Here is a 144,179-nt window from a genome sequence, read left to right as displayed (position 1 = left end):
AGCAAGGTCCCCTGGGAAACTGCTTTTGAAGGCATTGGCGTCCATCAGCGCTGGTCAGTCTTTAAGCACTGCCTCCTAAAAGCACAAGATCAGGCGATTCCAAAATATCGGAAGTCAAGCAGGCGGGGCAGAAGGCCGGCCTGGCTGACCAGGGATCTTCTACTGGAGCTTAGGCGAAAAAAGAAAGTGTACGGCTGCTGGAAGGAGGGTCAGGCGACGAGGAAGGAATACAGGGATGCTGTTCGTGTTTGTAGGGAGAAAATTCGTGTGGCCACAGCCCAACTAGAGTTGAAGCTGGCCATGTCTGTGGGAGACAATAAAAAAGTTTTTTTTAGATATGTGAACAGAAAAAGGAGAACCAAAGAAAACATAGGTCCGCTACTAGATGGGGAAGCTCTCCTCACAGACAAGGACATAGGCAAAGCAGAGACGTTTAACGCCTTCTTCGCCTCTGTCTTCAACACTGATGATGGGCTTCGGGACCCAGGGTGCCCTGAGCTGGAGGACCATGACGGTGGGAATGATAAACTCCCAACCGACCCTGAACGTGTGCGGGATTTGCTGCTCCACCTGGATCCATACAAGTCCATGGGTCCGGATGGGATTCATCCCAGGGTGCTGAAAGAGCTGGCTGACGTCATTGCGGGACCTCTCTCAATTATTTTTCAATGATCTTGGGAATCTGGAGAGGTCCCAGTAGACTGGAAGCTGGCAAATGTTGTGTCAATTTTCAAGAAGGGTAAGAAAGAAGACCCTAGCAATTACAGGCCTGTCAGTCTCACATCAGTGCCTGGTAAAATTATGGAGAGGATGATCCTTGAAGTTATTGAAGCACACCTGGGGGACAATGCAGTCATTGGTCCCAGCCAACATGGGTTCACGAGGGGTAGGTCCTGCCTAACAAATTTGATTTCCTTTTATGATAAGATCACCCATCTAGTCGATCAAGGGAAACCAGCTGATGTGATCATTTTGGACTTCAGCAAAGCTTTTGACACGGTTTCCCATAGGATCCTACTGGACAAAATGTCCAGCATACAGCTAGACAAAAACATCATCCGATGGGTGAGCAATTGGCTGACGGGCAGGGCTCAAAGGGTTGTGGTAAATGGGGCCACATCTGGCTGGCGGATGGTCACTAGTGGGGTCCCTCTAGGCTCCATTTTAGGGCCAGTCCTCTTCAATGTTTTTATAAATGATTTGGATGTAGGACTAGAAGGTGTTTTGAGCAAATTTGCTGACGACACCAAACTTGGAGGAGTTGTTGACTGTTGAGGTAGGAAAGGCCTTGCAGAGAGATCTGGACAGACTGGAGAGCTGGGCGATCACCAACCACATGAAGTTTAACAAAAGCAAGTGCCGGGTCATGCATCTGGGAAGGGGCAACCCTGGCTATACGTACAGACTGGTCGACGAGATGCTGGAGAGCAGCCCCGCAGAGAGGGATCTGGGGGTTGTGGTTGACAGCAAGTTGAATATGAGCCAGCAGTGTGCCCTGGCAGCCAGGAGGGCCAACCGTATCCTGGGATGCATCAAGCACGGCACTGCTAGTCGGTCGAGGGAAGTGATTGTCCCGCTCTACTCTGCGCTTGTGCGGCCTCACCTCGAGTACTGTGTACAGTTCTGGGCACCACAGTACAAAAAGGACATTAAACTGTTGGAGAGTGTCCAGAGGAGGGCGACGAAGATGGTGAAGGGCCTAGAGGGGAAGACATATGAGGAGCGGCTGAGGTCACTTGGCCTGTTCAGCCTGGAGAAGAGGAGGCTGAGGGGAGACCTCATCGTGGTCTACAACTTCCTCGCGAGGGGGAGTGGAGAGGCAGGTGACCTATTCTCCGTTATCAACAGTGATAGGACCCGCGGGAACGGTGTTAAGCTGAGGCAGGGGAAGTTTAGGCTAGACATCAGGAAGAGGTTCTTCACCGAGAGAGTGGTCGCACACTGGAACAGGCTCCCCAGGGAAGTAGTCACTGCACCAAGCCTGTCTGAATTTAAGAAGCGATTGGACTGTGCACTTAGTCATATGGTCTAAACTTTTGGGCAGACCTGTGCGGTGCCAGGAGTTGGACTTGATGATCCTTATGGGTCCCTTCCAACTCGGGATATTCTGTGATTCTATGACTAACCACCCTACTTGTTTACTCAAAAGTATATCAGACCAGGAAGGCACTTCCCTTACATACAGAGGGGGCTGACATTTTGTTACAGGTGCCATTTCATTGAAGGTAGCTACTATTTTGTTAAACATAACACGTGTTTTCATATTCCAGCGACTGGCTGATGGACATTTCTTGACACTGTCATACCCGTATGTTCTCAAGTAGCCTTGCGATTGTCTGGTAGGACTAGTCACCCTTATCAGTGTACCTGGAAGCACACCAGTAAAGGAAGCCTACTGTCATTACGTACAGTGTGGCTGCCACTTCTGACAGTGTCATTCCCCATATGTTTTCATATTGCTCTGTGATTGGCTGACAGACATTTCTTGACACCATTATGCCCACATTTTCTCAGGGAGCCCAGCCCAGTGACTCAGGGACCTGGGGTCTCTGCTTAGGCTGTGAGAGGCGGCTGCCACTTTCCTGTTTGCAGGTTCAACCAACAGTGAAGCTTAGCATGTATCCCAGAGACACACACACACACAGAGGACACTAACACGGCTAGTCACACACAAACTGACACAGATGAGGCACTGTCTTCAACAGCACCTACATACAGGACTCATATAGAATGTAAACATAGACAGCCAAGTCCCCCTTCATCTGGTACAATAGGTCACTAGTGAAGGCACACACACAATGCAAGCACATGCACAGTCACAGATTCATCAAGTACCGGCATGGCCCCTCTGTCCACCTGGTACCATTGCCTAGATCCCACCCACTTCACAGGTCCTCTGCTCACTGGTTGGTCCAGTTTGATGTTCACATGCAGCACTCACACGCTCGTCCCACAGGCACTCCACATTCACAAGTCCCCCACCAGCTAGTCCAGCAGGAAGTTTGCTAGTGTATACATATGCATACCAGGTTTGGGGAAGATACAGACACTTGGCACCCCTCCCCCAGCAGCCAGCACCAGGCACGCAGGCTGTGACCTGTTGTCCTGCTCCAGCCACAGTACTGAGCCTCTCACTAATGCTAGTCCCTCCCAGTACCTGTTTTTCAGGACAAAAAATGGTCCTGCGCTAGTGGCTGGAGGTTAAGTACTCCTGCCAATCCAGTAGCTGATTCTGAGACCCTATTCACTCTAGTAGCTGGGTTGCCTACACCCTCAATCTGACTCCAGCAGCTGACACCCAGTCCATTCATGACAGTAGCTGGTACTCCAGCTTCAAGGTCTTTAGGACCCTCCCTAGATCCAGAGAGCTATGGCCCCTCCAACAACTGACACTAGGACCCTCATTCACTGCAGTAGATGACACCACAGGCCAGTGGCACCTATACCCCTGGGTCTGACTCCAGCAGCTGGCACCAACCACACACACAGATCTCATGAGTAGCTGTCACTTAGTCCTTGCAGCACACATACCCATGGGATAGAGAATGAGAACATGCAAATGTAGTCCTGATACCAGTGTATAGTTAACTCTGTTTTGTGTGAAAGAGATAAAATATGTACTTTGAGGAAAAGGCAAGATGACCCAGGCCTTGGAGATGTCTAAAGGATGATTAACTGAGGCACTGCTAATCAGGAAGACCATTACATTGACATTCTTGAGGGAAACATCCTGAATTATGCCCTTGAATTCATCACCAATCAACCTAACTAGGTGGCTGAAAAACAAAGATTAAGAGTATTCTAATGTGAACTATCTGTGAACCATCCTCATTATAATAGTAAAAATCACACCCCTAGGCTGGGAGACCCCAGCCCAACAAGGGACCCTTCCTCTCTGAGGTTGCACAGAATGATTATGTCATGGCAGCAGTATGCTAATTACATAACCGAGCAGAGGCTAGGGGATTGTACAAACATGTAAACGTATTGATAAGGGATTGTATAAAGAATGGCCTGGAAAATCCTTAGGTTTGATAGCTTTGTGGGAAACCACCTGGTACCCAGACTTGCTCAATTCTGAAATAAACAATATTTCAACCTAGGGTGTGGATTGGTTCATTGCACAATGGGTAACAAATTAGAACTTTTTATCAGACAACAGTCCTGAGCTGAAGAAAACAAGGAAACCTTGAAGAAAACAAGACCAGTAGCCTTGAGCTAGCAAAATCAAAGGAGATAAGGGATGAAAACAAGAAAGCAAGGAGGAAAACAGCTGCAGGAACATTCCAGACTGACCCATAGTAACCTTTTGCTCATTAAAGGTCATTAGCATATTAAAAACACACCCATCGAAATGGAAATGTATAGAAATGTGAGATTTGATTCCCCCCCCCCCCCCCGTTCCTCTTTAACATGCATGCTCAATAGCAAATAAGCTAGATGAGCTAAAACAACCAATCAGAAGTAGCTAGAGAGAGAGTTTCACAAGTTAGCTGTGTATAAATAATGGTGCTTCAAGTCAGAGGTGTGCTTGCCAAGCACTTGATTCTGCAGAATTAATTAATTACACTCATGTAGATTCTGACTGTGTGCTTATTGGCCAGGTACACCAGGCACAAACCTACAGATAACACAGAGAGACAGTTAAGAAAATGATTTAATCAGAAGATATAAAAAGATAGGACAGATGGCAGTCTTGAGGTGCAGGGCTCAGACAGACTGTCCCTGTTTTATGCTCAACTGGCCCCCTTTATTTCCTTTTCTATCTACCCCCCTCTTTGTTCCTCCCTGCTCCCCTTGCCCTGTAAATCCCTTCATGGATTTGTATGGGGTTTGTATCAAATCCTCTACCCCTCCTAGTCCAGTGTTTCCCCCCTGTTTTACAATCTTATCAGATACAAAGTCCTGGTTGGGCTTTCCTAGGAATGGTGCCTGTAATTGCTAGATGGCAAATCAATTAGGGAGACTGGTGAAGTTTGTTTCTTGACTCTGTCTTCATGTTTGTTTTGTCAGATCTATGTGTTTGTTTATTGTTTCCCTTTTTCCTTATCATCCCAATTTAGAAGTCCTTAATTAAATAGTCCTGCAGGAATAAACATTCTCACATCAGTTACTTACTTATCAGTTACTGCAGCTGACCATGTTTGTTTCTGGTCATTGTCTTTGTTAACACTGATCAGAATTTCTGTGTTTGTTCTCCTCCCTTTCTTCCTCATCTCAATTTTGTGAGGCACTTAGACAATTTTACTTCAAATAATAAACTTTTTCACATTCCACATATCATTACAAAAACATACGTTAATAAGACAATTGAATGAATAATTAAAGTTGAAGTGTGAATAGAAAATAGTTAAACAAACGCAAAACATGTTTGGGGTCGTCCACTTTAACAGGCTGCAGAACAAGCCCTGACACGTTGGGGGGAAGGGGGGGGAACACCAAAAGGGTGAGGAGGCATAGACAAGTCAGAACATGCCCAAGGACTATGGATCCCACCTACAAGGCCCACCAAGGGGTCCCTAGCACAAATCCTGTCACGTGCAACACTGTATGTAAAAATGGAAAACCAGAATAAAATGACAGCTTCAGAAGAACATATGCATGGGGACAATAAAGAAAAGGCCCGAAGAAGATCCCAAAAAAGACCAAACAAACAAGAAGAGTTGGCCAACGGGCCTGTGAACTGCCAACTAGATTTCAAGGTAAGTGTGCCCCAGAGAGGGTGAGTAGTGGTGGGGGAACTCCCTTTCCCAATATCTGGGGGGGGGCTTACCTGTAAAACCATTACGAGGTGCAGGCTGGTGCTGTATGTGTTTCCTTGTCCTTAGATCGATGCTGCAAATAAGAGGCAGAAGACCAAGCATGCAGTCACGACTGTCCTGTTAGACTATCCTGACTCCTGCAAAAGCAGCAAGACCCAGGCTTTGGGAAACAGACCGCAGCCCCATGCTCTTAGAGACCACAGCTACTACAGAAAGAGCAAGCGGATCAGTAAGAGCAGTGGGGGTATTGCAGAGCTGAAAGACCATGACTATTATCTAGTAGAGAGGAGTAGCCAGCAGGATGCTGTTGATAAAAGGGCTGACAGTGGTACTATGACAGAGGCTATTGCAAATCAGGGGGGTGGTCATACAAGTGCTAGTTGTGCTCATAAGGCTGTGGCTATTGTTCACAGGACATTGAAGCAAAACACCCAGTTACAAACAAGGCCATTAATTAGCACAGATAAGCCAGTTTGGGGGGGGGGGGGGGGGGGGGGATGTAACAGTAAGCAAATGTTTTTAGCTCTCAAAGACCATCATTATTTTCAAGCACAGAAGAGTAGCAGGCAGGATGGTGGTGATAAAAGTGCTGCTGGGGCTGTTAGTTCTGATGCCTTAGCTTACAAGCAAGCAAAACAGAAAAAAAAAAAACAAACAGGTAGAATGAAGATTGCTAATTAGAAAAACTAAGCAATTTTTGTGTCACTGCAAGCATCTTATTGACAAGGGGTTACAGGGACCACAAGGACCCTTAAATGCAAACTGTTTTTCTGAATGTGGTGGGCCAGTGAATAAATCTACCATGAAGTTTGATGATGATCCCCTTGAAGGGCCTTCCTAGTTACTGCAGCCCCCTGCAGAACAAGATGCTGTGAAACACAATGAGGATGTTTCCTTGGGGAGGCTGCCTGTTGCACTCCCAAGTCCTGAGGAGGCATTTGAAATGCCAGCTTTACCACCACCCTCAAGTGTAGCACGGGTGGTGGAGGAAGCAGCAGTCTGCCTCATGGCTTCCATGGAGCACGTTAGGCATTAGGAATGGCCAATCTAGAGGTTTGGAGTTAGGCAATATGCAGAAGAATACGGATTTGTTAATTTAGATCAGATATTGCTACATGAAGCTTGTGAAACATTTGTTTGGGGTGTAGAGCAAATTTTTGATCACTTACAGCACCTGTTTGAACCTGGTGATTACGCTCAGCTCCGTCTTGAAGCTGCCAGCATTCGTGACCCTTTGCATTATCCTGCTATTTATCTAAACAATATGGACACTGCAAAATTTTAGACTGTGCCAGTACTCCCCTGAAAAGTAAGAGAGAATTTTGTTTTGATCAGACTTTCTGCCTGTCTGTCATTATTGTGAAAGATATTGGGGGCATGGTACGCAGAACCCTGCAGTCTATCCCCTGGTCCAAAATTATAGACAAAAGGTGGTGGTATTTAATTGATCTAAATAACAGTGACAATAATCTCTAGTTCCACCCCCCCCGCCACGGGCAGGGACATCTTTCACTATATCAGGTTGCTCAAAGCCCCATTCAAAATGACTTTGACCACTTCCAGGGATGGAGCATCCACAAGTTTTCTGGGCATCCTGTTCCAGTGTCTCTCCAACTTGATAGGAAAGAATTTCTTCCTAATGTCTAATCTAAACCTACCCTTTTTTAGTTTAAAACCATTACCTCTTATCCTACCACTACAGTCCCTTCTAAAATTCTCTCTCCATCTGTCTTATAAGCCCCCTTTTAAGTATTATCATAGAATCATTAAGATTGGAAAAGACCTCCAAGAGCATCTGGTCCAACCATTACCCTACCACCAATATCACCCACTAAACCATGTCCCTAAGCACCATGCCCAACCTTTCCTTAAACACCCCCAGGAAGGGTGACACCACCACCTCCCTGAACAACACGTTCCAATGCCTGACTACTCTTTCTGAGAAGAAATGTCTCCTAATTTCCAACCTAAACCTCCCTTGCCGCAACTTGAGGCAATTCCCTCGTCCTGTCACTAGTTATCTGAGAGAAGAGGCCGACATCCAGCTCCCCACAGCCTCCTTTCAGGTAGCTGTAGAGAACAATAAGGTCTCCCCTGAGCCTCCTCTTCTCCAGACTAAAGAAACCCAGTTCCCTCAGCCACTCCTCATAGGACTTGTGTTCCAGACCCTTCACCAGCTTTGTAGCCCTTCTCTGGACACGTTCCAGGGCCTCGATGTCCTTCTTGTAGTGAGGGGCCCAAAAGTGAACACAGTGTTTGAGGTGTGGCCTCACCAGAGCAGAGTACAGGGGGATGATCACCTCCCTGGTCCTGCTGGCTACACTATTCCTGATACGAGCCAGGATGCTGTTGGCCTTCCTGGCGTCCTGGGCACACTGTGGGCTCATGTTCAGGTGAGCATCGACCAACACCCCCAGATCCTTTTCCTCTGCACAGCTTTTGAGCCACTCTCCCCCAAGCCTGTAGCATTGCATGGGGTTGTTATGTCCAAAGCGCAGGGCCCAGCACTTAGCCATGCTGAACCTCATCCCATTGGCCTCTGCCCATCGATCCAACCTGTCCAGGTCCCTCTGCAGAGCCTTCCTACCCTCCGGCAGATCGACACTTGGTGTTGCCTGCAAACTTACTGAGGGTGCACTCACTTCCCTCATCCAAATCATCAATAAAGTTATTAAAGAGGATGGGCCCCAATACCGACCCCTGGGGAACACCACTCATGACTGGTCGCCAGCTGGATTTCACTCCATTCACCACCACTCTCTGGGCCCAGCTGTCCAGCCAATTTTTAACCCAGCAAAGAGTGTACCTGTCCAAGCCATGGGCTTCCAGCTTCTCCAGGAGAATATTGTGGGAGACCATGTCAACAGCTTTGCTGAAGTCTAGGTAGACTACATCAACAGCCTTTCCCTCATCCACCAGGCAGGTCATCCAGTCATAGAAGGAGATGAGATTGGTCAGGCAGGACTTGCCTTTCATGAACCCATGCTGGCTGGGCCTGATCCCCAGGTTGTCCTGCACATGCTGTGTGATTGCATTCAAGATGACCTGTCCCATCACCTTTCCTGGCCCTGAGGTCAGGCTGACAGACCTGTAGTTCCCCAGATCCTCCTTATGATCCTTCTTATAGATGGGCATCACATTAGAAGGTCTCCAACCATCCAGGACCTCTCCAGATGACCATGACTGCTGATAGATGATGGAAAGCAGCCCAGAAATCACATGCGCCAACTCCCTCGGCACCTTCGGGTGGATCCTATCTGGCCCCATGGACTTGTGACAGTCCAGGTGTTGCAGCAGGTCTCTGTTTCCACCTGAACTGTGGGGGGTTTCTTCTGCTCCCCATCCCTGACTTACAGGTCGGGAGGCTGAGTACCTCGAGGATAAATGGTCTGACTAGTAAAGACAGATGTAAAGAAGGCATTAAGAACCTCAGCCTTTTCCTTATCCTCAGTAGTCATTTTCCCCCCTGCGTCCAGTAAAGGATGGAAATTCTCCTTGGCTCTCCTCTTACCATTAATATACTTGTAAAAACAGTTTTTGTTATCCTTTACCATAGTGGCCAGGTTGAGCCTGTACTGGGCTTTGGCCTTCCTGATGTTTTCTCTGAATATGCTGTCAACTTCCTTGTACTCTCCCCGAGTTGCCTGTCCCTTCTTCCACTGGACATAAACTCTCTTTTTCTCCCGGACACTCAGTAAAAGTTCCCTGTTCAGCCATGATGGTCTTCCTCCCCGCCGGCTCATGTTATGGCACACAGGGACAGACTGCTCCTGCACCTTGAAGACTTACTTCTTGAGAAGCATCCAGCCTTCCTGGACCCCTCTGCCCTTCAGGACTGACTCCCAAGGGACTCTCCCTACCAGCGTCCTGAACAGTTCAAAGTCTGCCCTCCGGAAGTCCAAGACAGCAGTTTTACTGACCCCCCTCCTGACTTCACCAAGAATAGAGAACTCCACCATTTCATGGTCACCCTGCCCAGTTCCCGACCACCACATCTCCCACCAGTCCTTCTCTGTTCATGAACAGTAGGTCTAGTGGGGCACCCCTCAGGTAGATTCACTAACCAGCTGAATCAGGAAGCTATCTTCCATACACTCCAGGAACCTCCTAGAGTGCTTCCTCAGGGCTGTATTGTATTTCCAGCATATATCTGGGAAGTTCAAGTCCCCTGTGAGAACAAGTGCTGGTGACTGCGCGACTTCCACCAGGTGCTTGTAGAATGCCTCATCCATCTCTTCATCCTTGTTTAGAGGTCTATAACAGACCCCCAACAGGATGTCCGCCTTGTTGGCCATTCCCCTGATCCTTATCCATAGGGACTCTACCTAATCATTCCCAGCCCCGACCTCAACAACATGAAAACTCTCTCTAATATGGAGAGCCACGCCACTGCCCCTTCTTTGTTGCCTGTTCCTTCTGAAGAGCTTATAGACATCCATTGCAGCACTCCAGTTGTGGGAGTGGTCCCACCACGTTTCAGTGATGGCAAGTGATGGTTATAGTTTGCCTGCTGCACAATGGCTTCCATCTCCTCCTGTGTGTTGCCCATGCTGCGTGCATTAGTGTAGATACACTTCAGTTGCGCCATCGCTCTCACCCCTAACCCTGGCATTGCTCCCCCAGGTTCATCTCTATCGAGCCTCATTTCATCCCCTTCCCCCTTCATACCTAGTTTAAAGCCCTCTCAACAAGCCCTGCCAGCTCCTGGTCTAGGATCCCTTTCCCCCTTTGAGACAGGTGGGACCCATCTGCAGCCATCAGGCCAGGTGCTGAGTAAACTGCCCCATGGTCAAAAAAAAAACACAAATGGCACCAGCTTGTCAGCCACTGAAAGGCTCCAATGAGGTCTCCCCGAAGCCTTCTCTTCTCCAGGCTGAACAACCCCAATTCTCTCAGCCTTTCTGCATAGGAGAGGTGCTCCAGTCCTCTGATCATCTTCGTGGCCTTCCTCTGGGCTTGCTCCAACAAGTCTATATCCTTCTTATGCTGGGGTCCCCAAAGCTGAACCCAGTACTCCAAGTGGGGCCTCATGAGGGCAGAGTAGAGGGGGGGAATCACCTCTATTGACCTGCTGGCCACGGTTCTTTTGATAGAGCCCAGGATATGGTTGGCTTTCTGGGCTGCAAGTGCACACTGCAAGCTCATGTCCAATTTTTCATCTACCAATATCCCCAAGTCTTTCTCTTCAGGGCTGCTCTCAATCCGTTCATCTTCCAGTCTGTACTCATGTCTGGGATTGCTCAGACTCAGGTGCAGCACCTTGCACTTAACCTTGTTAAGCTTCATAAGGTTCATGTGGGCCCACCTCTCAAGCCTGTCAAGGTCCCTCTGGTTGGCAACCCTTCCCTCTAGAGTATCAACTGCACCACTCAGCTTGTTGTCATATGCATAATTGCTGAGGGTGCACTCAATTCCTCTATCTATGTCATTAATGAAAATATTAAGTGGTATTGGTTCCAGCATGGATCCTTGAGGGACACCACTCATTATTGGTTTCCACTTGGACACTGAGCCATTAACTGTAACTCTTTGGACATGGCCTTTCAGCCAATTCCTTATCCACTGAACAGTCCATCCATGAAACCCATACCCCTTCAATTTAGAGGTAAGAATGTTATGGGCGACCATATCCAAGGCCTTACAGAAGTCCAGGTAGATGGCATCCATTACTCTTTCCTTATCCACAGATGCTGTCAGTCCATTGTAGAAGGCCACCAGATTAGTCAGGAAGAATTTGCCCTTGGTAAAGCCATGTTGGCTATCTCAAATTACCTCTCTGTCTTCCATATGCCTTAACATGGTTTCCAGGAGGATCTGTTCCATGATCTTACTGGGTACAAAGGTGGGGCTGAGCAGTCTCTAGTTCCCAGGGTCATTCTCGATGATCCTTATGGGTCCCTTCCAACTTGGGATATTCTATGATTCTATTTTGGGGCGACTAGTTAAAGAGTTAAAGGTTCAGGGGCACAGGTTGTGTTTGCCTCTGTCCTTCTGATAGGGGGGATCAATGCTGACAAGCAGACTCGTCATATTAACACGTGGCTTCGGGACTGGTGCAACTGGCATAACTTTGGCTTTGTTGATCATGGGAAGGTCTACGTGACACCAGGCCTGCTGGCACCAGATGGGATGCCCCTCTTTCAGAGGAGGAAAAGGATTTTTGCTCAGGAGTTAGTGGGGCTGATCGATAGAGCTTTAAAATAAAGTCAAGGGGGGAAGGGGATAAAACCAGGCACGCCGGTGATAAGCTAAGGGATGGTGTGCTAGAATCAGAGGGACTGTGTCCTAGTGAGGTCCTTCGGTCTGCTCCACAAGGTGCTGTGTGCAGGGAGGCGCATTTGAAGTGCTTCTACACAAACGCACGCAGTATGAGGAATAAAATGGATTAGCTAGAAGTCGTGGCCCAGTCCCACAGCTACGATATCATTGGCATAAGCGAAACCTGGTGGGATGAGTCCTGTGGCTGGCGTGTCGCAATAGATGGTTACAGGCGCTTCAGGAGGGACAGGCAGGGTAGGCGAGGTGGCGGGGTGGCAATGTATGTGAAGCATGGGCTGGACTGTGTGGAACTTCAAGTTGGCAATGGCCAAGTTGAGAGCCTTTGGGTAAGGATTAAGGGACGAACAAATAAAGGGGATGTCGTTGTGGGAGTCTATTACAGACCACCCGGCCAGGACGACAACGCCGATGAATTAGTCTTTGCAGAACTAAGAGATGCCTCGAGATCAACTCCCCTTGTCCTTATGGGGGATTTCAACTTGCCAGACATCAACTGGGATCACCACACGGCTGACACGAGCAAGTCCAGGAGGTTCATAAAGCACCTAGATGATAACTTCTTGGTGCAGGTGCTAAGGGAGCCAAATAGGAAAGGTGCCCTCCTAGATCTGTTGCTGGAGAACAGAGAGGCTCTTGTGGGAGACATGGCAATTGGTGGCCGTCTCGGTCATAGTGACCATGAAGTGGTTGAGTTTAGAATTTATGGTGACAGAAGGAAAACTGCCACCAAAACTTCAGCCCTGGATATGGGGAAAGCAGACTTCAGGCTGCTCAGGGAACTAGTCAGCAAGGTCCCCTGGGAAACTGCTTTTGAAGGCATTGGCGTCCATCAGCGCTGGTCAGTCTTTAAGCACTGCCTCCTAAAAGCACAGGATCAGGCAATTCCAAAATATCGGAAGTCAGGCAAGCGGGGCAGAAGGCCGGCCTGGCTGACCAGGGATCTTCTACTGGAGCTTAGGCGAAAAAAGAAAGTGTACGGCTGCTGGAAGGAGGGTCAGGCGACGAGGAAGGAATACAGGGATGCTGTTCGTGTTTGTAGGGAGAAAATTTGTGTGGCCACAGCCCAACTAGAGTTGAAGCTGGCCATGTCTGTGGGAGACAATAAAATGGGCTTTTTTAGATATGTGAACGGAAAAAGGAGAACCAAAGAAAACATAGGTCCGCTACTAGATGGGGAAGGTCACCCCACAGACAAGGACATAGGCAAAGCAGAGATGTTTAACGCCTTCTTCGCCTCTGTCTTCAACACTGATGATGGGCTTCGGGACCCAGGGTGCCCTGAGCTGGAGGACCATGACGGTGGGAATGACAAACTCCCAACCGACCCTGAACGTGTGCGGGATTTGCTGCTCCACCTGGATCCATACAAGTCCATGGGTCCGGATGGGATTCATCCCAGGGTGCTTAAAAAGCTGGCTGATGTCATTGCGGGAACTCTCTCAATTGTTTTTCAATGGTGTTGGGAATCTGGAGAGGTCCCATTGGACTGGAAGCTGGCAAATGTTGTGTCAATTTTCAAGAAGGGTAAGAAAGAAGACCCTAGCAATTACAGGCCTGTCAGTCTCACGTCAGTGCCTGGTAAAATTATGGAGAGGATGATCCTTGAAGTTATTGAAGCACACCTGGGGGACAGTGCAGTCATTGGTCCCAGCCAACCTGGGTTCAGGAGGGGTAGGTCCTGCTTAACATATTGGATTTCCTTTTATGATAAGATCAGCCACCTAGTCGATCAAGGGAAACCAGCTGATGTGATCTTTTTGGACTTCAGCAAAGCTTTTGACACGGTTTCCCATAGGATCCTACTCGACAAAATGTCCAGCATACGGCTAAACAAAAACATCATATGATGGGTGAGCCATTGGCTGACGGGCAGGGCTCAAAGGGTTGTGGTAAATGGGGTTACATCTGGCTGGCGGATGGTCACTAGTGGGGTCCCTCTAGGCTCCATTTTAGGGCCAGTCCTCTTCAATGTTTTTATAAACGATTTGGATGAAGGACTATAAGGTGTTTTGAGCAAATTTGCTGACGACACCAAACTTGGAGGAGTTGTGGACTCGGCTGAGGGTGGAAAGGCCTTGCAGAGAGATCTGGACAGACTGGAGAGCTGGGCGATCACCAACCACATGAAGTTTAACAAAAGCAAGTGCCGGGTCCTGCATCTGGGACGGGGCAATCCTGGCTATACGTACAGACTGGGCGACGAGACTCTGGAGAGCAGCCCCGCAGAGAGGGATCTGGGGGTTGTGGTTGACAGCAAGTTGAATATGAGCCAGCAGTGTGCCCTGGCAGCCAGGAGGGCCAACCGTATCCTGGGATGCATCAAGCACGGCACTGCTAGTCGGTCGAGGGAAGTGATTGTCCCGCTCTACTCTGCGCTTGTGCGGCCTCACCTCGAGTACTGTGTGCAGTTCTGGGCACCACAGTACAAAAAGGACATTAAACTGTTGGAGAGTGTCCAGAGGAGGGCGACGAAGATGGTGAAGGGCCTAGAGGGGAAGACATATGAGGAGCGGCTGAGGTCACTTGGCCTGTTCAGCCTGGAGAAGAGGAGGCTGAGGGGAGACCTCATCGTGGTCTACAGCTTCCTTGCGAGGGGGAGTGGAGAGGCAGGTGACCTATTCTCCGTTATCAACAGTGATAGGATCCGCGGGAACGGTGTTAAGCTGAGGCAGGGGAAGTTTAGGCTAGACATCAGGAAGAGGTTCTTCACCGAGAGAGTGGTCGCACACTGGAACAGGCTCCCCAGGGAAGTAGTCACTGCACCAAGCCTGTCTGAATTTAAGAAGCGATTGGACTGTGCACTTAGTCACATGGTCTAAACTTTTGGGCAGACCTGTGCGGTGCCAGGAGTTGGACTTGCTGATCCTTATGGGTCCCTTCCAACTCAGGATATTCTGTGATTCTATGATGTAATCAATCTGCCAGGCCTCTCCATATTTATATTTCAGCCATTGTCCTCCATACCAGAGAGGCTTTAAGCACTTGGCTTGCTTGATTGAAGCATGTTTCACAGTCATGGATAATCTGTACAATAGTGTCCATGGTCAGGTCCACCCCTTGATCACGAGCCCACCTATATGTTGTATTTAGTTAGGCATTGGAATGGATTGCCCAGAGTGGTGGTAGAGTCACTGTCCCTGGGGGTGTTTAAGAAAAGGTTCGATCTGGTACTTTGGTACATTTTTTAGTTGGTAATATTGGTCGTTGGGGGACTGTTGCACTTGATGATCTTTGAAGTCTTTTCCAACCTTAATGATTCTATGATCTCTTCCTCGATGGCCTGAGGTGGAAGCCACTGTGCAACAGGCAAGCTATGATTTGGTTGCCATCACTGAAACGTGGTGGGACCACTCCCATGACTGGAGTGCTGCAATGTCTGGCTATAGGCTCTTCAGAAGGGACAGGCAGCACAGAAGGGGTGGTGGTGTGGCTCTCTATATTAAAGAGTGTTTTGATGTTGTGGAACTTGAGACTGGGACTGATAAGGTTGAGTCCCTATGGGTTAGGATCAGCGGGAAGGCCAACAAGGCAGGCATCCTGGTGGGGGTCTGTTATAGACCGCCGAACCAGGATGAGGAGATGGATGAGGAGTTCTACAGGCAGCTGGCAGAAGGTGCGTGTTGTGGTTTAGCCCGGCTGGCAGCCAAACACCACACAGCCGTTCGCTCACCCTCCCCCCTCCCTCTCCGGGATGGGGGAGAGAAACGGGAAAGTGAAGTCTGTGAGTTGAGATAAAGACAGTTTATTAAGACAGGGAAAATAATAACAATAATAACAATAATAATAATAATAGTATTAATAGTAATAATGTGTACGAAATAAGTGATGCACAATGCAATTGCTCACCACCCGTTGACCGATGCCCAGCCTATCCCCGAGCAGCCGGCCCCCCCTCCACCCCAGCTAGCCACCCCTATATATTGTTCAGCATGACGTCAGATGGTATGGAATACCCCTTTGGCCAGTTTGGGTCAGCTGTCCTGGGTCTGTCCCCTCCCAGCTCCTGCTGCATCCCTAGCCTGCTCGCTAGCAGGACAGAGAGAGGCTGAAAAGTCCTTGGCTTGGTGTAAGCACTGCTCTACAACAATTAAAACATCAGCATGTTATCAGCGCTCTTCTCATCCTAATCCAAAACATAGCACCCTGCCAGCTACTAGGAGGAAAATTAACTCTGTCCTACCTGAAACCAGGACAGATATCCACCCCTTATTCCATACCATTTATGTCATGCTCAGGTTACACTCTTTCCAATACCTTCTAATTAATCACCATTTTCATCTATGATATATAGCAACCATGGTAGTGATGACATAGTGTTATATGATAATTAACATACTACAATTCAACTCATGGGCTATTCTCACCCAATATTAGGTCCCCTTGAGGTACACACCGGACCTCCCCATTCTTTTGCATTACCCACCAAGTGCATCCAGGTCCCTGGGCAAAAGCAATCCCACGAATGGGCTTGCCTTTTCCTGAGGCAGGAGTAGACTTTGAGCTATTCAGGACACTGGTTGGCAGAGTCCCTTGGGAGGTGGTTCTGAAGGGCAGAGGAGTCCGGGAAGGCTGGGCACTCTTCAAGAAGGAAATCTTAAAGGCTCAGGAGCAGTCTGTCCCCACGTGCCCAAAGACAAGCCAGCGCGGAAGAAGACTGGCCTGGATGAACAGAGAGCTGTGGCTAGAGCTTAGGAGAAAAAAGAGGGTTTATGATCTTTGGAAAAGAGGGCAGACCACTCAGGAGGACTATAAGGATGTTGCGAGGCTGTGCAGGGACAAAATTAGAAAGGCCAAAGCCCATCTGGAGCTCAATCTGGCTACTGCTGTTAAAGATAACAAAAAATGTTTTTATAAATATATAAACACGAAAAGGAGGACTAAGGAGAATCTCCATCCTCTACTGGATGCGGGGGGAAACTTAGTGACAAGAGATGAGGAAAAGGCTGAGGTGCTTAATGCGTTCTTTGCCTCAGTGTTTAGCACCAAGACCAGTTGTTCTCTGGATACCCAGTCCCCTTGATATGCAGAAACACTCCACAACTCACAATGAAATAAGTTATAGAGTGGGTATGCGTTTATTTCGGCGCTGGGAGCGTAAGGGATAATTCCTCAAAGTTACGCTCACACTTAACAATGTGTGCCCTAGCTATATACAGTGTAAGTTTACATATGCATGAATTTTGTAATGCGCTTATACATATGCATACCCTGTGCCATCTCGTATTATAATTAGTTCCAAGAACTAATCTACATGTGGTCCTCCCATCCGCGCCTGCATGCTGCTCTCTGGTGGTCGTCTCAGGTGGTCTCTCGAGACGAAGTAAGGCTCTTCCTTCCTCTTCCTTGTATCTGAACTTTTTACCTTTTCTTCTGGCGCTTGCGCTTTGGGTCTTTGGCTCTTCTTTGAACTACAGGAGCGGTTTCAGCTGGTTCTTGAGACAGGTTCTCTATCTTCATTAGGAGTAACCCTTTGTGAGGGGCCCCAAAACTTCTTGCTCCAATTAATTTGTACAGTAGTTAGCAGCAACATCTGCTAGTTCAATACAGCAGTGTAGGTATTCATTAATCAGCATCTCATCTACTAAGATGCTCTTATCTCCCTTTCACTCTTAGATGGTGGAAGGGGATGGAGAGCAGAATGTGACCCTCATAATTCATGAGGAAATGGTTGGCAACCTGCTACAGCACTTAGATGTACGCAAGTCGATGGGGCCGGATGGGATCCACCCGAGGGTACAGAGAGAACAGGCGGAAGAGCTGGCCAAATAGCTTTCCATCATTTATCAGCAGTCCTGGCTACCAGGGAAGGTCCCAGTCAACTGGTGGCTAGAAGAATGTTTAGGGGGGGAATGATTCAGCAGGCAGCTATGCAAGAATGGGAAAGAGCTAACACCCCCCGCCCCGGACCGAGAGTAATTCCGATAGAGCAGAAATATCTGCTTATCTAACTGCGATAATAACAACCCACAACATAGAAATCATATGAGAGACTCGGGGTCAGAATGAGAAAGTACTCGGGGATAAATCCTGAGGACCCAGTAGCCTAAGGGCTCTTTAAAGTTTATTTTGTGATTAAAGCTTGGGCAGATATGCAGAAAATGCTGCAGAAGGTGGGAGGATGGAGTGAACAGTGTATGAAGGTGTATGCCAGGAGGGGAGATGAGAAGGAGAGAAGGAAACAAATGGTATTCACAGCGTACTGGGTCCGCGAGGGTAATGAGAGAACTGGTGGAAGAGCTGGCCAAGCCACTTTCTATCATTTATCGGCAGTCCTGGCTATCAGGGAAGGTCCCAGTCAACTGGTGGCTAGCAAATGTGATGCCTATCTACAAGAAGGGTCGGAAGGTGGACCCAGGAAACTATAGGCCTGTTAGTTTGACCTCAGTGCCAGGGAAGCTAATGGAGCAGATTATCTTGAGTGTCATCACGCGGCACTTGCAGGGCAACCAGGCGATCAGGCCCAGTCAGCATGGGTTTATGAAAGGCAGGTCCTGCTTGACGAACCTGATCTCCTTCTATGACAAAGTGACACACTTAGTGGATGAGGGAAAGGCTGTGGATGTGGTCTACCTTGACTTCAGTAAGGCTTTTGACACCGTTTCCCACAGCATTCTCCTGAAGAAACTGGCTGCTCTTGGCTTGTACTGGCGTACGCTTCGTTGGGTTAAAAACTGGCTGGGTAGCCGGGCCCAAAGAGTCGTGGTGAATGGAGTTAAATCCAGTTGGAGGCCGGTCAGTAGTGGAGTCCCCCAGGGCTCAGTACTGGGGCCAGTCCTCTTTAATATCTTTATCGATGATCTGGATGAGGGGATTGAGTGCACCCTCAGTAAGTTTGCAGACGACACCAAGGTAGGTACATGTGTTGATCTGCTTGAGGGTAGGAAGGCTCTGCAGGAGGATCTAGATAGGCTGGACCGATGGGCTGAGGCCAACTGTATGAAGTTCAACAAGGCCAAGTGCCGGGTCCTGCACTTGGGGCACAACAACCCCAAGCAGCGCTACAGGCTGAGAGATGAGTGGCTGGAAAGCTGCCTGGCAGAGAAGGACCTGGGAGTACTGGTTGATAGTCGGCTGAATATGAGCCAGCAGTGTGCTCAGGTGGCCAAGAAGGCCAACAGCATCCGGGCTTGTATCAGAAGCAGTGTGGCCAGCAGGGCTAGGGAAGTGATTGTCCCCCTGTACTCGGCTCTGGTGAGGCCGCACCTCGAGTACTGTGTTCACTTTTGGGCCCCTCACTACAGGAAGGACATCGAGGTGCTCGAGCGAGTCCAGAGAAGGGCAACGACGCTGGTGAGGGGTCTGGAGAACAAGTCTTACGAGGAGCGGCTGAGGGAGCTGGGATTGTTCAGCCTGGAGAAGAGGAGGGTCAGGGGTGACCTTATCGCTCTCTATAAGTACCTTAAAGATGGCTGTAGCGAGATGGGGGTTGGTCTATTCTCCCATTTGCCCGGTGATAGGATGAGGGGGAATGGGCTAAAATTGCGCCAGGGGAGGTTTTGGTTGGATATTAGGAACAACTTCTTTACCGAAAGGGTTGTTAGGCATTGGAATGGGCTGCCCAGGGAAGTGGTTGAGTCACCATCCCTGGAGGTCTTTAAAAGACGTTTAGATGTAGAGCTTAGTGATATGGTTTAGTGGAGGATTTGTTAGTGTTAGGTCAGAGGTTGGACCAGGTGATCTTGGAGGTCTCTTCCAACCTAAATGATTCTGTGATTCTGTGATTCTGTGATTCTGTGATATGTTGTAGATGGGGCCCTTCCTTTGAACATCCAGCGTAGCACCAGCAATCGGGGTGCCAAGAGCAACTGTGCTTTAGTACCAACCACTTCCAAAGCAGATCAAACCTCTTTATATACTGCCAATATCTCTTTTTCAGTTGGAATGTAGCAGGCCTCGGATCCTTTGTATCCTCGACTCCAAAACTCCAGGGGCTGACCTTGAGTCTTTCCTGATGCTTTCTTGCAGGGGCTCCAGGTAGGGCCATTCTCCCTTGCTGAATATAAAGAACATTTTTTACATCTTCTCCTGCCCGAACTGGCACAAGGGCTACTGCATGGACTGTTTAATTTTTCCAAAGGCTTGTAGTTGCTTGGGACCCCACTTGAAATCGTTCTTACAGGTCACGTGGTAGAGAGGGGTAAGAATCAGACTGTAATTTGGAATATGCATTCTCCATAATCCCACAAGGCCTCAGGTGGATCTGGACTGGCAACCACCGCTTGGGGACTTTCTGTGCATTGTTTAGCTGGTAGTGAGCAAGTACTTTGTGCATCACTTGTTTTGTGTATTTTTTTTTTCCTTTCCTGTCCTATTAAACTTTCTTTATCTCAACCGACAACTTTTACTTGTTTTTCCTTCTGATTCTCTCCTCCATTCCACCGTGGGCAGAGAGTGAGCAAGCGGCTGCGTGGTGCTTAGCTGACTGCCAGGTCAGGGCCACAGAGCATGTGGCAAATGCCAAAAGCATATTTCAGGTCCTTACACATGTACACTTTCTTCCCTTGTGCTTTCCTCCAGCCTTCTGTCAGGGCTTTCAAATCAGCTGCTTGAGTACTATGTTCAGGAGAATTGGGCTCTGCTATTAATACCTCATTCTCAGTCATGATGGCATACCCTGTTACTCTCCTTCCTTCCAGATCGTAAAATGAACCATCTACAAAGAGTCAAGTCTTGAGTTGTCAGCATATATCTGTAAGGTCTGCTCTTACCTTTTCTTGATTTTGGGTTACTCTATGCAGTCATGATGTGGTTCCCCTTCATCCAGTAGCAGTAACAAGGTAGCCAGGTTCAAGGTGCCGCATCTTCTCAAAAGGATGTTTGCTGTCAGCAACAGCAATTTGCACTTCTGGAGCCTCTAAAAACTCAACACTCATGATGCACGTTTAGTTAACACAGAATCATAGAATCACAGAATCATAGAATCATAGAATGGTCTGGATTGAAAAGGACCTTAAAGATCATCTAGTTTCAACCCCCTGGACATGGGCAGGGTTGCCAACCACTAGAGCAGGCTGCCCAGAGCCGCATCCAGCCTGGCCTTGAATGCCTCCAGGGATGGAGGCATCCACAACCTCTCTGGGCAACCTGTTCCAGTGCCTCACCACCCTCTGAGTGAAAAACTTCCTCCTAATATCTAACCTAAACGTCCCCTGTCTTAGTTTAAAACCATTCCCCCTTGTCCTATCACCATCAACACATGTAAACAGGCATTCCCCCTCCTGTTTATACACTCCCTTCAAGTACTGGAAGGCCGCAATGAGGTCTCCGCGGAGCCTTCTCTTCTCCAAGCTAAACATGCCCAGTTCCGTCCTTCTTCATAGGAGAGGTTTTCCAGCCCTCTGATCATCTTAGTGGCCCTCCTCTGGACCCGTTCCAAGAGCTCCACATTCTTCTTGTGCTGGGGGCCCCAGGCCTGCATGCAGTATTCCAGGTGGGGTCTCACAAGAGCAGGGTAGAGGGGGATAATCACCTCCCTCTCCCTGCTGGCCACCCCTTTTTTAATGCAGCCCAGGACATAGTTGGCCTTCCGGGCTGCAAGCGCGCACTGCTGGCTCCTGTCCAGCTTCTCGTCCATCAGGACCCCCAAGTCCTTTTCCGCAGGGTTGCTCTCGAGTTCTTCTTCTCCCAGTCTATAGAAATACCTGGGATTGCCCCAGCCCAAGTGCAACACCTTGCAGTTGGCCTTGTTGAACCTCCTTAGGTTCTCATGGGCCCACTTCTCCAGCCTGTCCAGGTCCCTCCGGATGGCATCCCTTCCCTCTATTGTATCGACTGCAGCGCTCAGCTTGGTGTCATCTGCAAACTTGCTGAGGGTGCACTTGATTCCGTCATCTATGTCATTGATAAAGATGTTGAAGAGCACTGGTCCCAAGACCAACCCCTGAGGGACACCACTTGTGACCGGCCTCCACCCAGACATAGAGCCACTGACCACAACCCTTTGGCTGCGACCAGCCAACCAATTCTTTATCCACCTAACAGTCCATCCTTCAAATCCATGCCTCTCCAATTTAGAGAGAAGAATGTGGTGAGGGACCATATCAAAGGCTTTGCTCAAGTCCAGGTAGATGATATCCATTGCCCTTGTCCACCAATGCTGTCACTCCATCGTAGAAGGCCACCAGATTGGTTAGGCAAGATCTGCCTTTGGTGAAGCTGTGCTGGCTGTCTCGGATCACCTCTTTATCTCATACGTGCCTTAACATGTCTTCCAGGAGGATCTGCTCCATGATCTTCCCAGGCACAGAGGTGAGGCTCACCAGCCTGTAGTTCCCCGGGTCTTCCTTTCTCCCTTTCTTAAAAATGGGAGCAATGTTTCCCTTTTTCCAGTCATCAGGGACTTCACCCAACAGCCATGATTTTTCAAATATGATGGGGAGCGGCTCGGCAACCACATCAGCCATCTCTCTCAGCACCCTGTATACCATCTGGCCCCATGGACTTGTACACATCCAATTTCATTAGGCGGTCCCGGACTTGTTCTACTGTCACAGTGGGATGGAATCCGCTCCTCTCACCCTCTCCTCGAGTTTCAGGGTTCTGACAGACATAGGAAACTTCACCACCAGTGTAGACTGAGGCAAAGCACTTATTGAGTACCTCAGCTTTTTCCATGTCTGAGGAAGCCAGTTCTCCCTTCTCGTTTATCAGAGGAGGAACACTCTCCTTGGCCTGTCTCCTCCTGCCTATGTATCTGTAGAACCCCTTCTGCTGTAGAACCCCTTCTTGTTATTCTTCACATCCCTTGCCAAGTTCAGCTCCATCTGTGCCTTGGCTTTCCTGATCCCGTCTCTACACATCCGGACGACACCCCTGTATTCCTCCCAGGCTACACAACCCTGCTTCCACTTCCTGTACATTTCCCTCTTTTCCCTCAGTTTAAGCTGCAGGTCCTTGCTCAGCCATGCTGGTAACCCGCCTCTTCTGCTCGATTTCTTCTGCTTGGGCTCTTGCACTCTCAGAAGGGTGTCCTTAAAGAGCTGCCAGCTCTGTTCCATTCCTATGCCCTTAAGGACAGTTTCCCAGGGGATCCCAGCCAGTAATTCCTTGAGCAGCCGGAAGTTTGCTCTCCTGAAGTTCAGGGTCCTGACTCTGCTTTTTGCCAGACCCATATTCCTCAAGATCACAAACTCCACCAGGGCATGGTTGCTACAGCCCAGGCAGCCTCCAGTCTTAACCTCTCTAATGCTCTCTTCCGCATTGGGGAGCACCAGGTCTAGTAAGGTTTCACCTCGGGTCGGTCCGTCTATTACCTGGACCAGGAAGTTATCCTCAACAGACTCCAGGAATCTCCTGGATTGTCTGGAACCCGCCATGCCGCTACCCCAGCAGATATCCGTGTGGTTGAAATCCCCCATCAGGACAAGAGCTTGTGAGCGTGACAGTTCTTGCAGCTGAAGCAAGAAGGCCTCGTCAACAGACTCCCCCTGGTCAGGTGGCCTGTAGCAGACCCCAACCACTAGATGTCCTTTACTGGACCGATCCTTGATTTTCACCCACAAGTTCTCAACCTGGTCATGGCTGTTTCTCAGGCACAGCTCTTCACAATCTATCCACTTCCTAACAAAGAGGGCAACTCCTCCTCCCCTCCTTCCTCGCCTATCCCTTCTGAACAGTTTGTAGCCATCAACAGCCACACTCCAGTCATGGGAATCATCCCACCAGGTTTCAGTGATGGCAACTACATCATAGTTTCCTACTAGCATGGTGGCCTCCAGCTCCTCCTGTTTGTCACCCATACTGCGTGCATTAGTGTAAATGCACCTCAGCTGGGCCACCTTTTGGGCAGGAGAAGCCCTAATACCCTCTTGACCATACTCAGGTGTTTCCATAGTAACCAACCTCTCACCAACCCTTGTGTCCTTCCTGCAAAATGTTATGTCCTCCTCCTCCTTCACAAAGACACAAGACTGCGAGGTCTTGCTAGCATATTCCTCACCCACAAGAACTGACATGATTCAGGCAAGATTCAGGCTCCTTTCTAGTAATCCCAGTTTCACCCCCACCCCCCTTCATACCTAGTTTAAAGCTTTGTCAATGAACCCTGCCAACTCCCATCCTAAAACCCTTTTCTTCCAATGGAATAAGTTATTTCTGTCTGTTGTCAGCAGGCCTGGTATCATGGAAATCGAGCCAAGGTCAAAAAACCCAAACCCCCACTGGTGACACCAGGCTCGGAGGAGATACTGGAGGGATAGAGGAGATACTGGAGGAGATAACTGGAGGGATAGAGGAGAACAGGACTTGTGCTCCCGAACCCTTGACCAGTCGCCCCAAGGCTCTGAAGTCCTTCTTCATAGTCCTTAGAGAAGTTCTTCCTATTTCATCACTGCCTACCTGAAACAACAAAAGAGGATAATAATCTGAGGGCCGTACTAGTGAAGGAAGCTTCTTCCTTACATCTTTAACCCGGGCCCCCAGGAGGCAGCAAACCTCCCTGTGTAGCGGGTCTGGTCTGCATATCAGGCCTTCCGCTCCCTTCAGCAGCGAGTCATCAATGACAATGACCCATCTTTTATTCTTTACTGAGGAGGTTTTAATGCAGTGGGTAGTCTGATTAGACTTTGGTGACACTGCCAAGTAGGAAGAACCATCATCCTCACCATTGTCCTTGCAGAGCAGTGTACCTGTTCTGCAGAGGCAGCTGGGGAGGTAGGGGAATCACCAGGCAGGTGCAACTGCTACGCTTGTAACACTGAGCAGGGACCTTTTGCCGTTGCCCCCTGTCCCCCAATTCATCACCATCATTGTTAGGGGGAGGAGAGGAGAGGAGAGGAGAGGAGAGGAGAGGAGAGGAGAGGAGAGGAGAGGAGAGGAGAGGAGAGGAGAGGAGAGGAGAGGAGAGGAGAGGAGAGGAGAGGAGAGGAGAGGAGAGGAGAGGGGGTTCACTGTAGCAGGAACTCTGCCTGTTGGTCCCCTCCTATTACCTGTTTGCAAGTGGTAGGGGGTGATAGGCTTCTCACAGAGCTTCTGCTGGCTGCCTAAGCCTCAGGGCTGGTAGGGACTGGCTCCAACAATCTATCTCCCTCTCACACTCCCTAATTCTCCTCAGCCTCTCCACCTCCTCCTTCAGGTCAGGTCGCTGCAGCCAGAGACCTGTGCACTCAGATGTTAGTGGGGCCTCTGCCTGCGTCTCCACACTTTTCTTGGCAATGGCCTTCCGCCGGGGTGCAGCTACGGCAAACCAGCAGGCTCGCTAGTACCCTCTACGGTACCTTCAATGGGGTGCTCTGCTCTGCATCTCCTCCCTGGACCTGGTGGGCGGTGACACATCGCGCTTTCCAAATGACACTCATGCGGCGAGGGAAGCCTTGCTCTTTGCTCACCTCTCCGCCAGGACCCTCGTGGCAGCCGAGCTGTGTGTGGTCCTCGCTAAAATTATAAGCTGTAAGAGGCAAAGTTCCCAAAGGAGAGGAGAGGAAGAGAAAGGGAGGTGGGAAAGGAGGAGAGGATCCTCCCTGCGCTCCTCCCTGCCCCGCTTGAACTGCCCCGCACAAACTGCCTGCGCTAACTGCCAAGCCTGTCCTGTTTGCGCATCCTGTTTAACATCAGTTTGACATCACATAGGGTGGTTACAGTCAATGGATGTTGTGCTGAGTATGCTCTACTCCTGCACTTGACCAGGTGGATAGATGATGGTAACGCAGTGGACGTGATCTATCTTGATTTCACTAAAGCCATCTCCCACAGCATCCTCACAGCTAAATTGAGGAAGTGTGGTCTGGATGATCAGGTAGTGAGGTGGACTGTGAACTGGCTGAAGGGAAGAAACCAGAGACTTGTGGTCAATGGGACATAGTCGAGTTGGAGGCCTGTGTCTAGTGGAGTACCTCAAGGGTCGGTACTGGGACCAGTACTGTTCAATATATTCATCAGTGACTTGGATGAGGGAATGGAGTGCGCTGTCAGCAAGTTTGCTGATGACACTAAACTGGGAGGAGTGGCTGACACACCGGAAGGCTGTGCTGCCAGCCAGTGGGACCTTGACAGGCTGGAGAATTGGGTGGGAAGAAACTTAATGAAATATAACGAGGGCAAGTGTAGAGTCCTGCATCTGGGCAAGAACAACCCCAGGCACAACTATAAGTTGGGGACTGCCCTGTTGGAGAGCAGCGTAGGGGAAAGGGACCTGGGGGTCCTGGTGGACAGCAGGATGACCATGAGCCAGCACTGTGCCCTTGTGGCCAAGAAGGCCAATGGCATCCTGGGGTGTATTAGAAGGGGTGTGGTTAGTAGGTCAAGAGAGGTTCTCCTCCACCTCTACTCTGCCCTGGTGAGACCGCATCTGGAATATTGCATCCAGTTCTGGGCCCCTCAGTTCAAGAAGGACAGGGAACTGCTTGAGACAGTCCAGCGCAGAGCCACAAGGATGATTAAGGGAGTGGAGCATCTCCCTTATGAGGAAAGGCTGAGGGAGCTGGGTCTCTTTAGCTTGGAGAAGAGGAGACTGAGGGGTGACCTTATTAATGTTTATAAATATGTAAAGGGTGAGTGTCAGGAGGACGGAACCAGGCTCTTCTCAGTGACATCTAAAGATAGGACAAGGGGCAATGGGTACAAGCTGGAACATAGGAGGTCCAACTTAAATGTGAGACGAAGCTTTTTTACGGTGAGGGTTACAGAACACTGGAACAGGCTGCCCAGGGGGGTTGTGGAATCTCCTTCTCTGGAGACATTGAAAACCCAGCTGGACGCGTTCCTGTGTGACCTGATCTAGGTGTTCCTGCTCCAGCATAAGGATCGGACTAGATGATCTTTCAAGGTCCTTTCCAATCCCTAACATTCTGTGATTGACATAAGTCTTGCTCAGGCTTATGAGCCACAGTAGGCCTCGATGTGACCATTCCTTGCACATTGGAGTTCCAGAACATGGTAAGGAATCTGAGTTTCACTACAAGTCAATCACTTTATGTTATAAATACAACAGCTGGAGAAAAGCTTATTTGATCTCTACAAGGACCTCAGTGGGCCGCACCCTCTATTTCCCCTTGAGCTGGGACGTGTCTCAGGGTACCCCCTGAGGGGCAGTGTATCTCTGGGCTCACTCCTCGAGGAACAAGCTCAGACGGACAAATGCTGACGAGGAAGCAGGGTGAGTAATTTACTCTAGGGGTTAATTTGGAAGCGCGTGATTGGATTTAGAAACACCCCAGGACCCTGCAATATGTCTCAGGTGAACCTTGCCATACTCATTTAACTAAGTTGCTGTTTCTATTGTAGCAAATTCTGTTGAAATCATTGTGTTAAATTTATGCTGATGCTTAAATATTAAGTGCTGTTAAAAATCATTCCATCTAACCTTGTTATTTACCATAAAAGTATAAAATCCTAAATTGCTGCTACATTCAAGTTTTGAAAAATCAGTTCCGCAACAGATGTCCTAACACTATGTTCTGATATTTTTTCCTTACCAACGGTGTTGCTGAGGCTATTGTTTTAATACATCCTGCTGTCTCTTTAATAATTGGATACAACTGGACTGAATAATAAGTAACTGGGTACATTCGCCCTCCCAAATTTTGAGCCAAGACTCCAGAGGCCATTCCTTTCCACAAGTAAATGGAAGGGCTTACGTAATTTGGCATTCGGAGTGCAGGTGCTGCCATCAAGGCTTTCTTCAGAGTTATGAATGCTTTATCAAAATCTGAAGTCCTTCAGTGTCTGCTTTTGCAGAGGCCACCAATGGATCAGCTATTTCTCCAAAGGCTGGTATCCAGGGTCTGCAAAATCCTACAACTCCTAAAAATGCTCTCACTTTTTTCTTTGTTTTAGGCCTGAGCGTATCCTGAATGTTTTTTATTTGCCTGATATTTCCCTGCCTTTTTCAGATTATAAATACCCCAAATATTCCACTTCTTCCTTACAAAATTGTAATTTATCTGGGGAAACCCAGTGGCCTCTTTCAACTAAAGCAACCAGTAAAGCCTTTGTATCTTTTACACAAATTCCTCTATTTGAACTAGCAATTAGCAAATCAGCACTGTGAATCAGCACAGAATTATTCAGTAATTCAACACTCTACAAGTCTGTAACTAAAATCTTTGAAAATAGCACAGATGATCCTGCAAAGCCTTGTGGTATTCTAGTCCATGTCATTTGTCACCCCTTCCAAGTAAAAGGAAATAAATATTGAGAATCCTGAAGAAAGCTGCACACAAATCAAGTACAGAAAAATATTTTGTATCTGCCAGTATCAAGGTTACTATAGTCGAAGGATCAGGGACTACCGGGTGGGGTATCACTACCCATTTATTAATTGCCCTTAGGTCTTGTGTTACAAGGAGATTCTCAAGGGGTGAAATTCCCATCATTATTTTTTGAACATTTTGTTTTGAAAGTTTTAAAGTTATACCTTCAGAGGCACATACCAATTCTGCTTGCAATTTACACAAAAAGTCCCACCCTAATAAATTTGCAGACATTGATTCCAATAAAGGAATGGTCTGCTGCAGGCCTATTTGTACCATTGTAATCTTGAGCTAAACAAAACAAAGGAGACAGGAGAAAGCAAGAATGAGGAAGTGGCCTGAAGGAAGATTCCAGATTGACCCATAGTAACCTTTAATATATTAAAGAACAGTCCCATCAAAATGGAAATGTATGGAAATGCACGAACAGATCTTCGTCCCTTTCGGTAAATAAGTTCTTCCTAACATCCAACCTAAACCTCCCCTGGCACAACTTTAGCCAATTCCCCCTCGTCCTATCACCGGGCAAACGGGAGAATAGACCAACCCCCACCTCACTACAGCCTCCTTTAAGGTACCTATAGAGAGTGATAAGGTCGCCCCTGAGCCTCCTCTTCTCCAGGCTGAACAATCCCAGCTCCCTCAGCCGCTCCTCGTAAGACTTGTTCTCCAGACCCCTCACCAGCTTCGTTGCCCTTCTCTGGACACACTCCAGCACCTCCATGTCCTTCTTGTAGTGAGGGGCCCAAAAGTGAACACAGTACTCGAGGTGCGGCCTCACCAGAGCCGAGTACAGGGGGACAATCACTTCCCTAGCCCTGCTGACCACACTGTTTCTGATACAAGCCCGGATGCTGTTGGCCTTCTTGGCCACCTGAGCACACTGCTGGCTCATATTCAGCCGACTATCAACCAGTACTCCCAGGTCCTTCTCTGCCAGGCAGCTTTCCAGCCACTCATCTCTCAGCCTGTAGCGCTGCTTGGGGTTGTTGTGCCCCAAGTGCAGGACCCGGCACTTGGCCATGTTGAACTTCATACAGTTGGCCTCAGCCCATTGGTCCAGCCTATCCAGATCCTCCTGCAGACCCTTCCTACCCTCAAGCAGATCAACACGTACCTACCTTGGTGTCGTCTGCAAACTTACTGAGGGTGCACTCAATCCCCTCATCCAGATCATCGATAAAGATATTAAAGAAAACTGGCCCCAGTACTGAGCCCTGGGGGACTCCACTACTGACCGGCCTCCAACTGGATTTAACTCCATTCACCACGACTCTTTGGGCCCGGCTACCCAGCCAGTTTTTAACCCAACGAAGCGTACGCCAGTACAAGCCATGAGCAGCCAGTTTCTTCAGGAGAATGCTGTGGGAAATGGTGTCAAAAGCCTTACTGAAGTCAAGGTAGACCACATCCACAGCCTTTCCCTCATCCACTAAGCGCATCACTTGGTCATAGAAGGAGATCAGGTTCGTCAAGCAGGACCTGCCTTTCTTAAACCCATGCTGACTGGGCCTGATCACTTGTTTGCCCTGCAAGTGACGTGTGATGACACTCAGGATAATCTGCTCCATGAGCTTCCCTGGCACTGAAGTCAGACTGACAGGCTTATAGTTTCCTGGGTCCACCCTCGGGCCCTTCTTGTAGATGGGCATCACATTTGCTAGCCACCAGTTGACTGGGACCTTCCCTGATAGCCAGGACTGCCGATAAATGATGGAAAGCTGTTTGGCCAGCTCTTCCGCCTGTTCTCTCTGTACCCTCGGGTGGATCCCATCCGGCCCCATCGACTTGCATACATCTAAGTGCTGTAGCAGGTTGCCAACCATTTCCTCGTGGATTATGAGGGCCACATTCTGTTCCCCATCCCCTTCCACCAGCTCAGGGTACTGGGTATCCAGAGAACAACTGGTCTTGGTGCTAAACACTGAGGCAAAGAACGCATTAAGCACCTCAGCCTTTTCCTCATCTCTTGTCACTAAGTTTCCCCCCGCATCCAGTAGAGGATGGAGATTCTCCTTAGTCCTCCTTTTCGTGTTTATATATTTATAAAAACATTTTTTGTTATCTTTAACAGCAGTAGCCAGATTGAGCTCCAGATGGGCTTTGGCCTTTCTAATTTTGTCCCTGCACAGCCTCGCAACATCCTTATAGTCCTCCTGAGTGGTCTGCCCTCTTTTCCAAAGATCATAAACCCTCTTTTTTCTCCTAAGCTCTAGCCACAGCTCTCTGTTCATCCAGGCCAGTCTTCTTCCGCGCTGGCTTGTCTTTGGGCACGTGGGGACAGACTGCTCCTGAGCCTTTAAGATTTCCTTCTTGAAGAGTGCCCAGCCTTCCCGGACTCCTCTGCCCTTCAGAACCACCTCCCAAGGGACTCTGCCAACCAGTGTCCTGAATAGCTCAAAGTCTGCCTTCCGGAAGTCCAAGACAGCAGTTTTACTGTTCCTATTCCTGACTTCGCCAAGAATAGAGAGCTCTACCATTTCGTGGTCACTCTGCCCAAGACAGCTCCCGACCACCACATCTCCCACCAGTCCTTCTCTGTTTGTGAACAGGTCAAGCAGGGCACCTCCCCTGGTAGGCTCACTAACCAGCTGCATCAGGAAGATATCTTCCACGCTCTCCAGAAACCTCCTAGACTGCTTCCTCTGAGCTGTACTGTATTTCCAGGATACGTCTGGGAAGTTGAAGTCCCTCAGGAGAACAAATGCTGGCAATTGCGCGACTTCTGCAAGCTGCCTTTAGAACTCCTCATCTGTGTCCTCATCCTGGTGGTCTATAACAGACCTCCACCAGGATGCTTGCCTTGTTGGCCTTCCCGCTGATTGTAACCCATAGGGACTCAACCTTATCATTCCCAGCCTCAAGTTCCACAACATCAAAACACTCTTTAATATAGAGAGCCACACCACCACCCCTTCTGTGCTGCCTGTCCCTTCTGAAGAGCCTATAGCCAGTCATTGCAGCACTCCAGTCATGGGAGTGGTCCCACCACGTTTCCGTGATGGCAACCAAGTCATAGCCTGCCTGCTGCACAATGGCTTCCAGCTCCTCTTGTTTGTTGCCCATGTTGTGTGCTTTAGTGTAGATGCATTTCAGTTGGGCCACTGCCTTCTCAGAAAGAGCAAATAAGAGCAAATAATTGCTCTGAAGAGCAATAAGAGGTGTAAATGGCTCAAACTGCAGGCCTAGGGACCGGAATTTGTAGTGTGGGGGATGAAAAGAAATGCTTACCAGAGTACGTGCAACACATCCTCCAAGTAATAGATCACTTCCACCCATCAAATCAGTAATGATATTGGCTATAGAGCAGAAGGAAACCTGAAAGAATAAGGCTAAGGCTGAGCTCTCTACATACTGAACTTTCAAATTTGTGAAGAATCAGGTAGAAAAGGGAAATGCACAGGTGTAAAGGAAAAGTCTCACCTTACTGAGATTTAAACCTGATTGTAGTACAGAGGAAATCAGTGAATTCTAGGGGAACAAACATCCCTTAACTCTGTAAATAATGTACCTAATGGAATTGTAAATCTCTTGTGGGTCCTGTCATTAGACAAACACATACCATCCTGCTACTAAACAAGAAGTGGCTGGACAGGGCAACACTGGGTCAGCCAGTATGACTCTCAGTGGCACAATAGGTCCTTGTGTCCAAAGATGCTCAGTAAGTCCCTGATCCAAGAGGATATATATATATATACATATATATGATTTCTTTTTCTTTTCCATGAGGAGCTGGAACTCTTCTAGGGATCCTTGAAAGATTCTGCCCTTAAGAGAACAACAATAATTTACGGACAGGGGATGGGCAAAGTGAAACTTGCTAGTAAAGTATTGCTCTAATTCCTGAATCTTCATATCATTAGGACACAGTTTCACCAAAATAATGTAGGACAGCAGAAGCCAAATATAGCTGAGCCCCCTAAACTGTGGAGACCACTTGTAAACTTGCAAATTGACGTTATGCAAATACCTATTTTATTTAATTTTGAATATGTGCTTGTTGTTTTAGATATGTTCTCAGGATGAGAAGAGGCAAATCCTCATAAATATGCAGACACAAGAACTGTTCCAAAAAAAAAAAGTTGCTGAGAGAACTAATTCTTTGGTTTGCTATACCCCTAACACTAGATAGCGATAGGGGATGCATTTTACTGGACAAGTAATGCAGAAAATTTGTGCAGCCCTAAAAATAGAACCAAAGTGTTATCATTCCTATCATCCCCAATCTGGCAGGACTGTAGAGAGGAACAACTCTGATTTGGAAACCAAATTGGCTAAGATTTGTGCAAAGGCTGTCCTGAAATATCTGGATGCATTACCTCTCCCACTGATGTATATAAGAAGCATTGTGAATAGAAAATATGGGCTGTCACCTCATGATATTTTAATGGGCAGACCCATGTGATTGTCTTACAGAGCACTCTCAACTCTCATACAGTCAACCTTAAAAATAACAGATAATGGTCTTCTAAAATATTGTCTGGTATTAATGAAATATGTAAGGACTTTCCACAGACAGCTGAAAGAAGCCTTACTTGAATCCACCACTGAAATCTGTCACTTTTTGAAATCAGGAGACTTGGTCTACATTAAGGCATAGCAGTGAAAACACACACTTCAGCTGTGCTGGAAGGGACCTTATCAAGTACTGGTAATTACTAATACTGTAGTAAAGTGCAAGGGCCTGCTCAACTGGATCCTTGTTTTCCAGTGTAAAAAAGTCACACCACCTTCAGACACAGTACTGATGCAGAGTGTTTCACAGTAGAGCTGAATGATCTGGATGAAATTCCTTTGATGAAACGACAACAGAAGAGCAACCTATGGCCCCACAAACAGTTTGATGACCCTATTGTTATTACCTGAACCTGCTGATTTTTTTGGGACATTGTAACTTTGTTTGCTCTATGATTTTGTATTCAAGTTTATATTACTAGTCATATACTAATCTGTAAAAATCGTTATATGGTAAGACCTTGAGGAATGAATAATACTAATCTATTGACAGTAACAGAAGAGTAATGCTACAGTTGATGCTTTTTGACGTTTACAGTTAAATGCAAAATAAGCATCCCAAGTAGCCCTGAAAAATGGAATGGCATTAGATTATGAGTTCATCACTCAAAGAGGCGTATATGTATTAGTATATGTATATGTATTAGTAAACAACACTTGCTGTACATATGCATACCAAGATCATGGAATCATGGAATCTCCGGAGAGGGAAAGGACCCACAAGGTCATCGAGTTCAACTCCTGGCTCATACATCTTGCCCTCTAGACCCTTCACCATCTTTGTTGCCCTCCTTTGGACACACTAATAGTTTTATGGGTCTATCTGGGATGGAGTCACCTTTCCCTGCAGCAGCCCACACAGTGCTGTGCTCTGCACTCATAGCTGGAACAGCACTGGTATCACTCCAGTGTTGTGTCTATTGCTGAGCAGTGCTGGCACAGCATCAGGACTCCCTCCAAGCCCCCAAGAGCCAGCAGGCTGGGGGTGGGCAAGTGATGGGGAGGGGACATTGCCAGGGCAGCTGACCTAAACCAACCAAAGGGATATTCCATGACACATGATGTCACACTCAGCAATAAAAGGGGGGCTCTCGTGGGGGAGGGGGCTGTCCTCCCAAATAACCACTACGTGTTTTGAGGCCCTGCTTCCCAGGATGTGGCCGAACATCGCTCGTTGATGGGAAGTAGAGAATAACTTTTTTTTCCCTTTCTCTCTGTGCTTCCGCGCGGCCTTGGTTCTTTTTGTTTTCTTTTTTTTTTTTTTTCCCATTCCCTTTCCCTTTAATTAAATCATTCTGATCTCAAACCTCGAGCTCTTTGTGCCGTATTTTCTCCCCCTTCCTCTCTGAGGAGGGGGGAGTGAGAGAGCGGCCATGGTGGAACTCGGCTGCCTACACAAGTAAAACCACCACAGTCCTTTTTGGCGCACAACGTGGGGCTCGAGGGTTGAGATAACAGTAGAATTGATTAAAGTATTTACGATTAACATACTTGCTAGTCACAATGTTCGGTTTGCTGTTAATATTTTTTTGTGTGACTATGTTGTATGTAATCCGTCCTCTGTTCTCTTTTTTCCTCTATATCCGATCGGAGAATGTGTTAAAATCTGTGTTTGGTTTCTTTACCACACTGTGCTGTAACACACTGGCCGTGAGTTTCGTCTGATATTCAGGTCCTGCATTGTTATCATTCTGGTCTCCTGGAGATTATCTTTTTGGAAATATTAAGAATTACACCGCCTTCTTTTTCTCCTCTAGAAGTCAATTTGTGAATAATATCGGGGGTGGTGCCTTCTTCTTCTCTCCCTGTGGGGTAATTGCAGCAGCCTTCGAGTATCCTGAATATCCTTGGTCGGCTGTCATCCTCCTATTACTAGTTCTACTGTTTTTCTTCCTCCCTAAGGTCAAACAATTCATTAAGAATATTATCCAAGAACCTGCCCTGAGACAAAGTAGTTGTGGGTGGCAAGGTGTGTGTGGGGATATGGGCAGGTACCTGTCACGGGTTTCTCCTCCGATGGTTTTTCAATTCACCCCTGAACAAGTGCGAAATCCAAAAAAACTGGTAGAATGTTTGAAAGACGTATGCCCTGACCCTGGCAATACCAGAGAACTCCACCAGCTTGCTGCACTCTGCTGGGGTCTGGCTTATGCCTATCAAATGGTAATTAACACTGCCCAGCACCCTCCAGGGGATGGGGAAGTTTCTGAATTCGATGACGAGATAACACACACTTTGACCACCCCAGAGGACCAACCATCTGTACTGGGTCTGGCTGGGATGTTAACTTTCCCTGCAGCAGCCCATACAGTGCTGCGCTCTGCACTTGTAGCTAGAACAGCAGTGGTATCACACCAGTGTTGTGTCTGCTGCTGAGCAGTGCTGGCACAGCATCAGGACTCTCTCTAACCCTCCTAGGGGGTGGGCAAAGATGTGAGAAAGAAACATCACCAGGGCAGCTGACCTAAACCAACCAAAGGGATATTCCATACCATATGATGTCACACTCAGCAATAAAAGGTGGAAAAAGGAAGAAGAGGGGAGGGGTGGGCTCTCGTTGTGAAAACGTCTGTCCTCCCGAACACCGGCTACGTGCGTTGAGGCCCTGCTTCAGGGACGTGGTCAAGCATCACTGATTTGTGGGAAGTAGAAAATAATTTATTTCCTCTGCACTTCCACATAGCCTTTACCTGTTTTGTTTTGTTTTGCTTTTTCCCTTTCCCCCTCCCTTTTCCCCTTTCCCTTTTTTCCCTTTAATTAAATTATTTGATTAATAATAATCTTTCCTTAATAATTATTTTTTCCCTTTAATTAAATTATCCTTATCTCAACCCATGAGTTGTTCTTTCCTTTACTTCTTCCCCTCCTCATCTAAGGAGGGGGAGTGAGAGAGCGGTTGTGGTGTTCAGCTGCCTAGCACGGTAAAACCACTACGGTCCTTTCTGGCGCCCAACTTGGGGCTCGAAGGGTTGAGATAACAAAAGAATTGATTAAAACGCTTACAACTAACACACTTACTTGCTAGTCACCATGTTCAGTGTCCTGTTAATATTGGCTTGTTTGATCATGTGTCATGCAATCCGTGTCATGTTCTCCTTTCTCCTCTATATCCGATCCGAGAATGTGCTACAATCTGTGTTTGTTTTTTTTTTAATTCACTGTGCTGCCAAGCACTGGCCTTGAGTTTAATCTGGCATTCAGGCTCTGCACTGTTATCATTTGGGTCTCATGGAAACGATCTTTTAGAGAATATTCAGAACTACACTGCCTTCCTTTCCTCATCTGGAAGTAAGTTTATGAATAATATCAGGAATGGTACCTCCTCCTTCTTTCACGGTGGGCTAATTACAACAGCTTTTGAGTATTTTGAATATCCATGTGTAACCCATATATTGCTATTTCTAATTCTGAATAACGGGTTTCCTCTCCTCTCTAAGATTAGTCGATTGTTTAGAAAGCTTACCCGGGAATCTGTCCCGAAACAGTCTGGTGGCAGGTGGCAAGGTGTGTGGGAGGATATCGGCAGGTACCTGTCACGGGTGTCTCCTCCAATAGTTTTGAACTTCACCCCTGAACATGTGCAAAATCCTAAAAACCTGATAGAGTGTTTGAGAGTCGTATGCCCTGACCCTGACAATGCCAGAGAACGACAGCTTGCAGCATTGTGCTGGGTCCTGGCTTACTCCTATCAAACACTGTTTAACATCATCCAGCACCTTGAAGAGAGGGAGGAAGTCTCTGAATCTGATGACCAGATAACACATGCTGTGGCTGACCCAGAGGATCAACTGACTATGGTATCAGTTGCCCCCATAGTCAAGTCAAAACAATGGAAACGGAAGTCAGCTCGTTTAGTAAGGGAAGAAGCTCCTCCTAAGGAGGAGGGAGAAGGGGAGAAGGCAGGCACCTCTAAAGCAGAGCCATCACAAAAACAGCAGGAAGAAGAGACCAAAATCATAAATGAATCAGAAACCACTCGATCCCTATCCCTGAGTGAGTTGCAAGAAATACTAAAGGATTATGGTCGACACCCAGGTGAACACATCCTCACCTGGCTGCTTTGGGGGCCAATAGCCAACAATTAGAAGGCAATGAAGCCAAACAGCTGGGATCCCTCTCTAGAGAAAGGGTCATTGACAAAGTAATTGGGAGAGAGGCACAGGTTCTCAGCCTCTGGAGGCGACTCCTGGCAGCTGTGAAAGAAAGGTATCCCCATAAGGAAGATACTGTATATCAAGTAGGCAAGTGGGCCACTATGGATAAAGGTGTCCAGCATCTGCGGGAATTAGCTGTGCTGGAGATGATTTATAGTGATTTGGACAATGACCAGACACCTCAAGATCCCGATGAAGTCCAGTGCACAACATCCATGTGGCGTAAATTTGTGCGGAGTGCACCATCATCACATGCCAGTACGCTGGCAATATTTAATTGGGATGAGGGGATGGGACCAACAGTGTATACTCTGTCCTGCCAGCTTCAAAAATATGAAGACAATCTCTCTGCTCCGCTACGGGCCTGTGTCTCAGCTGTGGAGAAACTGTCCGAAAGACTTGACCACCTCGCAGAACGAGCATATCCCTCCTCATCCAGACGGAGTGATATTTCAGCCACTAAGAATCAGTATTTTCCTGCTAGAGGGAGAGAGTACCCAAGATGCACACCATGTGGCACCTTGTGGTTTTATCTGCGTGACCACGGGGAAGATATGAGGAAATGGGATGGTGTACCTACTTCAACCCTAGCTGCTCGGGTACGTGAACTGAAAGGAAATACAGCAGAAAGAAGAGGGGCTCCTAAGAAAAATGCTGCTCCAGTTTCTGTTGGGCAGTTCCCCAGAGGCAGTAGAAGGGCTGATGTTATTCTCGACCCTGATGAAGGGACCTCTGCTTCTCATTTGCAAGAATTAAGTGGCAGATACTCCAACCAGGACTAGAGGGGCCCTGCCTCTGGCCAGGTAGAGGAGAGGGATAACCGGATTTATTGGACTGTGTGGATCCGATGGCCTGGCACATTGGAACCACAAGAATACAAAGCTCTAGTGGACACTGGCGCACAATGTACCTTAATGCCATCAGGCTACCAAGGGACAGAACTCATCTGTATCTCTGGAGTGACAGGGGGATCCCAACAATTAACTGTATTGGAAGCTGAAGTGAGTCCAACTGGGAATGAGTGGCAAAAGCACCCCATCGTGACTGGCCTGGAGGCTCCATGCATCCTTGGCATAGACTACCTCAAGAGAGGGTACTTCAAGGATCCAAAAGGGTACCGGTGGGCTTTTGGCATAGCTGGTTTGAGCACAGAGAAGATTAGGCAGCTGTCTACCCTGCCGGGCCTTTCAGAAGACCCTTCCGTTGTAGGATTGATGAAGGTTGAAGAACAACAGGTACCAATCGCTACCACAACGGTGCACCGGCGGCAATATCGCACCAACCGAGACTCCCTGATTCCCATCCATGAGTTGGTTCATCGGCTGGAGAGCCAAGGAGTGATCAGCAAGACTCGCTCACTCTTTAATAGTCCTATATGGCCAGTGCGAAAGTCTAATGGTGAGTGGAGACTAACAGTGGACTATTGCGGCCTGAACGAAGTCACACCACCACTGAGTGCTGCAGTGCCGGACATGCTAGAACTCCAGTACGAACTGGAATCAAAGGCAGCCAAGTGGTATGCCACAATTGATATTGCTAATGCATTTTTCTCCATCCCTTTGGCAGCAGCATGCAGGCTGCAGCTTGCTTTCACTTGGAGGGGCGTCCAATACACCTGGAATCGACTGCCCCAGGTGTGGAAACACAGCCCTACCATTTGCCATGGACTGATCCAGTCTGCGCTGGAGCAGGGGGACACTCCTGAACACCTGCAGTACATTGATGACATCCTCGTGTGGAGTAATAGAGCAGAAGAAGTTTTTGAGAAAGGGAAGAAAATAATCCAAATTCTCCTGAAAGCTTGTTTTGCTATTAAACAGAATAAGGTCAAGGGACCTGCACATGAAATCCAGTTCTTGGGGGTAAAATGGCAGGATGGACGTCGTCATATTCTGATGGATGTGATCAACAAAATAACGGCAATGTCTCCGCCAACTAGCAAAAAAGAAACGCAAGCTTTCCTAGGCCTGGTGGGATTCTGGAGAATGCATGTTCCAGGCTATAGTCAGCTTGTGAGTCCTCTATATCGAGTGACTCGAAAGAGGAACTATTTCGAGTAGGGCCCTGAGCAACAACAGGACTTTGAACAAATCAAACAAGAAATAGCTCGTGCAGTAGCCCTTGGGCCTGTCCGTACCAGCCCAGCTGTGCAAAACATACTTTACACTGCAGCTGGGGAGCATGGCCTCACCTGGAGCCTCTGGCAGAAAACCCCAGAAGAAACTCGACCTCTGGGTTTCTGGAGCCGGAGCTATCGAGGATCAGAAGCCAATTACACTCCAACTGAAAAAGAGATAATAACGGCATATGAGGGTGTTCGAGCTGCTTCAGAAGTTGTGGGTACAGAAGCACAGCTCCTCTTGGCCCCACGGCAACCTGTGTTACATTGGATGTTCAAAGGGAAAATTCCCACTACACACCATGCGACTGACGCTACGTGGAGTAAGTGGATAGTGTTAATTACACAGCGGGCTCGAATGGGAAAATCTAATCGCCCAGGAATCCTGGAAGAGATCATGGACTGGCCAGAAGGCAGAGATTTCAGAGTGCCAACAGAAGAGGTAACCTGTGCTGAAGACCCACCACCATACAATGAGTTGCCAGAAGACAGAAAGCAGTATGTGTAGTTTACTGATGGATCCTGCCATGTGGTAGGGAGCCATCGGAAATGGAAAGCTGCTGTGTGGAGTCCCACACGACGAGTCGTGGAGGCCATGTACGGGGAAGGTGAGTTGAGTCAGTATGCAGAAGTAAAAGCCATACAACTAGTATGAAGTAAGTGTATTTATCACCGGCAATTCCGAATCTGTTATGTCTGTCATCTTATTAAATAAGATCAACTTTGTGAAACTGTCTCAGTGAAAGCCCTTGGCAGGGCTCTGAGACAGGCAAATGTTTGAGTCTGATAAGTCCCCTTTAATGCGACAGCAAAATTAGAGTACTCAACAGGATTGCCATGGATAAAATGCTGCAAAAATATGTGTGCACCATCCAAAGCAGGAATAGAATGGGCACAAAATTTTTGGAAAGATGAGGACAAAATGATAGAGTGAATAGAACAATGTAGAAATGAGCAAAAATTCTGGAAATGTAAAAGCAAAGGAAATGTTTGTGCAGTACTGGGAGCTTGCTTATTTTGCACGCAAAAGGAAATTAAAGAATTGCAGATGTAGAATATGCTGCATTAAAATAAGAAAACGAAGCGCTGACAACATCACCGGCCTTTGAAAAGGAAAACTGAGAGAAACTAGGGACAGAAAATAGGGAACTTAAAATGCTATTGGCCTCATCTGAAAGGTGAGAAAAACAACTACAGGAAAAATTAGATCTCTTACTAAATCAGATGCTATCCTCGGTCTCTGCTAAACAAATCCACAAATTAATACACTAAGCAAATCCAAAGACATGTGATGGAGACATCTGGTATAGTAATGATAACAATGAACTGGTGATAGATTCAGATTATGATTTTACCCCTGAACCTGTACCTTTATGACCGTTAATCAAAACCAAAATTGCAAATGATGGAGATGACAATGTTTGTACTACAGTACGAACCATCCCATGGTCTCTGGCTGAATTAGCAAAGTTGCAGGAAAAGTATTCTAGGCACCTGGAGAAATCCAAGATGGAACAGGTGTGGCAAGTCTCCCTCCAGGCAGGAGACCGAAATCTATTATGTGAGGAAGAGGCAGGAGGCTATTGGGGCCCTGGAGTGTTTTTTAACATTGCACCAGGTGATCAAAATTACTCATTGACTACACAAGCTGCCTATTGGGCTGGTGGCATAGACCCAAAAGAAAGAGGAGATCCCCTTGTTATTAAGACCTCAGGGTTCTCTGATTTGGCTGTGACTGTGCAAAAAGCAGCCTGGATACAAGCGATGTATGAGAGGGATGTGTTAAGGCAGCACTCTCTACTAGCAGTCATGCATTGACAGGGTGGTATCAGACTTGGAAAAAAGAGGTATTATCACTCAAACACATTCCCCTTACAATTCTCCTGTTGGGCTGGTGAAAAAGTCGAATGGACAGTGGCGGCTTACAATTGATTATAAGAGACTGAATGCTAATACTGCACCTTTAACTAACGCTGTGCTAAATATTGCAGAACTGGTAACCCAAATTCAGGGAGAAACACACCCATGGATGACAACTTTAGATGTTAAAGATGTGTTTTTCGTAATTACACTCCAGGAACATGATAAGGCTCAATTTGCTTTTACTTGGAAAGGGATACAGAACACCCTTAATAGGCTGCCCGAAGGATATAAACACTCCTCTATTATTGATCACAATGCCTTGCCAAAGGTTTTAACAGAAATCCGCAGCTCACCAGGCATGGTAATATATCAATACATCGATGACATATTGATAAGAGGGAAAAATGCAGAGGGAGTCATACCACACCATGCCATACCACAAGATCTGCCAGACTAAAAGGCACATGCACCCTATACACTGTCAGCATAGTACCTGGGGTGGGTGGAGGGAGGACAACCTCTTTTAATGGAGCTTGCAAAGCAGGATAAGCAGCAGAGGGTGCAGAAGGAGAAAGAGAGGAAGAATCCAAAGGCAGTATGTGTTGTTCACTGACGGATCCTGCCGTGTGGTAGGGAGCCATCGGAAATGGAAAGCTGCTGTGTGGAGTCCCACACGACGAATCGTGGAGGCCATGGAAGGGGAAGGCGAGTCGAGTCAGTATGCAGAAGTAAAAGCCATACAACTAGCCCTAGAAATTGCCGAAAGAGAAAAATGGCCAGTACTGTATCTCTACACTGATTCATGGATGGTGGCAAATGCTCTGTGGGGGTGGCTGCAGCAATGGAAACAGAGCAACTGGCAGCGCAGAGGTAAACCTATCTGGGCTGCTACCCTGTGGCAAGATATTGCTGCTCGGGTAGAAAACCTGGCTGTAAAGGTACGTCATGTAGATGCTCACATGCCTAAGAATCGTGCCACCGAAGAACATCAGAATAACGCAGAGGTGGATTGAGCTTCGAAAATTAAAGTGGCTCAGGTGGACCTGGACTGGGGGCGTAAGGGTGATCTGTTTGTAGCTCGATGGGCCCACAAAACATCAGGACATCTAGGGAGGGATGCCACATACAGATGGGCTCGTTATTGAGGGGTGGACCTGAACATTGAGGCCATCACACAGGTTACCCATGAGTGTGAGACCTGTGCTGCAATCAAGTGAGCCATGAGGGTAAAGTCTCCCTGGAACAGGGGAAGATGGCTTGGATTTCGATACGGTGAGGCCTGGCAGACTGACTACATCGGACCACTCCCACAACCCCGCCAAGGCAAACGGTACATACTCACCATGGTAGAAGCAACTACTGGGTGGCTGGAAACATACCCTGTAAACTGTGCCACCGCCCGAAACACTATCTTGGGCCAGGAAAGACAAGTGCTGTGGCGACATGGTACACCAGAGAGAATTGAGTCCGACAATGGGAGTCACTTCCGAAACAATTTGGTCACCTCCTGGGCCAAGAGACAGGGCATTGAGTGGGTGTATCACATCCCTTATCACCCACAAGCCTCTGGGAAGGTTGAGAGGTACAATGGACTGTTAAAAACTATGTTACGAGCACTGGGTGCTGGGACGTGGAAACATTGGGACAGAAATCTACCAGAGGCCACTTGGCTAGTTAACCACAGGGGGTCTGACAGCCGTGCTGGTCCTGCTGAAACAAAACCCCTACACACTGTGGGAGAAGCTAAAGTCCCTGTAGTGCATGTAGGGAAGTGGATGGGGAAGGCAGTGCGAGTTGCTCCTGCCATGGGAAAAGGCAAACCCACTCGTGGGATTGTCTTCGCCCAAGGACCGGGGTACACCTGGTGGGGAATGAAAAAGAAAAATAATCTGTAATCTAAGTTATGTGTTGTAGGAGGACACTGCAGAACCCATGACAGGCCAACTTCGCGAGAAACTGGGCAAGTGCAGCAGTGATGTGAGCTAAGCTGGTGCTGGCATCAAGAAAACCAACTTCGCCTGCCCTGAGTGACCACTTTGACAGATGAAGCTGAAACCATCAACAGTTTTTATGAACATTTTGGGGAAAGGCCTATGGGATGAAAAGAAGTATGGACAGGGAACAATCGTGATGAGAATATCTATATACTAAAGTATGTGGGACCTGAGTGTGACACAAATGTTATGGAATAAAGGGTGGAGGTTGTGCTGGGTCTGTCTGGGATGGAGTCACCTTTCCCTGCAGCAGCCCACACAGTGCTGTGCTCTGCACTCATAGCTGGAACAGCACTGGTATCACTCCAGTGTTGTGTCTATTGCTGAGCAGTGCTGGCACAGCATCAGGACTCCCTCCAAGCCCCCAAGAGCCAGCAGGCTGGGGGTGGGCAAGTGATGGGGAGGGGACATTGCCAGGGCAGCTGACCTAAACCAACCAAAGGGATATTCCATGACACATGATGTCACACTCAGCAATAAAAGGGGGGCTCTCGTGGGGGAGGGGGCTGTCCTCCCAAATAACCACTACGTGTTTTGAGGCTCTGCTTCCCAGGATGTGGCCGAACATCGCTTGTTGATGGGAAGTAGAGAATAACTTTTTTTTTCCCTTTCTCTCTGTGCTTCCGCGCGGCCTTGGTTCTTTTTTTTTCTTTTTTTTTTTTCCCATTCCCTTTCCCTTTAATTAAATCATTCTGATCTCAAACCTCGAGCTCTTTGTGCCGTATTTTCTCCCCCTTCCTCTCTGAGGAGGGGGGAGTGAGAGAGCGGCCGTGGTGGAACTTGGCTGCCCACCTGAGTAAAACCGCCACAATATTGCAGCGCCCAAAACTGCACACCATACTCAAGGTGAGGCCATACCAGGACAAAGAAGAGCAGGACAATCACTTCCCTTGACCAGCTAGCTCTACTGTGCTTAATGCAGCCCAGGATACATTTGGCCCTTTTGGCTACCAGGGCACACTGTTGACTCATATTCAACTTGTTGTCGACCAGAACCCCCAGATCCCTTTCCACAGGGCTGCTCTCCAGCCTCTCGTCCCTCAGTCTCTACATATATCCAGGTGTTACTTGACCTCTACTTCTTTGATTTCTATTATTTCCTCATCTGCCCTTAAAATCCCTTCCTTGCCAGGTTGCTGCCAAAAAGCTTGCCTTTTCCTTCTGCTGCTTCCTCTTTTGTCTAGCTTTTTCCTCGTCTCTTCCATTATACAGAAACGTGGCTGTGCCATCACCACTTCTTCCACTGATTTACCTCACCATCCTGGGGAATGCTTAGTAAAATATTTCTTGATGTCTGAGGCTGTGTCATACCACACCATGCCATACCACAAGATCTGCCAGACTAAAAGGCACATGCACCCTATACACTGTCAGCATAGTACCTGGGGTGGGTGGAGGGAGGACAACCTCTTTTAATGGAGCTTGCAAAGCAGGATAAGCAGCAGAGGGTGCAGAAGGAGAAAGAGAGGAAGAATCCAAAGGCAGTAGTGGCAAGGCAGGAGCATTATCTGCATTAGCAGCTTGCACAGACAGAAAAGCATAAGGCAACACCCTTTTCTTGTCATCGTTTGACTTATTTACTTTAAATATTTTTGTGTGGTTGATCGTGTCTTCAATTATCCCAAATATACCAACAATCCAGTTAGTCAGGGAATTGGTCCTCTAATAATAATTACAAAAATCTCAGACAATCAAAATGAAATCTGCCAAGTTCTGGCCACATTTGGTCTGCAGTACCAAATGCAGTCCTAGCAGGCCTAGATATTTGACACAGTTCCACTGCTTTTTTTCCTAGATATCCCACGGGATCCATCAAACTTCTTCCAATTTTCCAAAACTTTACAAAACCAATTTTATTTTACAAAACTTCCATTAGTGGAGTACCTGTCACTACACCTCGTCCCATTTCTGAATTACAGGAATTATGTGGAATTACCACTATAATATCTATATACCACTATAAACCACTATAATATCTATAAACTCAGTCTATCACACTCCAATCAAATCTGTTATCTCAAACCCTTTGAGCCACACATTGGGCACCAGAAAGGACTGTTGTTTTTTGACCCCTGTGGGCAGCACCACACAGCTGCTTGCTCACTCCCCCACGGTGGGATGGGGGAAGAGAATCAGAAGGGCAAGAGTGAGAAAACTCATAGGTTGAGATAAAGGAAGTTTAACAGGTAAAGCAAAAGCTGCACATGCAAACAAAGCAAAAGGAATTCATTTGCTATTTATTGCTCTCTACAGCTACCTGAAAGGAAGTTGTGGGGAGCTGGGGGTCGTCCTCTTCTCACAGATAACTAGTGATAGGACAAGAGGGAATGATCGCAAGTTGCACCAGGGGAGGTTCAGGTTGGAAATTAGGAGACATTTCTTCTCAGGAAGAGTAGTTAGGCATTGGAAGGGGTTGCCCAGGGAGGTGGTGGAGTCACTGTCCCTGGGGGTGTTTAAGGAAAGGCTGGACGTGGTGCTTAGGGACATGGTTTAGTGGGTGATATTGGTGGTAGGGGGACGGTTGGACCAGTTGATCTTGGAGGTCTTTTCCAACCTTAATGTTTCTATGATTCTATGATACTTCCCATCAGTGGGCAGATGTTCAGCCATTTCCAGGAAAGCAGGGCCCATCATGCATAACAGTTACTTGGGAAGACAAAAGCCATAACTAAACATTTCTGCCTTCTTCCTTCTTTCTCCCAGCTTTTATTGCTGAGCATGATGTCATATGGTATGGAATATCCCTTTGGTCAGTTGGGGTCAGCTGTCCTGGCTGTGTCCCCTCCCAGATTGTTGCCCACTGTGATGAAAGGGTTAACTGCTCTGCAATGAAAGAGTTAACTGTTCTGATTAGAAGCTGGGAACTGATTGCTTTGTCTCTACCAAAAGCTGTAAATATCTGCCTGAGCACTTCTGCAGGATGTACTAGGAAAAACAATCAGGTTATGTGACAAAAACACCAATAATCCTGTTTTGAGAAAACTTCAACTCCAGAGAAAAGCAAGGTCTCAGGGAGACATAAAAAAAAAAAAGGACTGGTGCCATTCTAAGACTTGCACCTGTCAAGCGGTGGAAGCTGCACTTTGCATAAAAATGAAAGAAGATGATTGGTATAGTCAGGACTGTTGTAAAAATGTGATTGGATATGTTTGCATAGCATTTTGTTGTAAACTGTACATAAGCTGTTGCAAATTGTAATGGTTACCTCTCATTTCCCTAATGGAGGAGGGGTCTCATGATCATGACTACATTTTAGCAAAACTCTGCAAATCTACCCTTGGGTCTTGTTTCCTCCTTGGTCACAGAATGACCCCAGTCACTTTTGTGACAGAATTTGGCACCCAAGATGGGTGTCATAATATGCATAATATACAATATAATGTCTCCAACCATAAATATTAACAGCCCTTGAGTGCGCTCCAACTCAGTGTAGGATAACTCATTTTCCCCTGTGCAGTTTCTTGGTATCTGTAGTCCCGTAAAAGACAAAAGAAAAGATACTTGGCCATATGGAAGCGACAGATGTGAAGTTAAAAGGTGGGTACTATCCATCTGACACTAATTTGACAGTTTTCCAGAGCAATCTTTTGCTTCCCAAGCATAAAGGTTCTTTGGGGCTGTTAGCACCATTGCCACTGTCCCAGTTTCAGGCATTTTAACCAGCATGGGCTGGCCTGCTGTGGTGGTTTTACTCAGGTGGGCAGCTGAGCTCCACCACAACCTCTCTCTCACTCCCCCTCCTCAAAGGGAAAGGGGGAGAAAATATGATGAGAAGGGCTCAAGGGTTGAGATAAGGACAGGGAGATCACTTAGCATTTATCGTCATGGGCAAAACAGACTCATCATAGGGAAATTAGAGACATTTTAATACCTATTACTAACAAGCTAGAGGAGTGAGATACAGAAAACAAACTAAAACCACCTTCCCCCATCCACCCTCTTCCACCTCCTCCCCCTGAGCGGCGCAGGGGAACGGGAGAATGGGGGTTGCAGTGAGTCTATAGCACTTCTCCTCCACTGCTCCTTCAGGGTCACTCTCTTCCCCTGCTCCAACATGGGGTCCCTCCAATGGGATGCAGTCTTTCCCGAACTGATCCTGCGTGAGCTTCTCACAGACAGCAGCTTCTCAGGAACTGCTCCAAATATGGGTCCGTACCACAGAGTTCATCCCTCAGGAGCAAACTGCTCCAACATGGGTCCCCCACGGGCTGCAGCTCCTGCCAAGTCACCTGCCCCTGCATGGTCACCTCTCCACGGGATACAGGTCCAGCCCAGAATCTGCTCCACTGGGGGCTCTCCACAGGCCACAGCCTCCTTCAGGTCAGATCTATCTGCTCCACTGTGGTCTCCTCCATGGGCTGCAGTGTGGAGATCTGCTCCACTGTCTTGCCCATCGGTTGCAGGGGGACAACCTGCTCCACCATGGGCCTCTCCACAGGCCACAGGGGAACTTCAGCTCTAGTGCCTGGAGCACCTCCTCCCCCCTCCTTCTTCACTGACCTTGGTGTCTGTAAGGCTGTTTCTCACTCCTCAGTCTCCCAGCTGCTGTTGCGCAGCAGTTTTTTTTTTTTTCCTTTCTTAAATCTGCTCTCACAGAGGCACAAACAACATTGCTTATAGGCTCGGCTCTGTCCAGTGGCGGGGCCCTTTATCTAACATGGGGAAGCTTCTGGATTCTTCTTGCAGAAGCCACCCCTGCAGTCCCCCCACTACTAAAACCTTGCCATGTAAACCCGCTACAAACTCTTATGGGATTTGTGTGACTAATGATGTCCTGGTTTCAGTTAGGACAGAGTTAATTTTCCTCCTAGTAGCTGGCAGGGTGCTATGTTTTGGATTAGAATGAGAAGAGCGCTGATAACATGCTGATGTTTTAATTGTTGTAGAGCAGTGCTTACACCAAGCCAAGGACTTTTCAGCCTCTCTCTGTCCTGCTAGCGAGCAGGCTAGGGATGCAGCAGGAGCTGGGAGGGGACAGACCCAGGACAGCTGACCCAAACTGGCCAAAGGGGTATTCCATACCATCTGACGTCATGCTGAACAATATATAGGGGTGGCTAGCCGGGGTGGAGGGGGGGCCGGCTGCTCGGGGATAGGCTGGGCATCGGTCAACGGGTGGTGAGCAATTGCATTGTGCATCACTTATTTCGTACACATTATTACTATTAATACTATTATTATTATTATTATTGTTATTATTTTCCCTGTCTTAATAAACTGTCTTTATCTCAACTCACAGACTTCACTTTCCCGTTTCTCTCCCCCATCCCGGAGAGGGAGGGGGGAGGGTGAGCGAACGGCTGTGTGGTGTTTGACTGCCAGCCGGGCTAAACCACAACAGTCCATTTGGCGCCCAACGTGGGGCTCGAAGGTGTGAGATATCGACAGATTTGACCAGAGTGTGTTAAACTAAAATTGGTATAAGTATTCGACCTGCTTAATAGTTGCTAGTCACAATGTTGATTGCCTTAATCTCAAGTCTGCTGTGCCTGTTTCCCAAATTGAGTTTTATAGCAAGTTACTTTCTGTATGTGCTCCCTGTCGTGCTGTTTATCCTTTCCGGGCCCTGGTTTAAGATTGTTATGGTACTGTGTGGTGTAACGATGGCTTATGAAATGATGAAATTTCTGGTCATGACTCTAACCTGGTATTTGTACTCGGCACTGTCGTCGACTCTATACTTCGGAAACCATATCTCAGAAACTATTAGCAATTACACCTATTGCCTTTTTTCATCAGGGAGTCAGTCTCTGGAGGGGACAGGGGAAGATATTTTTTCCTACCTGTTCACTCTCCCTTCCTCCTTCACCACCCTCTTATCCCCCGAGCTAGTTACGGTAGCTCTCCAAGATGTTGAATATCCTTGGGATACTCAGACCAGCATGTTCTTGTTGTTATGTCTCCTGAATGCGCTTCAGGTTTTGTTTAAGGTTAAACAACTACTTAGGAATCTCATCCGGAGATCTGTCTTGAGGCGGGATAGTTGCGAGTGGCAGGGAGTGTGGGAGGATATGGGCAGGTTTCTAGGGCAGTGGGCACCTCCAGTGTTTTGGACATTCACCCCTGAACAACTGCAAAATCCTAAAAAAATGGTAGAATGCTTGAAAAAAAGGTGTCATGACTCTGGCAGTTCCAAAGTGACACAAATCACTGTGGCGTGCTGGGGTCTGGCTTGTGCCTATCGAGCTGCAATTGATGCTACTATCAACCTAGTGACAGACCCTGCGGCCGTTCCAGTCCCGGCTCCTGCAGCCATTCCAGCTCCAGCTCCCGCAGCCGTCCCGGCTCCAGCTCCCGCAGCCGTTCCAGCTCCCGCAGCCGTTCCAGCTCCAGCTCCCGCAGCCGTTCCAGTTCCAGCTCCCGCAGCCGTTCCAGCTCCAGCTCCCACAGCCGTTCCGGCTCCAGCTCCCGCAGCCGTTCCAGCTCCCGCAGCCGTTCCAGCTCCAGCTCCCACAGCCGTTCCGGCTCCAGCTCCCGCAGCCGTTCCAGCTCCCGCAGCCGTTCCAGCTCCAGCTCCCGCAGCCGTTCCAGTTCCAGCTCCCGCAGCCGTTCCAGCTCCAGCTCCCACAGCCGTTCCGGCTCCAGCTCCCGCAGCCGTTCCAGCTCCTGCAGCCATTCCAGCTCCAGCTCCCACAGCCGTCCCGGCTCCAGCTCCCGCAGCCGTTCCAGCTCCCGCAGCCGTTCCAGCTCCAGCTCCTGCAGCCGTTCCAGCTCCAGCTCCCGCAGCTATTCCAGCTCCCGCAGCCGTTCCAGCTCCAGCTCCCGCAGCTGTTCCAGCTCCAGCTCCTGCAGCCGTTCCAGCCCCTGCAGCTGCTCCAGCTCCTGCAGCCGCTCCCACTCCTGTGGCTGGGTCGGAGAAACGAACTGTAGCAGTGCAAGTTGCCCCTGCAGAGGGTATTCCAACCCCTGTGGCAGACCCTGTGGCTGGGTCGGAGAGGCGAGCTGTAGCAGTGCAAGTTGCCCCTGTAGAAAAGGTGAAAACATGGTATAGAGACTCAGGTCGTTTAGAACGCAGAAAGTCTTCTGCTAAGTCTGGGTGTGGAGAAGACGAGGCTGGGCCATCAAGTGTGCAGGAGGATGAAGATGAGGATGAGAATGTCAGAAAATCAACAGTAACTACCCGAACCCTATACCAGCGTGAGCTACGAGATGTGCGAAAAGATTTTGGTCGCTGTATAGGTGAACAGCTTGTCACCTGGCTGCTCCGGTGCTGGGACACTGGAGCCAATGGTGTGGAATTAGAGGGCAGGGAAGCCAGGCGGTTGGGATCCCTTGCTAGAGATGCAAGCATTGACAAAGCGATTGGAGATGGAGCACGATCTCACAGCCTCTGGAGGCGTCTCCTGTTAGCTGTGAAGGGAAGGTATCCCTACAAGGAAGAACTTGTATGTCTACCAGGCAAGTGGACCACCATGGAGAAGGGAATTCAGTACCTGAGGGAATTAGCCGTACGGGAAGTAATTTATAAGGACTTAGACGACGCACAAACATCCACAGGTCCAGATGAAGTCCAGTGTACTCGACCCATGTGGCGGAAGTTTGTACGGAATGCACCATCAACATGGGCCAGCACATTGGCAATAATAACCTGGAAAGACGGTGAAGATCCCACAGTGGGTGACATGGCTAAACAACTCCGGGAGTACGAAGGAAATCTCTCCTCTTCCCTACAGGCCTGCGTCTCGGCTGTGGAGAAACTCTCTGAAGAGTTCCACCAACTTAAAGAGAATTTATCTTCCCCCCCACCTGAACAAACCAGTGGCCACCAATTAAAAGAGAATACTTTGGAGAACCTTTTTGAAGAGGTCCACCAACTTAAAGAGAATTTATGTTCCCCCCCACCTGAACGAACCAGTGGCCACCAACTAAAAGAGAATACTTTGGAGAAACTTTTTGAAGAGGTCCACCAACTTAAAGAGAGTGTATTTTCTTCCCCACCTGTACAAACCAGCGTCTCGGCTATTAGGGGTAAACGTGCATCCGTGCAAAGAAAACAATATGGTGGGTACACACCCCGCACCACCCTGTGGTTTTACCTACGTGACCATGGAGAGGACATGAGAAAATGGGATGGAAAATCTACTGAGACCCTAGAGGCACGGGTACGTGAGTTGCAAAAGAAAACAATCGGGAGAAAGGGGTTCTCTGAAAAGTTTGCTGCTCCAACTTCTAGCAGGCAGTCTTTTAAACACAGAAATGAAGATTCTGACCAGGACTAGAGGGGCCCTGCCTCCAGCCAGGGGGAGGAAAGGGACAACCGAGTTTATTGGACTGTGTGGATTCGATGGCCTGGCACGTCTGACGCACAGAAGTATAAGGCTCTAGTAGACACCGGTGCACAATGTACTCTAATGCCATCAAGCTGTAAAGGGCCAGAGCCCATCTGTATTTATGGCGTGACAGGGGGATCCCAGCAGTTAACTGTATTGGAAGCTGAAGTGAGTCTAACTGGAAATGAGTGGCAAAAGCACCGTATTGTGACTGGCCCGGATGCTCCGTGCATCCTTGGCATAGACTATCTTAGAAGAGGATATTTCAAGGACCCAAAAGGGTTCTGCTGGGCTTTTGGCATAGCTGCCTTAGAGACGGGGGACATTAAACAGTTGTCTACCTTGCCTGGTCTCTCAGAGGACCCTTCTGTTGTGGGGTTGCTGAGGGTTGAAGAACAGCAAGTGCCAATCGCTACCACAACTGTGCACCGGCGGCAATATCGCACCAACCGAGACTCCCTGATTCCCATCCACGAGCTAATTCGTCAACTGGAGAGCCAAGGAGTGATCAGCAAGACCCATTCACCTTTTAATAGTCCCATATGGCCAGTGCGAAAGTCTAATGGTGAGTGGAGACTAACAGTGGACTATCGTGGCCTGAACGAAGTCACGCCACCACTGAGTGCTGCAGTGCCGGACATGCTAGAACTCCAGTACGAACTGGAATCAAAGGCAGCCAAGTGGTATGCCACAATTGATATTGCTAATGCATTTTTCTCCATCCCTCTAGCAGCAGAGTGCAGGCCACAGTTTGCTTTCACTTGGAGGGGAGTCCAATATACTTGGAATCGGCTGCCCCAGGGGTGGAAACACAGCCCTACCATTTGCCATGGACTGATCCAGTCTGCGCTGGAGCAGGGAGAGGCTCCTGAACACCTGCAGTACATCGATGACATCATTGTGTGGGCTGACACTGCAGAGGAAGTTTTCGAGAAAGGGAAGAAAATAGTCCAAATCCTTCTGAAGGCCGGTTTTGCCATAAAACAAAATAAAGTTAAAGGACCTGCACGAGAGATCCAGTTTTTAGGAATAAAATGGCAAGATGGACGTCGTCAAATCCCAATGGATGTGATCAACAAAATAACAGCTATGTCTCCACCAACTAGCAAAAAGGAAACACAAACTTTCCTAGGTGTCGTGGGGTTTTGGAGAATGCATATTCCAAATTACAGTCTGATTGTAAAGCCGCTCTACCAAGTAACTCGTAAAAAGAATGCTTTTGAATGGGGCCCTGAGCAACGACAAGCCTTTGAACAAATTAAGCAGGAAATAGTTCATGCAGTAGCCCTTGGGCCAGTCCGAACAGGACCAGATGTAAAGAATGTGCTCTACACCGCAGCCGGGGAGAATGGTCCCACCTGGAGCCTCTGGCAGAAAGAACCTGGGGAAACTCGAGGTCGACCCCTGGGGTTTTGGAGTCGGGGATACAGAGGATCTGAGGCCCGCTATACTCCAACCGAAAAGGAGATATTGGCAGCATATGAGGGAGTTCGATCTGCTTCGGAAGTGGTCGGTACTGAAGCGCAGCTCCTCCTGGCACCCCGACTGCCGGTACTGGGTTGGATGTTCAAAGGAAGGGTCCCCTCTACACATCATGCAACTGATGCTACATGGAGCAAGTGGGTTGCACTGATTACTCAGCGGGCTCGAATAGGAAACCCCAGTCGCCCAGGAATCTTGGAAGTGATTATGGACTGGCCAGAAGGCAAGTACTTTGGGATATCATCAGAGGAGGAGGTGATCCCTGATGAAGAAGCCCCACTGTACAACAAGCTACCAGAAAATGAGAAGAAATATGCCCTGTTCACTGATGGGTCCTGTCGTATTGTGGGAAAGCATCGGAGATGGAAAGCTGCTGTATGGAGTCCTACACGACGAGTTGCAGAAGCTGCTGAGGGAGAAGGTGAATCGAGTCAGTTTGCAGAAGTGAAAGCCGTTCAGCTGGCCTTAGATATTGCTGAACGAGAAAAGTGGCCAGTTCTCTATCTCTATACTGATTCATGGATGGTAGCAAATGCCCTGTGGGGGTGGTTACAGCAATGGAAGCAGAACAACTGGCAGCGCAGGGGCAAACCCATCTGGGCTGCTGCATTGTGGCAAGATATTGCTGCCCGGGTAGAGAACCTGGTTGTAAAGGTACGCCATGTAGATGCTCATGTGCCCAAGAATCGGGCTACTGAAGAACATCAAAACAACCAGCAGGTGGATCAGGCTGCTAAGATTGAAGTGGCTCAGGTGGACCTGGACTGGCAACATAAAGGTGAATTATTTATAGCCCGATGGGCCCATGACACCTCAGGCCATCAAGGTAGAGATGCAACATACAGATGGGCTCGTGATCGAGGGGTGGACCTGACCATGGACACTATAGCACAGGTTATTCATGACTGTGAAACATGTGCTGCAATTAAACAAGCCAAACGGTCAAAGCCTCTTTGGTATGGAGGACGATGGCTGAAATACAAATATGGAGAGGCCTGGCAGATTGATTACATCACACTCCCCCAAACCCGCAACGGCAAGCGCCACGTACTTACAATGGTGGAAGCAACCACCGGATGGCTGGAAACATATCCTGTGCCCCATGCCACCGCCCGGAACACTATCCTGGGCCTTGAAAAGCAAGTCCTATGGCGACATGGCACCCCAGAAAGAATTGAGTCAGACAATGGGACTCATTTCCGAAACAACCTTATAGACACTTGGGCCAAAGAACATGGTATTGAGTGGGTGTATCACATCCCCTATCATGCACCAGCCTCCGGGAAAGTTGAACGATACAATGGACTGTTAAAGACTACACTGAAAGCAATGGGTGCTGGGACATTCAAAAATTGGGAAACACATTTGGCAAAGGCCACCTGGTTAGTCAATACTAGAGGATCTGCCAACCGAGCTGGACCTGCCCAATCAAACCTGTTACGCACTGTAGAAGGGGATAAAGTTCCTGTAGTGCACGTAAGAAACATGCTGGGTAAGACAGTCTGGGCTACTCCTGCCTCAGGAAAAGGCAAGCCCATTCGTGGGATTGCTTTTGCTCGGGGACCTGGATGCACTTGGTGGGTAATGCAAGAGAATGGGGAGGTCCGGTGTGTACCTCAAGGGGACCTAATACTGGGTGAGAATAGCCCATGAGTTGAATTATAGTATGTTAATTATCATATAACACTGTATGTCATCGCTACCATGGTTGCTATATATCATAGATGAAAATGGTGATTAATTAGAAGGTATTGGAAAGAGTGTAACCTGAGCATGACATAAATGGTATGGAATAAGGGGTGGATATCTGTCCTGGTTTCAGTTAGGACAGAGTTAATTTTCCTCCTAGTAGCTGGCAGGGTGCTATGTTTTGGATTAGGATGAGAAGAGCGCTGATAACATGCTGATGTTTTAATTGTTGTAGAGCAGTGCTTACACTAAGCCAAGGACTTTTCAGCTTCTCGCTCTGTCCTGCTAGCGAGCAGGCTAGGGATGCAGCAGGAGCTGGGAGGGGACAGACCCAGGACAGCTGACCCAAACTGGCCAAAGGGGTATTCCATACCATTTGACGTCATGCTGAACAATATATAGGGGTGGCTAGCCGGGGTGGGGGGGGTCCGGCTGCTCGGGGATAGGCTGGGCATCGGTCAACGGGTGGTGAGCAATTGCATTGTGCATCACTTATTTCGTACACATTATTACTATTAATACTATTATTATTATTATTATTGTTGTTATTCTTTTCCCTGTCTTAATAAACTGTCTTTATCTCAACTCACAGACTTCACTTTCCCGTTTCTCTCCCCCATCCCGGAGAGGGAGGGGGGAGGGTGAGCGAACGGCTGTGTGGTGTTTAGCTGCCTGCCGGGCTAAACCACAACAAGGTGGAAGTATTAATGCCTGAATCTAAATTTGTCCAAGCTTCAATATTGTGATTAAAGGAGACTGAACAAGGAGAAGGAAAAATCCTGGTTGAAGTTGAGGATGCAGTGATTGCTATTGCTCGGACAGGAGAAATACCAGGAAGTTCAAAAAGGGTTGAACCCTTAAGGATAGATATTAAATCAGGATAAGCACTGTTAAGATTGAAACAGTATCCCTTAAAATTGGAAGCTAAACTTGGGCTAGTTCCTATTATATGGACATTTTTAGAATATGGGGTGTTGAGAGAGTGTGAATCTAAGTATAACACTCCAATTTTACCCATTAAGAAAGCTGATGTGAATCTTACAGGTTAGTCCAGGATCTGAGAGCAGTGAATCAAATTGTCCAAGATATTCACCCTGGGGTAGCAAAACCATATACGTTATTAACTATTCTCACTGAAGAACAGGGATAGTTTACACTTTTAGATTTAAAAGGTGCTTTTTTTCTGTATCCAACTTAATACTGAAAGCCAGAAATTATTTGCCTTTTGTTCTGGTTTCGACTCAGATAGAGTTAATTTTCCTCCTAGTAGCTGGTAGGGTGCTGTGTTTTGGATTTAGGATGAGAATAATGTCGATAACACACTGATGTTTTAGTTGTTGCAGAGCAGTGCTTACACCAAGCCAAGGACATTTCAGCTTCGCACACTGTCCTGCAAGCGGGCAGGCTGGGGGTGCAGCAGGAGCTGGGAGGGGACAGACCCAGGACAGCTGACCCAAACTGGCCAAAGGGGTATTCCATACCATCTGACGTCATGCTGAACAATATATAGGGGTGGCTAGCCGGGGTGGGGGGACCAGCTGCTCGGGGACAGGCTGTGCATCGGTCAGCAGGTGGTGGGCAATTGCATTGTGCATCACTTGTTTTGTACACATTATTATTAGTAGTACTATTATCATTATTATTTTCCTTTCTTTTCTGTCCTAATAAACTGTCTTTATCTTAACCCACAGGCTTTCATTTTTTTCCCGATTCTCTCCCCCATCCCAGAGAGGGAGGGGGGAGGGTGAGCGAACGGCTCTGTGGTGCTGAGCTGCCCGCCAGGTTAAACCACAACACCTTTGAATGGGAGCACCCTGAGATAGGAAGGAAAATTCAGTGTACCTGGACAGTATTACCACAAGGTAACACTATTTAAAAATAGTCTGGCCATCTTTGGAGATCAGCTAGCAAAAGAATTAGAATTATGGAGACAAGACAACAAAAAGGGAATAATACTACAATATGTTGGTGATATACTGCTAGCTGGCAACTCCCGGGAAGAATGTCTGGAGCTGACAATTAGTCTATTAAATTTCCTTGGACTCAGTGGGTATCCAGTGTCGAAGGAGTACTTAACAGAGACAGTGAAGTACTGAAAGGAAGGAAGCTATTTGCCATTCCCAGAACCTTGAAATGTTCATGAATTAAGAGCTTTCCTGGAAATGGTGGGATAGTGCAGCATGTGGATTCTTAATTACAGACTGATAATGAAACCTTTATATGAATTGTTATCCAAGGGCTCCCTTCAGCGGACTAATGGAAGTTGGAGTCTGCTTAAAGGAGCCTTGATGAAAGCCCTGCCTTTAGGGCTGCCTAATTTAGAAGTCTGTTGAACTGTTCACCTGTGAAAGGCAGGCTGTAGCCCTTGGTGTCCTAACCCAGCGCTTGGGGGTATATAAGCAAGCAGCGGCCTAAGTCAGCGATGGCCTGGATACTTGAGAGCAGTGGCTGCTACAGTATTGTTAATACAAGAGGCCCGGAAGCTCACCATGGGACAAAAAATAACTGTTTATGTTCTGGACATGGTAACTACAGTGTGGGACTGATAGCCCATGTTTACATGAAGATAAACAATTGAGGCTGTCTATTCAAGTAGACCTGACCTGAAGGATACCCCTTGGCAAGAGACAGATTGGGAATTGTATACGGATGGGAGCAGTTTTAAAAAGAGTATCTGGATACGCAGTCACTACTGTTGAGACAGTAGTGGAAGCTCAAACATTACCTGCTAGCACATCAGCCCAGAAGGCCGAATTAATTGCCCTCACTCAAGCTTTGCAAGTTAAGCAAAGGTAAATGTGTAAACATTTGGACTGATTCAAAATATGCCTCCAGAGTAGTCCATGCACATGGAGCCATTTGGAAAGAGAGAGGACTACTGTCTGCACAAGGGACAGACATAAAGCATAAGGAAGAAATTTTGAGTTTACTTGAGAGTATACAAATCCCTTTTGCTATAGCTATTATGCATTGTAAAGCTCACCAGTCGGGGTGAACCACCCAAGAAAGAGGAAATAAGCTAGCTGATTTAGCTGCAAAACGGGCTACAGAAAAAGGCATGGAAAAAGAAGTACTAGGTATAGTGCCATAGAAAAGAGTTTCTCTCCAGAAAAACCCTATTTATGATAAGCAAGATTTAAGTTTAATTAAAGTTTAAAAGTCCATCACTTGTCATGGTGGGTGAAAGTTTTCCCTTCAGTATCTGCTACTACGAGCGTGGTAGCTAAGGTAATTCTAGAACAGATAATTTCCAGGTATGTAATCGTTGAAAATATTGACTCTGATCAAGGAAGTAACTTGGAAGCGCCGATCCATCCATTCCAAGCAGGAGACTGGCTTCTGATACGAACGTGGAGGGAATTGAAGCTACAACCTGAGTGTGACGGACCGTTCCAAGTACTCCTGACTACTGAGACGACAGTAAGAACAGCTGAGAAAGGGTGGACTCATTATACCCGGGTGAAGGCATCAGTTGACCCTGAGACCTGGGAGACTGTTCCTACAAAAGAACCTTTAAAAATTAGGAGGAGATGTGAATCATAGTTGTAAACTAACTTTTAACTTCTCCTTAGGAAAAATTAATGAATACCACATGTAATTGTGGAAAAGGGTTGGATTACATAGAATTAGCGTGTCCCCAGGGGATTCTGGTTTTTATATTAGTATGTATGTCATTCTTCGTACTGATGGAAATTCAAGAGGCAATAATACCGACCCTGGGTGTGGAAATGTTACCGGTGAGTTAGAGGATTATCCATATTGTACCAAATATGGTAATTATGGGAGTGCTAATATATATAATGCACACCAAACACGGCGTGAGAATCATTCGATAACCGGATGGCCAGTCCTGAATTGCAAAGGGTGATATTGGCTATGTGGTAATAGGGCCAGGAAAGTGTTGCCCCTAGGCTGGAAGGGAGCTTGCACCCTGGGGGCAATAATTCCTAGCATAACCATTATTGAGAATATGCAAATCCAAAACACAGGCCTCCTTGGGACCCACATACTCAGAATCAAGAGGACTTCAAGTAATCCTCTAGTGGAGAGAGGAATGGTGTTTCACAGTTTTGTGAGGTGTTTTATCCCTTGGTTAGGGGTGAGTGAAATAGAAAAATCAATTGTGAATATCTCAGCAGTAGTCAAAGAATTAGACAATAACACTCTAGATGCAATCAGGGCATTGCAAGAGGAGGTGACAAGTTTGTCAAAGATGGTATTCCAGAATCTAATGGTACTGGATTTATTACTGGCCTTGCAAGGAGGGGTTTGCACTATAATTATTGCCAGTTGCTGTATGTATGTAGACCAAACGGGGCAAACTGTAACTCTCAAAAATATTTGGGAGAAAACCAAGATCTTACATGAGGTGGCCGAAGATGACATTTCCTGGAGATTTAAAGACATTTGGGAAAAATTGACCTCATGGTTGCCTGGATGGGATTGGCTCGAGCAACTATTTGTTAGTATTCTAGTAATAATGGCATTGTGTATCTGTCATCCCCTATGACATCCGAAGAAAAATACTGCGCCCTAATGTTGGAAAAACTCAATAGTGGGGGATGTAAAGAGGTGCAAAAACAACAATAGGAGTAAGAAAAGAAGAGGGGGAATTGTAAGAATTAAAGTTGTGTTTTTACAGTGGAAAATTCCACTAACCTTGCATATTCAAAAGTGATTGCAGAGGCAGAACAGCGGCATAACAGTGGGGGGTATGTTAAGCAGATAAGGGGACAGAGGAAGGTCCCACTGTCCGAAAATAAGGATAGCTAAGAAAAACAAGACAAGCTGTTGCAGAACAGGAAAAAATACAAAAATCACAGATCCCTCGAGTCATGAGAGAAGAAGAAAAAAAAGGGGGGGGAAGAAAAAATTAACAGTTGGTCAAATAAAATTGTACATATATGGTATAGTAACAAGCATCGAGTAGTTTGTGAACCTGTAGTATTCAGCCAATGAGGAAACAGGGGAGGAATTAAGCATCGGGTAGAAGGGATATAAGGTTATGATACGCTACTGCTGCGCACTCCTGCTTGCAGGACATCCATCATTGCAGTCGCAAATAAAAATGCTACTTCACTGAGATCCTCACCTGAGCCTGCGTTATTGGCTGCAGATTGTTTCTCACAGTGGTACCCCCTTCCTTTATGAATAGTCTAGTGAAAGAAGAACATAATGCTGTGCACTGGGGAAACAGAAAACTTGATAAAGTATTTACAAAGTCAGTTATTAGCAGGAATATGATAGAGACTATTAGATCAGTCACAGAGAAGCATGAAATATGTTGTAGAAATTATCCAAAAACACAATAATATTTAATTTGGAAAAACTACTGAGGGGCAGACAGCTGGAGAGTGTTGGCAAATAGACTTTACTGAATTGCCAATAAAAAGGGTGGCTAAAGTATTTGTTAGTCCTCGTGGCCACATATAGAGGTTGGCCTGAGGCTTTTCCGTGTCATACAAATAAGGCAAGAAAAGTAGTAAAAGCTTTGTTAAAAGAGAAAATTCCAAGATTTGGAATACCTTTGGGAATGTCATCAGATAGAGGTCCACATTTCATAGTCACGGTAGTTATGGAAATAAGCAGACTATTAGGCATTAGCTGGGATCTGTATACTCCCTACAGGCCCCAGTCTAGTGGACAACATTTCAGTCAGTACGAGCTGATGTATGGACGACCATACCAAACACACGGATTGCCAGGAGAAATGCAAGTGCAAGAGGAAAATGATATGAGAAATTAACTAATTGTTCTTGGGAGAGTTTTGCAAGAATTGAATGAATATGTACTTTTGAATAAATCTTTAGGTCTTGATTCCCCAGCACACCCATTCCAGCCTGGAGTTGTCAAATCCTGGACTTCTGAAGAAAAGTGGAAGGGACTGTTTCAGTTCTTTTTGACCGCATATACTGCAGTTACGTTAGCAGGAAAAGGACCTTGGATGCATTATTCTCAGATTAAGGCGACGTCAGCATCATGGTAGATAGAAGCAACCGCACCGCTTAAGACAATAATTAGAAAAATCCATAGAACAGAATCTTGATACCGAGTCAGAAAGACATATGGATCTCTCTCTGATAGAATAATAGAGACAAATACTATGTTTAGTTAGATAGAAGGAAGTTTAGAAACTTTGTATGTGTAAATGTAAACTCATGGTATGCATATGTTGTGTAAATGACTTAGCTTAGTATGCATGCCTAAATTGACTGTTGACCTATCCACAAACATTGGAAGAACCTGAAAGATCATCGGTAGAAACAATCGCGCAAACTTACTTTAACAAGTTCTGGGAAATAGTGTGAATATGTTTTGTTTTTTTTTGGAAAGCGAACAAATATATATGTTTTGATTGTATATGACCCCTGTAGCCTGGACAATTCGGCACACACTAGATGGAGCGATCCCCTGTGCATCCAGCGCCACAATTAAAGAATGCCTGCTTTCTAAAACTCCAAACTGAGTCTTAGAGAGTTTCTTTGACCGACTTTTACAGTAACAATCTCATGGACATGGTTTGGATGTATACAGTGGGGATAAGTACAATAAACAAATTAATTGAATCAGCAAACTCATGGGACCAAAATACTCATTTTGAGCTGATAGAAGGGACTATGAAAATAGCAAATCAAACTGCTTGTTGGGTCTGTGCACACTTCTCTTAACATGCCAAAAAGTTGGTGGTGGGGGGGTACCCTTGGTTGGTATCCCAATTTCCGCTAATGTGAGTTGGAGGAAGTTATGGACCGGGACCCCCCCCCCTTAATGTATCCATTGAAGTAGAGACTTAGGAATGGGAAATAGACAATATAGATTCTCAGGAACCTTATTGGACATGTTTTCAAAGATGTAACCCTCCTAAAGGAACTGATAAGTTAGACTGCAAATGGGAAAATATATTTGTAGGAAATATGACCAACTGTAATTGGACTATAGAAACCTCTATTCCTATAGTACATGGGAAGCTATCCTCATGGCCTGTTCCCAGAGGAAAGGGGTGGTTCTAGATCTGTGGAAAGACATCTAGGAAAGCATTGCCCTATAATTGGTTGGGAATTTGTACCTTGGGAGCAGTAGTACCTAATATAACAATATCGAGGACTTCGGATCAGAAATTTTGGCTCAGAACATTTATGGGGAGACAAAAAAGGGATAATAGGTGTTAGTGAATTAGAGAAGGCTATTGTAAACATTTATAATAGAAAAATTGTGAATCAGACCACAGATGCAATATTGGCTTTATAACGAGAGATTAGCAGAAATTTCTTTACAGGACAGAATGGCTATGGATATGCTTTTAGCCTCACAAGGGAGGCGTGTGTACAGTCCTTAATACAAGTAGGCGTGTGTATTTGGATCAGACAGGAAAAATTATGACAAGACTTGAATGAAATTTGGAAGCAGACCAAAATCCTACATGAGGTTCAACAGAATGACACATCATTTGGAATTTTTAAAATATGGAATTGGATGACATCCTGGTTTCCTGATTTAAAATTATGGGTGAAGAAAATTTTAGTTGTAATAATTATGCTAATGATTCTTTTAGTTTGCGTATATGTATTGGTATAACGTATCTGCATCTGCTGTTCAAAGTTAATCTACTAGAAAGGACATTAGTCTTGAATACAAGAAGTATTTTGATCACCTTTCTATAACTGTGTGTATAAACACCTGTAAGATGGTACAGTGTTAGGTTGTAGTTGTTGCTCTAATATGATGAGGGTTGTAGTTTGCTCACTACAAAGCCTCAAAAGAAAAGGAATTGATACCGAGTCAGAAGGATATATGGTTCTCTCCGTGGTAGAATAATAGAACCAAATCTGAAATGTTTTATGAACAGACAGCCCAAACCTCTTCTATGTTTAGTTAGATAGAAGGAATACTAGAAACTTTGTATTTCTGATGCTACCTTACTCACTAATTAGTCAGCCTTATCTGTAAGACCATACATAATTGTATAAGTATGGGGGAATAGAGCAAGGTAACCCAGGCCTGGAGGATGTGTCTGAAAAGAATAGGTGAGGAACTCATGGTATACATAGGTCCTTGGATACATAAATGACTTAGCTTATTATGCATGCCTAAATTTAAACAAGATAAGAAATAATCTGATGATCTGAGCACATGGAAGAACTGGGTTCTTGTGAACCCAGCGAACATAGTGAGGAAGACTACTGACAACCACCAGAGACCCCCCCAAAAGACCACCAGTGGAATGAGACATGTACGTCAGAGACATTTACATATTTTAATGAATTCCAGTAAATAGCATGAATATGTTAACTATTTATTGGAAATCCAATGAATATGTATGTTTTGACTGTATATAACCCCTGTAGCTTGAACAATTCGGCATGCACACTAGGTGGAGTGATCCCCTGTGCTTCCAGCACTGCAATTAAAGAATGCCTGCATTTTAAAACTCCAAATTGAGTCTTAGAGAGTTTCTTTGACTGACTTTTATGGTAACAGTATCAGTTAAACACTGACAAACACTTCTACTGTACCCCACTGCTGAACTACTGCTAACAGTTTGAGCTATACTGCGTTCTGGAAATAGAGGCTCCCTCATGGACTTACATAACCACCTGAAGAGGAATCTTTCTGCCTTTGGTGAAATACAGTTTAAACATTATGCTTTACCTCAGTTGAATTCCATCTTATCAATGTTCCTACTTACTTGACAAAAAAAAAAATGGCTAAGCAAGCAAACTTATTTCATAGGGGAAAGTGTTATACCAGCATACATGGCTCAACATTAAAATACTAAGTTGTTTTTAATTAAATTTAAAAAAAATAATGAAGGAACTGCTTTTTCACAGTCTGAAGTCACATCACTACATTTTGCTCATGAGAACAAAATTTACAGTCATGAGTTGCACATAAAGGATTTATTTTAAATGTTTTAAGGATAGAGTTACATCATAATTATAAAAATTACTTACAGAATTAAGTAACAGATTTAAAGTGTTCATACTTCTAAATGCAGAAAACAGGGAACTGTCTACATTGTTCAAAATAAAATAAAAATAATGAAACCGAGCTCTAAAGATGAAGTCATTACCTAATTTTAAAATGTGAATACAAAGACCTCTGAACTATACACATACCAAGAACCATCCAAATTGCACTAATGAAAGATGTAAAATACAAACAGCACAGCATTTTTAAGGAACCCAAAACTGCTTTTACCATAATTTTTCCCTGAATCATCTGTAATATATTCTGTCTGAAGATAAAGCCTCCCTTTTTAAATAATTCATTTAAAGAAGGCTTATGCCTATTGCAATAAATAGGATTTTCCCCAAAGTATTTTAGTCTTCATGTAGTCCAACTTATTTTAGGGTTTGGCATTCAAAAGAAAAAAATGTAGTGTTTTACTAATCAATTGTGATTTTATTTGTTCTTGAACAGAATACATGGTCCCTTCAAATGCTGTATGACACATACAACTGGAAAATTACCTTCTGTTGGCACCATGCTCGCCTCACCAGCGCATTTAATCCTACTAACAACCATTAAAACAGCACAATAAGCAAATTCACAAAAAACTGAACACACACACAAAAAAAAGAACAAAACCCAAACCTAAACATTATAACATGCAAATTCAGTTTGTTACATTGAACGTTCTAACATTCTAAGCATGCAAAAAAAAAAAAAGATGGCCTGGTTTTAAGTTTTTTTTTCCTTTTTAAAAGTTTTAATTGGCAGCTTGACATCACACACACACACACACACAAAATACATAACAATACTACAGCAGGTAAATGAGAGAGGCCAATAACTTTTATACAAAGATCCATGTCTTGTGCCATCACAAGCCCTATGATAAATTTGGAAAGTAATGTTGCACCCCTAGAACAAGGGACCAACATATAGTTACCAGGTTAATGAAAGCACTGCATGCAGATCTGAAACATGAGCCTAAAACAAAGCCCAAAGCAGATGGCAGGGAGTGGAATTAGTCTCAAGCCACAAAAAGGTGGTTTAAGCTATAGAAAATAAACAAAACAACAAAAAACCACAACCTAACAACAATAACAAAATTAAGAAAAAAGATTAAAAGAAAAAATCATGCAACAGACAGCAATGACATCTAAAAACTGCCATAAATTTGACAGTTCAGAGATTATATTCTAATTAGCAAAATACGTGTTGTATTAGAGTGTCTTGCATAAAACCCACACATGTAAGCTTAATGCTAAAAGTGTTCCAGTAAACCTCAGCTATTTCAAAACAAACCTTGTATTCCTTAGAAGTATAGCCCAAAATTCATTGTACTAAGTTATTCATGTATCTTGTTTGTAATCAATACACTCACTCATTCTTGTGCCACAAATATCAACTGGGGCTCATGGAGCCAGGCTCAGCTTTAAGATTTACATGCAGGACTCGTAAGAGTCAATAGAAAGCACATAACAGATCTGCAGGATGAAAGCACTGTGTTGCAAATCTGCTCACTGTTCAAAACACAAGGAAAATTTATGACTCAGGTACTTAGTGCTTAAGTACTAGATTGAGAAGCTGTGAACTGAAAGACAATAGTCTGCCTTTGGTTGCCCATGATGAAATACTGGACAGAATGCAATATAGTAGCAAGGGACAAAGGATTAAGGTATATTTATATGGTATTACCATTAAACAGCATAATGAGGCACAGGCCTTAAGGCTAAAATATGAAATCAGGCAAAGAAAAGGACAGAAGGGGTCTTAAACCACTTAGTTCTTGATATCAAGGATACCCACAATAAAGGTCAGATCTCTGATTAACAGCACCTCTCCTGCATCCTTCCACTGACTGCATAAGGTTGGATATCTATGTATTCCTTCTTTCCATCAACAGTGTTGACTGTCCTCACGTACTGTATTTCTGTAAAGCTGTACTTTGAACCTTGTAGAGCTCTGCTTTAATGTAAGCATGATAATTTTGCTGCTGTGCTTATCCTTGTTGCAGCTCTGTAACTTTTAAAAGCTGCTACACTTAAACAACAACAACAACGTAACCTTGATTTAGAACCAACTTGCAAGATTAAAACTGTGGAAGGATTTGTCTGTTGTGGGCTGCTATTTACATCCACAATCTAATGCAGATGACTGAACCACTGAGACTGCCTATAGCTTCCATTAGATAGTACACCACTGGCATGCAGAATTCTAGTGTTCATAGAATGAAATTCATATTAATAGCATACCTCTAAGCAAGTACACCACCAAAGGCAACAATGGGTTTAAGCTGTAGATTTGTCTGGTCACTTCTTACATGGAAAAGCCAGAAAAAGCAATAAATTGGGAACATGCCTTCTTGAACCAAGATGGTTAAGAACAAAAGAAAAATGAAATAAAAAAAAAAGCAAAGCAAAGGAAAGAAATACAGAAGACTGAGCAGAAGGCAACAAACACTTCTTCTCTAAAGGAGGTCTTCAATGTAAAAGGGCCCCACCCCCACCCCCAAGATTGTATTTACCATGTAAAAGATTAACTACTCTTAGGCTTCTAAATCCACACACAAATATCCAGTTTGCTAGGTTCTGATATTAAATGAGAGACTACTGATTGCCAATGCATAGTCTAAAGTCTTCTTAAGTAGTATATATACTGTTAAACTTGTGGCACCAAATGCTTGGGTTTTGCTAAGAAACGTGTTTAACAAAACAAAGTACAACATTTAGGATTGAAGGCAGCTTTTTTTTGTGTCTATTTTACTGGTTCCTACAACTTGTAAAAACTGGGCCATTAACCTGCATTTTCTAATTAACTGGTTATACAGATTAAATATATTTTTATACTTTAAAGCGTTTACACTAAAAGGTGCTTAAGTCAAACAATTGATATTCAACTGCCCTGTGACTACTAAAAATGCACAAGTATTTCCATGTACCGCAAATTCTTAAAAAGCTTAATGTGAAATAAAGTGTAGAAACACAGTAGATTGATGTTACTTGCGTTAGGCACTCCTTACTGCTGCACAAACCATTCAAACCTTTCAGGAAAGTCACTTCTGTATCAACCCGGAACACAAAGGACTGTCAGTAGCCAAGAAATTAAATTTAATGTTACAAAAGAAGGTATATCAAAAATACCAAACTATACTTCCATGTGGCAGTTGAACAGGTGAGTGCAACGTTGAAGAAAGTTAAAATCTATGAAAAAAATAGATTACAATACTAGATTGACTTTATACAGCTTGATTTTGCAGCTGTTCTTTGCTTTTAACTCCCTCCCACCCAAATATATTGACTTCCTTCAAGAAAAGGAGTTCTCTTATGCAAAACGGATCATGTTCACATAAATGTTTGTATCATTCAGAACACAACAGTTTTGATGACAGAGACTGTGGCTTCACAGGGACATTTAAGCTTTCATTTAACTGAAAAGCAGTCAAGTCTTTGTGTCTACAAATTTTACATTTAATAGTTCCACAAATTTGGCAAAAGTTCATGTTGATGTCTAGGATGTCTTCACCAAATCATAGACATAAATATGGAAATCATCATCAAACTTGATGAAATAGACAGATGGTTTGGCTTCAACTTGATGAATGACCATGCCAGTCCGTTTTGATCCATCTTCTTTGGCATATTCCACTTGTTTGCCTACCAGGCTGTCCACAACTTCACCTGGTTCCCGTTCTGCAGGAGGTGAATCATCTGTAACACAAAAATACAGCGTACTTTGGTAGACATTTATAGATTTATTTTCAATAGAGAAAACTGCAGTCTTCTTTAAAAGTTACGAGAAATAATCACAAGTTTAAAATTCAGAGTACGTCTAAGACGAGTTGTTCAGACAAACACCTAACTACTGCCATGCTTCTAGAAAGTACAGTCACAGAATTATTATTTTTTCTTTAAGGTAATGCTATCTTCAATTTTATGAAGTCAAAAACAGCACTTCAATTGGTTAGAAAAGTAATTTTTTTGGCATGAAGGTTTACACACTAGTTACAGAATATATTTGTAGATAATTAAATTTAAACCCCCAGCAGAACAAGGCACTGAGTCTCTAACAAAAAGGCAGGCATGCTAGGCGTCCCTCTCCCCACATGCTTTATTCAAAATGCCAATGCAAGCATGCCAGTGCAACAAAACCACATCTTCTAAGTTAAGCGTAAACTCCTTAATCAATAAGGCTGTTAAAAGGGGCTTTTGATTTCACACTGGAATGGATGCTGTTGCTGAAGTCTAACTATATTATTTCTAGCAAAATCTAGGCTGAAGTATCTTTAAGGACACAATTTACATTATCTGAAAAAGATCCAGATTCAGGGAAGGGAGTTCATACTTTGGAGTGTCTTGGAAACAGAAGTAAATAGTAGATAACCTCATGATGAGCATGAAGGGAAAAAAGAGCACATGAAAAACAATTAATTCTTAAATGTGGAAAGCATATAGGCCTTTTCCCTTATTTTATTCCCTTATAAGAAAGCAAAGCAGAACTATTAAAAGCAGAAATACCTTACAATCCTTGTTAAGGTTTTACATAGAGAACACATTACTTGGAGATGCCTGCTTTGAAAGACCTTGCTTTATTTGTGACCATCTTATTCCTAAAGAAAATTTTTCCATTTGTGACTCACTTTTTTCAAGCAACAGATATATTATTTTTGTGTTGCAAATCTGCTCACTGTTCAAAACACAAGGAAAATTTATGACTCAGGTATTTAGTGCTTAAGTACTAGATTGAGAAGCTGTGAACTGAAAGACAATAGCCTGCCTTTGGTTGCCCATGATGAAATACTGGGCAGAATGCATCTTTTTATAACTGTGTATAATCACCTGTAAGATGGTAGTAGAGTGTTAGGTTGTAGTTGTTGCTCTGATATGAGGGTTGTAGCTTGCTCACTACAAACCCTCAAAAGAAAAAGAAAAACCCCATGTTTATTATGCAGTTACCTTCTTTCATTCCCTTCGCATGAACTCTCATTATCGGTTCCCCATTCAATAGTTATTGAATCCATATGTTTGTTTTCCTACCATCAGAAATTCTAACTCAAGCAAGATAGCTTTTCTATCTGTTTCTCATAAAACTGCATAATTTTCACTTTTTCTTTTATTCTTTCAACATGTCAGCTTCTGAGAAGAAAATACACTGAGCCTCACTAACAATGAGAACTTTGCATTAGGAAGAGTAAATATTTTTTGAAGGTGGAAATTTAGAATGTTGTATACAAAATGGGTATACAAAACCTGATATTACTGAGGAAGAGTTTCATCCTTCTCCAATTAAATATATGGTAATGTAGCAAAAATAAATACTTGCATAACTTGCTGTTACTGTCCTTCTTAAACTTTTGAGCATGATCTCTAAGTAATATCATAGATTTTTGTACTGCTTTTGCTATTAATGTTGTTTGCTGTTCTTATAGCTTAAAAGGTAATTTTGTTTTCTAATTCATTAAATTCATAAGAATTTATGTTAGACACCTGCTTTTCTAATATAGTAATCAGTACTGTAAAAGCAAATTAAACAGAACTTTTATGGAAAACACGACAAACCATTCCGAACACATAAGAATTCAGTTGTAAGAGATCAAAATGTTCATGAGGATAATTTAAGACATCCCACCATCCAGTTTAAATGTGAGCATATACAAAATACATATACACTCTTTTCAAGCCACAGATATATCATTTTTTGGTAGACTGGAAAAAAAATATCTAAAAATGTAAGATTACTACAGAGGCTATGCAAGTAAGTGCCACCTGTTCACTCAGCCATAAGACTATTTATCATCAGTGCTAGATCTGAAGGAAGACAGTCTCAAACTCAATGAATGAATTTTAACTAGTATTTATGTAGTGCATTGCATAGCCAAACACTAATCATCTAATTATTAACTCACTTTAAAGCTAAAATTGCCTCTCTGTCAGAGAAGTGCTTTTTAGGTGCAGGGAGAGTACAATATTTTTGACATTTTTTTTTTTTTTAAATATATATACTGGCTATCCAAATCTCTTGAACAATGTTGATTATGTGAAAATGCTTCTATATTAATAGGAAAAACACCAATAACTTTCACTTCAAGAAGGGAAGAAAGAACATCCTTCCTAACCTATTGAAACATTTTTCTTGTTACTGCGTTTAAACGTGAGAGAAAATGAGTTTTCAAAAGATTAGTGCTTCTTTCCTCGAAAGAACTACTCAACAACTTTCCAAACTGAAGATGCCTACTCAAACTAAATTAATCTGCCTATTTTAGTTATCCCCAAAACATTATTCTTAGAAGAACTGCTTTAGAAATGCAAATCCAGAGCCTGTCAAGGAGCTGTGACACTTCTGTAAGAAAACAACAGTGGAAGGCTTCTAGTTTGTCAGTTTCCAGTTAAAAAAACTCCAAGCGTTCTCTCTTCCACAGAAGTATGTACATCCATCAGAATTAGGCATGACTACAGAACAGTATTTTCCTGTATTTATTGCATACTTCACCACTGATTCAAGTGAAATATTTCAAGAGTAAATACATGTGTATTTTCTGTTGTGCTATAGTTTTGATACTTTTAAGAAAATGTAAAAGGGAGTAACAAACAAGACCCTTGTTTGTCATCTCTCTTTTCCATAAATAAACCATAAGCCAAACAATAATACAAAGAGAGATGCCACTTCCTAGAAGAAAAAAGTAACTGGCCTACTCACTGGAATCAGGCATAATGCGAAGGTCACCTTCTTTATAATCATCTAAGAGCTGGTACATGTACAAGACAGGATCTTTCTCATAGGTAATATAAAACCATGTGTTCATAATAGGAGCTCGAGCCAAGACCATCCCCCTCCATTCATCTTTTGAGCCATCCTCTGTCTCAAACATATGTTCCACAGCTTTGCCAATCATTGTGTCTGCCAGGTGGGCATCGCTAATTCGAGATGAAGCTGAAATGACATAAGTTCATAAATCCATTAAAAAAATACAGACATAAGTCTTTGTCAAAAATAATCTTTATCCAGATTCATGAATAAATTTGTTTGAAAGTTAGTCAATTCACATATAAATCAAATATTGTCTATTCCAGATAGTTGAAGATTAAAAATCTGCAGAACTTTAGGAATTATTTTAACATGTTAACACTTATTAACATTTTCCATCACTGTACACCTCCCAGTCCAGATTAAACAAACTGTTATAATGCAAGGTAAAGGGAGACCAATATAGGCCATAGCAATAAATAATGTCTGTATTTTCAATATTTGTATTGTGGGGGGGAGGGGAGAGGAGGAAGAGAGGCTAATCACAGAGCAGCTCTATGAAATTATTAATGAGAGTGTTGGGTTTGGTCCCCCCTAACCCCGTTCTAGAGACTACTACTGATCTCTTTGCAATCAGGAAAAACAAGATCTTACTCCATTCATAAACAAGTAATTACTAGGGTAAACTTGAATTTTGTGAAAATTTGGATTATCTGCAAAGTGACAAAAAGTGATTTAATAAAATTTAAATGTTCTGATGTTATCTTGGGGGAAAGTCAGGAGAGATTAGTGGAGAACATTTAATATTAAATGACAACATATGCATATATAGGAATAACCTCTTACCAACTCTGTCTGGAAGGACTTCAAGTGCTGAAACTCTTTCATCTTTGTGCAGTTCTAGTCCATACACACAATCAAATCCATCATACTTTATAAGATAGAGAGAGGGATTTACAGGAACTTGATCAAGAACTGTGCCCTTCCATTGTGTTACAGGTCCACTCCCTTCTTTCCAGCCATGCTGTATTCTGCAGCCTACAATGTTTCTTCGTGGCTGAGAAATAGGTTTGCTTGGTCCCACATTGTTTCTATGCTTTCTGTACACAGATACAAACATAGTATTAAACAAGTACATACTCAAAATTCTACTCTGGCAAGAGCTGTATGCTTTAAGAAGGCAATATATTATTATATATTAATTAAATTAAAATTATAAAGATGCAATAAATTCTAATACATACAGTTTAGTGCACATTATTCAAATTAGGGTATAAAGCATATTCTATTGCACTGGAAAAAAGAAAAAAAAAACATTGAGAAGTAGCAAAACACTTTCAACATTTTGTGTAAGGTTGTTTTCATAATAGTAGTTTCCAAACCTAGCTTGCTTAAGCCAAAAGAACTATTTTACCTAGTGCAACAAAGAACATGAAAACTCATTTGTTAAAACCCTAAGTCAGGTCTCAAAGAGCAATGTTACCTGACAGTACTATAGCTTTGCTGCTTCATTGCTCTCTGCGGAACAGTAAACATAATTCCCTTACCACAGGAGGAAGAAGTCAGTGGAAACTTTAGTGGTGGTTGATTAAAATTATTCAAGGCATTTGTTTTCCCTAACCTGTGTTGTCACCTGAAAGAAATTTCACTTCCCTCTGCACTTACAGGTATCTTTGACTTCGAGTGTTTTTAAAGACACACCGTAGTGACAATATTCTTCTAACATTCCTTTTTAGTACAACACAAGAAAAATTATATGCAAAGGTAAAAGCAATAAAAGAGATACCCCTTAAAGCAGAAAACAGATTAAATATACTTTTTCCATTTCCTCAGTTTTTTAATGCAACTTGCATGGAAAGATTTCCGCTAGTGAATATCAGTTGTTCAGATAAAGTCATGTAAGCTATTTCACAGTTTCAAACCACTAAAACATTATTACACAAGTTTTATTCTACTCAGATTAAAAAACAAAACAAAACAGTTTCAATTAAAAAACATGAGCGTTACAACAGTATATTGGTGATAAACGTATATTATATTTATTTTAGCCTGTTATGATATACATATTCATTCCTAAAATGATATTTTCAAGGTTGCCTGATTAAAATTTTCATGAATGTTAGCTAATTCCAAAATAAATTTCTGGATTAGTTAATTAAATGGCAGTAAAATATACTTTAAAACATACTAGTCATGCAACTTCTAAAAAAAATGAAAAATCAGTTGCAGAAAACAATATCCACCCTTAGATTAGTGACAGTGACCAAAGAGAAATGTCTCCAGGAACAATGAAAGCTCATAGAGCAGTCCATGTATGATAGAGTTCCAAAAGAGACAAATAGCAATCATACAAGTAAAATCTCATAATCAGTCTTAAAGAATAATGAAAAACAGTACATAAAATTAGTAATGCTGAATATGTAATCATAATTCTATTAAAAATAAGATGTACAATTCCTTCAGCAGTTTGTCCCACCTCCAAATTTTCATTCTTCATGAAGATCTTAGCAGAGCTCCACATTATCTTTTGTCAAATTTCACTTTTGTGATGATTTAATCCTTATCAAGGATGTCACCCTGCAGTTCATACTCCTAACTTGGGTAACTGATTATTATAGAAATGCTAACTTCTATTCCATTTAAGAGGCACTCCCCTGCAAAGTCGGTTCTAATTTTACACAGAAACTTGAACACATGCTCAAATTCTAGTTTTTGATCAAATCTTACTTTTTTTTCCCTAAATATTCCATTTTAAAGCATCCTAACAGAATAAAACTACTACTGAACCTAAAAAGTTAAAATTGAAAAAGGTAAAATAATGCTCATGTTTAAATTCATGTTTATGTTTGTGTTTAACTACATAATTTTACTTTATGCCTATAAAGCGTAATCATAACATTTAAATTTGCACAATTAAGTGAAAAGCTTAAGTATTTTTTTAAAAATATCATGGAAAAAGACTACATAACTAAGTTCAAACTGGTAACTACCTTTTAAAGTGCCTTGGAGAAAGCAAGAAGCATTGTAAATGCTGTTACAAGTCAAACAGCAGTTAGGTATACTCACAGTTCAAGTTATTCTTTGTGTGACGGCTGTACTACTGAACAAATATTCATTCTCATTTGGAGTCGCTCATATTGCAAGAAATTATTTTCTAATGAATAAATTGTCAAAGAAAAACTACTTTTCCTTGCACGTGAACATGTGCTAAGAAAGAAAACATAGGTTTCTAACTGACAACAAATAATAGCTACCAGTATGTTTTCAAATAAGACAATAGCAACCCTTAAACCATTTTTTCTCAATAATGTGTGGTGTGTTTTTTTTTTCTGACGTGCAGAATAATACAAATGTACATAATTTGTGGTTTAACCTGGCAGGCAGCTAAACATCACACAGCTGTTTGCACACTCCCTCCTGTACCCCACAGTGGGATGGGGAAAGAATTGAAAAGAAAAGTGCAAAAACGTGTGGGTTGAGATAAGGACAGTTTAATAAGAAATAAAAAAAGAAAAAGAAAAATCCCACACAATAACAACAAAAAGAATACACAAAACAAGTGATGCACAATGCAATTGTTCATTACCAGCTGACTGATACCCAGCCAGACCCTGAGCAACAGCAGTCCTCCCCCAACCAACTCCCCCCAGTTTTTATTGTTCAGCGTCACGTCATATGGTATGCAATATCGTTTTGGCGAGTTTGGGTCAGCTGTCCTGGTTCTGTCCCCTCCCAGCTTTTTGGGCACCCCCAGCCTCCTCCCTGGCAGGGTGGTATGAGAAGCTGAAAATCCTTGACTTACTGTAAGCGCTGCTCTGCAACAACTAAAATATCCCTGTGTTATCAACATTATTCTCATCCTAAATCCAAAACACAGCACCATACCAGCTACTAAGAAGAAAATTCACTCTATCCCAGCTGAAACTAGCACAATAACCTTTTGAGATGCTATAATCAGAAGACCCAACTAAATATTTTCCTTCTGTTTTATTGGAAATATCTTTAAAATTCCACAAAGGTTTGTTCTTAAAGACTGAGATAACATTTGAATTCCCTAGACATTCAATATTTCAATTTCCCTATGCATGTAAAACACAATCAGGAAAAACAGATAATAGCAATTTCTAAAAATAGTTCTTGATGCATAGATACAACCTCATTTTAAATGGCCCTTCAATTGCAGTAAGTTTCAGATCCTCTTACTTATCTTGAAGGCATTAGGTTGATAAGTAAACCTAGTTACATGAAAAAGTTTAATTAGCAGGACTAGATATTTCATAGAAAGTTCAAAGAAATCTCAAAAATAGTACAAATGAGGCAGAGTAACAATGGTCAGTACAATTTCTGTCTTTCACGGTGCGAAGTAGAAAAATTATTTAAAATATGGTTCAAATTAGAATTGTGATCAAACTGACACAGTGAAAACTCAATAACTGAAGTTATTAAGTAGGTATTCTTTATTATGGCGCCAGGTGTGTGGGGGATCGCTCCGCCTAACACACACACACTAAGGGTTACTGGCAGTGTGCTTATATTAGTGGGACAAATACATATTCATTTAATTTCTGATAAATCTCTTGCATATTCATCAGGTCTCCGAAGAATCATTAATGTAGGTTCCCGCCCCTATTTGCATGCGTACTGGAATCCTTGGGTGGTCATCGTCTGGTGTACTCTGGTGGTCTTCTGATGAAGGCCAGGAGTCTTCTAAATTCCTGACCCTTACTTTCTTTGACAGACTTCAGCAGTCAAGCCAGTTCTTGCTGGTTCTATTATCTATGCACACAGTCTTTTACTCCCTTATCTTTGGGGTCGTTAACATACAATTGTGCTAGCTAAGACCTAGGAATCAACATCCTTTATCTTGTTCCCTGTCTCAAGTCCCCCCTTTGCTTTATCCTAAGCAAATTCTTTTGCTTATAACACTCCTTGATTCAAAGTTTTCATAAAATTCTTACCAGTTTCTACATGGTGCTTGATTTGGTTACACTTCCAAGTTTCATAATCACCTAGTCCTTTTATACAGCACCAAAATGTAGACTGTACTAATACACAGGTTAAGAATACTAGTATAAGGAAGATACATATTCCTATAAACAATTGCTTAAGACAAGAAAAGTTGGGTAACCAAGAGGTCAGTTTGTTCCATAATTCTCGAAAACCCCAGGAAGTGTCATCTTGAACTACCTTATGTAAGATCTTGGTCTTTTCCAAATACTTTTTTGAGATCAGTCTCAATTCGTCCTGCCTCATTTACAAACATACAGCAACTAATATTTATTAAAGTGCATACTTCCCCTTGGGAGGCTAATAAAAGGTCTAGTTCCTAAAACATTCTTATTGATTTGTAAGGCCTGCCATACAGTATCTCAAAGGGGCTTAGCTTTTCCTTGGTCCTAGACCTAGTTCTAATTCTAAGAAGTGCCATGGGTAGCGCCTGATACCAATACATATTGGTTTCTTGACAGATTTTAGCAATCTGTTGTTTTATCAAATGATTTTATTTTTTCTTTTTCCACTTGGCCACTCACCTGTGGCCTATATAGAGTGCGTAGTTGATAATCCCCAGCACTTTGCTGACTTGTTGGGTCAATTCTGCAGTGAAGTGTGGTCCCCTTTCAGATGACATTACTGAAGGTACACCAAATCTCAGTATAATTTCATTCAACAATACTTTGGACACTTCTCTGGCTTTGCTAGTTCTACACGGGAATGCTTCTGGCCATCTGGAAAAGGTGTCTGTTAGTACCAATAGGCATCTAAACCTCCCTTTTCTTGGGAGTTTGAAAAAATCAATTTGCCACTGTTTCCCAGGAACATTTCCCTTCCCTATTGTTCCCATCTGGGGTTTGATTCCTGTCTGTGGGTTATTTTTAAGACATATGACACCTGCCTGACAATGGTATACAAATTAGGTCCTATTGTAAGGAATGGTCCAGCAATTCGTGTCACTAAGGGATTTGAAGGTGTTGTGGTTTAGCCCGGCAGGCAGGTAAACACCACACAGCCGTTCGCTCACCCTCCCCCCTCCCTCTCCGGGATGGGGGAGAGAAACGGGAAAGTGAAGTCTGTGAGTTGAGATAAAGACAGTTTATTAAGACAGGGAAAAGAATAACAACAACAACAATAATAATAATAATAATAATAATAATAATAGCATTAATAGTAATAATGTGTACGAAATAAGTGATGCACAATGCAATTGCTCACCACCCGTTGACCGATGCCCAGCCTATCCCCGAGCAGCCGGCCCCCCCCTCCACCCCGGCTAGCCACCCCTATATATTGTTCAGCATGACGTCAGATGGTATGGAATACCCCTTTGGCCAGTTTGGGTCAGCTGTCCTGGGTCTGTCCCCTCCCAGCTCCTGCTGCATCCCTAGCCTGCTCGCTAGCAGGACAGAGCGAGAAGCTGAAAAGTCCTTGGCTTGGTGTAAGCACTGCTCTACAACAATTAAAACATCAGCATGTTATCAGCGCTCTTCTCATCCTAATCCAAAACATAGCACCCTGCCAGCTACTAGGAGGAAAATTAACTGTCCTACCTGAAACCAGGACAGAAGGGTTAACATTGAGGCCTGGGTTTAGGTGATAAGAGAACAAAGGGATTTCTTTAGAGAAAAACTGCTGAATCTGCATGGACGTGCAGTAACTTCTGACATCCGGCCAAGAGACCACCAGATAAGGAGGAAGAATATGAGCCTCCCGCCTGAGCGGCCCCCGAGAGACTACCAGAGACTGATAAGCAGGTGCCCCTGGGAGGACTTCGGATTCGGGAAATCAATTATAATAACCCTGCCTCTTTTAGAAGTAGTAATAAATATGTATTAGCCTAGGAGTATAAAAAATCAGCTGTCTTACATAATGGGTGTGCGTCCTGGTGGAGCAGAGACTCCCGGCGCACCCAGCGCTGTTTGCTTGCCTCTATTCGTTTAATAAATTGTAAACTTTGATTGTAATCCTATTTGGGACTCAGTCATTTATAACAACTGGGGGCTCATCCGGGATGGTCTTGGTTCCTGAATTCTGACTTGACCTAGGAGGGGCGCCCCCACCATTTGGTGGCTCCTGTTCGAGTCGGGTCGGGACTAACACCATCTTGAACCTGAATAAGGGCAAGCAAAGATTTAGATTTTTTTATGAGCTCCCTTTGCCGGCTGCAGCACTATATTTTGCCCGTAATTCTGTGCGCGAAGATCCGAACGAAGATGACGGAGTCGTAAGTATTTAAGGCGTATACTGTTCGGTTGGGTGGGATTCGGTTGCCTGTGTGTGTGTGAGAGTGTGACTGAGACAGAACATAGTTCCGAAGTGATTGTGGAGGTCTTCTAACTGCGGTTCCAATCTCCCGCGAGGGACTTGGCCAGTAAGGACCGAAGCGATTCCTATAGGATTCGTGGGTGGGTGATAGGTCCTAAACCCCCTGCAAGACACTCTCACTAAGGCAACCAAGGGCTGTAGGAATTGCCACAGTAAAATTCCTAGATGGGTCAGACAAAATCGAAGACCCGGGACCAGAGCAAAGGGAGCAAATTACCAGACATACCGCCAGAAAGTCCATTAGGGATAATGATTAGAAATTGGAACGATAGGGGCCCCAGAAAAGGAAAAAAGTAAATTAAAAATGGTCCAGTATTGTATGATAGAATGGCCGAAGGAGCCTTTAAGACCACATGTCTTTTGGCCCGTTTTCGGATCCTTTGAAGACTGGGTTTGCCAGGCCTTAAATATGCATGTTAATTCAAAGGAACCAACACTATCCATGTCCTACTTAAAAACTGTTATAAAATTTCAGCTCCCCAGCATGTTTTATTATGTTCTCCAATTACCACCCAATATAATATGGTACCACAATTCTCCTATCATTTATTTGTGCTAAACCTGTAGGTAACATTTTCCATTTACATCTTCAATTAATTGCTTATCGATCTTAGAATATTCTACTTCATTTTCTAAGGCTTTTGTTAATGCCTGGTTTTCTGTTCCTGGTACTAGTGCCAAAATTTGACTCTCAGATGCCTGTTCTGCCGCCCCTTTGGCTTCTGCGTCAGCCAATCTATTTCCTTCTTCCAATATCAGTATCCCCTGTTTGATGTCCTTTACAGTGCATAATGGCAACTTTAATAGGCAGGTATACCGCTTGGAGTAACTTCAGTATCTCTTCTGCATGTTTAATTGAGGATGATAAGAGTCCTCTCTCCTTCCGAATTGCCCCGTGTGCACGTAAGCACCACACCAAAGGCATATTTCAAATCTGTCCATATGTTAATTCTTTTCTCTTTTGCCAGCTCAAGAGCTCTTATCGAGGCGATGATTTCAGCCTTTTGGGCTGATGTTTCTTACTGCATACCCTGTGCATACCCTGTGAGGTGAATTCCCTGGCAGACGAAGCTGCTGCCATCTATATAACAGTCCTCTGCATCTTCTAGGGGTGTTTCCTTTAAGTCTGGTCAGCTGGAGCATACCGTGTCCATGGTCTTGATGCAATCATGAAGGGGTGATCTGGAAACTCTGTTACTAAGGAAAGAGGCTGGGTTCACAGTATTAGTGCCGAAAAAATTTAGTAAACTAATAGTCCATTCCACACACTCCTTTTCTTCTTCGGTAGCTATCAACAGATCATCTATATATTGCAGCAGTGTCCCCTTTTCCTGAAGGGGTTTTCCAAGCTTCAAGATCACAGGCTAACACAGTCCAAGTAAGCTGAGTTTTTCTTCATGTATTGGGATTTTCCCATTCAAAGGCAAAGAGTTTCTGGCTTTCAGTCATCGCGGGCAGGCAGGAAAAGGCATCCTTTAAATCTAGTACCGTGAACCAAACTTGACTGTTTTCTAATTTTGTCAAAAGGTTATAGGGGTTGGCTACTACAGGGTATAAATCCTTTGTGACCCTATTGATGGCCCTTAAGTCCTGGACTATACGATAGGTTCCATCTGCCTTTCTAACTGGGCCTATATGGAGTGTTATATTCTGACTCACATTCTACTAATAGTCCATATTTAAGAAAGTTATTAATTATTCCTTCCATTCCCCTTCTGTCTTCCACCTTTAGTGGGTATTGCTTTTGGCATACCTTGGGAGCATTTTCCTTTAAATCATAAATTATTTTTTTTCAGGTACTACATTCTTTGCTCCCCCGGGTATTCCTGTAGTCCAAACTCCCAGATACACTTGGTTCATAATTACATCCATTCAGGGAGTCCTGTCTGGAGCTTTCTCTGGACTCGCCAGGGGTAGACTTAAGAGTTTAATATGTTACTTTTATTTCCATTTTCCCTTGTTCAAAAGAAATTTTTGCATCCAATTTTTCCAGCAAGTCCCTTCCCAATAAGGGCCATGGCGAACTGGGTAAGTATAAAAATTGATGTATTCCAATCATTTTTCCCAATTTAAATTGCAAGCATTGCAAAAATGTCTTTTCCTGTTGGCCAGTTGCTCCTATTACATTTATAGACTCAGCGCTTTTCCAGAATCAATTTTTGAATTAACACAGAGAAAGAAACTCCCATAAGCAACAAAAAAATCCAAGCCTCTCTCTTCGTTCCCTAGCTTTATTTCAGCTAGTGGACCTGCTAGGGTAGATGCCCCAGGTCTCCGTCATTCCTGTTCTGACTGTTGCAAGTTTATCCTGCAACCTAAGACAATCCTCTTTTTTTTTTTTCTTTTTTTTTCCCCCAATGTCCTTCCTTCTTGCAGTATGCACACTGGTTCTGTCCTCTAAACCCTCCTAAAGTCCTTTCTTTACCTTTATCAATTCCCCCTTTGCCCCCCTCCTTCTCTCTTTCTGTTCTAGTGCAGCCACTGTTTGTCGTGGCTATCACCTTAGATAACTTCTGTTCTTTGCATCTTCCCTATTCCTAAATGCTTTCCACGCTGCATTCAATAACCTTTCTGGGTCTCCCAAGTCTTGTCCCTCCAATTTCTGTAATTTCTTGCTATTTCTGTAATTCTTGCTATCAGGGGCCGATTGCCCTAGAAAGAGGCTAGCCAATTGCCTCTATTTGTCTTCTGAAGCCAGGTCCAAATTGTTTTTTTTTTTTTTCCATTGCATTTCAAAGTTGGTCCAAAAATTCCGTAGGGGTTTCTTTTGGACCTTGTTGGATACTATATATGTTTGAATGATTTATAGCTTTCGGAACCGGTTCTCAATTCCCAGTTTAATCAGATTTTGGCATTTACATAACCGTTCATAATTTCCGGGGTGATTAGGGTCTCAGTGTGGGTCGGTCAGAGGAATGCAATCATCTACAGTTCCCTGAGCGGTCCCATTGGCAATCTGAGCTCGCACATGAACTCAGGCTGTTTTAAGAATTAGCTGGTTTTCTGTTTCCATCATCTCAATCATCTCCCCCATCATTAGATCAATGTCTCCCCAGTCTGGATCCTGATTTTTTTTTCTCTCTATTAAGTCCACCATTGGTTACATTACTTAATTAAGGTCTTACAATTAACATTTCCTCCAGGTGGCCCACCAATGTCCTTCCAATGGGCCAAGATACAACCCAGAGGGGTCTTTTTATCAATAGTACTCAAAATTCTTCCCATTATGATGTCTTTTCTCAGTCTCTTATACTTCATCCGTCTCCAGCCATATTCCTCATGGAATAGCGGAACCGCGGATCAGGACTCTGCACTCACTTCGCAGCGATGCTGCGTCTCACTCACACAGCACAATCACGCAATCACACAAAGAGGCCCCTTACACCTTTCACTCAAGCAACACAAAACAGCAATCACTACTACAAATAGTATCACTTATTACAACAAATTTCCCAGTATAAATCGTGATCCATTAAGCGTTTTCCATTATTCAGTGTCAAGAACACATCCAGAGTCAAAGTGCCAGAACAAATCCAAATCGAAAACAAAGTACTGACTAAATCACATGGACTCCCAGTGACTAGTAGTACGGGACCAAACGTAGAATGTCTACAAAACAAAGTACTGACTAAATCACATGGACTCCCAGTGACTAGTAGTACGGGACCAAATGTAGAACGTCTACAAAACAAAGTACTGACTAGATCACATGGCATCCCACTGACTAGTAGTACAGCACCCAACATAGAACGTCTTCTATGCTTTACAGGTACCTTCCAAACCAACAGTATACCAACCAAACAAAATTCCAAAAAGAATACCTTTACAAAAGATGGTCCTTGTCTGTCCCTGCGGTGAGCCAGCTGAGGTGAGGAGTCCCTCTGAGAATCTCCCGGGGCACGCCTAGAGAGTCCTACATCTCAGCAGCTCCCGCAGCCGAACAGAGAGGGTCCCATCTGGGTTGCCAAACTGACACAGTGAAAACTCAATAACCAAAGTTATTAAGCAGGTATTCTTTATTACAGCGCCAGGTGTGGGGGGGATTGCTCTGCCTAACACACACACACTAAGGGTTACTGGCAGTGTGCTTATATTAGTGGGACAAATACATATTCATTTCATTCTCGGGAAGAATCATTAACATAGGTTCCTGCCCCTATTTGCATGCGTACTGGAGTCCTAGGGTGGTCATCATCTGGTGTACTCTGGTGGTCTTTTGATGAAGGCCAGGAGTCTTCTAAATTCCTGACCCTTACTTTCTTTGACAGACTTCAGCAGTCAAGCCAGTACTTTCTGGTTCCATTATCTATGCACACAGTCTTTTACTCCCTTATCTTTGGGGTCATTAACATACAATTGTGCTAGCTAAGATCTAGGAATCAACATCCTTTATCTTGTTCCCTGTCTCAATACTATAGACTATCAATAATATCACTGATAGGGGGATTGTGTGATCAGATAATTTTTATAAATTGTTTTTCCTCAATATGAGGCACATTACTTGAGGGAGCAGTTTTAAAGTACTTTCTGTACTCCTTCAAAAACCATTATTCACTTCTGAAATTCCTTTTCTTAGAACACTGGAGTGGCCTCAAGTGAGAAGAGGTCAGGGGCTGCCCTGTGACAGATGCAACTGGTTCCAGCTGGCTTGGCAACATCTCCACCACAAGCCAAAGTTGAGCCAATCAGCAAAGTTGGTGGCGCCTTTGTGAAAACATAAAAGAAAGGGCAAAAAAGGCTGGACAGGCAGAGAAGGGGGAGGGGTGTAGGGAGAGAGCAAGAGAGAGCGTGAGGGAGAGAGAGGGAGCACGTGAGGGTGGTGGGGAGCGGGGAGAGAGAGGGAGAGAGCAAAGGGAACACCAAGTTCAGAAAGAAGGAGGTGTTCTATGGCACCAGAGCAGATATCCACACTGTAGTCCATGGAGGACTCGTGCCGGAGCAGTCGGATATTTCCTGACAGGAACTGTGGCCTGTAGAGAACCCATGCCAGTGCAGGGGAAAAGTATGGGGGGAAGGAATAGCAGAGAGAGCAATCCTTATGTACTGGCTATAAACGCCCCTCCCCAGTTCCCTGTGCTGCTTTGGGGAGGAAGAGAGGGTAGAGGAGTCTGGAATGAAGTTGATCATGGGAAAGGAAAGGTGTTATTTTAATGTTTGTTTCTTACAATTCGAATTTATTTTAATTGGCAATAAAATAATTTTCCCTAACTCAGTTTTCCCTAACTCAAGCCTCTTTTGCCTGCAATAGTAATTGGTAAGCAATCTCCTTTTTATCTTGACCCATGAGCTTTCTCATCCTATTTTCCACCCCTGCCCTGCTGAGGAGGGGGAGTGAGCAGATGGGTGGGAGTTTGGCCCTTAGCCAAGTATAACCTGCCACAGTAAGTGTGAAATTCACAAGGGATAAATTCAGTGGTAGTTGAAAGGATAAAAGCTAAGAGACTACTGACTGATCTGACAATAGGGTCAGCTTCATATTCATCACTACCTATTGACACTGACAGAGCGCACATAAGAACTGCTCTTTTGCAGCTGACCTATAACCATGGGAACCCCTTCCAAAAGAGTCAGTAAAAGGGTCAATGGTTAACTAACATATTAGTTAAGAAGAGTTCAGAAAACTAATCCACACAGCTCATTTTATCACTTCCTGAGTTCCCCTGTTCCATCCACTTGGCTCCTCCCTTCCCCGTGAACTTTCTGAACCTAGTTTAGAAGTTTTTGAAGGCCCTATGGCCTTCAAATGCCAGTAGACTTGTTCCTCTTTTTCCTTTAAATGAGGAATGTAAGAGTCATCATAACTAAATCAACTATAAAGTATGCATTACTAATTCATGGTTGGCTATAACAGCTCAGAGTAGCATCAGCATACATTTTTACATAGGCATTCATATCCCACTTGTTTAGTATAAACATGTCTACAGCACTACTTACTGTTACCTGTTCATTTCAAAAATGTAAGTAATGAATATCAAATATAAACAACTCTATACTAGTCTCTCATTCTCAGAGAAGTCAGTGAGCAGCACACAAAAAGTCATCTTGGTTTGGTACAAAATAAAACCTTTACCAAACAATTCTAAAACAGTTAGACTAGGCTAAATTAACATAAAACTCAGTTGGGTGCTTAAGTTAAATGCCTCAAAATCATGTGACATAGGATCACAAATTAATATGCCCCATAAAAGCCTTTATGCTAACAAATATACAACCTATTTAGCTATTTGAATAAGTGTATATCAACAGAACAATAAAGACAAATCTAGCCACCCTCAAGTACAAAAGGCAACCCACCTCTGATAGTCTTCCCATCATACACTCCTTTCTCTGAGCGGTTGAAAAAGAACAAGAGAAATTAAGTTTTAACCAACTCTACCTGTCTCTAAACAAATAAATGTTTATCTTTGCCTTGTAAAGAGATAGACAAGAGTGAATAGTGAAGAGTTGGTGAAAGGGATTAGAGCAGAGCATCATGTGTTGCGTCTGGAAAACACTTAATACTAATTCAAATATGTTAATCATAGAAGATATTCCTGCCAGACAAATTGCTTTGTATTGATGCATGTCGTATAGCACCACTATAGTAATTCATAATTAAAATATAAGTAGCAGTATCTTAATATTTCACCCTTTCCCAGCTTATGTTTAGAGTTCTCCAACTAGACATTCAGCCAGTTGCAACATCTAGATGTTAGACACTAATGTCAAACATGTCCAAGCTATTACCTCTGTCTTCTCATACTCATCATTTAGCTGCTACTATTTCAAAATGTAGTAGAGAGAATAATACGTGCCATGAATGTATAGGATAAGCAAGTATCCTTCACACACAAATAGCAGCCTTCTATAAGAAGTGCTTCAGTTTGTTCTTTATTTAAAAAAAAAAAAAAGTGAAAAATCCTTTTCAAAAACTAAAGTTGTAACAAATCCTAGAGTACATGTACTCAATTTCTGGCTTGCAACCTCTTGCCTCTGAATTCCAGAGTAAATTACAAAATTGCATTCACAGGATAATTTCTCTCAGAGTAACATTCAAAACGATATTTAGAACTCCACCAATGGTGCATTCTTTCCCACCTCCCTCCCAAAAGAATTAAAGTCTGACTCTACACACATACACTGGCTGAATATTACTCCACATGATTTTCAAGAGCAAAGTGACTGGAACAATACAGATATATTTCTAGAATGGAAATTCCAGTTATTGAGAACTATTCTTTAGTAAAAATATTAGCAACTTACTTGTGGGAAGTTCTTTTCTTCATCATGCTGGCAGAGACTCCCGCATGACCTAAAATATAAATAATGGAATTATTGAAAAATAAAATGTGTTTATACACAATGCCAAAAAGGTATCTTACAGAAAAGTTCTCTTTTTGAAGTCAAAATGTAAAAAACTTAAACACTTCATGTTGTGATTGATCAATGAACTCCTAGAATGGAAGAAGGCTCTGAGGGGATAACTTCATGAGTACATATTCGTTGCCTAAGTAAAGAAGTAGAGAGTGACTGACCACGAGTGTTTTAAAAAACTGAAAACACAAAAGGGATGGGAGATAGTCTTTGTTCTAGATAAATGGCTACAATAATTGAGGGAATCAATTGGCTGTGTAACTGTCCCCGGCTTAATTAAAATAAATAAATACGTGCAAATACATATCTTCCAGAGTTAGCCAGACCAGAATGGGTAGGGTTATATGTGGCTCAGCCAAACTGAGTATAAAAAACTCAGTATAGAACATACAGTATAAAAACTGTACAAAAAACAGAAAGAACTTTGAAGAGAGCAACAGGCTTAAGACAGTTTCAACCCATGTATTCCTTCCTAGCAACTGGGGACAGCCAGAGTCATGATGAAGACCAGCAACAAGAATCACATTTGTATTATGATTCAACTGTATATTGCAACTACTATACTCTGCTAAGCATAATTTTTATTTGTACTGTGATTGAAGTAAACTGCTATTTCATTCTGCTAAATCAAAGTCCCCGTGTAGTGTCAAATAACTTCAAAAAAGTAAAGTTGGTGTGCTGGTTTGGTTGGGATAGAGTTAATTTTCTTCCTAGTAGCTCATTTGGTACTGTGTTTTGAATTTGTAATGAAAATAGTGTTAACACACTGATGCTAAGCAGTGCTTACACTGAGTCAAGGTCTTTTCTGTTACTCACATTGCCCTGCCAGCAAGTAGGCTAGGGATGGATGCACAAGAAGCTGGGAGGGACACAGCCAGGACAACTGACCCAAACTGGCCAAATGGATATTCCATACCATATGATGTCATGCTCAACAATAAAACTGGGGGGAGTTGGCCGGGGGGTGCTGCCATTGTCTGGGGTCTGGCTGGGCATTGGTCAGCTGGTGATGAACAATTGCATTTTGCATCACTTGTTTTTTGTTCCTTTGTGGTTTTTATTTGTTTGTTTTTTCCTTATTAAACTGTCTTTATCTTAACCCACAAGTTTTCTCAATTTTGACCTTCTGATTCTCTTCCCCTCATCCAACTGGGGAAGGGGTGGAAGGGAGCAAGCAGCTGTGTGGTGCTTAGCTGCCTACTGGGGTTAAACGACAACAGTTGGTATTAAACATTAAGCTCTCTACATATGGAATATCTAAAAGAACCCAGTGAAAGAGTGTTGGACTTTGACACATACATAACTTCAATGTCTGTCAATAATAATAATAATAAAAACACCTCATGTATATGTAGAAACATGTTCAGAATTTCATCTGTGGATGCTTAAATTCACACCTATGGAGAAATACTTAATTGAGTTTCTCTACAGATCCAAATAAACAAATTCTTTAACATTATGTACATGTTCCAAGCATAGCTTGAGCATATGTATTTTGAAAATTAACTTTCATATTACTAGTAATGTCACATGAGTCAAGCACTGAAAATGCCGTTAACCTTAAAAGTTTTCATAAATATTTTAATCTTTGGATTTTCAGATGGAGAAATAAAGAGGATGTAAATCATGTGACAGAAATGGCAGAATTAAAATAAGACTACACTTTATGTTTCCAACACTCAAGCTTGTCCATGGAAAGATGTATCTCCAGTTTTAATGGCAGGTGGAATTTTAAGTTTTCAGAAATTAGGCCCTCTATGCTAATAGCTACAGTAAAGATCCTATTTGCAATTTTTGACTATTAAAAGACCAAGTAAATAGAACTTCCCTTTATAAGGGCTGTTTATAAGAACTATTAGCTAGAAATTAAAATTAAAAAAAAAAGATATCACAAAAAGTCTGACTAGAAACCCAAAAGACCTAATAATGGAGAGTTATCCAATTCTATATAACATGAATGTCATTGAACGGATTTAAGTTCACATCCTTTACCTTCTTCTGACTATGGAATGACAAATGCTATTGTTCTAACTAGAACACTCCATTAAATTCCATGTTTTAGACAACATTCAAAATAAACTCTATACAACTAAGTTGTATGGGGGGAGTGCCACACAACAAGAAAAAACAACAAAAAGACACCCCATAAATAGTGATTGTATTTGTTTTACGCTTGTTTGTAATAAACAGCAAGACTCAAAATTTGATAGATCTGAAGAAAGAGAAAATGTTTATGTCTCAATCTCTTATGACTACAAAAATAAATATTTTTCATAATAAAAAGTGAGTACAAACTCTAACTCCCAGTCAAGAACAAAAGCACTTACTTGTCAGTTGGTCTGTGTTTTTTGAGCCTGAATTAATTTTGCCTGATGGAGCCTTAAAATAGACCATTAAATTCAACAACAAAACTAGGAGCCATGTTTCTAAATGCTTCTACGTTACTCTCACAGAGAAAGAAAAAGGGTAAGACAAGACAAAAGTAAAATAAACATCCTTTGAGGATGTGGACACTAAAGAGAGTATACATGTTTCAACTGGGGGGGGGGGAGGAGGAGAAGAGAATAGGAAGAAGGATAAGAGAAAGCTACTAGCAATATTTTTATTTTTGTCATATCAGATGGCAATCTCCATCCAGTCCATCAAAATTAGATGGGCTCTTCAAAACACACCTCAGCATCTTATTTCTCAGAATATTCACTGTCTTTATGAGAGGCAGCAAAAGCTGGACATTTTAAAATCTGCTACAGAAACACCATATAATCACATAAGAATTATTCTTGATCTGCTGGCTCTTTTAAAATTACTTTGAGGGACCTAAGAATTCCACAGACGTGTTTATTCACACCTAAAATTGCCCAATGTGAACTTAAAGAGTTTGTGAAAGAAGACCAGGAGTAGAGCGGTAAAATAAATTCCCAACTCTGCCAAAAGATTTCACCATAATTTTAAGCAAGTTGCATCTAGGAGTGGGATCTCTTTTCTTAATTCACAAGGACAATACCGATAACAACTAGGAAGGACTGTAAAGGACCATATCTTACATTTCTACAGCATGAAACAATTAATCAGTATACTCAAAAAGGCCAAATATAAATGTAAACACAAGAATAATCACAACTTAACTTACAATTATATTAGATTATGTTAATGAAAAAAAATATGGATTCGCCTATTATTGGAAAGTGCCATGCAATAATTAGAAGCACAGATACAATGCCATGCATGGAGTGGCTACTCAAATTATATCCCAGAAAGCTGCTCTATATTTTAACAAAATTATTGAGGCTGCAGGCATGCACTCTACTGTTATAAATAAATAAGAAACTAGTTTGGTTTTCCTTCATTTTTCCATCTTCAGTGTTATCCTTTATTTCTCAAGATGGAATTATTGCCTGTTTCCCAGTAGAGGCAGACTTCAAAAATCTGGATATTTTAATTAAATGTATTTTTCTCCTCTTACACCTACTTGACAGCAAATAAAAGCCTTTCCCTTTGTAAGCAGGAAGACAGAACAGAGGAAAACTAGCCTTTTCAAAGCAGCCACTGCATCTAAGTCTTTACTATTGAATGAAAACAAACTCAATTGCAAAAAGCTTTGGTAAAGCATTTAATTCAGTAACAGTAATCATGTTAGGCCATATGAACAGCTAACACAATCACTGGATCATCTATACCTATTTTTGCAGCCTGAGCATGATTGCCAAAGTCACCTAGAGTCCCATGATTTTACAATTTTACATGATCTACAGATGAAATATAAATGAAGTAGGTAAGTGATTTGCATGCTTTTACCATATCTTTATTTAGGAGGGAAAATGAATAGGAGAAAATATACCAACTTTATATATATTCTTCTCCTAAATTATGACAATTTTATAGACAAGATTTTTATCAAATTATTTTCTAGTGAAAGTATATAATTCTCATGAAAATAATTATCTGCTCATGTAGTTTCTGGGACATGGCCACAATCTTTAAAAAAGGAAATTAATGAGAAGCATCAAAATATATGAAACAATATTTGCATCAACGATTCTTTAAAAACACAGAAATCTTGTTTAAAAGTTATTTACCATTAACATACAAGATTTTCTGTTATTGTTGTTTTAACAATATGCAAGTTAGAAAATGTCATACTCCCCCCATTGTTAATGTCTTTAATAATTTTCAAATCCATTATACTGTCAATCCAGTAATCACTTGAAGTATTTGCTTTCAACTGAAAATCTCAGCACCAGTAGGATAAATCCTTAACAGTCCCAATTAGAACCAAGAAACAAAACCCCAAACGCAAACACTTTAAAAGTCTATAAAAGTTCACAAACATCACTGACACACAATTAATTCTAATGTATAGAATAGGTGAGATTTAGTGACAAATTTCTGGACTTGAAGTAGTTCTTCCCTAACAAATTTATTAACATACAATTGAGGAACAACATCCCTTCACCGGTATGTAACTAAAATCTCCTTCTAAAAGAAGGGAGTTATCACTTAAACTACTTTCCAATTTGGATTTCTAATTCCAGCTCCCTGTCACTTGACCTAGTTTTGCTTTTGATAGGTTTTCTCAACCAGATTTTTTTTTAATAGTTCCTTTTGAGAAAGGTCCTTTCAACATTTCTGTTGCCCTCCTTTGGACACATTTTAATATTTTTTATCCTTCTTATATTGTGACGCCCAAAACTGCACACAGTACTCTAGGTGAGGCCACACCAATGCAAAACAGAGTGAGACAATCATTTCTTTTTGACATGTTAGCTATACTGTGCTTAAAACACCACCCCATCAAACCCCTCCACAACATTATAGAGTGGGCTGTTCAGTCTCCTAATGATGGCTACCTGGTACACTCCCTCCTAATATACATCCATAATTAAGAAACATACAGCAGATAATTCCATCATTGCATAATTTTTTTTTCAAAAATCAATAAAGGCCAACTACCCACAGCCTATGAAATATTATCAGAAGAAGGAGCAACCACAGCAAGAAGGTCAGAAATTGTCTTCTTCAAGAACATATATCCAGAGGTTGGAAGCTGGTGGCACCCAAGCCTAGGCAAAGACTATGTCAAGAGTTGAGAGTGACCAAATGTGTATAACTTGGAGGCGTGTATCAAAAAGACAGTGATATATTAATCAGCCAGGAGCATAAATTAAGGACTCCTCGGTTACAATTAAACAAACCTCATAAAGAAAAAAGTAAAGGTCTAAATATTAACTGTTGTGTATAGATATTAAAAAGCAAAAAAGGCATCTAAAGAAATCTGAGTGTCAATTATGATTTTTCATGGAACAAAATGAAGGTGCAAATTATAGGATAAACTATAATGACATAGCAATGGAAAGTGTGACCATCTAAAATAAGTCTGGTTTGTTGTTTTTTAAGCCAAGAGGACAAATAATGAAATTTTGTATTCAACATGTAAAGTAAAATTACCTAGTTTCAGTCAAAAAATTCACTCTCTACATAAAATCCACATTATGACACCTCAAATCTGCTGTAATGTTCTTGTTCATTATATGTTACAGATTATTAGACAAAATTATTCTAAAAGTTACCTTTACAAACCTAATGTCTAAATTCTTTGAACTCTCACAGTACCCAGCTAATGCTTAGAAGTCAACCATACTGATATTAAGTACCGTGTCAAAGCCTGCTTTCCTTTCTTTTCTCTTACAAAAGAAATTCTCCTCCAACAAATATTCTGGCGGTATCAAGAAGGAGGACTGTGATGGTTTTACTCTGCTGGGCACCTGAACACCACAACCGCTCTCTCACTCCCCCTCCTCAAAGGAAAAGGGGCAGAAAATATGATGAAAAGGGCTCAAGGGTTGAGATAAGGACAGGGAGACCACGCAACAATTATTATCATGGGCAAAACAGACTTAACATAGGAAGATTAATATAATTTACTGCCTATCACTAGCAGACTAGAACAGCGAGAAACTAAAATCAAACTATCTTCTACCTCCTCCCCCCGAGCAGTGCAGGGGAATGGGGAATGGGGGTTGCAGTCAGTCCATAAGGCTTCATCTCTGCCACTCCTTCTCTGTCACTCTCTTCCCCTGCTCCAATATGGGGTCCCTCCCATGGGATGCAGTCCTTCCGGAACTGATCCTACGTGGGCTTCCCACAGACAGTAGCTCTTCAAGAACTGCTCCAATATGGGTCCCCCACAGGTGGCAGTGGGTATTTTAAAAAGTAGTTGAGCTTTCCTAATTTCATATGAAACTGATTTGGTTTCATGAGATTTTTCAGAAAGCACCAATAAACGATGGTCAGGGTTAGATAATGTGCTGCACCATTTGTCTACAAAGTTTTCCACTGTGCAGGTCAGTAGTGAATTTTGCTGTGGTACAAAATAGGAAGGGCATTCCCCCTCTGCCAAAGAACGTGAAGTAATTCCAGAAGAGAGAAAAACAACTACAAAGTAAATTATATTACTCTCAAAAGTTCAACTAAAAAGCAAATAATTAAACAGTGGAATGAATGAACAGCATTCATTTTTAACATTTTAATCCCCAAAAAGCTGGACTACAGAATTCTTAAATGAGAATTTCTAATTTCTAGACCCTTTCCTGCACACTAGTCCAAAAAGAATGCACAGAAAAAGCACAGTTTTGCTTAGTTTATAAAAGACTAAATACTAGCATACAGAACTATTCTTGACTGGTAAGTTGATGCTTTTGCTGTGCCATGCTGATAATCCTCACTACAGAGCACAAAAAACTTATAGAGATTCATTAGTCTATTGAGCTACAAAACTTCAAATTATTCCAATGTGGTAGTTATACTCAGGTGGGCAGCTGAGCTCCATCACAACCTCTCTCTCACTCCCCCTCCTCAAAGGGAAAGGGGGAGAAAATATGATGAGAAGGGCTCAAGGGTTGAGATAAGGACAGGGAGATCACTCAGCATTTATTGTCACAGGCAAAACAGACTCACCACAGGAAGATTAGAGAAATTTATTATCTATTACTAACAAGCTAGAGAAGTGAGAAACAACGAAAACAAACTAAAAACACCTTCCCCCCATCCACCCTCTTCTACGTCCTCCTCCCGAGTGGCGCAGGGGAATGGCGGAATGGAGGTTGCAGTCAGTCTATAGCACTTTGGGGACCCCACAACATGGGGCCCTTCCCACAGGATGCAATCTTTCCTGAACTGATCCTGCGTGGGCTTCCTATAGGCAGCAGCTCTTCAAGTAATGCTCCAAATATGGGTCTGTACTACAGGGTCCATCCCTCAGGAGCAAACTGCTCCAACATGGGTCCCCCACGGGCAGCAGCTCCTGCCAGATCACCTGCTCCCCTATGGGCTCCTCTCCATGGGCTACAGGTCAAGCCTGGAGTCTGCTCCAGTGGGGGTCCTCCAGCGTGGAAAACCACGCCTCCAGCTGCAGCGTGGAAACCTGCTCCACCGTGGTACACCATGGGCTGCAGGGGGACAACCTGCTCCACAGGCCAAGGGAACTTCAGCTCCGGCGCCTGGAACACCTCCTCCCCCCTCCTTCTTCGCTGACCTTGGTGTCTGCAGGGCTGTTTCTCACTCCTCATTCTCCCAGCTGCTGTTGTTGCAGCAGGTTTTTTCCCTTTCTTAAAAATGCTCTCACAGAAGTACAAACAGCATCGCTTATTGGCTTGGCTCTGGGCAGCAGTGGGTCCCTTTGAAGCCGGCTGAAACTGGCCCTTATCTAACATGGGGCAGCTTCTGGATTCTCCTCACAGAAACCACCCTGCAGCCCCCCACTACCAAGACCTTGCCACGTAAACCCACTACATTTAACAAGTCATAAAGGACTGAATGAAGAGCAGTTTCGAGACCTCCTGATGAAACTAAACAACTACAAGTCTATAGGACCTGATGACATGCATCCCAGGGTCCTGAAGGAAATGGCTGATGGAGTTGGCAAGCCTCTCTCCATCGTATTTGAAAAGTCCTGGCAGTCAAGAGAAGTCCCTGGTGACTGGAAAAAGGGAAACATCACTCTTATTTTTAAAAAGGCTAGAAAGGAGGACCTAGGGAACTACAGACCTGTGAGCCTCACCTCTGTGCCTGGCAATATCATGGAACAGATCCTCCTGGAAGCAATGTCAAAGCACATGCAGGACAAAGAGGTGATCCGAGACAGCCAGCATGGCTTCACCAAGGGCAAAGCGTGTCTGACCAATCCGGTGGCTTTCTACGATGGAGTGACTGCATCAGTTGACAAGGGAAGACCGACTGATGTCATCTCCCTGGACTTCTGCAAGGCCTTTGACACGGTCCCACATAACATCCTGGTCTCCAAATTGGAGAGAGATGGATTTGATGGGTGGACCATTCAGTGGATAAGGAGGTGGTCTGAAGGTTGCACCCAGAGAGTGGTGGTCAATGGCAATGTCTCAAGTTTGCAGATGACACCAAGCTGAGTGGTCTGGTTGATACACCAGAAGGAAGGGATGCCATCCAAAGGGACCTAGAAAAGCTTGAGAAGTGGGCCCATGTAAACCTAATGAGGTTCAACAAGTCCAAGTACAGGGTGCTGCACCTGGGTTGGGGCAATCCCAGACATGAGAACAGACTGGGAGAAGAATTCATTGAGAGCAGCCCTGCAGAGAAGGACTTGGGGGTTCTGGTGGATGAAAAGCTTGACATGTGCCAGCAGTGTGTGCTTTCAGCCCAGAAGGCTAACTGCATCCTGGGCTGAATCAAAAGAGGAGTGGCCAGCAGGTCAAGGGAGGTGATTGTCCCCCTCTACTCTGCCCTTGTGAAGACCCACTTGGAGTACTGCATCCAGGTCTGGAGCCCCCAGCACAAGAAGGATGTTGATCTGTTAGAGCGGGTCCAGAGGAGGGCCACAAAGATGATCAGAGGGCTGGAGCACCTCTCCTACGAAGAAAGGCTGAGAGAGCTGGGGCTGTTCAGCCTACAGAAAAGGCGGCCCCAGGGTGACCTCATTGCAACATTTCAGTACTTAAAGGTGGCTTATAAAAAAAGATGGAGAGAGACTTTACTCAGGCAGACAATGACAGGACAAGGGGGAATGGTTTTAAACTAAAAGAGGGTAGACTTAGATTAGAGGTTAGGAGGAAATTCTTCACTCAGAGGGTGGTGAGGCACTGGAACAGGTTGCCAAGAGAAGTTGTGGATGCACCATCCCTCGAGGTGCTCAAGACCAGGTTAGATGAGTCCCTGGGCAACCTGATCTAGTGTGTGGTGTCCCTGGCCATGGCCAGGGGATTGGACCTAGATGATCTTTGAGGTTCCTTCCAATCCAAGCCATTTTATGATTCTATGATCTATGAGTGGTTACTCCTATTTTCAGTTCCTTCAAACAAAGAATTCTTTAAAAAGCTTTGACTAATTATTTCAATTTACGGAGCATACAGTGTAGCAATGATCTTTATGTACATTTAGAAAAATATTGAAGTTATTTTGAGAGATGCTCTTTCACAATTACTACCTGATTAGCTTCTATAAAATGATTAAATAGTTTACAGCGAGTTATATCACAGAATGGTTGAGGTTGAAAGGGACTTCTAGAGTTCATCTAATCCAATACCCCTGCTCAAGCAGGGACACCTAGTGAAGGCTGCCCTGGACCATGTCCAGATGGTTTTTGAAGATCTAAGATCTCCAAGGAGGAAGACTCCACAACCTCTGTAGGCAACCTGTTCTAGTGCTCAGTCACCCACACAGTAAAGAAGCGCTTCCTGATGTTCAGACAGAACCTCTTATGTCCCAGTTCGTGCCCATTGCCTCTTGTCCTGGCATGGGGGAACCAATGAAAAGAGCCTGGCTCTTTGCACCCTCCCTTCAGGTATTTATACACATTGATGAGATTACCCTCACCCCCTGAGCCTCTTCTTCTCCAGACTGATCAGTCCCAGCTCTCTCGGCCTCTCATAGGAGAGATGCTCCAGTCCATTATTCATCCTCATGGCCCTACACTGGACTCCCTCCAGGATGTCCATGTCTGGGGGGCCCAGAACTGGACACAGGGCTCCAGGTGTGGCCTCATCAGTGCTGAGGAGAGGGGAAGGATCACCTCTGTTGACCCGCTGGCAATACTGTGCCTCATGCAGACCAGGCTACCGTTAGCCTTCTTTGCGGCAAGGGCATGTTGCTGTCTCATGTTCAACTTGGTGTCCACTAGGACCCCCAGGTCCTTTTCTGCCAGGCTGCTTTCCAGCTGGGTAACACACCCCTCCCCCAGCATGTACTGGTTGTTCCTCCCCAGGTGCAGGACTTTGCATTCCCCCTTGTTGAACTGCATGAGGTTCCTGTCAGCCCATTTCTCCAGCTTGTCGAGGTCGCTCTGGATGACAGCACAACCCTCTGGCATATCAGGCACTCTCCTTAGTTCTGTGTCATCAGCAAACTTGATGAGGATATACTCTGCCCCATCGTCCTGATCATTAATGAAGACATTGAACAGGACTGGACCCAGTATTGACCCCTGGGGTACTCCGCTAGTTACTGGCCTCCAGTGGTGAATATGTATGGTAAATACATTACTGTTTATTTTCAAGCACTTCTAGGATGAGCAAAATGTTACTCTAGTCCTATCACAAGCTCCTTTGTAGAATTTTAGTTAACTTCCAGTTATACTAAACCTTTGATATTATAGACTACTAACAAGCATTTCAGTTGTAGATGGTAGGGAGCTCCCTGGTAGGGAGCTAAGCACCACAGCTACTTGCTCACTCCCACACACACACACATAGTGGGATGGGGGAGAGATTCACAAAGGTAAATCAAAAGAGAAAACTCATGAGTTGAGATAGACAGTTTAATAGGTACAGCAAAAGCTGCACTTGCAAGCAAAACAAAATAAGGAATTAATTCACTATTTCCCTTTGGCAGGTAGATGTTCAGCCATTTCCAGGAAAGCAGGGCTTCATCATGTGCAACAGTTTCTGGGAAGACAAACGCCACAACTCTGAACATCCTCCCTTCCTCCTTCTTTCCCACAGATTTTATTGCTGAGCATGACATGAGATGGTATGGAATAACTCTTTGGTAAGTTTGGGTCAGCTGTCCTGGCTGTGTGCCCTCCCAACTTCTTGTGCAACCCCAGCCTCCTTTGCTGACAGGGCAGCATGAGAAGCAGAAAAGGCCTTGATGCTGCATAAGCATTGTTAAGCAATAGCTTAAACACTGGTACGTTATCAACACCATTTCGGTCATAACTACAAAATATAGCACCATATGAGCCACTATGAAGAAAATAAACTCTATCCCAGCCAAAACCAGTACAATTTCTTATATGTAAGTCTGTACAGCTTAATTAAAATTTGTGTATATCCTTTCGATTCTACAATTTCTATAATCAAAGTATAATTCTTATCTTTAAAAACAAGCAGAAAAAAACATAAGGAAACAGTAACAGCTTCATAAAGCCATTATTTTATATATTTTCTTATGTATTAAGAATATTTTTTACCTACTAAAAACCAATCAACAAACAATGAAAACAAATTCAATAACACCTCACCTGCATCAGCTCTGGACCGCTGACCTGGTGATTTTCCAAATGGGGTCTTCATTCATCTGTGTTTAAGTGAGCAGCAAAGCTGCTGAACTAGGGTGAAAATTCAGTTCTTCCCAAATCCCCAAATATCTTCTTACTCTTGTAATATGGCAACTACTTATTAATCCACCATCCAACCAGCAATTTGTTCTTCCTCAAATATAGGAGAAGCACTTTCAATTATATTACTCTGAAAAACAAAACAAAGTATAGCCTGATTTGAGACTCAGTTAAGATAGATACTGAATTTAAAATATTTGTTTGTTCATGCTCCATGAGAAGTCCCTTTGTATTGTTATTCTGGACACATTCTGCAATCAGAGGGCAGGTACGCGAGAAGATAGCCAAATATTAAGGCTGATACTTTTCCTCATATTCAAAGTGCAAGTTCCGTATCAGATCAAAGTCATCCACAGACAGACACACAAAGAAAAAAAGTTCTTAAAAACCACTTACCTTAGTACAGGGAAGAATGACTACTACTTTAAAAACCCCACCTAAAAGTAGAAGAAACTGCATTACCTTGACCAGAGGTAAAGCAGAAGCCACCTACTTCCATTTGTTAGAAACAAAACAAAACAAAAACAAACAAACAAAAAAATGTTTCACACCCACATAGCAGAATTACTTCTCTTACAGATATATTTTAAAAAAGGTAGAAAAATATCCTAACACTTTAAAGGTACAAAACCCACATATTCCACTGCAACATTCAAACTACCAATTTAAGTAATTAGTTTATAGAAGATCTACAAGAAATCATCAGTGATTTGCAACACAGTTTCAGGAATCTAAATCGTTTAATCATCACATTCCTCTAGATTAGAGAGAGATGCAAGGATGTTTTAAAGCCTTTTCCAATAATTAAGTTACAGACATCTGTTATCACCTAAAAAGTTGAAGAATTACATATCAACTATTTCAGACTAATGTTTCAGGACTGCAAACATTTCTCCAAATTCATCCATTAATTTCAATGCTGCACGTAGCTAAAACAACAGGCTAGGTCAGTTCATCCTTTTAGCCTAGTTTCCTTAAGAAATCCGATTGCTGTAAACATATTCTTTGTAATTTGTCAGTCAATGGTGGCCTTCTCCCTTTCACTTTATATTAGAATATTAGAGCAATGCAGAGAAACATTACTAGGAATAAAGAGCAATAGAGACAAAAAGAAAATAAAATGAGAGTTTCTGGTGTTTCTAGTTTAGGCAAGTATTAGTTAATTTGAAGGTTTTAGAAAGATTGTGATATTTAGAAGATATTTCTAAATTTCTAAAACTAACATTTTAGACATTCACAGTCATAAGAATTTCATAGAATCATAGAATGGCTTGGGATGGAAGGGACCTCAAAGATCATCTAGTTCCAATCCCCTGGCCATGGCCAGGGATGCCACCCAATAGACCAGGTTGCTCAAAGCCCCATCTAACCTGGTCTTGAACACTTCAAAGGATGGGGCATAAACTTCTCTGGGCAACCTGTTCCAGTGCCTCACCACCCTCTGAGTGAAGAATTTCCTCCTAACCTCTAATCTAAGTCTACCCTCTTTTAGTTTAAAACCATTCCCCCTTGTCCTGTCATTGTCTGCCTGAGTAAAGTCTCTCTCCATCTTTTTTTATAAGCCACCTTTAAGTACTGAAATGTTGCAATGAGGTCACCCCGGGGCCGCCTTTTCTGTAGGCTGAACAGCCCCAGCTCTCTCAGCCTTTCTTCGTGGGAGAGGTGCTCCAGCCCTCTGATCATCTTTGTGGCCCTCCTCTGGACCCGCTCTAACAGATCAACATCCTTCTTGTGCTGGGGGCTCCAGACCTGGATGCAGTACTCCAAGTGGGTCTTCACAAGGGCAGAGTAGAGGGGACAATCACCTCCCTTGACCTGCTGGCCACTCCTCTTTTGATTCAGCCCAGGATGCAGTTAGCCTTCTGGGCTGAAAGCACACACTCCTGGCACATGTCAAGCTTTTCATCCACCAGAACCCCCAAGTCCTTCTCTGCAGGGCTGCTTGTACTGGGTCTGGCTGGGATGTTAACTTTCCCTGCAGCAGCCCATACAGTGCTGCGCTCTGCACTTGTAGCTAGAACAGCAGTGGTATCACACCAGTGTTGTGTCTGCTGCTGAGCAGTGCTGGCACAGCATCAGGACTCTCTCTAACCCTCCTAGGGGGTGGGCAAAAATGTGAGAAAAGAAACATCACCAGGGCAGCTGACCTAAACCAACCAAAGGGATATTCCATACCATATGATGTCACACTCAGCAATAAAAGGTGGAAAAAGGAAGAAGAGGGGAGGGGTGGGCTTTCGTTGTGAAAACGTCTGTCCTCCCGAACACCGGCTACGTGCGTTGAGGCCCTGCTTCAGGGACGTGGTCAAGCATCACTGATTTGTGGGAAGTAGAAAATAATTTATTTCCTCTGCACTTCCACATAGCCTTTACCTGTTTTGTTTTGTTTTGCTTTTTCCCTTTCCCCCTCCCTTTTCCCCTTTCCCTTTTTTCCCTTTAATTAAATTATTTGATTAATAATAATCTTTCCTTAATAATTACTTTTTCCCTTTAATTAAATTATCCTTATCTCAATCCATGAGTTGTTCTTTCCTTTACTTCTTCCCCTCCTCATCTAAGGAGGGGGAGTGAGAGAGCGGTTGTGGTGTTCAGCTGCCTAGCACGGTAAAACCACTACGGTCCTTTTTGGCGCCCAACTTGGGGCTCGAAGGGTTGAGATAACAAAAGAATTGATTAAAACGCTTACAACTAACACACTTACTTGCTAGTCACCATGTTCAGTGTCCTGTTAATATTGGCTTGTTTGATCATGTGTCATGCAATCCGTGTCATGTTCTCCTTTCTCCTCTATATCCGATCCGAGAATGTGCTACAATCTGTGTTTGTTTTTTTTAATTCGCTGTGCTGCCAAGCACTGGCCTTGAGTTTAATCTGGCATTCAGGCTCTGCACTGTTATCATTTGGGTCTCATGGAAACGATCTTTTAGAGAATATTCAGAACTACACTGCTTTCCTTTCCTCATCTGGAAGTAAGTTTATGAATAATATCAGGAATGGTACCTCCTCCTTCTTTCACGGTGGGCTAATTACAACAGCTTTTGAGTATTTTGAATATCCATGTGTAACCCATATATTGCTATTTCTAATTCTGAATAACGGGTTTCCTCTCCTCTCTAAGATTAGTCGATTGTTTAGAAAGCTTACCCGGGAATCTGTCCCGAAACAGTCTGGTGGCAGGTGGCAAGGTGTGTGGGAGGATATCGGCAGGTACCTGTCACGGGTGTCTCCTCCAATAGTTTTGAACTTCACCCCTGAACATGTGCAAAATCCTAAAAACCTGATAGAGTGTTTGAGAGTCGTATGCCCTGACCCTGACAATGCCAGAGAACGACAGCTTGCAGCATTGTGCTGGGTCCTCGCTTACTCCTATCAAACACTGTTTAACATCATCCAGCACCTTGAAGAGAGGGAGGAAGTCTCTGAATCTGATGACCAGATAACACATGCTGTGGCTGACCCAGAGGATCAACTGACTATGGTATCAGTTGCCCCCATAGTCAAGTCAAAACAATGGAAACGGAAGTCAGCTCGTTTAGTAAGGGAAGAAGCTCCTCCTAAGGAGGAGGGAGAAGGGGAGAAGGCAGGCACCTCTAAAGCAGAGCCATCACAAAAACAGCAGGAAGAAGAGATGGAAATCATAAAGGAATCAGAAACCACTCGATCCCTATCCCTGAGTGAGTTGCAAGAAATACTAAAGGATTATGGTCGACACCCAGGTGAACACATCCTCACCTGGCTGCTTTGATGCTGGGATGCTGGGGCCAATAGCCAACAATTAGAAGGCAGTGAAGCCAAGCAGCTGGGATCCCTCTCTAGAAAAAGGCTCATTGACAGAGTAATTGGGAGAGAGGCACAGGTTCTCAGCCTCTGGAGGCGACTCCTGGCAGCTGTGAAAGAAAGGTATCCCCATAAGGAAGATACTGTATATCAAGTAGGCAAGTGGGCCACTATGGATGAAGGCCTCCAACATCTGCGGGAATTAGCTGTGCTGGAGATGATTTATAGTGATTTGGACAATGACCAGACACCTCAAGATCCTGATGAAGTCCAGTGCACAACATCCATGTGGCGTAAATTTGTGCGGAGTGCACCATCATCACATGCCAGTATGCTGGCAGGAATTCATTGGGATGAGGGGATGGGACCAACAGTGTATACTCTGTCCTGCCAGCTTCAAAAATATGAAGACAATCTCTCTGCTCCGCTACGGGCCTGTGTCTCAGCTGTGGAGAAACTGTCCGAAAGACTTGACCACCTCGCAGAACGAGCATATCCCTCCTCATCCAGACGGAGTGATATTTCAGCCACTAAGAATCAGTATTTTCCTGCTAGAGGGAGAGAGTACCCAAGATGCACACCATGTGGCACCTTGTGGTTTTATCTGCGTGACCACGGGGAAGATATGCGGAAATGGGATGGTGTACCTACTTCAACCCTAGCTGCTCGGGTACGTGAACTGAAAGGAAATACAGCAGAAAGAAGAGGGGCTCCTAAGAAAAATGCTGCTCCAGTTTCTGTTGGGCAGTTCCCCAGAGGCAGTAGAAGGGCTGATGTTATTCTCGACCCTGATGAAGGGACCTCTGCTTCTCATTTGCAAGAATTAAGTGGCAGATACTCCAACCAGGACTAGAGGGGCCCTGCCTCTGGCCAGGTAGAGGAGAGGGATAACCGGATTTATTGGACTGTGTGGATCCAATGGCCTGGCACATTGGAACCACAAGAATACAAAGCTTTAGTGGACACTGGCGCACAATGTACTTTAATGCCATCAGGCTACCAAGGGACAGAACTCATCTGTATCTCTGGAGTGACAGGGAGATCCCAACAATTAACTGTATTGGAAGCTGAAGTGAGTCTAACTGGGAATGAGTGGTAAAAGCACCCCATCGTGACTGGCCTGGAGGCTCCATGCATCCTTGGCATAGACTACCTCAAGAGAGGGTACTTCAAGGATCCAAAAGGGTACCGGTGGGCTTTTGGCATAGCTGGTTTGAGCACAGAGAAGATTAGGCAGCTGTCTACCCTGCCGGGCCTTTCAGAAGACTCTTCCGTTGTAGGATTGATGAAGGTTGAAGAACAGCAGGTACCAATCGCTACCACAACGGTGCACCGGCGGCAATATCGCACCAACCGAGACTCCCTGATTCCCATCCATGAGTTGGTTCATCGGCTGGAGAGCCAAGGAGTGATCAGCAAGACTCGCTCACCCTTTAATAGTCCTATATGGCCAGTGCGAAAGTCTAATGGTGAGTGGAGACTAACAGTGGACTATCGTGGCCTGAACGAAGTCACGCCACCACTGAGTGCTGCAGTGCCGGACATGCTAGAACTCCAGTACGAACTGGAATCAAAGGCAGCCAAGTGGTATGCCACAATTGATATTGCTAATGCATTTTTCTCCATCCCTCTAGCAGTAGAGTGCAGGCCACAGTTTGCTTTCACTTGGAGGGGCATCCAATACACCTGGAATTGACTGCCCCAGGGGTGGAAACACAGCCCTACCATTTGCCATGGACTGATCCAGACGACACTGGAACAGGGGAACGCTCCTGAACACCTGCAGTACATTGATGACATCCTCGTGTGGGGCAACACAGCAGAAGTTTTTGAGAAAGGGAAGAAAGTAATCCAAATTCTCCTGAAAGCTGGTTTTGCCATTAAACAGAGTAAGGTCAAGGGACCTGCACATGAAATCCAGTTCTTGGGGGTAAAATGGCAGGATGGACGTCGTCATATTCCGATGGATGTGATCAATAAAATAACGGCAATGTCTCCGCCAACTAGCAAAAAAGAAACGCAAGCTTTCCTAGGCCTGGTGGGATTCTGGAGAATGCATGTTCCAGGCTATAGTCAGCTTGTGAGTCCTCTATATCGAGTGACTCGAAAGAGGAACTATTTCGAGTAGGGCCCCGAGCAACAAGAGGCCTTTGAACAAATCAAACAAGAAATAGCTCGTGCAGTAGCCCTTGGGCCTGTCCGTACCGGACCAGCTGTGCAAAACATACTTTACACTGCGGCCGGGGAGCATGGCCTCACCTGGAGCCTCTGGCAGAAAACCCCAGAAGAAACGCGAGGTCGACCTCTGGGTTTCTGGAGCCGGGGCTATCGAGGATCAGAAGCCAATTACACTCCAACTGAAAAAGAGATAATAACGGCATATGAGGGTGTTTGAGCTGCTTCAGAAGTTGTGGGTACAGAAGCACAGCTCCTCTTGGCCCCATGGCTACCTGTGTTACATTGGATGTTCAAAGGGAAAATTCCCACTACACACCATGCAACTGATGCTACGTGGAGTAAGTGGATAGTATTAATTACACAGCGGGCTCGAATGGGAAACCTAATCATCCAGGAATCCTGGAAGAGATCATGGACTGGCCGGAAGGCAGAGATTTCGGAGTGCCAACAGAAGAGGTAACCTGTGCTGAAGACGCACCACCATACAATGAGTTGCCAGAAGACAGAAAGCAGTATGTGTTGTTCACTGACGGATCCTGCCGTGTGGTAGGGAGCCATCGGAAATGGAAAGCTGCTGTGTGGAGTCCCACACGACAAGTCGTGGAGGCCATGGAAGGGGAAGGTGAGTCGAGTCAGTATGCAGAAGTAAAAGCCATACAACTCGCCCTAGAAATTGCCGAAAGAGAAAAATGGCCAGTACTGTATCTCTACACTGATTCATGGATGGTGGCAAATGCTCTGTGGGGGTGGCTGCAGCAATGGAAACAGAGCAACTGGCAGCGCAGAGGTAAACCTATCTGGGCTGCTACCCTGTGGCAAGATATTGCTGCTCGGGTAGAAAACCTGGATGTAAAAGTACGTCATGTAGATGCCCACATGCCCAAGAGCCGCGCAACTGAAGAACATCAGAACAACGAAGAAGTGGATCGAGCTTCAAAAATTGAAGTGGCTCAGGTGGATCTGGACTGGGGACGTAAGGGTGAGCTGTTTGTAGCTCGATGGGCCCATGAAACATCAGGACATCTGGGGAGGGATGCCACATACAGATGGGCTCGTGATCGAGGGGTGGACCTGACCATTGAGGCCATCACACAGGTTACCCATGAGTGTGAGACCTGTGCTGCAATCAAGAGAGCCATGAAGGTAAAATCTCCCTGGAACAGGGGGAGGTGGCTAGGGTTTCAATATGGTGAGGCCTGGCAAATTGACTATATCGGACCACTCCCACAACCCCGCCAAGGCAAACGGTACATACTCACCATGGTAGAAGCAACTACTGGGTGGCTGGAAACATACCCCGTAAACTGTGCCACGGCCCGAAACACAATCTTGGGCCTAGAAAGGCAAGTGCTGTGGCGTCATGGTACACCAGAGAGAATTGAGTCTGACAATGGGAGTCACTTCCGAAACAATTTGGTCACCTCCTGGGCCAAGAGACAGGGCATTGAGTGGGTGTATCACATCCCTTATCACCCACAAGCCTCTGGGAAGGCTGAGAGGTACAATGGACTGTTAAAGACTATGTTACGAGCATTGGGTGCTGGGACATGGAAACAATGGGACCTAAATCTACCAGAAGCCACTTGGCTAGTTAACCACAGGGGGTCTGACAGCCGTGCTGGTCCTGCTGAAACAAAACCCCTACACATGGTGAAAGGAGCTAAAGTCCCTGTAGTGCATGTAGGAAAGTGGATGGGGAAGGCGGTGTGGGTTGCTCCTGCCTTGGGAAAAGGCAAACCGACTCGTGGGATTGTCTTCGCCCAAGGACCAGGGTATACCTGGTGGGTCATGCAAAAGGATGGGGATATCAAGTGCGTGCCTCAAGGAGATTTAACTTTGAGAGAAAACTAATCTGTAATCTAAGTTATATGTTGTAGGAAGACGCTGCAGGATCAACGACAGGTCAACTTCGCAAGGAACCGGGCAAGTGCAACAAGGACTTGAGCTAAGCTCGTGCTGGCGTCCAAACATCCAACTCCGCCTGCTCTGAGTGACCACTTTGGCAGATGAAGACCAAATCGTCAACAGTTCTTATGAACATTTTCCGAGAAAGACCTACAGAATGAAAAGATATACCTACCCATCAATCTGTTAAAGGACAAGGAACAACGGTGATGAGAATACTTATATGCTAAAGTATGGGGGACCTGAGAGTGACACAAATGTTATGGAATAAGGGGTGGAGGTTGTACTGGGTCTGGCTGGGATGTTAACTTTCCCTGCAGCAGCCCATACAGTGCTGCGCTCTGCACTTGTAGCTAGAACAGCAGTGGTATCACACCAGTGTTGTGTCTGCTGCTGAGCAGTGCTGGCACAGCATCAGGACTCTCTCTAACCCTCCTAGGGGGTGGGCAAAAATGTGAGAAAAGAAACATCACCAGGGCAGCTGACCTAAACCAACCAAAGGGATATTCCATACCATATGATGTCACACTCAGCAATAAAAGGTGGAAAAAGGAAGAAGAGGGGAGAGGTGGGCTCTCGTTGTGAAAACGTCTGTCCTCCTCCCGAACACCGGCTACGTGCGTTGAGGCCCTGCTTCAAGGACGTGGTCAAGCATCGCTCATTTGTGGGAAGTAGAGAGTAATTTCTTTCCTCTGCACTTCCACATAGCCTTTACTTGTTTTGTTTAGTTTTCCCTTTCCCCCTCCCTTTTCCCCTTTCCCTTTTTTTGTCCCCTTTAGTTAAATTGTTAAATTGTTTAGTTAAATTGTTTAGTTAAATTGTTTAATTAATAATAATCTTTCCTTAATATTTTTTTTCCTTTAATTAAATTATCCTTATCTCAACCCATGAGTTGTTCTTTCCTTTACTTCTTCCCCTCCTCATCTAAGGAGGGGGAGTGAGAGAGCGGTTGTGGTGTTCAGCTGCCTAGCACAGTAAAACCACCACACTGCTCTCAATGAATTCTTCTCCCAGTCTGTTCTCATGTCTGGGATTGCCCCAACCCATGTGCAGCACATTGCACTTAGATTGTTCAACCTTGTTATCCACCCGAGGGTGCGGAGGGAGTTGGTGGATGTGATTGCCAAGCTGCTTTCTATCATCTGTCAGCAGTCATTGTCACCCGGAGAGGTCCTGGATGACTGTAGACTTGCTAATGTGACGCCTATCTATACGAAGGGTCGTAAGGAGGACCTGGGGAACTACAGGTCTGTCAGCATGACCTCAGGGCCAGGAAAGGTGATGGGACAGGTCATCTTGAATGCAATCACACAGCATGTGCAGGACAACCTGGGGATCAGGCCCAGCCAGCATGGGTTCATGAAAGGCAAGTCCTGCCTGACCAATCTCATCTCCTTCTATGACTGGATGACCTGCCTGGTGGATGAGGGAAAGGCTGTTCACATAATCTACTTTGACTTCAGCAAAGCTGTTGACACGGTCTCCCACAGTATTCTCCTGGAGAAGCTGGAAGCCCATGGCTTGGACAGGTACACTCTTTGCTGGGTTAAAAATTGGCTGGATGGCCGGGCCCAGAGACTGGTGGTGAATGGAGTGAAATCCATCTGGAGACCGGTCACCAGTAGTGTTCCACAAGGGTCGGTGTTGGGGCCCATCCTCTTTAATATCTTTATTGATGATTTGGATGAGGGAATTGAGTGCACCCTCAATAAGCTGTCAGATGACACCAAGTTGGGGGGAGGTGTCGATCTGCGGGAGGGTAGGAAGGCCCTACAGAGGGACCTGGACAGGTTGGATCGATGGGCAGAGGCCAATGGGATGAGGTTCAACATGGCTAAGTGCTGGGTCCTGCACTTTGGCCACAACAGCTCCATGCAATGCTACAGGCTTGGGGCAGAGCAACTGGAAAGTTGTACAGAGGAAAAGCATCTGGGGGTGTTGGTCGATGCTCACCTGAACATGAGCCGGCAGCGTGCCCAGGACGCCAGGAAGGCCAACAGCATCCTGGCTCGTATCAGGAATAGTGTAGCCAGCAGGACCAGGGAGGTGATCATCCCCCTGTACTCTGCTCTGGTGAGGCCACACCTCAAACACTGTGTTCACTTTTGGGCCCCTCACTACAAGAAGGACATCAAGGCCCTGGAATGTGTCCAGAGAAGGGCTACAAAGCTGGTGAAGGGCCTGGAACACAAGTCCTATGAGGAGTGGCTGAGGGAACTGGGTTTCTTTAGTCTGAAGAAGAGGAGGCTCAGGGGAGACCTTATTGCTTTCTACAACTACCTGAAAGGAAGTTATGGGGAGCTGGAGGTCAGTCTCTTCTCGCAGATAACTAGCGATAGGACAAGAAGGAATGGCCTCAAGTTACACCAGGGGAGGTTTAGGTTGGAAATTAGTAGACATTTTTTCTCAGAAAGAGTAGTCAGGCATTGGAATGGGTTGCCCAGGGAGGTGGTGGAGTCCCTGGGGGTGTTTAAGGAAAGGTTGGGCGTGGCACTTAGGGACACGGTTTAGTGGGTGATATTGGTGGTAGGGGGATGGTTGGACCAGATAATCTTGGAGGTCTTTTCCAACCCTAATGATTCTATGATTCTATCTGCTATATCAGTGGTATTACAGTAAGAGTCACCCAGATTAATGCAAAATTAATTTTTACAGAACCGGACAAGTGCGGTGATGATGTAACTTGAGCTGGCTTCAACATGCAGCAATCCAACATCACAACCCATCTCACCTGCCCTGAAGAACCATGATGATAGATGGAGCCCAAAGTCAGGGAGTAAACAAACTCACTGGACATTCTAGAGGTATGGCCCATACTCTAAGGGAATTATATCTGTGTATGCATATCAAAAGACAGGAAAAGCAGATGATGATTAATTGGGATGTAGTGGAAAGTGTAGGACCCAAGCATGATGTAAATGGTAGAGAATAAGGGGTGGATACTGCCCTGGTTTCAGCTGGGATAGATTTCATTTTCTTCCTAGTAGCTAGTATGGTGCTGTGTTGTGGATTCACAATGAGAATAATGCTGAAAATACATTCATGTTTTAGTTGTTGCAGAGCAGTGCTTACACTAATTCAAGGACTTTTCAGCTTCTCATACTGCCCTGCCAGTGAGGAGACTGGGCACCCCACATAAGAAACTGGGAGTGGATAGAACCAGGACAGCTGACCCAAACTGGCCAAGGGAATATTCCATACCATAAGACATCATGCTGAACAATAAAACTGGGGGAGTTGGTGGGGCAGCCTCTGTTCCTTGGCAGACTAGGCATGGCTCAGCTGGTGGTGTTGTTCATCACTACCTTCATATATTCTTTTATTATTTTTTTTCCCTCTTCTTTTTCTATGCTATTAAACTGTCTTTTCTCAACCCTTTTCATCGTTTTCCACCCCTCCATTCTCTGCCCAAACCCGCATTGGGGGAGGGGCAAAGTAAACTGCGTGGTGTTTAGCTGCCTGCCAGGTTAAACCACAACACAGATTCCCTCAGCCCTCCCAGCCCAGTATCCCTTCTGGTTTAAAATCTTACAATGGCTCTATATCCATGTGGATGCAGTGACAAGTGGTGTCCCTCAGGGGTCTGTCTTGAGACCGGTACTGTTTTGGGCCAAACAGACCGAAACTCCTTCACTGATGCTCACAGAAGGGAGGGGGATCAATAACAGTGGAGGATAGCAGCTGTCAACAACAAGGACCAGCAGGAGGAAGTCTTCCCCCAAAGCCTGAGGTGTCTTTACAGAACCTCTTCACCCCTCTGCAGACTGAAAAGGAAAGACCCATTGCAGGGAGGGTGGAGCTGAGTAAGGCAGCCTGGTCTGCTCCCTGCGTAACAACTAGTCCAAATAAGAAAAGGTGATGGGTGATAGTAGTAGGAGACTCTTCTGAGAGGTACAGAGGCACCCATCTACCAACACGATCCACTCTTGAGGGAAGTCTGCTGCTTACCAGGGGCTCGTGTCAGCGATGTTACCAAGAGACTGCCAAGCCTTGTACAGCCTAAGGACTATTATCCGCTGCTGCTCTTTCACTTTTCAGTGATGCAACCAGGAGCAGTCTGAGGTGTGTCAAGAGCGATTACAGAGCCCTGGGAGCAGCAGTAAAGGACTCAGGAGCACAGGTAGTTTTTTCATCAGACCTCCTGGTCAAAGGGAAGGGGATTGAAAGGGCCAGTCGAATCTGGCAAATCAACAGATGGATGCAGGACTGGTGTCACAGACGGGTTCATCTATTTAGACCATGGGACTCTCTTTGAGAAACCTGGTCTGCTGGGAGCTGATGGAGTCCACCTATCAGAGAAGGGGAAGAGCATCTTTGGTCATAGGCTTGCTGAGCTGGTGAGGAGGGCTTTAAACAAGAGTTGCTGGAGGAAGGGAACCTCAGTCCATGCTGCTCCTCCCAGCTTGATGCCAGCGTCAGTGATAGATGCCCAGAACCTGGAGAAGGGTTATGGGTCATCAGGAGAGCACCTGATGAACAGCACAAAGGAAGGCCAAACTCTATGCTAACACAGGTAGCATGGGGAATAAACGGGAGGAGTTAGAGACTACGCACGCCTGCAGGACTATGACCTCATTGGCATTACAGACATGGTGGGACGGCTCCCATGACTGGAGTGTTAGTATGGAAGGATACAGGCTCTCTAGGAAGGACAGACAGGGGAGATGAGGAGGGGCATTGTCCTCTATGTCAACAAGCAGCTGGAGTGCATGGAGCTCTGCCTGGGGATGGATGAGGAGCTGACAGAGTTTATGGGTCAGGATTACAGGGAGGGCAGGGACAGGGGGCATTCACTATAATGTCCCCTGTCCCTGCCCTCCCTATAATCCTGACCTATAATCCTTCTCTCCTATAAAGAGAGACTGAGAGAGCTGGGGATGTTTAGCCTAAAGAAGAGAAAGCTCCAGGGAGTCCTCATTGCAGCTTTTCAACACTAAAAGAGGGCTTATAAAAAAGATGAAGAGCAAATTCTTTCTCAGGCAGATAATGACAGGACAAGGGGGAATGGTTTTAAACTAAAAGAGGGGAGATTTAGGTTAGAGATTAGGAAGAAATTCTTCACTCAGAGGGTGGCGAGGCACCAGAACAGGTTGCCCAGAAAAGTTGTGAATGCCCCATCCCTGGAGGTATTCAAGACCAAGTTGGACAAGGCCCTGGGCAACCTGGTCTAGTGGGTGGCATCCCTGCCCATGGCAGGGGGGTTGGAACTAGATGATCTTTAAGGTCCCTTCCAACCCAACCTGTTCTATGATTTTAAGTAGCTCAGGTGGATCTGGGATGGCAACATAAGGGTGAATTATTTATAGCTTAGTGGACCAACACCTCAGGGCATCAAGGAAGAGATGCAACATATTGATGGGCTTGTGATCAAGGGGTGGACCTGACTGTGGACAGTATTGCACAGATTATCCATGCATGTGAAATGCGCACTGCAGTCAAGCAAGCCAAGCGGTTAAAGTCTCTATGGTATGGTAGACGATGGCTGAAATATAAATATGGAGAGGGGGCCTGGCAGATTGATTATATCACACACCCAAAAACCCGCCAAGGCAAGCACCATGGACTTACAATGGTGGAAACAATCATCGGATGGCTGTAAATATATCCTATGCCACTGTCCAAAACACTATCCCAGACCTTGAAAAGCAAATCTTATGGTGACATGGCACCCCAAAAAGAATTGAATCAGACAACAGGACTCATTTCCTAAAAAAACTCATAGACATCTGGGCCAAAGAACACTGCATCGAATGGGTATATCACATCCCATTTCATACACCAGTCTCTGGGAAAATCAAACGTCCCTTTCAACATCAACCATTCTGTGATTCTGTGAAACCCATCTGGGCTGCTGCATCGTGGCAAGATCATAGAATCAGAGAATGGTTTGGGGTGCAAGGAACCTTAAGGATCATTCAGTTCCAACCCCCCTGCCATAGGAAGGTATACCTCCCACTAGACCAGGTTGCTCAAAGCCCCATCCAACCTGGCCTTGAACACTTCCAAGGATGGGGCATCCACAACTTCTCTGGGCAACCTGTTCCAGTGCCTCACCACCCAAAGAGAAAAGAATGTCTTCCTCACATCGAACCTAAATCTCCACTCTTTTAGTTTAAAGCTGTTACCCCTTGCCGAGGCGATCGGCTCCGGGGCAGACGCGTTCTGCAGCAGAGCGGGGGATCGAGACAGGCAGGGCTTTTTATTTTCGGCATCGAGGCCACTCGAAGCAGCCGAGGGAGCTGCCAGGACCCGGCAGCCCTCACGAGGGAGGCTGACGAGGCGTAGGCGGAGCCAGAGCCAGCAGCGCCCCCTCCCCGGCCGTTCAAAAGCAACCCCTAGGGAGCGCGAGCGACCAGGAGCGCGGCGAACAGGGCGTGGCGCGTCAGAAGGGCGTGGCGCGGCAGTTTGTGTGGCAAATAGGGCGTGGCACGTCAGAAGGGCGTGGCGCGGCAGTTGGTGCGACAGTTCACGCAGGCAGGGCAAGCAAGGAGGGCCCCTCGCTGCTCTTTTGCAGCGGTCTTTCCCTTTGGTACTTGTAACCTGCCTACGAGGAACCTGGCCATGGTATCCACCAGGCACAAAACCATGGCCTCCGCATCTCTTGCGGCCTCTCCAGCCGCAGTCACCGATGTGGCTACTCAGATGGAGGGCTCGGGGAAACATGCAGCCGTCCAGGTCTTGGGCTGCAGGGTGTGCCCGAGTCTTCTGCTGGTATCCGACAGCAGCAGCGAGGGGTATGCCTGTGGCAGGTGTGCCCAGGTTGAAGAGCTGCTCAGCCAGGTAGCGGAGCTTCGGGAGGAGGTGAGCAGGCTCAGGAGCATCAGGGAGTCAGAGAGGGAAATTGACTGGTGGAGGTGTACTCTACCCTCTCTGAGACAGACTCACGAGCCTGCCATAGCACAAATGTCTCCTGCTACGCAGAAGACAAAAGTTCCCTCATCCCGCCAGGCAGTAGGAGGAGACCTAGGCCAAGGGGGGGAATGGAGGCAGGTTCCTGTTCGGGGTGGTAGGCGAGCCCTGTCCCTGCCCACCTCACCTTCCCATCTACCCTTATATAACAGGTATGAGGCTCTAGAACACGACAGTCAGAACAACGAAGTAGACGAAAGCCCGTCCCAGTTGGAGAGGATGCCTAAGGCAAGGCAACCTACCCCCCGCATTGCTACATCTTCTGTCAAGAAAGAAAGAAGGGTTATTGTCATGGGGGACTCCCTTTTGAAAGGGACAGAGGGCCCAATATGCCGACCAAACCCAACCCACAGGGAAGTCTGTTGCCTCCCTGGGGCTCGGGTGAGAGACATTGCTAAGAAAGTCAAGCGCCTGGTACAGCCCACCGACTACTACCCGCTACTGGTCTTTCAGGCTGGTAATGACGAGGTAGCAACGAGAAGTCCGAGAGCGATCAAAAGGGACTTTAGGGCTTTGGGGCGACTACTTAAAGGATCAGGGGCACAGGTTGTGTTTGCCTCTGTCCTTCTGATAGGGGGGATCGATGCTGACAAGCAGACTCATCACATTAACACATGGCTTCGGGACTGGTGCAACCGGCAGAATTTCGGGTTTTTCGATCACGGGAAGGTCTACGCGACACCAGGCCTGCTGGCACCAGATGGGATGCGCCTCTCTCAGAGAGGGGTAAGGATTTTCGCTCAGGAGTTGGCAGGGCTGATAGATAGGGCTTTAAACTAGAGTCGAAGGGGGAAGGGGATAAAACCAGGCACGCCGGTGATGAGCTAAGGGATGGTGTGCTAGAATCAGAGGGACTGTGTGCTAGTGAGGCCCTTCGGTCAGCTCCACAAGGTGCTGCGTGTAGGGAGGCGCATTTGAAGTGCTTCTACACAAATGCACGCGGTATGAGGAATAAAATGGATGAGCTAGAAGTCTTGGCCTAGTCCCACAGCTACGACATCATTGGCATAAGCGAAACCTGGTGGGATGAGTCCTGTGGCTGGTGTGTTGCAATAGATGGATACAGGCTCCTCAGGAAGGACAGGCAGGGCAGGCGAGGTGGCGGGGTGGCAATGTATGTGAAGCAGGGGCTGGACTGTGTGGAACTTCAAGTTGGCAATGGCCAAGTTGAGAGCCTCTGGGTAAGGATTAAGGGACAAACAAATAAAGGGGATGTCGTTGTGGGAGTCTATTACAGACCACCCGGCCAGGACGACAACGCCGATGAATTAGTCTTTGCAGAACTAAGAGATGCCTCGAGATCAACTCCCCTTGTCCTTATGGGGGATTTCAACTTGCCAGACATCAACTGGGATCACCACACGGCTAACACGAGCAAGTCCAGGAGGTTCATAAAACACCTAGATGATAACTTCTTGGTGCAGGTGCTAAGAGAGCCAACTAGGAAAGGTGCCCTCCTAGATCTGTTGCTGGAGAACAGAGAGGCTCTTGTGGGAGACGTGGCAATTGGCGGCCGTCTCGGTCATAGTGACCATGAAGTGGTTGAGTTTAGAATTTATGGTGACAGAAGGAAAACTGCCACCAAAACTTCAGCCCTGGATATGGGGAAAGCAGACTTCAGGCTGCTCAGGGAACTAGTCAGCAAGGTCCCCTGGGAAACTGCTTTTGAAGGCATTGGCGTCCATCAGTGCTGGTCAGTCTTTAAGCACTGCCTCCTAAAAGCACAAGATCAGGCAATTCCAAAATATCGGAAGTCAGGCAACGGGGGCAGAAGGCCGGCCTGGCTGACCAGGGATCTTCTACTGGAGCTTAGGCGAAAAAAGAAAATGTACGGCTGCTGGAAGGAGGGTCAGGCGACGAGGAAGGAATACAGGGATGCTGTTCGTATTTGTAGGGAGAAAATTCGTGTGGCCAAAGCCCAACTAGAGTTGAAGCTGGCCATGTCTGTGGGAGACAATAAAAAAGGTTTTTTTTAAATATGTGAACAGAAAAAGGAGAACCAAAGAAAACATAGGTCCGCTACTAGATGGGGAGGGTCTCCTCACAGACAATGACATAGGCAAAGCAGAGACGTTTAACGCCTTCTTCGCCTCTGTCTTCAACGCTGATGATGGGCTTCGGGACCCAGGGTACCCTGAGCTGGAGGACCATGACAGTGGGAGTGACAAACTCTCAACCGACCCCGAATGTGTGTGGGATTTGCTGCTCCACCTGGATCCATACAAGTCCATGGGTCCGGATGGGATTCATCCCAGGGTGCTGGCTGACGTCATCGCGGGACCTCTCAATTATTTTTCAATGATCTTGGGAATCTGGAGAGGTCCCAGTAGACTGGAAGCTGGCAAATGTTGTGCCAATTTTCAAGAAGGGTAAGAAAGAAGACCCTAGCAATTACAGGCCTGTCAGTCTCACGTCAGTGCCTGGTAAAATTATGGAGAACATTATCCTGGGAGTTATTGAAGCGCACCTGGGGGACAATGCAGTCATTGGTCCCAGCCAACATGGGCTCATGAGGGGTAGGTCCTGCCTAACAAATCTGATTTCCTTTTAGGATAAGATCACCCATCTAGTCAATCAAGGGAAACCAGCTGATGTGATCTTTTTGGACTTCAGCAAAGCTTTTGACATGGTTTCCCATAGGATCCTACTGGACAAAATGTCCAGCATACAGCTAAACAAAAACATCATATGATGGGTGAGCAATTGGCTGACGGGCAGGGCTCAAAGGGTTGTGGTAAATGGGGTTACATCTGGCTGGCGGATGGTCACTAGTGGGGTCCCTCTAGGCTCCATTTTAGGGCCAGTCCTCTTCAATGTTTTTATAAATGATTTGGATGTCGGACTAGAAGGTGTTTTGAGCAAATTTGCTGACGACACCAAACTTGGAGGAGTTGTGGACTCGGCTGAGGGTGGAAAGGCCTTGCAGAGAGATCTGGACAGATTGGAGAGCTGGGCGATCACCAACCACATGAAGTTTAACAAAAGCAAGTGCCGGGTCCTGCACCTGGGAAGGGGCAACCCTGGCTATACGTACAGACTAGGCGACGAGATGCTGGAGAGCAACCCCACAGAGAGGGATCTGGGGGTTGTGGTTGACAGCAAGTTGAATATGAGCCAGCAGTGTGCCCTGGCAGCCAGGAGGGCCAACCGTATCCTGGGATGCATCAAGCACGGCACTGCTAGTCGGTCGAGGGAAGTGATTGTCCCGCTCTACTCTGCGCTGGTGCGGCCTCGAGTACTGTGTGCAGTTCTGGGCACCACAGTACAAAAAGGACATTAAACTGTTGGAGAGTGTCCAGAGGAGGGCGACGAAGATGGTGAAGGGCCTAGAGGGGAAGACACATGAGGAGCGGCTGAGGTCACTTGGCCTGTTCAGCCTGGAGAAGAGGAGGCTGAGGGGGGACCTCATTGCAGTCTACAACTTCCTCGCAAGGGGGAGTGGAGAGGCAGGTGACCTATTCTCCATTATCACCAGTGATAGGACCCGTGGGAACGGTGTTAAGCTGAGGCAGGGGAAGTTTAGGCTGGACATCAGGAAGAGGTTCTTCACCGAGAGGGTGGTTGCACACTGGAACAGGCTCCCCAGTGAAGTAGTCACTGCACCAAGCCTGTCTGAATTTAAGAAGCGATTGGACTGTGCACTTTGTCACATGGTCTAAACTTTTGGGTAGACCTGTGCGGTGCCAGGAGTTGGACTTGATGAGCCGCTGCCGCCATGCTCTCCGCCCACCTGGCTGTCACCCTCGCCCGTTCCCTGCCGCGGCATGCCGGCCTGGTTTCTAGAAACACCCTGGGTGCAGCATTTGTCGCCACAAGAAGCATCCATGCCTCCAAAACACATTTCCAGAAAACCGACACTGCTGAGGTATCCTCTATTCTTGAGGAACGTATTTTGGGAGCTGACACCTCTGCTAAACTTGAGGAGATTGGCCGTGTGCTCTCGATTGGTGATGGTATTGCCCCTGTGTATGGCCTAAGAAATGTGCAGGCAGAAGAAATGGTTGAGTTTTCTTCTGGGCTGAAGGGAACGTTCTTGAACTTGGAGCCCGACAACGTTGGTGTTGTCGTGTTTGGTAATGACAGACTGATCAAGGAAGGGGATATTGTGAAAAGGACTGGTGCCACTGTGGACATTCCCGTTGGGGAAGAGCTGCTGGGCCGTGTGGTAGATGCCCTAGGCAATCCCATTGATGGGAAGGGTCCTATTACATCTAAGACAAGTAGGAGAGTTGGCTTGAAGGCCCCTGGCATCATTCCCAGAATCTCTGTGCGGGAACCTATGCAGACTGGTATTAAGGCTGTGGACAGCTTGATGCCAATTGGCCGTGGACGGCGTGAGCTGATCATTGGTGACAGACAGACTGGGAAAACATCAATTGCAATTGACACAATAATCAACCAAAAACAATTTAATGATGGAACAGATGAGAAAAAGCAGCTGTACTGTATCTATGTTGCCATTGGCCAAAAGAGATCTACTGTTGCGCAGCTGGTGAAGAGGCTCACTGATGCAGATACCATGAAGTACACTATTGTGGTGTCTGCCACAGCATCTGACGCTGCACCCCTTCCGTATCTGGCTCCCTATTCAGGCTGCTCCATGGGGGAGTACTTCAGAGACAACGGAAAGCATGCATTGATCATCTATGATGACTTATCCAAGCAGGCTGTTGCCTACCGTCAGATGTCTCTGCTGCTGCACCGTCCACCTGGCCGTGAAGCCTACCCAGGTGATGTGTTCTACCTGCACTCCCGCCTGCTGGGGAGAGCGGCCAAAATGAACGATTCCTTTGGAGGCGGCTCTCTGACTGCCCTGCCGGTCATTGAAACTCAGGCTGGTGATGTGTCTGCTTACATTCCAACCAACATCATCTCCATCACTGATGGACAGATCTTCTTGGAAACTGAGCTGTTCTACAAAGGTATCCGTCCAGCCATCAACATCGGTCTGTCTGTGTCCCGTGTGGGTTCTGCTGCTCAGACCAGGGCTATGAAGCAGGTGGCAGGTATCATGAAGCTGGAATTGGCTCAGTACCGTGAAGTAGCTGCCTTCGCTCAGTTTGGGTCTGATCTGGATGCTGCCACACAGCAGCTGCTGAATCGTGGTGTGCGTCTGACAGAGCTCCTCAAACGAGGACAGTACGTTCCCACGGCTATTGAGGAACAGGTTGCAGTCATCTATGCTGGTGTAAGAGGTCACTTGGACAAGCTGGAGCCCAGCAAAATCACTAAATTTGAGAGTGCTTTCCTAGCTCATGTACTGAGCCAGCACCAGGCCCTCCTCTCCACGATCAGGACCAAAGGGAAGATCTCTGACCAGACAGAAGCTAAGTTGAAGGAAATAGTCACAAATTTCCTGTCTACTTTCAAGGCATAAACTTGTAACCATTCAAACAGACCAGGCGTTTTTTGTGGTCACGTGCTCCAGCTCCATCAAAGACTTAAAAGTATGTGCAACTTGAATGTACAGATCTCACTGAGAATAAAAGTTTCCATGAAAATTTATTAAAAATTTTAAAAAGAAAAATCAAAATGACACGCTTCGTGGATGAGGGAAAGGCTGTGGATGTGGTCTACCTTGACTTCAGTAAGGCTTTTGACACCGTTTCCCACAACATTCTCCTCAAGAAACTGGCTGCTCTTGGCTTGGACTGGCGTACGCTTCGCTGGGTTAGAAACCGGCTGGATAGCCGGGCCCAAAGAGTTGTGGTGAATGGAGTCAAATCCAGATGGAGGCCGGTCACTAGTGGAGTCCCCCAGGGCTCAGTACTGGGGCCAGTCCTCTTCAATATCTTTATCGATGATCTGGATGAGGGGATTGAGTGCACCCTCAGTAAGTTTGCAGATGACACCAAGTTAGGTGCGTGTGTCTATCTGCTTGAGGGTAGGAAGGGTCTGCAGGAGGATCTGGATAGGCTGGACCGATGGGCTGAGGTCAACTGTATGAAGTTCAACAAGGCCAAGTGCCGGGTCCTGCACTTGGGGCACAACAACCCCAAGCAGCGCTACAGGCTGGGAGATTAGTGGTTGGAAAGCTGCCTGGCAGAGAAGGACCTGGGAATACTGGTTGATAGTCGGCTGAGTATGAGCCAGCAGTGTGCTCAGATGGCCAAGAAGGCCAACAGCATCCTGGCTTGTATCAGAAGCAGTGTGGCCAGCAGGACTAGGGAAGTGATTGTCCCCCTGTACTCGGCTCTGGTGAGGCCGCACCTCGAGTACTGTGCTCAGTTTTGGGCCCCTCGCTACAGGAAGGACATGGAGGTGCTCGAGAGAGTCCAGAGAAGGGCAACGAAGCTGGTGAGGGGTCTGGAGAACAAGTCTTACGAGGAGCGGCTGAGGGAGCTGGGATTGTTCAGCCTGGAGAAGAGGCGGCTCAGGGGCGACCTTATCGCTCTCTAGAGGTACCTTAAAGGAGGCTGTAGCGAGGTGGGGATTGGTCTATTCTCCCACGTGCCCGGTGACAGGACGAGGGGGAATGGGCTCAAGTTGCGCCAGGGGAGGTTTAGGTTGGATATTAGGATGAACTTCTTTACTGAAAGGGTTGTTAGATATTGGAATGGGCTGCCCAGGGAAGTGGTTGAGTCACCATCCCTGGAGGTCTTTAAGAGACGTTTAGATGTTGAGCTTAGTGATATGGTTTAGTGGAGGACGTGTTAGTGTTAGGTCAGAGGTTGGACCAGGTGATCTTGGAGGTCTCTTCCAACCTAGACGATTCTGTGATCCTTATGGGTCCCTTCCAACTCGGGATATTCTATGATTCTTTGTCCTGTCACTATACTCCCTAATAAAGTGTCCCTCTCACGCTTCCTTGTAGGCCCCCTTTAGGTACTCGAAGACTGCTATAAGGTCTCCCTAGAGCCTTCTCTTCTCCAGGCTGAACAACCCCAACTCTCTCAGCCTGTCTTTATAGGAGAGGTGGTGTTCCAGCCCTCCGATCATCACTCTGAATAGCTTAAAACATACATCTATAATGAGAAATGCAAGTCTTAACATCTGATCTTGGGCATTTGAAAGCAACTGCAAACAAAAAATAAATAGAAAATATCTTCCAGCATAATCAGGACCATGGACAGACTCACAGCTCTATTTTTGTTTTCTCCCCATACCAAAGGATTCTACTATGCCTTCCTTAGAAGCTAGAAGTATTTCCTACCTGCTATAACATCCACCCTAGCATGCTGCATTAACTTTTAAATAGGATACCATTTTTCATCCTTAATTTTGGAGCAATCCAGATTCTGACCAGCTCCTAGACACTGGTGCATCCATTTTGTTAGAGGAAATACGCTTCTTCCCAGTTTTAGAATCAGTGGTCGCTTCTCTCCTTCCACCTGGTGATCTCTCATAACAATTAAATTTCCAAACTACTGTCAAACTATTTCCTTTGTACTTTAAGCCAGAGCAAGTCTTTTCATTGCAGTACATGAAACCCAACAGCTCAGTTTATTTTTAATTATTATTTAATCTTATATTACTAACCATTTTTAAGAACAAAATAAGAGTCACAGGATATGAGATTTTCTTTTAAATTTGATTCCATTTTAAAACAAATAGTTTTACCAGCAAGTTCTGTAAATGGACTAAAATGAATTAAGACTATTGAGAAACAAAGTCCTGCCCAGTAACCTAAAAATCACTTTATTAGCCCTAACCATGCCAGCCTTTCTCCCCTTGATAAGTGAATATGCAACAGAAAATGGTTGGTTTTCCTCCCTGTTCGGCAGCTAACATGTAGGAAGAAAACCAATCAAAACAAATAATGATCAGAATGAAAGTACACGTATCCTCCATGCATACACAACTGTTTACAGCAAGAGAGAAAGAACTATACCTATTCAGGTGAGCATTTTACCTTATGAATCTGAAAGGTGAAACAGGCTCTACAACCACAAATAACTTCACCTAGTACAGCTGAAAACAAGTTAAAATATTAGTAACAAATATGACTGATAAGAACTTTACATACATTAAGCAATTGACAGTTTCAACATCTACAGAATGAATAATCACCAATGTTTCTAGAGAAAAAGCAAACAAGTTTTCCTATCTTGTAGTTAAAGCCAGTAAATTCATCAACACCATCAGTTGTAGACTGCAGAAAGGAAATTCATTCCTGTTCCAAGTACACAGCAATGGTGTTGGTTTTTTTTTGTTGTTGGTTTTGTTTTTTGGCGGGGGTTGTTGGTTTTTATTTTATTGTGAGGGAGGAAAGAGGAAGAAACATAGACACAGTCTCCCTTCCATGGGGAAGCAATAATGTCATAGAATTATTTAGGTTGGAAAAGACCCTTTAGATCGTCAAGTCTAACCATCACCTAACACTACCAAGTCCACCACTAAACCACGGCCCTAAGTGCCACATCCACGCATCTCTTAAATAACTCCAGGGATGGCAACTCCACCACTTCCCTAGGCAGCCTGTTCCAATGCCTAATCACTCCAGAAAGAATTTCTTCCTGACATCTAATCCAAACCTCCCCTGCTGCATCCTTGTATCCTATCACTTGTCATCCAAGAAAAGAGACCGATATCCACCTCGCTATGACGTCCTTTCAGGTAGTTGCAGAGAGTAATGAGGTCTCCCCTCAGCCTCCTTTTCTCCAGACTAAACAACCCTAGTTCCCTCGGACCTCTTGGTTTCTAGTCCCTTCACCAGCTTCACTGCTCTTCTCTGAACACCTTCCAGCAACTCAATATCTTTCTTGTAGTGAGGGACCCAAAACTGAACACAGTACTCAAGGTGCAGTCTCACCAGTACCAAGTAGAAGGGGATAATCACTTCCCTAGTCTTGCTGGTCACAGTATTTCTGATGCAGGCCAGGATGACACTGGCCTTCTTGGCCACGCTGCTGGCTCATGTTTAGCCGGTTGTTGACTAACACCCCCAGGTCCTTTTCTGCAGGGCAGCTTTCCAGCCACTCTTCCCAAAGCTTATACCGCTGCATGGGGTTTTTATGACCCAAGCGTAGCACCTGACATTTAGCCTTGTTGAATGCCATACAATTGTACATGACCCATCAATCTTGCCTATACAGATCCCTCTGCATAGCCTTCCTACCCTCCACCAGATCAACACTCAAGCCTAACTTGGTATTGTCCACTTATTAAACTTATTAAAGGGTGTCCACCTTATTAAGGGTTGTCCACAAACTTATTAAATCCCCTCATCAAGATGATCAATAAAGATACTAGACAAAACTGGACCCAATACTGAGCCCTGGGGAACGCTACTTGTGACGAGACAACAATTGGATTTAACTCCATTCACAACAACCCTTTGTTCCTGGCCACCCAGACAGCTTTTTACCCAGCAAACATTACATCTGTCCATCCATGAGCTGCCAGTTTTTCCAGGGAAATGCTGTGGGAAGCAGTGGAAAATGCTTTGCTAAAGTCCAAGTAAACAACATCCACAGCCATTCCCTCATCCATTAAGTGGGTCACCTTGTCATAGAAGGAGATCAAGTTAGTCAAGCAGGACCTACCTTTTAGAAACCTATGCTGACTGGGTCTGATCACCTGGTTGCCCCATACATGCCGCATGATGGCATTCAAGATGATCTGATCCATGACCTTCCCTGGCACTGAGGTCAGACTGACAGGCCTGTAATTCCCCAGATCCTCCTTCCTACCCTTCTTGCAGATGGGCATCACATTCACCAACCTCCAGTCAACTGGGACATTCCCAGTTAGCCAGGACTGCTGATAAATGATGGAAAGCGGCCTGGTGAGCACTTCTGCCAGCTCCTTCAGCGGATCCCATCCGGCCCCATAGATTTGGGTGTGTTCAAGTGGTGTAGTAGATTGCTAACCATTTCCCCTTGGAAGGGCTTCATTTTGCTCCCTGTCTCTGTCTTCCAGCTCAGAGGGCTAGGTACCCCAAGATCAATTAGCCTTACTACTAAAGACTGAGGCAAAGAAGGCATTAAGTATGTGATCCTTCTCCTAATTTCCTGTCACAATGTTTCCCCCTGCATCCAATAAAGGATGGAGATTCCCCTTAGCCCTCCTTTTTTTTGTTTATGTATTTATAAAAAGACATTTTAATAGTCTTTTACTGCATATTTTTCTTTCAGACCTGCTTACCACTCACTCGTTGCTTTGATGAAACAGTATGTATTGTAAGCATGCGACTACTAACTACATGTTAGTTTCTACCCTGTTTTCTACAGCTCAAGTTTTCAGAGGAGAAATGGTTCTTTTAGTGTTTTCTCATTTCTAATAGCATCTTTCTTCAAGTTTGAGACATGACTTCTTCCTGTGTATAGCGGACAGCCTGTGATAACAAAAGCTACTGGTTGAAAATGCTTCAGGCATCGTCAACATCCTCCTAGGTGCAGAAGGTTCCAGCTATGAACAATACATTGAACAGTATAATCATTAAGCAAGGAAAGTTAACATTGTGATTTAACATGATTTAACGCAATCTTGTTTCTGTGAGAAGCATTAAAGGGATGTTTTTCCTCTATTGGTAAACTTATGGATGAATCCAGCAAACATCCCTCCTACAGTGACATAAAAAAGATGAATAAGAGTTGGTAGAAAAACCTCTCTCCTTTCTATTCCCTTAATTGCCAGTGTCCTGGGAAGTTAAGTTACGACTTCACTGACAAGTTGGTGGATTTTTATTTCCTCCATTAGTAGCCTTAACACTTAATTCTGCCATTACGTAGATAGTCCCCCTAATGAAGTATGCTAATCCTGGCCCTCAGAAGCAAGATGAGTTGATCACACCATTCAATTCTCTTCATACAGAATAAGAAAAATGCTATCCTAGCTTTTTTGGAGAAGAGTGGAAGGAGAAGACTTTCCTCAGCAGTAAACAACATGATCCATATAACCCTAAACCATTTTTAAAAAATGGTTATGCAAAACAATATACCTTCACTAAGTTCTCAAGTTGTATTTGAATTTTATCAGTATTTTATTAACTTTTTTCCAGAAATGCTAGTAACTCGTACAAAAAAGCAACACTTCTCATAAAAACATCTACATCAGTCTACAGCTTTTCCAATTATTCCTGAAGTATTCTGTACGCTGAAGGCTTCAGAAACATAAAGTGCACTCCCCCTCCCTATAGTATCTATAATGAAATAGCATCATAGATAAGTAGGCTTCAAAGAGTCCTCAAAATGATCATCTACTTTAAGCTGTTTTCTTGACAGAAGGTTGATTATAGCTAAGCCATATTTTCCAAGTCTTGTGTTTTCTGTTTACTATCTTTCTGTACTTTCCAATTATTTTCAAGCATACAGCCCAAAAATGCTTCTTTCAAATTTTGTTAGCATATTTATATTTTATCTTTCAAATCACTAATAGAATTTGAATGAAAGCTAATCCAAGGATATGCCAAGTATGGTTCATAAGAACTTCCCAGGAGACCATGCAAGAAGTTCCACCTACAAGAATCATCAACAACTGAAGAAACTAACCTCCCTAATGAAAACTACCTCTCAGCGTGCATTTATAGTTTCTTTGTTTCTTATACTACAGCTTCCATAAATAGGCTAAAGTAAGCCATGTTTTTGATTTGAAGAAGGGTAGCTTATCAAAGAAACAAAGCTACTTTATCCTTTTTAAGATCAACCCAAGAGATTCATTGCTATTTAATTCACATATGGCACAAGGTTACCAAATAAGTTTTCCTTCCTGCTAATAATTTAAGGAATTAACTCACTGCATCTTCCTATTTATTCAGCACCTATCAACCACCAAAACCAGTCAATACTATTAGAAGTTATACTGGGACTTCCCAAACTTGCTAGTTACTTTTTGTAAAAGCTTTACTGTTGTAATAAACACAAGCATTTTAAAAATCAGGAGTTTTTAGAAGTTTGGATTTTACACAGAATACCAGAAAAAACATACGTTAGCAGATTTTGCAGGGAACTATAGATTACTAGCCATATACAATTGCCAGACACCTATTCTGATAAAGTTCCCCCTGCCATACCTCACTGTATTTAAGAAAAACACTTCTGTTCTAATAGGTTACACACTTTCCTTCCCAAAATTCAGAAAAGCTTTTGTTACCATTGCAACTGAGCCTTATGAAGCAAAAATACAGCAAAATTTAACAATGATGGAGCAATGACAGACTTCCAGATAGACATTTTGGTATTGTGACGTATAAACTTCAGCCACTTGATAGGTCATTTATAAAGTTCTAGCTCATTTCGACAAGCTTTGCCCTAGTTTTGGCAAACTTTATGTGAACTTCAATGTGAACATTTATGTGAATCACTGGCCACAATGACTTGGCCTGATAGCAAACCTGCAGAAATCTGCTCTGAGCTGGTAGCAGACAAAGAATGAAAAACAACCCAGACTATCATCTCGGAACAACAGCTATGTTGAGGAGATTTCATGGTGCACATGAACATTAAGGACTGATTGTAGATAAATTTAGGACTGGGATTGGGCTGTAGCCCACATGTGGGCTATATTTTCCACTGTGGAAAAATATACTTTCAGAGAACGGCTACATGAGTTTGTGAGTATATGAACTGCCTCTACAAACAAGCAAAATGCCTCCATCAAACATTTAATTCTTCTTGTCCTGTATTAACAGAAAGGTGAAAAAATGGTGGCAAAAAGGAAGTCAAGACTAAGAATCAAGACCATCTTGGAATCTTTTTTCCCTACCATACCTTGCTTATCCTACATAAAATGTGCATTCATTTCTTAAACTCTTACCAAAAATTTCTGCGTCTAAATTACTCTATTTATTGTACATGCAGCCCAAATAGAGAAAAAAAAACAAAACAGGAAATTATATTCTTCAAGACAGAAGTACCTCCATAAAAACATATTTTAAAAGTGGGAGAAAACACCAGAGGAAGAGAGAACAAAAAGGAGTAGAAAACAGAGTGAACACCAAGGTCAAAAGAGGAAGAGCTCCATAGCAGAGCAAATATTCCTGAAGGAACTGCAGCCCATAGAAGACCCACACCAGTGCAAATATTCCTGAAAGGAGCACAGCCTGTGGAGAACCTATGCCAGAGCAGAGAAAAAGTGTGAGAAGAAAGCAGCAACAGAAGGGTAAGAATTTGGAGTGAGGTTGAGCCTGGGAAAAGGAGGGAGGAAAAGTATTTCCCTAAGTTAAAATACCCCAAGTCTGTTCTGCCCATGACAATAATTGTTAAATGATCACTCTGTCTTTACAAGCTTTCTTGCTCCTATTCTTCCTATTTTCTCCCCTCCATCCCGCTGGGGTAGGTGTTGGGGAACAGCAGCTGGGTAAGAGTCTGTCTGCCAGCCAGGGCCAACCCACCTATCCCTGCTTCATATTTAAACTAGATACCCCCATCCAAACAGTCTCCTATAAGCATGGGCAGAGGCCTCAGATAAGATGTTCATTCACAGCAAAAAATCCTGTCTCAAGTTGTTATCATTTTAAAATGTACTTTTCATCCATTATTAATACAGCTACACCCCTAGTCATATGAAATAACGTTTGCCTCATTGTCCTCTCTATACAAGCCAACACAGCTATAACTGAGGGTAGGAGTGAACCCCCCACCCCCCCCCAACCAACTTTAAACAAGCGAACTGTTAAGACAGCGCACGAATCAGAAGAGAGGTTGCTTGCTCTTTGTCTTATGGCTGACATGTAACAATAAAGTATATTTCTACTAACAAGACTGTGGAACAGAAGATCAGAAGAGATGTAACCTGAGATGCCCTCAGTGGACCAAGAAAGATTTCTATTCATATTCACTTCTAGAGAAGCCTTTACCTTCTTCCTTCAGCGATTAAGACATGAACCTCCGGGATCCAAGGCTAGCCTTTGTGAATGCTCCCCCTACCCAATAAGGGCCAAATGCTTTCCAGTTTCCAAACATGTCAAACACCTGTGTACTCCCTAACTCTAAAAGTATTTAAGAGTCAGATTTTTAAAGAGTATTTGTGCCACATGACAGTGTCGTTTTATACTGCTGTGTTAAGGGTATATGGATGAGGGAGGCCCTCCCATTGAGTCACAAGGTTTAGAAAGTACCCCCTTGCTTTCTAAACTCCTACTCAGAAAGGAACCTAGGTGCGGCTGGATCAAGTCCTAGTCCCAGACTTGGTCAACGGTTTATGTCTAAAGAATTATCAGTATAGCCACTTATTAGAGTCAACGTTTGCCTGTTTCAGAGCCCTGCCAAGGACTTTCACTGAGACAGTTTTGCAAAGTTGTAAAGATAGGTAATTTATTAAGGTGACAGATATCACAGATTCGGAATTGCCACTGATAAATTCACTTACTGCAATAATTGAGCTGAAGTTAATAGTTTAGCGCTTTAGTTATCAATATTTTCCTAGGTAACATCTGACAGTCAGAGGCGAAAGTCTTACCAAGAGGCGTCCCTGCTTGGGAAGGAGAGAGGTCCAGGCCTGTCGACCCATCTGATAATTGGAGTTCTCATCCTCTATACCCCCCCCAAAAAAGGATTCTGAATACCAGATTTATACTTTTGGCGAGGTGGGACCGAGTCATTTATCACGTGACTAGCTCTCAGCAAGGCTTGTTGCATTGTTTGATCAAGAGGAAGGGAGAGGCAAGACCAACTTTCAGTACAGAGACAGGTTGCTTTCCTGGCTTTACTTGAAACATCAGGTTGTGAGGCTCCCGCCTCACCCCACACATCGCTTATTGTAGTTCCTGGGCCCATTGTTCAACTGCAAATTTCCAACAACTGTCCTGTACTTTGGCCAGATGAGCAAGATATGCATGTTAATCAATTCACATTCCTGCATGTTAATTAAATCACATTCCTGCTCAAACCCAGTCTCAGCAATCCCCTGCTGATTTACAGTCACTTGGTATTTCAACACCAATAAGCCTGGCAATATTCTACGGACAGGCAGAATTTTCTGATCAGCTTTTTTTTTTTTTTTTTTTTTTTTTTAAAAAAGATACTCCTGTCAGCATATATTTTGACTGAACAGGTCCAGAATCATAGACGTAGCTGACTGTTTTGAGTAAAATACAGGTCAGACAACCTACATCTTCCAAGCCTATTTTCATTATTTGTATCACTCCCAGAAAACTGAACAAAAAGTCTACTCTCCAAACATGAAGAACATAGGCACAACACTCATCAGTATGATAGGTAGTTTTCTATGCGTATCAGAGACGTACTGTACTGAATTTTAGTAGACATTATATTTGACACAGCATTTGAAAAAGGATAGCAAGAAAAAAAATTAATAGAAACATGTTGTGGGCAAGAAAAGTTCAGTGATTTGGGGGGGAATTTCAATCAACTTAATTTGTCAACTCCAAAGATGTCAAGTAGATTCAACAGCTGGTCACCACGATATAAATGTTCTCCCTATAAAAGGCTACTAGAAGTCGTCAATATAAAAACAGCTGGAATATTAATGAAAAACAATCAAAAATATAGAGATCTCCTCTATCCAAACTACCACCTGCAATTGAAGGTCTGAAGTTCAGCAGCTCATCTACGTTAAGGATGTAGTAAGTTGTTGAAATCCACAGATTCCACTCTTGAAATTAAGATCTACTTTCACCACTATCTAGAAGCGCAGATCCTGAATAGCACAAGAGCATTCAACACTAATATTAAAAAAAAAAAAAAATCAACACTAAAAGCTAATGGGGAGGAGAGAACTATAAAAACCTACTTGCAAGTGTTTACAGCATATTATCATTAACTCATCTTTTATAATGAGTATTTTCTTGGAGATCTGTCTATAAAGAAAACATAAAAGTTAATTCAACAATACATTTCAACCACCTTACAATAACTGCACATATTAGAGTGCAATTAGGTAACATTTAAGTCTAATATAGTCACCACGGTTAATAGCAACAATTTGTAATGGATCCACAAACTGATGAAATATATAGTTCCCAAGTAAGCAAGTCAAACATCACATAACATGGACTTACAGCAGTTTTACAACATACATTACATAAAAGAAATATAAAAAGATATTCCCCTCAACCTCTCCAATAGCTAAATCAATTCATCTCCTAAATTCTGCATGACAAAACTAATAACCAAATTCACATTTTAGATTAAGTTAAATCCAACCACTCTCACATAGTAAAAGCAGTAATAAGTACTGTATGACATTTAGTTAAATAATTTCATTATTATTTGAAAATTACTTCAGTGATCCCAGACCTGTTTTTCACTGTTCACAGATAAAATACAAATTAACTACACTGTTTCAAGAAACTCAACACCTGTCTTTGTCATGGAGATGTATATGGAAACAGTCTGGACGTTCATAAGAAAGGTCACATTCCCCATTCCTTTATGTCACGTGGTATGATGACATCTAGGCAGCATTTGCTTTGGATAGCAAGTGGGCCTCATCTTGATATGGAGAAAGTACCAATTAGGAAAAGCAATATCAAGAAAGGTCACCGTTTGCCTTCAAACTATAAGCTTACCAAATTCCAAAGAGTACTAATACAATGAAAACAAACAAAATCTCTGGCACCTATTAGAAACAAGCTATCTGACCACCCAAACAGAAAATGAGTTACCATATTAACAAACAACGGGGGGGGGGGGAGCACAAGAAGTTTACAACAGTAGACTTTAATGTCTAAAAAGACTGGCTGTTACTCTCCTTCAGAAAACACAATCTTATTGAAAGCTGTTTCATTTGTCAAAATTTAAGCAAATAATGCATTACATTTAAACAGCTTTAAAAGAGCTATTGTATCAGTATGATATTTACAAATCTTAACATATCAGAGTTCAACTTGGCAACAGTTAGCAATGAAAGCTACAGATAAGTCAACAGAAGAACGCTTTTCATAAGAAAAATATAGCAAAATATTAACATATAAGATGGACCAAAAATGTTTGCTACCTTCAGAACTTCATATTTCAGTTGGAAATTTCACAAATATTTAGTGCTACACTCAGTCATGATTTGTTCTTCGATCAGTTTCGCTGAAAAATATTTCTTGTAAGAAGTAATCAATTTATTTCTAACATCTCTCAGCATGCCTATCACAGAGCCTGTACATTTCTTGAAGTCTTCCCCCAATCCCCCACCTCATTTCACAATATGAGCAAACAAACAGTTTTGAAATAAACAATTTTAATAATATAGTTTTTGATTTGGCTAAACATAGCCTAAAATTACCCACAAGGACCAAAACATTGGAGTGTCTTCACTTTTTGGCACCAAAGGTACAAAGATTTTGCAGATTCTTCAACTAGATCAGCTCCCCATGGGACACGAAAGAAGACCAACAATATTGATTTTTGACAAACTCATCTAGATAACCAAGACAGGAAGAAAAACCTTCTAGGTATCATTCAAAGGAACACAATCACAAGTTATAGCAAAGATGCTATAAACAATAAATATTTATAAAGCTAATAATGTATGCGAGAAACTAAGTTGTGTTTTTGCAGTAGAGAACTAATTTTCTGTATTCCAATGTAGTTGTGTAGTCATAATAAGGAGAAATGCTAAGTAAATAAGTGGACAGTAGAAGGTCTACACTGTTCCAAAATAAGGTGGAAGGCTTGAGAAAAACAGGATGAGCAGCGTGGGAACAGTAAAACAAAGATCACAGGTTCCTCAAAACATAAGAAAGGGAAAAAAAAAAAAAAAAAAAGGGAAAAGGGAGAAATTAAAGGGTTGAAAAAAAAAATTGTACATATATGGTATAGAGGAGCATCAAGTAGCTTGTGAACCTGTAATACTCAGCCAATGAAGAAACATGGGAGGCGATCAGGTGTCGGGTAATAGGGAATAAAAGGTTATGATTTGTTTACTAAAATGCACTCCTAATTGGCACGATGCCCGCCATTGCAATCGCGAATAAAATAGCTTCACAGAAGATCCTGTCTGAAGAAAATTATTGAGATTTTTCTCACATGTAGAACTGAACTTTACAAAAAAAAAATAAGCTCTAGCAAGAAAATTACAGCGTACTAGAATAAAAAACCATCATGACTATTTCAAAGTGAAATGTTTTCACTCTAAACCCATTATTTAAATGGATTCTTGGGGGGTGAATTGTACATTTTTGTCTAATTGTTTATTTTTAGTTCTGCATCCAAGATAACTTGCTTAAGCATCAAAAAGACTATTTAGAGGGAGGAGCTGCATATCTTGTCATTTCACACTTTTAATAAGAAAGTTAGCAATAATTTCAACATTTGGTCGCTATCATAATGAATGACAAAGTATCAAACCGTTCTATCGTGTTTTTGTTTCTTTGTTTTACAAATATTACCTTGTTGGACAGTTGGTTGAAAGTAAAAAGACTGCTGCACAAATCCACTAATACATCAAATTACAGACTCTCCCTCAGACTTCACAATCTAGAAGTATTACAGATGGCTCGGGATCCGTGACATAGATGCACATTCCAAAATGTAATTTGGATGACTCCATTCAAGTTTTATGTTGTTGTAAACTCAATATTATCATTTATTTTCTCCTCCAGGTAATCGACACTTGTTAATGGGAATGGAAAAAGTTGAAGAAAAAACAGTCACAAATTAAAAGAGCATTAATATATACTATATTTAAATGCTAGAATTAGGTAACTATTTACTTCTATATCAGTAAAAACAATGATTATGCTATGTCAATGCTTCTCCACTAGAAGCTTCCAAAGCAAAGTAGCCAATGAAAAGAGTTAAAACATTACTTTAGGGCACTGCTCAGATTGATAGTCATGACTATCAATGGGTACATGCTTTGAATAAAGACTGTGTTTTTTAAATATAATCTTTGAAAATGAAACATTTACTATGAGTTACAGTAACACATCTAGAAAGCAACACATCCTTTGCACCTTGAGCGTTCATCCTTAAGTTAAAATCTAGATATACACCCCCCCCAAATCTACATTCAAATGTTATTTGGGCTTGATACCATTTAAATTTTATATATATATATAAATACATTTAATATATAATAAGTTATAAAATATTTATAAACATATTATATATACACAGAAATATATTTTCATTGAAACCAGAAGGAGGTGCTCTGAATAACAGGTTGGTGGTGCTGAACTGAACATTTGCCTTGTATTAGGAGGTCAGAAACACAATGTCTTGCAGTTCAGTATCACACTTCAGTTCACAATGCTTTGTCTTTTAAAGAAAAAAAAAGTACTCCTTTTAACAGAAAAAGGCACCTAATTTTGCGCTATCGTCATCACTAGGACAAAGTAATCTGTGACAGAAAACTAGCAACGCAAAGAGACACAGCAACTGTTAATTCCAGTTTTGTCTCCTATGAGCTGTGAGGTATTTAAGATACTGACAAGGAGATACAGGAAAAGCCAAGACGACGACACCACCGACACCTCTCCCCTCCCCCCCCCCCAAAAAAGCTACCACTTTTACCTACACAGTGTCTATTCTAACATGATTAGCTCAAGTTTTTCCAGCTGTGCTGAGTTGATACCTTATACTGAACTACATCCTAAAGTTAAAGAAACAGCACTAGATCTTTCTGCAAGTGTAATACAGTGGTATTTCATATCAGCCAGCATATTTGGCACATCACACACACACGCACCAAAAAAAGAAAGATAAAAGCATTCCACTCTAGCCTCTTTCAGCAGGACTCAGCCAATTCTCCCCCACCAGCCCACCTTCCAGGCCTTGCCAGGTTCCCAACTCCATTCTGATTTTAAGTTTCATTTTGTTGTAAACAACAAAACGAAAGGAGAAAGCTTTCAAAGCGACGATCCTTACCCTTGAAATCCCACCACGCACACAATAAGGACGGTGCATTGTTTTTCCTCTCTCTCTTTTTTTTTTGACAGCAGATGAGGGGGAAGAAACAAAACCCTCAATGGAGGAGAGACTAAGCGGCAGAGACAGAGAAGGAGGAGAGCCTAATGGAGAACCAGGGCAGAGCGTCAGCCATGTTGTAAGTGTTGGTCCAGTATCTACAAACCTACAGCAGCTCTTAGAGTCTGGGAGAGAGGGGAAAGAAAGGAGGGGGAGAAAGCAGCAGCAGCAGACAAAGGAATCCAGCAAAGCCCAAGCGGAGCGCGCGCATACACATACGCCCTGGGTGTCCCAAGTAGCGGTGCGTGCAGTCCCAGCGCAGCCAGCCCAGCGCGTTAGCACGGCGGCGACTTTCCCAGCTACACCTTCTAGTTGCTGTGACGCAGCCGAGCCCCGCCGCCACCCTCACACCCCCTTCGCCCTGTTTTTTCGCGACGGGAAGGAGAGCAGGGCGGAGGCATGCCTCCCTCCCCCAACGTGCGCTATCGACAAAGAGGCTGAGAGAGCCTCGGTGGGCCCCAGCCCACAATACAATAGCTCCCTAGAGAGAAGTGGGGAAGAGAAATATGCAGCCGAAATCCTTCCCCTCCGGTGGGGGGTGGCGATGGATACAGAGACACCGCGCCAGAGGAGGACAGCAGTCCCTCCGAAGTCCGGAAGGGCGGGGGTTGCTAAGGAGCCGGGGCGCTAAGGAGGAAGAGAGGAGAGAGACAGCAACATAAGCCCGAGAGCCCCGCAGCCCCACTCTCACCCGCTTCCCGCGGTTTCCGGGCGGGCCGCCGAGGCAGGCAGCGAAGAAGGAAGGGTAACAGAGTCTGAACGCTGCAAGTATATAAATAACATCAGCCTCAGGGGAGGGAAAGCTAGGAGTGGTGGCTCTAGCTCATCTCACAACAACTCCCTCTGGCTCTGCCCATTACTAGGCATTGCTAGGCTAGGCTAGGCCAGGCCAGGCCAAGCCATGCCACGCCACGCCACGGGCCGCGCGCTCTCCCCCCACTCGTGTTCGCCACTCACTTACCTGCCGGGGGAATAGGAGGTCGGGACTGCCAGGCGAGCAGACCAGGACTGCCGGAATTGCAGCCTCAGCAGCCCTCCTGCCTCACCAGGCTACTCAGCTTCTCTGCGGCAGTAGCAGGAACAGCTGCTCTGCTCCTCTCGTTTGTCCTCCTCCGCCGTCAGCGTTGCTGCCTCCTGCTTGCCTCTGCCACATTTGGATCCCCCTCTCTCTACACGAGCTCTACCACCAGAATAGAGGCCTCCTCACCTTCCTGCCAAATTGTGAGTTCGCCGCATTGAGCCGTTCAAAACACAGGGCCGGACACCGCCCTCCTCTCCATCAACGCGCAGGCGCACTATGAATTCCGAACTGCGACAGGAGCGCAAGAATCCTCCACCCAGTCCACCACCACTCACTATTACACAAGTGCCCTCACCTTCCTCTTCTACTGCCGTCTCCCCCTATCCTGCTGGCAGTTATAACAAAGTGTGGTGTGGGCTGGTCTGTAGCTAGATGGCAGGCGTCTGTCTGATGGTTCTCAAAATGTAGGCCACCAGGCCCTGGGACGGTAAGCATCCGCCCTTCCCCTCCCCTCCTCCCTGCCGTGAGGGGCCTAGGGTTTCCTCCTGAGGGTGGCCACAGTGCTTCTGTTGTGGTTTAACCCGGTCAGCAGCTAAGCACCACACAGCCGTTCGCTCACCCTCCCCCCTCCCTCTCCGGGATGGGGGAGAGAAATGGGAAAACGAAGCCTGTGGATTGAGATAGAGACAGTTTATTAAGACAGGAAAATAATAATAACAATGATAATAGTACTACTAATAATAATGTGTACGAAACAAGTGATGCACAATGCAATTGCTCACCACCCGTTGACCGATGCCCAGCCTATCCCTGAGCAGCCACCCCCCCCACCCCAGCTAGCCACCCCTATATATTGTTCAGCATGACGTCAGATGGTATGGAATAACCCTTTGGCCAGTTGGGGTCAGCTGTCCTGGGTCTGTCCCCTCCCAGCTCCTGCTGCACCCCTAGCCTGCTCGCTAGCAGGACAGAGAGAGGCTGAAAAGTCCTTGGCTTGGTGTAAGCACTGCTCTGCAACAATTAAAACATCAGCATGTTATCAGCGCTCTTCTCATTCTAATCCAAAACATAGTATCCTACCAACTACTAGGAGGAAAATTAACTCTGTCCTAACTGAAACCAGGACATATATCCACCCCTTATTCCATACCATTTTTGTCATGCTCAGGTTACACCCTTTCCAATACCTTCTAATTAATCACCATTTTCGTCTATGGTTTATAGAATGTCCACTGAGTTTGCATAGTCCGTGACTGACTTCGGGCTCCATCTGTCATCGCAGTCTTTCAGGGCAGAAGAGATGGTGTGTGATGTTGGATTGTCACACGTTGGAACCTGTTCTCGTTCCATTACACCTCTGTCCTTGTCCATTTCTATCAAAATTCATTCATTATTATCTGCGTGGCTGTTACTGTGATACCATCAATAGGACATTGACATATACCAATCATGGTAGTGATGACATACAGTATTATTTAATAATTAACATAATACAATTCAACTCGTGGGCTATTCTCACCCAGTATTAAATCCCCTTGAGGTACACACCGGACCTCCCCATTCTTCTGCATTACCCACCAAGTGCATCCAGGTCCCTGAGCAAAAGCAATCCCACGAATGGGTTTGCCTTTTCCTGAGGCAGGAGTAGCCCAGACTGTCTTACCCAGCATGTTTCTTACGTGCACTACAGGAACTTTATCCCCTTCTACAGTGCGTAACAGGTTTGATTGGGCAGGTCCAGCTCAGTTGACAGATCCCCTAGTATTGACTAACCAGGTGGCCTTTGCCAAATGTGTATCCCAATTTTTGAATGTCCCAGCACCCATTGCTTTCAGTGTAGTCTTTAACAGTCCATTGTATCGTTCAACTTTCCCAGAGGCTGGTGCATGACAGGGGATGTGATACACCCACTCAATACCATGTTCTTTGGCCCAAGTGTCTATAAGGTTGTTTCGGAAATGAGTCCCATTGTCTGACTCAATTCTTTCTGGGGTGCCATGTCGCCATAGGACTTGCTTTTCAAGGCCCAGGATAGTGTTCTGGGCGGTTTTCAGGGGGTTCAGCGCAGGATATGTTTCCAGCCATCCGGTGGTTGCTTCCACCATTGTAAGTATGTGGCGCTTGCCGTTGCGGGTTTGAGGGAGTGTGATGTAATCAATCTGCCAGGCCTCTCCATATTTATATTTCAGCCATCGTCCTCCATACCAAAGAGGCTTTGACCGTTTGGCTTGTTTAATTGCAGCACATGTTTCACAATCATGAATAACCTGTGCTATAGTGTCCATGGTCAGGTCCACCCCTCGATCACGAGCCCATCTCTACCTTGATGGCCCGAGGTGTCATGGGCCCATCAGGCTATAAATAATTCACCTTTATGTTGCCAGTCCAGGTCCACCTGAGCCACTTGAATCTTAGCAGCCTGATCCACCTGCTGGTTGTTTTGGTATTCTTCAGTGGCTCAACTCTTGACTAAGTGAGCATCTATGTGGCATACCTTTACAACCAGGTTCTCCACCCAGGCAGCAATATCTTGCCACAGTGCAGCAGCCCAGATGGGTTTGCCCCGGCGTTCCCAGTTGTTCTGCTTCCATTGCTGTAACCACCCCCACAGGGCACTTGCTACCATCCATGAATCAGTATAGAGATAGAGAACTGGCCACTTTTCTCGTTCAGCAATATCTAAAGCCAGCTGAATGGCTTTCACTTCTGCAAACTGACTCGATTCACCTTCTCCCTCAGCAGCTTCTGCAACTCGTCGTGTAGGACTCCATACAGCAGCTTTCCATCTCCGATGCTTTCCCACAATACGACAGGACCCATCAGTGAACAGGGCATATTTCTTCTCATTTTCTGGTAGCTTGTTGTACAGTGGGGCTTCTTCAGCACGGACCACCTCCTCCTCTGATGATATCCCAAGGTACTTGCCTTCTGGCCAGTCCACAATCACTTCCAAGATTCCTGGGCGACTGGGGTTTCCTATTCGAGCCCGCTGAGTAATCAGTGCAACCCACTTGCTCCATGTAGCTTCAGTTGCATGATGTGTAGAGGGGACCCTTCCTTTGAACATCCAACCCAGTACCGGCAGTCGGGGTGCCAGGAGGAGCTGCGCTTCAGTACCGACCACTTCCGAAGCAGATCGAACTCCCTCATATGCTGCCAATATCTCCTTTTCGGTTGGAGTATAGCGGGCCTCAGATCCTCTGTATCCCCGACTCCAAAACCCCAGGGGTCGACCTCGAGTTTCCCCAGGTTCTTTCTGCCAGAGGCTCCAGGTGGGACCATTCTCCCCGGCTGCGGTGTAGAGCACATTCTTTACATCTGGTCCTGTTCGGACTGGCCCAAGGGCTACTGCATGAACTATTTCCTGTTTAATTTGTTCAAAGGCTTGTCGTTGCTCAGGGCCCCATTCAAAAGCATTCTTCTTACGAGTTACTTGGTAGAGCGGGTTTACAATCAGACTGTAATTTGGAATATGCATTCTCCAAAACCCCACGACACCTAGGAAAGTTTGTGTTTCCTTTTTGCTAGTTGGTGGAGACATAGCTGTTATTTTGTTGATCACATCCATTGGGATTTGACGACGTCCATCTTGCCATTTTATTCCTAAAAACTGGATCTCTCGTGCAGGTCCTTTAACTTTATTTTGTTTTATGGCAAAACCGGCCTTCAGAAGGATTTGGACTATTGTCTTCCCTTTCTCGAAAACTTCCTCTGCAGTGTCACCCCACACAATGATGTCATCGATGTACTGCAGATGGTCAGGAGCTTCCCCCTGCTCCAGCGCAGACTGGATCAGTCCATGGCAAATGGTAGGGCTGTGTTTCCACCCCTGGGGCAGCCGATTCCAAGTATATTGGACTCCCCTCCAAGTGAAAGCAAACTGTGGCCTGCACTCTGCTGCTAGAGGGATGGAGAAAAATGCATTAGCAATGTCAATTGTGGCATACCACTTGGCTGCCTTTGATTCCAGTTCGTACTGGAGTTCTAGCATGTCCGGCACTGCAGCACTCAGTGGTGGCGTGACTTCGTTCAGGCCACGATAGTCCACTGTTTGTCTCCACTCACCATTAGACTTTCGCACTGGCCATATGGGACTATTAAAAGGTGAATGGGTCTTGCTGATCACTCCTTGGGTCTCCAGTTGATGAATTAGCTCGTGGATGGGAATCAGGGAGTCTCGGTTGGTGCGATATTGCCGCCGGTGCACAGTTGTGGTAGCAATTGGCACCTGCTGTTCTTGGACCCTCAGCAACCCCACAACAGAAGGGTCCTCTGAGAGACCGGGCAAGGTAGACAACTGTTTAATGTCCTCTGTCTCTAAGGCAGCTATGCCAAAAGCCCAGCGGAACCCTTTTGGGTCCTTGAAATATCCTCTCCTGAGGTAGTCTATGCCAAGGATGCACGGAGCATCCGGGCCAGTCACAATACGGTGCTTTTGCCACTCATTCCCGGTTAGACTCACTTCAGCCTCCAATACAGTTAACTGCTGGGATCCCCCTGTAACCCCATAAATACAGATGGGCTCTGGCCCTTTACAGCTTGATGGCATTACAGTAAACTGTGCACCTGTGTCTACTAAAGCCTTATACTTCTGTGCGTCTGACGTGCCAGGCCATCAAATCCACACAGTCCAATAAACCCGATTGTTCCTTTCCTCCCCCTGGCTGGAGGCAGGGCCCCTTTAGTCCTGGTCAGAATCTTCATTTCTGTGTCTGAAGGACTGCCTGCTAGAAGTTGGAGCAGCAAGCTTTTCAGAGAACCCCTTTCTCCCGACTGTTTTCTTTTGCAACTCACGTACCCGTGCTTCTAGGGTCGCGGTAGATTTTCCATCCCATTTTCTCATGTCCTCTCCATGGTCACGTAGGTAAAACCACAAGGTGGCACAGGGTGTGTACCCACCATATCATCTTCCTTGCACGGATGGACGCTTACCCCTGATAGCTGAGACACTGGTTTGTACAGGTGGGGAGGAAAATAAACTCTCTTTAAGTTGGTGGACCTCTGTGGGAAAGGAATTCCCGGGTGGCTTTGCGCTGTTTCACACGCCCCTGAATTAGAGATCATGAAGAAACAAGCGGTAGAAACAAAAACTTGAGCAAGGTTGAGATAAAGTAAATTGGCTACAGTGTTAAAGATGAGCTTTGGGCAGTGGCCAATTGCTGGCTGGCTCGAGGCACGTGTCTGAGGGTCTCTAACCAATTGTATGACAGATTCGGGCGCATAGACAGCGCGTGGGGCTACAGGGAAAGTATATGTAGCAGTGAAAAAGGGCAATAAACGTCTCCTGTTCAAGAGCCATCAGGAGTCCGTGTCTTTCATCCCTTCAGACCTCTTCAGAAAGTTTCTCCAAAGTATTCTCTTTTAGTTGGTGGACACTGGTTTGTACAGATGGGGAGGAAAATTCTCTTTAAGTTGGTAGAACTCTTCAGAAAGTTTGTCCACAGCTGAGATGCAGGCCTGTAGGGAAGAGGAGAGACTTTCTTCGTAGTGCCGGAGTTGTTTAGCCAATTCATCCACTGTGGGTTCCTCATCCTCTTTCCAGGCCATTACTGCCAATGAGCTGGCATATGACGATGGTGCACTCCGTACATACTTCCGCCACATGGGTTGTGTACACTTGACTTCATCTGGATCTGTGGATATTTGTTTGTTGTCTAGGTCCCTATAAATCACCTCCCGTATGGCTAATTCTCTCAGGTACTGGATTCCCTTCTCCATAGTGGTCCACTTGCCTGGTAGACATACAAGTTCTTCCTTGAAGGGATACCTTTCCTTCACACCTGACAGGAGATACCTCCAGAGGCTGTAAGATGGTGCTCCATATCCAATTGCTTTGTCAATGCTTGCATCTCTAGCAAAGGATCCCAGCCGCCTGGCTTCCCTGCCCTCTAATTCCAGACAATTGGCTCCGGTGTCCCAGCACCAGAGCAGCCAGGTGACAAGCTGCTCACCTATACAGCAACCAAAATCTTTTCGCACATCTCATAGCTCACGCTGGTATAGGTTTCAGGTAGTTACTGTTGCTTTTTTGACATCTTCATCTTCATCCTCCTGCACACTTGATGGCCCAGCCTCGTCTTCTCCAGACCCAGACTTAGCAGAAGATTCTCTGCGTTCTAAATGACCTGACTTTCTATACCATCTTTTCACCTTGTCTACAGGGGGAACTTGCACTGCTACAGCTCATTTCTCTGACCCAGACACAGGGCCTGACACAGGGGTTGGAATACACGCTGGGCCAGCCACAGGGGTTGAAACAACCGCCGGGCCTGTCACAGGAGCTGGGATGACCACTGGGCCCGTCATAGGGATTGGAACAACCGCTGGGCCTGTCACAGGAGCTGGAACAACCACAGGGCCCGTCACAGGAGCTGGAACGACCGCTGGGCCTGTCACAGGAGCTGGAACGACCGCTGGGCCCGTCACAGGGGTTGGAGTGGCTGCAGGAGCTGGAGCGGCCGCGGGAGCTGAAGTGGCCGTGGGAGCTGGAGAGGCTGCGGGAGCTGGAGAGGCTGCGGGAGCTGGAGAGGCCATGGGAGCTGGAGAGGCCGCAGGGTCCATCGTAGGGGTTGGAGTGGCTGCAGGGGTTGGAGTGGCCATTGGGCTTGTCACAGGACTTGGAGTGGCTGCAGGGTCTGTCACTAGGTTTATAGTAACATCAATTGCAGCTCGATAGGCATAGGCCAGACCCCAGCACGCTGCAGTGATTTGTGTCACTTTGGAATTGCCAGAGTGATGACACACCTTTTTCAAGCATTTGTGTTGGGTCTGTCTGGGATGGAGTCACCTTTCCCTGCAGCAGCCCACACAGTGCTGTGCTCTGCACTTGTAGCTGGAACAGCACTGGTATCACTCCAGTGTTGTGTCTATTGCTGAGCAGTGCTGGCACAGCATCAGGACTCCCTCCAAGCCCCCAAGAGCCAGCAGGCTGGGGGTGGGCAAGTGATGGGGAGGGGACATTGCCAGGGCAGCTGACCTAAACCAACCAAAGGGATATTCCATGACACATGATGTCACACTCAGCAATAAAAGGGGGGCTCTCGTGGGGGAGGGGGCTGTCCTCCCAAATAACCACTACGTGTTTTGAGGCCCTGCTTCCCAGGATGTGGCCGAACATCGCTCGTTGATGGGAAGTAGAGAATAACTTTTTTTTCCCTTTCTCTCTGTGCTTCCGCGCGGCCTTGGTTCTTTTTGTTTTCTTTTTTTTTTTTTTCCCATTCCCTTTCCCTTTAATTAAATCATTCTGATCTCAAACCTCGAGCTCTTTGTGCCGTATTTTCTCCCCCTTCCTCTCTGAGGAGGGGGGAGTGAGAGAGCGGCCATGGTGGAACTCGGCTGCCTACACAAGTAAAACCACCACAGTCCTTTTTGGCGCACAACGTGGGGCTCAAGGGTTGAGATAACAGTAGAATTGATTAAAGTATTTACAATTAACATACTTGCTAGTCACAATGTTCGGTTTGCTGTTAATATTTTTCTGTGTGACTATGTTGTATGTAGTCTGTCCTCTGTTCTCTTTTTTCCTCTATATCCGATCGGAGAATGTGTTAAAATCTGTGTTTGGTTTCTTTATCATGCTGTGCTGTAACATGCTGGCCTTCAGTTTCGTCTGGTACTCAGGCCCTGCATTGTTATCATTCTGGTCTCCTGGAGATTATCTTTTTGGAAATATTAAGAATTACACCGCCTTCTTTTTCTCCTCTAGAAGTCAATTTGTGAATAATATCGGGGGTGGTGCCTTCTTCTTCTCTCGCTGTGGGGTAATTGCAGCAGCCTTTGAGTATTTTGGATACCCTTGGTCGGATGTCATCCTCCTATTACTAGTTCTACTGTTTTTCTTCCTCCCTAAGGTTAAACAATTTATTAAGAATATCATCCAAGGACCTGCCCTGAGACAAAGTAGTTGTAGGTGACAAGGTGTGTGGGGGGATATGGGCAGGTACCTGTCACGGGTTTCTCCTCCGATGGTTCTTAACTTCACTCCTGAACAAGTGCAAAATCCAAAAAAACTGGTAGAATGTTTGAAAGACGTATGCCCTGACCCTGGCAATACCAGAGAACTCCACCAGCTTGCTGCACTCTGCTGGGGTCTGGCTTACGCCTATCAAATGTCAATTAACACTGCCCAGCACCCTCAAGGGGACAGGGAAGTTTCTGAATTCAATGACGAGATAACACACACTGTGACCACCCCAGAGGACCAACTGACTATGGTATCAGTTGCCCCCATAGTCAAGACAAAACAATGGAAACGGAAGTCAGCTCGTTTAGTAAGGGAAGAAGCTCCTTCTAAGGAGGAGGGAGAAGAGAAAAAGGCAGGCAGCTCTAAAGCAGCGTCATCACAAAAACAGCAGGGAGAAGAGACCAAAATCATAAATGAATCAGAAACCACTCGATCCCTATCCCTGAGTGAGTTGCAAGAAATACTAAAGGATTATGGTCGACACCCAGGTGAACACATCCTCACCTGGCTGCTTTGATGCTGGGATGCTGGGGCCAATAGCCAACAATTAGAAGGCAGTGAAGCCAAGCAGCTGGGATCCCTCTCTAGAAAAAGGCTCATTGACAGAGTAATTGGGAGAGAGGCACAGGTTCTCAGCCTCTGGAGGCGACTCCTGGCAGCTGTGAAAGAAAGGTATCCCCATAAGGAAGATACTGTATATCAAGTAGGCAAGTGGACCACCATGGAGAAAGGTCTCCAGCATCTGCGGGAATTAGCTGTGCTGGAGATGATTTATAGTGATTTGTACCATGAACAGACACCTCAAGATCCTGATGAAGTCCAGTGCACAGCATCCATGTGGAGGAAGTTTGTACGGGCTGCACCCCTATCACATGCCAGCACACTGGCAGCAATGAATTGGGATGAGGGGATGGGGCCAACAGTGGATACTGTGTCCAACCAGCTTCATAAATATGAAGAAAATCTCTCTGCCCAAGTACGGGCCTGCATTTCAGCCGTGGAGAGACTGTCCCAACGGTTAGAAGAACACATAACTTCCTCCTCACCTAGATGGAAGAATCTTTCAGCCATTAATGCCAGCATTCTCTGGCTCAAGCAAGGGAGAATCCGGGACACACACCACGGGGTACCTTGTGGTTTTATTTACGTGACTATGGGGAAGATATGAGGAAGTGGGATGGTGAACCGACCTCGGCCCTAGCTGCTCGGGTACGTGAACTGCAGAAAGATACAGCAGCAAGAAAAGAGGTCCCTAGGAGGATTGCTGCCCCAGTTTCTGTTGGGTAGTCCCCCAGAGGCAGTAGAAGGGCTAGTATTACTCCTGACCCTGACAAAGAGACCTCTGCTTCACATTTGGAAGAATTAATTGAGAGATGCTCCAACCAGGACTAGCTCTGGACCGTGAAGGAGTGGGGAAAATGAAGCACCACAGACTGACAGCAGCCTCCACTCCCAGCCCCCCTGCACCACTCAGGGCAGGGAATAGGTGGAAGAGAGTGAATGGGGGAAGGTGCCCCCAGCTTGTTTCTCTGTTTCTCACGGCTCCAGCCTGTCAGCAATAGGTAATAAATTATATTAATCTTCCTTTGCTAAGTCTGTTTTGCCTGCACCAGTAATTGTAGAGTAATCCCCATTGAGGTACACTTGAGGAACCCTTGAGGTACACTTTTTCATTTATCAGGGAACTAGCTTTCTGAGAAGCCCCGACTCCCCTATTCTGAATTTATAACAGCAATCTCTCCTCCTTCTTCCACTCCGTTTACTCCTATTTGAAGTGGCCGGCCTGGCCACACTTAAAACATCTTCTCAAAGCCTGTCCCTGCTAGGATTTAGGCTGCAACACAGGTAGCTTTCGTTGTCTGCCATTCCTTCATCTCTCTTCCTCTCCTTTCCATCCTGGGCCCGACTCCTCCCAAAGTCCCTCTGTCTCCAACCCTCTGCCTCACTACCCAGTACGCTGTGAATACCATTTGTTTCGCTCTCTGCTTTTCCTTCTCATCTCCCCTCCTGGCATACACCTTCATACTACCTACACTGTTCCCTCCATCCTTCCACCTTCTGGAGCTTTTTCTGCATATCTGGCCAGGCTTTAATCACAAAATGAACTTTCAAGAGCCCTTGGGCTACCAGGTCCTCAGGATTCATCCCCAAGTACTTTCTAATTCTGACCCTGAGTCTCTCATATGATTTCTATGTTGTGGGTTGTTATTATTTCAGTTGGATAAGCAGATATTTCTGCTCTATCGGAATTACTCTCAGTCCGGGGAAGGGGTGTTAGTTCTTTCCCATTCTTGCATAGCTGCCTGCCGAATGATTCCCCTCCTAAACATTCTTCTCCAGTGAATAACATACTCAAGATTGACATTTCCCCCCCAGGAATACAAATTAGGCCTTAGAAACGGATTTGTCTGTTCTGCTAGGCCCTCAATTAAAGACTTCATTTCCTTCTTAAAACTCCTAACCTCTCTGCTGGTAAGGGGGGAGTGGCACCAGCCCTGTGTTGCCCCTGCACGTCCCTGAGGCCCCACCGGGACCCCCCCCACCTCAGTTCCTGCTGCTCCGCAGTCCCCGGCGCAACTTCTCCAGGGACAGCGTCAATTGCAGTCCCTGTCTCCCTTCCTGGAGCAGCTGCCGCTGCCTCCGGTGCAATATTAGGATTATAGGGAGCATAACTTGATTCCTCCTCCGAAAAAAAGGAGTCTTATTGTTTACATATAAATTTCAAGCCTGAATTTTCATCAGACCCGTATTTTGGCCAAAATACTGAAGTTCCTTTTGTTGGCTTTTTAGGCCAGACAATTACACAATATTTAACCATTAAATTTTTTTTTTTTAATCTTTTTCCCTAGTTTTTTTTTTTTTCCAAATCCTTATCATTCTCCCCAAAGGACTATCTTTAGGCACAATCCTGGGGTCTCCGCCCCCACCCTGCTGACTCTCAGAACCCTTAATCCCCATCTCTTCCTGATGTGCTGCTGTGGATTTTACCACCCACAGGGTACCACACGCCTTCACCTAGGATTAGGACAGAGGTGGGGTGTACTGCCGAGCACCTCACTTCACTGTGCTCGGGGTACTGTACACCTAAGGGCCCAAACCCCCGAGACTCTCTTTCGCTCGTCTCTCTTTTGCTTCGTCCCTCTCCAGCCAAGGGGATGTCGTTCGTCCCCTCGCGGGACTACAGAACCTCACAGATCGGGACTCCACACTCACTTCGCACTAAAAGTGCTTCTCATTCACACGCCACACAAAAGTCTCCCTGAACCCAACCTGAGGCAAGATACGGTAAAGTTTCCCTTACCTTGGTCCGTGCATGGCTTCCCAGTCCGGGTTATCAGCAATAATCCCTGTGCCTGTACCCGATCCAAGCTGGACTATGTCTGGGCTGTGTCTGTGTATGTCAGTGCTGGCCTCCCTTCTCTCCAGAGCTTCACAGAGCCTGTCTTCAGATTAACAGTCTCGGTCCTTTGCCGGCCATACCGAGATGACCCACCCCCCCGACGGGACTGCTGAAATCAGGGGGGTGCACCTTCCTGTCTGTGGTGGCAAGAACTCTTCAGCAGGCGACAAGATCCTGGATGAGCCCCCAAATTGTGAGAAAAATCTCAATAATTTTCTTCAGACAGGATCTTCTGTGAAGCTATTTTATTCGTGATTGCAATGGTGGGCGTCCTGCCAATTAGGAGTGCATTATAGTAAACGAATCATAACCTTTTATTCCCTATTACCCGACACCTGATCACCTCCCATGTTTCTTCATTGGCTGAGTATTACAGGTTCACAAGCTACTCGATGCTCCTCTATACCATATATGTACAATTTTTCTTTTTTTTTTCAACCCTTTAATTTCTCCCTTTCCCCTTTTTTTTTTTTTTCCCTTTCTTATGTTTTGCAGGGCATAGTAACAAGTGTCGGGTAGGTTGTGAATCTGTAGTACTCAGCCAGTGACGAAACAGGGGAGGAATCAAGCGTTGGGTAATAGGGGATATAGGGCTATGATACACTTCCGCTATGTGCTCCTGCTTGCAGGATGTCTGCCATTGCAATTGCAAATAAATTAGCTTCACAAGAGACCCTGTCTTAGAAAATTATTGAGATATTTCTCACACCATATCCCCCCCCCCTTTCACTACTCAGGGAGTGGGTAGAGGAACCTGGAGTGAAGGAGCAAAGCTGAGCTTGGGAAAGAGGGAAGGAAAGATGTTTTAATGTTCATATTTTTCACTACTGCAAACAATTTTAATTGCCAATAAATTAAATTAATTTTCACCAAATTGAGTCTGTTTTGCATGTGACCGTAATTGGTAAACAATCTCCCTGTCTTTATCTAGACTCATGAGCTTTCTCATATATTTCTCATATA

The 144,179-nt window shown here is 44.9% G+C and overlaps 2 protein-coding genes and 1 long non-coding RNA gene across 6 annotated transcripts; 1 reads left to right on the top strand and 2 right to left on the bottom strand.

The window, feature by feature from the left end:
- Nucleotides 1-19,721: 19,721 nt before the first annotated feature.
- LOC121062979 lies at nt 19,722-39,230 on the bottom strand. The gene is made up of 3 exons (XR_005815775.1): nt 38,716-39,230; nt 24,285-24,289; nt 19,722-19,764 (listed from the first exon to the last, which is right to left on the bottom strand). It is a non-coding gene; the product is annotated as an uncharacterized LOC121062979 (long non-coding RNA).
- Nucleotides 39,231-61,538: 22,308 nt separating this feature from the next.
- LOC121062984 (spindlin-Z) lies at nt 61,539-132,293 on the bottom strand. Of its 4 annotated transcripts, XM_040543292.1 has the most exons (7): nt 130,734-130,876; nt 126,664-126,730; nt 96,166-96,391; nt 84,567-84,615; nt 70,851-71,104; nt 69,957-70,190; nt 63,200-66,970 (listed from the first exon to the last, which is right to left on the bottom strand). In XM_040543292.1, exons 3-7 carry the CDS (start codon nt 96,215-96,217, stop codon nt 66,771-66,773), a joined length of 789 nt encoding a protein of 262 aa, XP_040399226.1. In that variant the 5' UTR covers nt 96,218-96,391; nt 126,664-126,730; nt 130,734-130,876; the 3' UTR covers nt 63,200-66,770. The 4 variants fall into 4 exon arrangements, with proteins under 4 accessions (XP_040399229.1, XP_040399226.1, XP_040399227.1 ...); XM_040543295.1 differs by lacking the exons at nt 126,664-126,730; nt 130,734-130,876 and adding an exon at nt 131,794-132,293 and having other exon boundaries at nt 61,539-66,970; XM_040543293.1 differs by lacking the exon at nt 126,664-126,730.
- Nucleotides 114,716-116,527, top strand: LOC121062983 (ATP synthase subunit alpha, mitochondrial-like). Its single transcript, XM_040543291.1, has one exon. The coding sequence runs from the start codon at nt 114,746-114,748 to the stop codon at nt 116,405-116,407; it is 1,662 nt and encodes a 553-aa protein (XP_040399225.1). The 5' UTR covers nt 114,716-114,745; the 3' UTR covers nt 116,408-116,527.
- Nucleotides 132,294-144,179: the final 11,886 nt, after the last annotated feature.

This window comes from Cygnus olor, assembly GCF_009769625.2.
Source record: "Cygnus olor isolate bCygOlo1 chromosome W unlocalized genomic scaffold, bCygOlo1.pri.v2 SUPER_W5, whole genome shotgun sequence".
Classification (NCBI taxonomy): Eukaryota; Metazoa; Chordata; class Aves; order Anseriformes; family Anatidae; genus Cygnus; species Cygnus olor.
Note: the sequence above shows the minus strand (reverse complement) of the source record. Positions and strands in the feature narration are given on the sequence as shown.

Coding starts and splice junctions, on each gene's coding strand:
- LOC121062983 (XM_040543291.1), top strand. CDS start 114,746: ATGCTCTCCGCCCACCTGGCTGTCACCCTCGCCCGTTCCCTGCCGCGG.
- LOC121062984 (XM_040543295.1), bottom strand. CDS start 96,217: ATGAAGACCCCATTTGGAAAATCACCAGGTCAGCGGTCCAGAGCTGAT. Junction 84,616..96,165: donor GCGGTCCAGAGCTGATGCAG/GTGAGGTGTTAT, acceptor TTTATATTTTAG/GTCATGCGGGAGTCTCTGCC. Junction 66,971..69,956: donor TCGCATTATGCCTGATTCCA/GTGAGTAGGCCA, acceptor TTTGTGTTACAG/ATGATTCACCTCCTGCAGAA.